The 122,764-nt window shown below is 42.5% G+C and overlaps 8 protein-coding genes across 11 annotated transcripts in view; 3 read left to right on the forward strand and 5 right to left on the reverse strand.

Annotated features, from left to right (window-relative positions):
• LOC135518027 (matrix metalloproteinase-17-like) overlaps positions 1-14,053 on the forward strand; it is a 113,241-nt gene extending 99,188 nt beyond the window's left edge. For all 3 annotated transcript variants that reach the window (XM_064942852.1, XM_064942851.1, XM_064942853.1), the window contains 4 exons: positions 1,715-1,797; positions 4,776-4,928; positions 9,054-9,311; positions 12,890-14,053. In XM_064942852.1, the coding sequence (XP_064798924.1) occupies positions 1,715-1,797; positions 4,776-4,928; positions 9,054-9,311; positions 12,890-13,218 (823 nt within the window). In that variant the 3' untranslated portion in view covers positions 13,219-14,053. The remainder of the gene's footprint in view (positions 1-1,714; positions 1,798-4,775; positions 4,929-9,053; positions 9,312-12,889) is intronic.
• A 26,455-nt stretch (positions 14,054-40,508) lies between these two features.
• ulk1b (unc-51 like autophagy activating kinase 1) lies at positions 40,509-79,642 on the forward strand. Its single transcript, XM_064942872.1, has 27 exons — positions 40,509-41,242; positions 42,033-42,125; positions 42,236-42,277; positions 48,774-48,806; positions 52,273-52,309; positions 53,110-53,283; positions 55,860-55,933; positions 56,262-56,363; positions 60,467-60,525; positions 60,852-60,934; positions 61,033-61,083; positions 61,273-61,364; positions 62,113-62,275; positions 63,681-63,741; positions 63,861-63,943; positions 65,177-65,315; positions 66,488-66,642; positions 66,745-66,822; positions 67,160-67,410; positions 67,578-67,890; positions 71,529-71,651; positions 72,073-72,257; positions 73,209-73,399; positions 73,622-73,740; positions 73,946-74,103; positions 74,501-74,636; positions 75,422-79,642. The coding sequence occupies exons 1-27, from the start codon at positions 41,153-41,155 to the stop codon at positions 75,475-75,477; spliced, it is 3,141 nt and encodes a 1,046-aa protein (XP_064798944.1). The 5' UTR covers positions 40,509-41,152; the 3' UTR covers positions 75,478-79,642.
• A 2,940-nt stretch (positions 79,643-82,582) lies between these two features.
• LOC135518038 (ubiquitin-conjugating enzyme E2 G1-like) lies at positions 82,583-86,238 on the forward strand. Its single transcript, XM_064942869.1, has 6 exons — positions 82,583-82,849; positions 83,385-83,487; positions 83,579-83,676; positions 84,917-85,095; positions 85,327-85,436; positions 85,639-86,238. Exons 1-5 carry the CDS (start codon positions 82,807-82,809, stop codon positions 85,411-85,413), a joined length of 510 nt encoding a protein of 169 aa, XP_064798941.1. The 5' UTR covers positions 82,583-82,806; the 3' UTR covers positions 85,414-85,436; positions 85,639-86,238.
• Positions 86,239-86,472: 234 nt separating this feature from the next.
• On the reverse strand, positions 86,473-89,134 carry LOC135518037 (actin-related protein 2/3 complex subunit 3-B). The gene is made up of 7 exons (XM_064942868.1): positions 89,025-89,134; positions 88,456-88,555; positions 88,080-88,156; positions 87,606-87,674; positions 87,327-87,453; positions 87,122-87,216; positions 86,473-86,971 (listed from the first exon to the last, which is right to left on the reverse strand). Exons 1-7 carry the CDS (start codon positions 89,028-89,030, stop codon positions 86,909-86,911), a joined length of 537 nt encoding a protein of 178 aa, XP_064798940.1. The 5' UTR covers positions 89,031-89,134; the 3' UTR covers positions 86,473-86,908.
• An 81-nt stretch (positions 89,135-89,215) lies between these two features.
• Positions 89,216-91,690, reverse strand: gpn3 (GPN-loop GTPase 3). The gene is made up of 8 exons (XM_064942864.1): positions 91,477-91,690; positions 90,932-91,040; positions 90,680-90,847; positions 90,405-90,529; positions 90,171-90,286; positions 89,912-90,008; positions 89,674-89,802; positions 89,216-89,515 (listed from the first exon to the last, which is right to left on the reverse strand). The coding sequence occupies exons 1-8, from the start codon at positions 91,522-91,524 to the stop codon at positions 89,450-89,452; spliced, it is 858 nt and encodes a 285-aa protein (XP_064798936.1). The 5' UTR covers positions 91,525-91,690; the 3' UTR covers positions 89,216-89,449.
• A 2,332-nt stretch (positions 91,691-94,022) lies between these two features.
• LOC135518036 (vacuolar protein sorting-associated protein 29) lies at positions 94,023-96,703 on the reverse strand. 2 transcript variants are annotated; one of them, XM_064942867.1, is made up of 4 exons: positions 96,628-96,703; positions 94,885-95,076; positions 94,525-94,760; positions 94,023-94,371 (listed from the first exon to the last, which is right to left on the reverse strand). In XM_064942867.1, exons 1-4 carry the CDS (start codon positions 96,628-96,630, stop codon positions 94,254-94,256), a joined length of 549 nt encoding a protein of 182 aa, XP_064798939.1. In that variant the 5' UTR covers positions 96,631-96,703; the 3' UTR covers positions 94,023-94,253. The 2 variants fall into 2 exon arrangements, with proteins under 2 accessions (XP_064798939.1, XP_064798938.1); XM_064942866.1 differs by having other exon boundaries at positions 96,613-96,677.
• Positions 96,704-97,023: 320 nt separating this feature from the next.
• On the reverse strand, positions 97,024-104,363 carry noc4l (nucleolar complex associated 4 homolog). The gene is made up of 15 exons (XM_064942857.1): positions 104,177-104,363; positions 103,895-104,015; positions 102,132-102,238; positions 101,098-101,205; positions 100,637-100,786; positions 100,309-100,411; positions 99,341-99,375; positions 99,185-99,235; positions 98,974-99,085; positions 98,675-98,735; positions 98,312-98,422; positions 98,022-98,185; positions 97,766-97,848; positions 97,550-97,663; positions 97,024-97,295 (listed from the first exon to the last, which is right to left on the reverse strand). The coding sequence occupies exons 1-15, from the start codon at positions 104,327-104,329 to the stop codon at positions 97,170-97,172; spliced, it is 1,599 nt and encodes a 532-aa protein (XP_064798929.1). The 5' UTR covers positions 104,330-104,363; the 3' UTR covers positions 97,024-97,169.
• Positions 104,364-104,639: 276 nt separating this feature from the next.
• LOC135518031 (pseudouridylate synthase 1 homolog) lies at positions 104,640-108,332 on the reverse strand. Its single transcript, XM_064942859.1, has 6 exons — positions 108,153-108,332; positions 107,266-107,498; positions 106,328-106,465; positions 106,033-106,135; positions 105,025-105,722; positions 104,640-104,821 (listed from the first exon to the last, which is right to left on the reverse strand). Exons 2-6 carry the CDS (start codon positions 107,464-107,466, stop codon positions 104,783-104,785), a joined length of 1,179 nt encoding a protein of 392 aa, XP_064798931.1. The 5' UTR covers positions 107,467-107,498; positions 108,153-108,332; the 3' UTR covers positions 104,640-104,782.
• Positions 108,333-122,764: the final 14,432 nt, after the last annotated feature.

A 122,764-nucleotide genomic window follows, 5' to 3' on the forward strand; every position in this document is an offset into this window, starting at 1 on the left:
GAGGCCAGTTTATTAGGTACTTCACCCCTTTCACGAAAATGGTTCACCCCTACAGACCCTGAGTCAGGTGGCTGTGGCTTGCTATATAAAGCAGGCAGACGAGCATCATTGAGGCATTCAGTTACTGTTTTATTGAACTATAGAATGGGCAAAACGAGTGACCTAAGTGACTTTGAGCGTGGTATGATCGTCAGTGCCAGGCGCGCCGGTTCCGGTATCTCGGAAACAGATGGCCTCCTAGGCTTTCACGCACGACAGTATCTAGGGTTTACAGAAAATGGTGTGACAAGCTAAAAACATCCAGTCAGCGTCAGTCCTGTTGGCAAAAACAGCTCGTTGATGAGAGGTCAAAGGAGAATGGCAAGAATTGTGCAAGCTAACAGACGGGCCACAAGCTGTAAAATAACTACGCAGATCGACAGTTGTGTGCAGAACAACATCTCGGAATGCACAACTCATCTATCCTTGTCACGGATGGGCTATTGCAGCAGACGACCACACCAGGTTCAGCTAAAAACAAAAATAAGTAGCTCCAGTGGATGATTGAGGAGTGGACGATTGAGCACTGGACGGTTGAGGAGTGGAAAAATATTGCCTGATCCGACAAATCACGGTTCCTGACGGAAGAGTTAGGATTTGGCGCAAGCAGCATGAGTCCATGCCCCCATCCTGCCTGATGTCAACTGTACAGGCTGGTGGTGTTGGTGCAGTGGGGAATGTCTTCCTGGCAGACATTAGGACTCTTAGGACTGTACCAATTGAGTAATGTTTCCACTCCCCGAATAATTTGGGCTGTTCTGGAGGCAAATGGGGCCTGACCCGGTACTAGATGGGTGTACCTAATAAACTGTCCACTGAGTGTATATCTACACACACCCATAATACACCCATTCTCTCTCCCTCTGTTTCCAGACTGTTCTGCAGTTCAGTGAGTTTGGACATTGTCACAATGCCGCAGAGAGAAATAACAGTCCTTGTTTCCAAGTGTGCTCAGTATTAAATTTGTATGTTTATACCACACCACGTCGCCAGTGTTCACACACCAGACTACACAGCACTCAACAGCAAGTGTCAGAACAGAATCCCTGAGAAAATAATAGATTTTCATACTTGACTGGTAGCAAGTGGATACTTTGTCCTCTTTTTTGTTATTTTTCCCCACTCCTCTCTGTAGCTTTCCCTTATAATTTCTCGTCCACTCCATCTTGCAGGATGATGTGTGGACAAGGTGGATTTAGCCTGACAAAGGTCACTAATATAGTCCTCTCTGCGCTCCTCTGTTAATACTCCCTGAATAGAGATCTTTGTTAATAAGGAGCTAGGCGAGTAGCGTCTCACAAAAGCAGCCCTGTTGTGGTAATTGCCTCGTCATTTGCAGCCCGGACACGTCAGGCGCTTAAAGTCAGTCATTAGCAGTGGGATAATGCATGTGAGGACCTCGGTCTCCTGCGTCAGGACGATAACATCTCCCCTGATGTTTGGCCTGTTTTTTTAAGTGACACACACACATACACTCAGTAGATAAACACACAAGCATAGTGTGCATGAGCGCTCTGCACACATAAACACAAACAGAGACACACACACAATGGTTTAAGATTGCAAGACACTGATTTAGACTGGTATAGTGACTGGGGATAGAGAAGTCGTTTGGTGTACATTCTGTTTTAGTTTCTTTAATTAATTCCCCCCCCTCTCTCTCTTCCCCTCTTAGGCCAGCACGAGATTCCCCTGACAGGTGCACCAGTCACTTTGATGCAGTGGCCCAGATTCGCGGGGAGGCCTTCTTTTTTAAAGGTACAGAGATGGGCCAGAGGGAGAGAGAACAGTTTGTGGCGTTGCCTGCGATCAATAAAAAAGGCAGCCAAGCATCTCTCTCAGAGTTCCACACACACCTTCACACTCAACAGACGGACAGATAGACAGACCCTGGAGGGGCCCATGGTCCCATGTTGACTGTAAAATTATATTGTTTGAATTGAGGAGATTCTTAATTAACATATGTTAACCTCAAGAGATCTCCATGGTAATATAAAAAGTTTTATTTGGTCTGTATGTTATGGACGATGTTAATAGCTTGTAGAGCTGCAGATGAAAAAGTATTATACAACGGGTGGGTCTAATCCTGAATGGTGATTGGTTAATACCAACAGCAGAAATTTGTTTAAACATTGCTGTCTGTCTCCGACATTTGCAACATTTTTTCAATATGCAAATTCAATCTCCAGCTATCCCATAGTAATGAACTTGTCGGGAGTCGGGATGAGACAGAAAGGCAGGCAACTTTTCTCAGCCATTCGAAATCATGAATCAGCATCATTTTTATGGATATATACAAAGAACTATCAATAGAAAACAGGCCAAATGAAACAAAGTGCAGCTTCAGTTTGTTGTCTTTCCAGCTTCAGTTTGAAGTGATTGTGTTAGCTTTATTGTTGACTAGCTCCTCTGAACAACTGTGTCCCGACGAGAGAGCACATTTTCTCCGCCAGGTGAAATCGTGCATCATTAGCTCATTGTTATGGATGTATCCAAATAAATGTCACTAGAAAACAGCTTAAACAAACGCAAATGTAGCTACTTTGCTGTTATTCTGGCTGCAATGTTTGACGTGACTGTAAGTTAGCTGTAGTTGGCTAGCTAGCAAGCAAGGGACAAGAACGTTGTCAGGCAGTATGGCAATGAAACATTTAGAACAACGACTGGGTCGCGTCCAGAGATACAGAACAAAAAGACTGAACGACTGGGTCACGTCTCTGGCAACGGAACCTATACAATGAATGACCAGCTGGCTTGGGTAGCAACCCTAGATTTGTGTCAGGACTATATCTTGTGGAAGGATGAAAGTATGAATACATTTATCAAAATAACATTTTTTATGAAAATATGTCAATCACTATTTGAATATGTTGGTCATACGTTCTATAAAAGTGATAATGACATTGAAACCAGTGTTTGGAGGATATATCGGCACAGTTTGCTGGCCCTCAACTTTTTCTTGGGCCTAACAACACCCGTGCCAATAGATCCTCCAAACACCGGCTCCTCTGGCATTATCACTTAAATAATACAGAGGCTGTGACCCAACTCAGACAAACTTAGACTAAATTTGTCCAACACAGATACTGGAAGCCAGGCTGAATCTGCCTCTCTGTGTTCGCTTGGTTGGTTCAGCCAGTTGAGTGCCTAACCGGGTAAAATCTCCTCTGCGGCATCCACACATGTTTGTCCTGTGGACCATTTGAATATGGACAACAGCGTAAACAAGCACACTCACAAATAAACATTGACACACGGGATGTATACAAACACACACTTTTCACTAGCGCACACACATACAGTACACTCCCACACATTCACACAAACACTTACACAAACGCTTAATCAGGCCGCGGGGCCAGATGGATTACCAGGACGTGTACTTAGAGCATGAGCAGACCAAGTGGCAAGTGTCTTCACTGACATTTTCAACCTCTCCCTGACTAGTCTGTAATACCTACGTTTCAAGCAGACCACCATAGTCCCTGTGCCCATAAAAGCAAAGGTAACCTGCCTAAATGACTGCCGCCCCGTAGCACTCATTTCGGTAGCCATGAAGTGCTTTGAAAGGCTGGTCATGGCTCACATCAACACTATCCTCCCAGAAACGCTAGACCCACTCCAATTCGCATACTGCCGCAACAGATCCACAGATGACGCAATCTCAATCACCCTCCACACTGCCCTTTCCCACCTGGACAAAAGGAACACCTATGTGAGAATGCTGTTCATTGACTACAGCTCAGTGTTCAGCACCATAATGCCCACAAAGCTCATCACTAAGCTAAGGACCCTGGATGTCATAAGGTGATGACCAATTTGTAAGTCGCTCTGGATAAGAGCGTCTGCCAAATGACTTAAATGTAAATGTAAATGGAACTAAACACCTCCCTCTGCATCTGGATCCTGGACTTCCTGACTGGCCTCCCCCAGGTGGTGAGGGTAGGCAACAACACATCTGCAACGCTGATCCTCAACACGGGGGCTGCTCAGGGTTGTGTACTTAGTCCCCTCCTGTACTCACTGTTCACCCATGACTATATGGCCAAGCATGACTCCAACACCACCATTAAGTTTGCTGACGACACAACGGTGGTTGGCCTGATCACCGACAACCGACGAGATAGCCTATAGGGAGGAGGTTAGAGACCTGGCAGAGTGGTGCCAGGACAACAAGCTCTCCCTCAATGTGATCAAGAAACAGTAGCTGATTGTGCACCCCCCCCCCCCATTCATATCGACGGGGCTGTAGTGTAGTGTGTTGAGAGTTTCAAGTTCCTTGGTGTCTACATCGCCAACAAATTATCATGGTCCAAACACACCAAGACAGTCGTGAAGAGGGCACGACATCGCCTTTTCCCCCCAGGAGACTGAAAATATATGGCATGGGTCCCCAGATCCTCAAAACGTTTTACAGCTACTCCATCGAGAGCATCCTGACTGGTTGCATCACGCTACTACCCCCTGTATAGCGTCGTTATTGTTATTTTATTATGTTACTTTTTTTATTTTAGTTTTTACTTTTAGTTTATTTAGTAAATATTTTCTTAACTCTATTTTCTTAAAACTGCATTGTTGGTTAAGGGCTTGTTAGTAAGCATTTCACGGGCATTTCACCTGTTGTATTCGGCGCATGTGACAAATAAGATTTGATTTGAATAACTTTGTACCCGTCCTTCTTTACCTATTTACCTACATTTATTTTCTTCCTACTTTCTCTCTCTTCCTCCTCATAGGGAAGTATTTCTGGCGTCTGACGCGGGAGAAGCACCTGGTGTCTCTGCGTCCAGCTCAGATCCACAGGTTCTGGAGAGGCCTGCCTACCAACCTGGACAGTGTGGACGCTGTCTACGAGAGACCTGGGGACCACAAGATAGTCTTCTTCAAAGGTACCCGACCCAGAAACCCAACCATGGTTGTGGTGGTGGCGAGGTCAACCATACACCAACTATGTTACATCAACTATGAAAAGGAGTGTTGTGATGTAATTTAAAGGTTTTTGATTCGTCGAGGAGACTGTTATGACTATTATTTTGAAGTGTCAAGGCTGTTCAAATAAATGTGAAGGTGTTCTGAGAAAGATATGAAAAGAGGTCCATCAAGTGATGTGTCATTATGGGCTTTGAACGTTGTTAACGGTTTTATGGATGATACAGGGCTTAAAAATGCAATCAACCTTACAAAAGAACAAAAACAAGGACATCTCTCTTACACCTCTTGGTAAAAATGTTTCTTTCTCGGTCTGTATTTCAAGGTCAATTTAATATTTTCATCATAAAACACATGTATTTGTTATTTATTTTTTGAGCCTACGGCACCTGGTATTTCCAAGCGGTCTCCCGACCCAGTACTGACCAGGTCCGACCCTAAACAGGTGTGTTCAGGGTGGTATGGCCACAAGCGTATTTTTCTTACCCCGTTTTCTCCCTGAATTTGGTCCCTTGGCTCATCTCTGTAACTCTTCAATGGGCTCGGGAGATGCCAAGGTGTTTTCTGAAACATGACTCCCCTGGCCACCTATTTCTTATCACATTGCTCTCCAACCCGGATGTCAGCCGCACCAATGTGTCGGAGGAAACACCTTTCGACTGACGACCGGAGTCAGTGTACAGACGCCCGGCCCAGTCACAACATAATCCAGCCTCTCCAACAGAATCCAGGTAGAATCAGGAATTCCCCAGGGCAGCTATCTAGGCCACTTACTTTTTTCAAACTTTGAGTACAGCCAGTGTGTCTATGTATGCAGATGACTCAGCACTTCAGGTTGAAATGACTGCAACACTTAACAAAGAGCTGCAGTTAGTTTCAGAATTTGTGTCAAGGCATAATTAGTCCTACATATTTCAATTGGAAATATATTTGGAACAAATCATTCACTAAACCATAAACCTCAATTAAATCTTGTAATAAATAATGTGGAAATTGAGCAAGTTGAGGTGACTAAACTGCTTGGAGTAACCTTGGATTATAAACTGTCATGGTCAAAACATATTGATACAACAGTAGCTAAAAGGGAGAGAAGTCTGTCCGTAATAAAGCCCTGCTCTACCTTCTTAACAGCACTATCAACAAGGTAGGTCCTACAGGCCCTAGTTTTGTCACACCTGGACTACTGTTTAGTCGTGTGGTCAGGTGCTACAAAGAGGGACTTAGGAAAATTGCAATTGGCTCAGTACAGGGCAGCACGGCTGGCCCTTAAATGTACACCGAGAGCTAACATTAATAATATGCATGTAAATCTCTCCTGGCTCAAAGTGGAGGAGAGATTGACTTCATTTATATTTACATTTAAGTCATTTGGCAGACGCTCTTATCCAGAGCGACTTACAAATTGGTGAATTCACCTTATGACTTCCAGTGGAACAGCCACTTTACAATAGTGCATCTAAATCATTTAAGGGGGGGGGTGAGAAGGATTACTTTATCCTATCCTAGGTATTCCTTGAAGATGTGGGGTTTCAGGTGTCTCCGGAAGGTGGTGATTGACTCCGCTGTCCTGGCGTCGTGAGGGAGTTTGTTCCACCATTGGGGGCCAATACTTGTATTTGTGAGAGGTGTTGACATGTTGAAAACACAGAGTTGTATGTTTAAATGACTAGCACACAGCTCAGACACGCAGGCGCAGACTATGGGAGGCACACAGTACTACATAGAGCCATGACTCCATGGAACTCTATTCTACATCAGGTAACTGATAAAAGCAGTAGAATCAGATTTTAAAAACAGATACAAATACACCTTATGGAACAGCGGGGACTGTGAAGGAACACTAACATAGGCACAGAGACATGCACACACACACATGATAACCGACGCATTATACACACGTACACATGGATTTTATGTGGTAGTGGATTAGGGGCCTGAGAGCACACACTTAGTGTGTTGTGAAATCTGTTATGAATCCACTGTAATGTTTTTAAAATTGTGTAACTACCTTAATTTTGTCAGACCCCAGGAAGAGTCAGCAGTTAATGGGGATCCATAATAAATACAAATAAATACAAGGAGTTGCTAGAGCACGATGAGCCAAAGAAAGCACCACCGTCAAACCCTCCCTTATCCCGGATGGCCGATTGTGCGCCGTTCTATGGGGCTCCCTATCACGTCCGATCTGCGCCACCCAGAACCCTCAAAACACATTTAATCACTTTCATTTGGTTGAGTTATCAAATTAGTTGTTTTTTTCTTCGGTGTGGTGCTATTTTCACAAGTATGTGGTGAATGGCCCCTATCTTATGTTCAGAACCTTTGATTGGGCATTCATTGGGGTTTCACACATCTTTCACCCCTGAGTCATTCATGCGAGTGTTTTCTGTTAAATACCATGAGAACATTTTGTTTCGTCACCAATACATAAGATAATGTTAAGCTCACCTTTTAGTAATTTTAACTACCATTAAATCCAATAGCTAAAAATAAAATATACACATTTCAAAACTGAATAGTAGATTTCCATATAGAATTTGGCTATAACTTGACATACACTATTTTTTTTAAATAATTTGTATCCAATGGCAGGCTGTGAACATGTGGAGAAATGTCAGGCCCTGTGATAGACTAGCGCCCTGTCCAGATGGTGTACTTGTACATCAAACTGCCTTGCCTAACAGAAACAGGAGACAGGCTTCTGCTCCAATGAGTGTCGGTTTCATTATTCTTATGCAATACATACATAGGAAAAACCATGACAAATAGGGGTAATGTAAAGCAGTTGGCTGTTTTAAAAACATAGCACAGTGTTGTAGGACATTTCTTCCCCATGCAACATTGTCAAGATCACCTTTTCTATGTGACTTGTCAACTGATACAGAATCGCCTGTCTCTCTGCTTGAAATTCATCAGCTTACAGTGCAACAATGAAATTCAGATGAGTGGAATACTGTATATGCAAATCAAATATGAATTGTATTAGTCACATGCGCCGAATACAACAGGTGTAGACCTTACAGTGAAATGCTTACTTACGAGCCCCTAACCAACAATGCAGTTAAAAAAAATAAGGATAATAATAAGAAATAAAAATAACAAGTCATTAAAGAGCAGCAGTAAAATAACAATAGCGAAACTATATACATGGGGGTACCGGTACAGAGTCAATGTGCGGGGGCACCGGTTAGTTGAGATAATATGTACATATAGGTACAGTTATTAAAGTGACTATGCATAGATGATAACAACAGAGAGTAGCAGCGGTGTAAAAGAGGGAATGAGGGGCAATGCAAATAGTCTGGGTAACCATTTGATTAGATGTTCAGGAGTCTTGGGGTAGAAGCTGTTTAGAAGCCTCTTGGACCTAGACTTGGCGCTCCGGTACAGCTTGCCATGTGGTAGCAGAGAGAACAGTCTATGACTAGTGAGACTGGAGTCATTGACAATTTTTAGGGCCTTCTACAACCCAGGTAAATCAGTGCATTGTATAATACACTATAATTCCAAATGGTAGCACATGGTGGCTATTTCCACTTTGTCCTACTGAAGCATTCTGGCTGATGAAGAAGAATGGTTTTACCTTCCAAAACAAATTCATGTCAAATTGATACATTTATGAGGTGAAAATATATAATTTTACAGTGTTCAGTAGAATCAAACTATATACGTTAACTAGGCAATACATCATTGTGGTTCAGTAGTTATCAGTTTTGAGCAGTTTAATTACTGTAAGTGATAGTTTATTGTATTGTTAACAAATTACAAGAAAATCATATCAAAAGGTAAATATAGCATTTTGAAAAGCAGATACATGTACTTAGAAAGATTGATTTGGTGCAGTGAACAAGTGGTGCAGTGAACAAGTGACTTTGCGAATGTATTTAATGTATTCAGTCTATTGAAAATGTGCTTCGAGTTTTGAAACATGAGCCATTTTGATGACCTGTTTAGATTTTTGTGATTAGAGTTGTGAAGATGTACCACGTACTTCTGAAAATTGTACCAAAGTGATTTAAATAAAATGTAAACAACTTATCCAGTTAACTCTCGTTGATTGACGTTTCTTTGTCCCGCCTCCTCAGGACTAAAGTATTGGATATTCAAGGACAACAACGTGGAGGAGGGTTATCCTCGGCCAATCAGTGACTTTGGCCTGCCCATGGAGGGCGTGGACGCAGCCTTCGTGTGGCTCCACAACGACAAGACCTACTTCTTCAAGGACAACCACTACTGGCGCTATGATGACCATCTACGGCGTATGGATCTGGGCTACCCCAAAGACAGCACACTGTGGAAGGGGGTCCCGCCCCAACTAGACGACGCCATGCGATGGTCGGATGGTGAGTGTTAGACAAATGCAGACACACACACAGTTCCTCTGCGTCCACATCACCGAGGACTTGACATGAACTAACAACACCACCACTCTTGTCAAGGGGGCGCAACAGCGTCTCTACTTCCTAAGGCGGATGAAGAAATTCGGTCCTGGGTCCTCTCCAAATACTACCGCTGCACCATCGAGAGCGTCCTGACTGGTTGCATTGCGGCCTGGCATGGGAAATGCTCCATCCACGACCGCAAGGCACACCAGCGGGTGGTGAAGACGGCCCAGTACATCACTGGGAACATGCTCCCGCCATCGGAACAGTGAGGAAAGGACTTTGCATCATCAAGGACCCACACACCCCAGTCATGAGCTGTTCACTCCCTTACCGTCGGGCAGACACTTGAACTGGACTGACCACCTGCACTGATTCTCCGCATCTTAGCACACATACACTCACTCATGCAGACAGAAATATACACTCACTGGCCAGTTTATTAGGTACACCCATCTAGGACTGGGTCGGACCCCCCTTTACCTTCAGAACAGCCTGAATTCTTTGAGGCATTCTACTGAAATTTTCCACAAGGATGTTGGTCCATGCTGAAGCGATGGTATCACTCAGTTTCTGCAGATTGGACGGCGGTGCATTCATGCTGTGAACAGCCTGTTCTCTCATCCCAAAAATGCTCTATTGGGTTGATGTCTGAGGACTGCACGGGCCACACAAGTAAGCTGAGCTCGCTGTCATGTTCTAGGCAATATTTTTCCACTCCTCAATTGTACATTGTTGGTGATTGCATGCCCACTGAAGCCGCTTCTTCTTGTTTTTAGCTGATGAGAGTGGAAACCAGTGTGATCGTCTTCTACAATAGCCCATCCATGACAAGGATCAACGAGTTGTGTGTTCAGAGATGCCGTTCTGCACACCACTGTTGTATTGCACTGTTTATTTGTCTGTTTGTGTCTCACCTTTTCACTTACACAATTCTTGCCATTCTCCTTTAACCTCTCTCATCAACGAGCTGTTTTCGGCAACAAGACTTCAACTGAATGGATGTTTTTTGTTTCTCACACCATTCTTGGTAAACTGTCGTGCGTAAAAATCCCAGAAGGGCAGACGCTTCTGAGATATTGGCTCCGGCGCGCCTGGCACTGACGATCATACCACGCTCAAAGACGTTTAGGTCATTCGTTTTGCCCATTCTAACGTTCAATCGAACAGTAACTGAATGCCTCTGCCTGTCTGCCTGCTTTATATAGCAAGCCGTGGCCACGTGAATCACTGTACGCAAGAGCGATCCATTTTTGTGAACAGGGTGCCTAATAAATTGTACCTAATAAATTGGTCACTGATTTTACATTCATGCTACACTCGTCACAGCTGCTTCTACCAGACTTATTATAGTGCTCAGTTTATACACTGCCTCCCATCCCCCTCTTCCCCAATACATGTGTAAATATTGGACTATACATTGTGCCTTCCTCTACTATACTTATGATAAAACAATTATTTTATTCTACTACTTTTCTATTCTTAACTTTTATTATTTATTATTGTCGACAAGGAACCTGCAAGTAAGCATTTCATTGGATGATGTCTACCGTACAAATCCCGTATGACTAATAAAACTGCTGAGGGGAGGACGGCTCATAATAATGGCCGGAACGGAGCAAATAGAATGGCATCAAACACATGGAAACCATGGAAACCATGCGTTTGATCTATTTGATACCATTCCATTAATTCCACTCCAATCTTTACCACGAGCCCGTCCTCCCCAACAAAGGTGCCACCAACCTCTTGTGACACACACACACACACATCAACAAGCTAAACATTCACATACTGTATACTCTCACATACACACTCCATATACACACGACACTCACTTCTAAACACTCACACAATACAAGCTAAATACTTACATACAGTACTGCACTAAAACAAAAATAACAAGCGTTTGTCAAAAAGAATGCAAAAAGAATGGAGTACCTCCCTGTATTTTATTCATGCTTGCCCTTAGGGTACTGACAGAAGGTTTAGTTCCATATCCACTATATTAGCCCACACTGGATACTTTTTCTCTACACACCCTCCTGCTTATAATATAATAATAATAAATGCTATTTAGCAGACGCTTTTATCCAGAGCGACTTACAGTCATGTGTGCATACATTTTATGTATGGGTGGATTTGAACCTATTATCCCGGCATTGCAAACACCATGCTCTACCAACTGAGATACAAAAGACCAGGGCCCGTAGGGCTCTGCTCTGGTCAGAAGTAATGCATAATAGGGTGTCATTTGGGACAACCATAGTGTTTGGGTGAATGGGGCTGGCTGGTCCAGGAAGGAGAGCGAAAGTAGCTGAGCTGAGTCTGTGTTTTCATTGTTGGGTCGTCATGGCAGCGGGCGCCTGCAGCTGGGATGTGTGTGTGTGTGTGTGTGTGTGTGTGTGTGTGTGTGTGTGTGTGTGTGTGTGTGTGTGTGTGTGTGTGTGTGTATGTGTGTGTGTGTGTGTGTGTGTGTGTGTGTGTGTGTGTGTGTGTGTGTGTGTGTGTGTGTGTGTGTGTGTGTGTGTGTGTGTGTGTGTGTGTGTGTGTGTGTGTGCGCGTGTGTGTGTGTGTGCAAGAGAGCAGGATGGTGCTAGGGCATCATGTCTCGGCTCATGCACAGCATTCTCAGCAGTGAGCTCCTTATTCATGCCTATCTCAGAGTCAGACCCTTAATCATGGAGGGCCAGTCTACCTGCAATTAAAGTACATTCACCGCCTTAAACATTGGGAAATATTTACATAAATCATATCACACCAAAGCACACATGCATTATACTCACCTCTCCATCTGTTTCATACAAACTCAAGCCCACACACACACAAACAAACAGTCAAGCCTTCACTGTAGCTTCGTAGTACACACTCATATCAAATAGCTTATCAAAATTCTTCAGTAAAGGCATTACACACACACAAACATGGCACGAGCCCAGTCTTCACATGACCGCTACCCTCATTCAGGGTCTGGGCTCTTTACCACTTCCAGCTCCAAGGTCCTGCTCAGAGCTGATTAATGTGTGTGTGTAAGCACAAGCCAAGTATAAAATCAAGAGTCCCCACACAGCCTGAGCTACCAGAGTGGAAGCACACACTCATACACACACACAGACCTGTGGACCTAGGAACTGGAAGCACGTCAGAGAGCTCTCTCTCCAGGCCTATTCCATCACCTCAGGAAGAGAGAGAGCTGTGGCGACAGGGATGGAGAGAGAAGGAGAGATAGTGCTAGGGAGGATGAGAGCAAGGGAGGGAGGGAGAGTGAGGGAGAGAAAGCGGCTGGGAAGGAGGAGACAGATAGATAGGAAGGGATGGCGAGAAGGGGAAAGACAGAGATAAGGGAGGGAAAAAATGACATGCGAGAGAGGGAGAGTTTATTTTGTGTAAAAAACGAACTGGTGGATAGAGAGAGCAGCCTGATAGGAAAACAGTGTGACAGAATCAAGCGACATTGATGTATTACCATAGCAATAGCAATCATCATCACAGTCCCCTTGTAATCCTCATGCAGCCTCTGTTTTCTTCCTCTCCTTCAGATTCCTCATACTTCTTCAAGGGGAAGGAGTACTGGCGCGTGGTTGGCAGTGATATGGAGGTGGAGGCTGGGTACCCACGGCCCATAGGAAAGGATTGGCTGGTGTGCACAGAGATGCAGTCGGACTCCCCAGCCACAGAGGCCAATAACACAGCTAACACGCGGCTACATGGGCAGCACCACGCCGACCATGCCGAAAATGGCTACGAGGTATGCTCCTGCACTTCTGACTCTGCTTTACCCCTGGGAGCCAGGCCCTCACCCTCCCCCCTCTGGCTGCTCACCCCTCTCTTGACTCTCTCAGTGGTACAATCCTACGTCCCTCTATGATGGCAGTAGAGGTGAGCAGCCTCACTCTGTGACATGAAGTACAGCAGCCAATCTGATGAGAGTGGGGAAGTGGCTTAAGGGGTACTGTCAGACCAGCTCCACCGTCCGACAAAACGATGACTGGAGGAATTAGCTGTTATTGTTATTATTATCTTAATTGGGATCCTCAGTGTTTATTTGTTTTTTTTTGTGTTTTTGTTATTTATTATATTCAATGGATCAACTTGCTTTTAAACTATTTATGTTAAAATTATGATATTGGATTGAATTAGAAATGTGATAACATGACAAATGGAAATAGTTTGTCAATTTGATTATAGTTATGATACGTTCACAGCAAATTAGTTCCTCTGTGACTAAGCAGTCTAGCAAGAGAGTGGTACTCTGGGATGCCGCACGCCCTGTCCCCTTGTTCCTGCAATCACTATAAGTGCTTTAAGAACCCTCGCACATACACAGACCACTCCATGTGCAGTTTCTATGGACTGAGCTAGCTGGGAAATAATGTTCTGTGTCTGCTCACTCGCTCAAATGGTCTGGTCTGGCCGGATGGACACTACGCTCTCATTGGACAGCTTGCTCTCTCACTGACTTTTTAATGTCAAGACTATCTGGATGGAATGGACACTACTTCCTGTAATGACACTGACTGTCCTTCCTTGACTGCACTCACGTGCCCTTTTGTGACCTTTGCACCTGTATCTTTCTTTTTTTTCCTCAGCTCAGTAACAGTAGCACCTCCTGCCGTTATCAGAGAGGGTAACCTGTTAGTATTGATTATTAGGACGTATTTTTGTAATAAACACAGAGGGATTGTGGTTGAGCCCTACTCTGGGATGTGCATGATGTGGTTTTCATAATGCCTTGGTCTTGTCTGGTCTGGTCAGTGGTCACCACAGCGATCAGCGGTCAATAATAACCAACAGTCACCCAGGGACACCGTTCTCCTTCTCCAGGGGACATCTCTCCTACCATGAACTTTCTCTAAGGATAGGGGGGGGTGCCTGGGTGCAGGGCAGTGACAGGACATGGATATCCACCAGAGACCTGCCTGCTTAGAGGAGTGCACCCACTCACTACACAACTGGATTTATTAATATTACTAAGATATATTTACTTACAGTCTATATATATATATATATATATATATATATATATATATATTGAATATAAATTTAACTTTTCAGCTCAAATATATCTGTATATATTTGTATATATTTGAAAATATATCTGTATATATATATATATATATATATATATATATATATATATATATATTGATATATTTGAGCTGAAAAGTTCAATGGCAGTTGCCCAAAAACAACATGTACATTTTAAGCCATCTTTTCTAAGATGAAATATTTTTGTAGGAAAATAAAGAGGGGGTAATAGAGAGAGTGTGTGCTGGGTTGTGTAATGATTTTGTGTCACAGGGAGCCCAGGTGGAACAGGGAGAGGAGGACACGCAACAGCTGCAGTCACAGGCTGGCAGCTACTTTCTGGTTTGAGTTGTTGGAAGCCATGTTTCCCATGTACAGGCAGGTTATTGTTTCCTCGCTCCAAAACCATGCTAATCAAGATGTGCTCTCCTGGTAATAAGACATCTTCTTCTACATGCATTCCTTGTTTCAGATCTGTTTATTCAGGATTATGTGTATACATAATATATTATGCGTATGTATGTTTTGTCATAGGAATCAGTGACTTCTGAGAGGAAGACTGAACAATGTTGACTTAGTAAATAGACATTCACAGCGATGGAGGCAGACGTTTTAATCAAGAGAGACATTTAGAAAATATGCAAATTTTCTCAAACACTAAATATATAACCTGCACAAAAATATAAACGCAACATGCAAGAATTTACAATTTCAAAGACTTTACTTAGTTACAGTTCTTACAAGAAAATCAGTCTATTAAAATAAATTCAATAGGCTCTAATCTATGGATTTCACATGACTGGGAATACAGATATGTATCTGTTGGTCACAGATACGTTAAAAAAAGTATCAGAAAACCCATCAGTATCTGGTGTGATCACAATTTGCCTCGTGTTGCATGGCACATCTTCTTCATATAGAGCTGATCAGGCTGTTGATTATGGTATGTGGAATGTTGTCCCACTCCTCTTAAATGGCTGTGCGAAGTTGTTGGATATTGGCGGGAACTGGAACACGCTGTCATCCACGTTGATCCAGAGCATCCCAAACATGCACAATGGGTGACATGTCTGGTGAGTAAGCAGGCCATGGAAGAACTGGAACATTTTTAGCTTCCAGGAATTGTGTATAGATCCTTGCGACATGAGGACGGCATTATCATGCTGAAACAAGGTGATGATGACAGATGAATGGATGACAATAGAGTCCCAGTGGAGGTGTCATAATACCCATAAAACCTAGTGGTCAAACAGGGAAATGGTTCCAATCGTTCTTCCACTATTTTAGAAACACTTAAATGAAGGGCTGTGTTTGATCTATGCTTGTATAATGTACAAATATGTATTTTACATTTATAAGGAAGGTAAAATCTTATAGTTAGTTGTTTTATAAATTGAATATACAATTTATAAATATAATATAATATAGAAGAAATATGTCATTTCAAGCCTGATTCATACAGGTTTGTTGAATAGGAAATACATCATATAAAATATTTCATATTCTTATGTTTGTATCATATTTGTACTGTGTACTTGAGCTTGTGTCCTCAAAACTGACTACACCTTAGCAATTTATAATTATTTCTACCAGAAAGGTGAGATTTTTTCATTTCTTGGATTATGTATGACTATTTATTGTTTATGGTCCTCTCATGATAAAGAATTACTTTTGGGGATTACGTAATTACATTTTATTGTTTATGGTCCTCTCATGATAAAGAATTACTTTTGGGGATTACGTAATTACATTTTATTGTTTATGGCCCTATCATGATAAATAATTACTTTTGGGGATTACGTAATTACATTTTATTGTTTATGGCTCTATCATGATAAAGAATTACTTTTGGGGATTACGTAATTACATTTTAATGTTTATGGCCCTATCATGATAAAGAATTACTTTTGGGGATTACGTAATTACATTTCATTGTTTATGGCCCTCTCATGATAAAGAATTACTTTTGGGGATTACGTAATTACATTTTATTGTTTATGGCCCTATCATGATAAAGAATTACTTTGGGGATTACGTAATTACATTTTATTGTAAATGGCCCTCTCATGATAAAGAATTACTTTTGGGGATTCCGTAATTACATTTTATTGTTTATGGCTCTATCATGATAAAGAATTACTTTTGGGGATTACGTAATTACATTTTATTGTTTATGGCCCTATCATATGATAAAGAATTACTTTTGGGGATTTACGTAATTACATTTTCGATGACATTAAATTACGTTTAAGAGGTTAAGAAATGAGCAGTCAGAGAAAAGCAGCAGTGGGTGTGGTGTGTGTTTATTGCACTCCAGGGTCTGGATTTATGCTGTTTTGTAGTTAAATTTCGTTTTTTTTAAAGCCACTTAATCCATTAGAGCAGATTTTTTTTCCCTCCATGCCAAACTGGTGCTAATGAGTGCCCACAGGCCCAGGTAGGGAGATGGGCACGCTGCATTGGGTCTGACTCATTTCATGGGGAACACGAGCAGCACAATACCACTTCAAAATAAAGGATCCACAGAGGAGGAAGGGATAGGGCTGTTGCGGTGACCATATTACCAGCAGTCATGAGTCATGACCGCGGTAAAATTCCATGTGACTATTGAGTCACTGTAATCTCCTTTTATGCACTCTGGACATACATGCTTTAGTACCCAACTTGCCAACTACCATCAGGTCCTAATGGCCTGGTACCTAATGGCCTGGTACTCAGGGCTCTATTGTCCCTCTAACCACTCTGACATCAATGTACATGGAATCAAAAATCACATCAAACACACATCAAAACAGTAGTCCCATAGTACTTTTAAAACTCATCTTTCTAAGGTGAGCCGGGGCGGCAGGGTAGAAAATAGTGGTTAGAGCGTTGGACTAGTAACCGAAAGGTTGCAAGTTCGAATCCCCGAGCTGACAAGGTACAAATCTGTCGTTCTGCCCCTGAACAGGCAGTTAACCCACTGTTCCTAGGCCGTCATTGAAAATAAGAATTTGTTCTTAACTGACTTGCCTAGTAAAATAAAGGTTAAAAAAAAAAATTTAAAATTGAAAAACACCCATACACATATTAGAGCTTATTCATGTGCATAGGCTTATGAGCCAAAGCCCTCCCAAAAAACTGAATTAAAATCATGATTGTGCAATTATACAATAGCCAACATAACATCTCATATTACACATAAGGATTTAGTGAGGTCGGGCACTGATGTTGGTCGATTAGACCTGGCTTGCAGTCAGCGTTCCAATTCATCCCAAAGGTGTTCGATGGGGTTGCAGTCAACGCTTTGTGCAGGGCAGTCAAGTTATTCCACACCAATCTCAACAAACCATTTCTGTACGGCCCTCGCGTTGTGAACGGGCGCATTGTCATGCTGAAACAGGAAAAGGCCTTCCCCAAACTTTTGCCACAAAGTTGGAAGCACAGAATTGTCTAGAATGTTATTGTATGTTGTAGTGTTAAGATTTTCCTTCACTAGAACTATGAAAATCAGCTCCAGACCATTATTCCTCCACCACACTTTACAATGGGGGCTATGCATTGGGGCAGGTAGCGTTCTCCTGGCCACCGCCAAAGCCAGATTCGTCTGTTGGACGACCAGATGGTGAAGTGTGATTCATCACTTCAAAGAACACATTTCCACTGCTCCAGAGTGCAATGGAAGCAAGCTTACACCACTCTAGCCAAGGCTTGGCATTGTGCATGGTGATCTTAGGCTTGTATGCGGCTGCTCGGCCATGGAAACCTTAGCTTATTCATTCAAATCAGTCGAGAGGGGATTAAACATTAGCTAATGTTACATGTCAGTTACAGTACTAGCTCAGCACTGCGAATAAACACTAGTTTCGTTTTTTTCTGTTAAGTTAAACAGAAGTTACCTTGCCAGCTACATCAGCCAACTAAAGAGTAGCCAGTCTCTGCTCTGCTTGCTTTTACGACTCGGTGAAAGAGCGCAACACATACACATTGAACTATGCTGAGAAATAAGATTCTCCGGTCTGATGAAAGTGAGACTGAACTCTTTGGCCTGAATGCCAAGTGTCACGTCTGGAGTAAACCAGGCACCATCCCTACGGTGAAGCATGGTGGTGGCAGCATAATGCTGTGGGGATGTTTTTCAGCAGCAGGGACTGGGAGACTAGTCAGGATCGAGGGAAAGATGAACGGAGCTGCTCCAGAGCATTTAGGACCTCACACTAGGTGCAAAGGTTCACCTTCCAACAGTACAACAGCCCCAAGCACACAGCCAAGACAACGCAGGAGTGGCTTCATGGCAAGTCTCTGAATCACCTAGAGGGGCCCAGCCAGAGACCAGGCTTGAACCCAACCAAACATTTCTGGAGAGAAGAATGGGAGAAACTCCCCAAAAACAGGAGTGCCAAGCTTGTAGTGTCATACCCAAGAGGACTTGACGCTGTATTCACTGCCAAAGGTGCTTCAACAAAGTACTGAGTAAAGGGTCTGAAAGATTATTTAATTTTATGTAAATGTAAATCTGCTTTTGCCTTGTCATTATGGGGTATTGTGTGTAGATTGATGAGAAAAAACAACAACAATTTAATCCATTTTAGAATAAGGCTGTAACGTAACAGAATTTGGAAAAAGTCAAGGGGTCTGAATACTTTCCGTGTGCACTGTATGTTTTGATTTCTAAGACATTCTAAGGTTTGTATCATTTATAACTAAAGTTGACACTTTTACACTCAACATAGCCACTTCAAATTGTGCATTCTCACCTGTAATGGGAAAAATATAATTTCTATTTTATTCAGCTAAGTTAAATTATATTCTTCTTAGTATAAAATCATATAAAATAATGGCCCAAGACTTATAGGCATATCTTATCTACTAAATGAACAATCCTACAGCCTATGGCATGGAGCACAGCCAGATAACATACAGTAGGCCAACTCATATTCTGTCCTTCTGAAAAAAAAATGTTTTCCTATCATAATGTTTCTTTAGACCTGACTAAAATAAATAATGGATTTATTTTGATGGTGTATATTAAACGTATTTGTTCAACTTTTTTAAATGTAGATGTTCCAAAGGCACGCGTCAGCCTGGAGATGCTAAATGTATTTATGTTCATTAAAGGTCGAACACCCTGAGACCGGCAGTCTTTTGCATGACAATAACTAGCTGACAAAATGTCATGACCACCACAGCCCTAGGAAGGAACTTCATTATTGCCAGTCAGCTGCATTTAAAGCACAAACTTGAAGTCTAGAAGGGTCTTCTTACAGGGACAAATCTTATCAGGTTAAAAGAGAGGAAAAATTCAGGGAAGATCATAGCAAGTTGTTTCAACCAGAAAATGACGATCACAACGGGCCTCATCTCAGTGGATGGAGTTAACCTCTGGACAACCCTGCTACACTACACACAATCCTTATCACCTCCATGCACAGCTGTGCTCTTACCTGCAGGAGACACTGGGATCTAAGCTCAGACACTAGCAGCAGTGCCAGGTGTGCACTGTAGAACAGGTGTGTACTGTAGGTCAGGTTTGCACTGTAGGACTGGTGAGCACTGTAGGACCGATATGACGTGTGAGTGTGTGTAGGGTATGAGGTTGTGTGTGCATGTATGTGTCTAACCTGAGTGTTTGAGCTAACCTCAGTCCCTACTCAGCCAGAAGACCGCAAGTCTTTGGACCAAGCCTCAGACGGACCAGGTTTAACCAATCCATCACCCCCAGGGGCTCACAATGCCGCCCACATCCAAGACCAGAGAAAACGCTTACAGAGTGCAGCATCTGCTGGTATTGATAGCAATGACAGGAGGTGGTGTTGTAATGCTTACGGCAGGTTACACCACCTGCACTGAGGGGAGATTCTGGCATGAAAATTCCCCTCGGATGTGAGAACCGAACAACCACTGAATCTTAGTATTGTCTACATTGTATGCAATGTTATATACATGAGCCATTTGCCACTGCCCGCACTCATGCTGCATTTGTCAGTCTGATTTTAGATGGATATTTTGGCCTTGTTCCTCTGCTGATGGTATATTTGACACACAAGCACATCTTCTTTAATAACCCTTTCTGATGTCCTTCAGGCACTGTACAACAACTACATGTCACACATTCCACACATGACACATTGTTCACCACACTGACTATTGGAACAGTTAAAACCTTACACTGGCTGAAGTGCTCTGGCTCTCTAATCTCAATTTCTCAAGCCACCTGCTCCTCTACACCCAACCTGCCCTTTTTAACCTTTATTTAACTAGGCAAGTCTGTTAAGAACAAATTCTTATTTTTAATGACGGCCTAGGAAAAGTGGGTTAACTGCTTTGTCCAGGGGCAGAACAACAGATTTTTACCTTGTCAGCTCAGGGATTTGATGTTGCAACCTTTCGGTTACAAGTCCAACACTGTCACCCCAAGGCAGAGCCTAAAGAGGCTGCAGTGCTGCTGTCTGGGAGTTTATCGGGACAAGAATGGCATTGGCATGTATAGCAGTCGTTTTACGGGCTCCTAACCAATTATGTGTAACAGTATAACTTTAAACCGTCCCCTCGCCCATACCCGGGCGCGAACCAGGGACCCTCTGCACACATCAACAACAGTCACCCTCGAAGCGTCGTTACCCATCGCTCCACAAAAACAGCGGCCCTTGCAGAGCAAGGGGAACTACTACTTCAAGGTCTCAGAGCAAGTGACGTCACCGATTGAAATGCTATTCAGCGCACAAACCCGAACTAAGCTAGCCGTTTCACGTCCGTTACATATGCAAAAAATAATTACGCTGATCTTAGCTTTTTTTTGTACATAGTCTTTCCGCCATAATTTCCTATGACCGAAAATAACTTCTGGACATCAGAATAGTGTTCACTAACCTCAATTTGGATGAAGAATTCTACTTCAATGATCCGGGACCAGGCACTAATCCCAGACACTAGGAAAAGAGGAAAAGACGACAAAATTGAGACCGACGTGGGGCAATCTGATGAAACTACAAAATAGAGACAGACGTGGGGCAATCTGATGAAACTACAAAATAGAGCCCAACGTGGGGCAATCTGATGAAACTACAAGATAGAGCCCAACGTGGGGCAATCTGATGAAACTACAAAATAGAGCCCAACGTGGGGCAATCTGATGAAACTACAAAATAGAGCCCGACGTGGGGCAATCTGATGAAACTACAAAATAGAGACCGACGTGGGGCAATCTGATGAAACTACAAAATAGAGACAGACGTGGGGCAATCTGATGAAACTACGAAATAGAGACCGACGTGGGGCAATCTGATGAAACTACGAAATAGAGACCGACATGGGGCAATCTGATGAAACTACAAAATAGAGACCGACGTGGGGCAATCTGATGAAACTACAAAATAGAGCCCAATGTGGGGCAATCTGATGAAACTACGAAATAGAGACCGACGTGGGGCAATCTGATGAAACTACAAAATAGAGACCGACGTGGGGCAATCTGATGAAACTACAAAATAGAGACCGACGTGGGGCAATCTGATGAAACTACGAAATAGAGACCGACGTGGGGCAATCTGATGAAACGACAGCGGCAAGTGAATAAACCGCCTCGATCCCCCCGACCCCCCGTCTCAGCCTCCAGTATCTATGTTACAGTAGTCTATGTGCCGGGGGGCTCCTGTCTCATCTGGTGAAATTCTCCTGTCTTATCTGGTGTCCTGTGTGAACTTAAGCATGCTCCCTCTAATTCTCTCTCTCTCTCCCTCCTTTCCCGGAGGACCTGAGCCCTAGGACCATGCCTCAGGACAACCTGGACTGATGGCTCCTGGCTGTCCCCAGTCCACCTGGTCATGCTGCTGCTCCAGTTTCAACTGCTCTGCCTGACCCCCCCCCCCCCTCTCTCTCACTTACTCTCTCTACAAAACCTGCTGTCTCGACCTCTGAACGCTCAGCAATGAAAGCCAACTGACATTTACTCCTGAGGTGCTGACCTGTTGCACGCTCTACAACCACTGTGATTATTATTTGACCCTGCTAGTCATCTATGAACGTTTGAACATCTTGAAGAACAATATGGCCTTAATGGACATGTATCCTTTAATCTCCACCCAGCACAGCCAGAAGAGGACTGGCCACCCCTCAGACCCTTTGTCCTCTCTAGGTTTCTTCCTAGGTTCCTGCCTTTCAATGGAGTTTTTAATTTTTTATTGGCGAATGTACAATCACTGGAGAACAAACTAGACAATCTCTGTCTGAGACAATCCTATCAACGGGACCTGAAGAACTGTAATATCGTATGCTTCACAGAGTCGTGGCTTCACAGAGTCGTGGCATAGATAAATCTAGCTAGTTTATCTATGCATCGGCAGGACATAATGGCAGCGTCTCGTGAACTCAAGGGCAGGGTGTGTGTCTCTTTATCAACAACAGTAGGTGTACGATCTCTAATATTAAAGAAGTCTCAAGGTTCTCCTCGCCTGAGATAGAATACCTCATGATAAGCTGTAGACATTACTATTTACCATACTATTATTTTGTATAGCTGTCTACTTACCACCACAAACTGATGCTGCCACTAAGGCCGCACTCAACAAGTTATTATAGGGCAATGAGCCAACAAGAAAACGCTCATCCAAAGGCAGCCGTCCTAGTGGCCAGTGATTTTAATGCAGGAAAACTGAAATCCATTTGACCTAATTTCTACCAGCATGTCACCTGTGCAACCAAAGGGAAAAAATCTCTAGATCACCTTCACTCCACAGAGACGCATATAAAGCTTTACCCCGCTCTCCATTTGGCAAATCTGACCATAACTCTATCCTCCTGATTCCTGCTTACAAGCAAAAACTCAAACAGGAAGTACCAGTAACACGCTCAATACGGAAGTGGTCCGATGAAGTGGATGCTACACTACAGGACTGTTTTGCTAGCAGAGACTAGAATATGTTCCGCGATTCATCTGGTGGCATTGAGGAGTTCAGTCACCGGCTTCATTAATAAGTGCATCGACGAAATCGTCCGAACAGTGACCGTACGTACATACTGTATCCCATCCAGAAGCCATGGATTATAGGTAAAATAAAAAATAAAAATAGCCAACATCTGGACAGAGCTAAAGGCTAGAGCTGCCGATTTCAAGGAGCGGGAAATCTTGCTAATCATCATACACTGAGTGTACAAAACATTAAGGACACCTGCTCTTTCCATGATATAGACTGACCAGGTGAATCCAGGTAAAAGCTGTGATCCCTTATTGATGTAACTTGTTTATTCCACTTTAAATCAGCATAGATGAAGGGGAGGTTAGAGAATGATTTTGAAGCTTTGAGACAATTGAGACATGGATTGTGTAAGTGTGACATTCAGAGGGTGAATGGAAAGACAAAATATTTAAGTGCCTTTGAACAGGATATGGTAGAAGGTGCCAGGGGTACCGTCTGTGTCAAGAACTGCAATGCTGCTGGGTTTTTCACGCTAAACAGTTTCCCATGTGTATCAACAATGGTCCACCACTCATAGGACATCCAGCCAACTTGACCCAACTGTGGGAAGCATTGGCATCAACATGGGCCAGCATCCCTGTGAAATGCTTTTGACACCTTGACACCCTGACAAATTGAGGCTGTTCTGAGGGCAAAAGGGGGTACAACTAAATATTGGAAAGCTGTTCCTAATGTTTGGTCTACTCGGTGTACATACATTGACTTATTTACTTGTGGAACAGTGCATACAGTGCAACATGAAATAGATGCATAATACATGCTATCAAGGTCGACTTCAAATACTGTACCAACATCAATGTGAAAGTAACCAGAGCATAAAACAGTTGACTGGAAATGCCATATCAGTTTAAAAACAATGTAAAAAATATATATTATAAAGCCCTTTTTTGCTTTCTTGATTAAGGCATCTCCAAAATGTAGGTGTTTCAGCCGAGCTCAGTGCTTTCTGTGGTGGTGGGGCAGCCAGCGGAAAATACAGAGCGTCGGGGTTGGTAATGTTCTCTAGTTGCGCCGTGATTGGCTCAGTGTTCTGTCACTGCAAAATCTATGGGGAGAGCTCGATAATTCAAGCCCCTTGGGTGCTGCCATAGAGTTATATTAGAAGTGCCCATCCAAGAAGGTCACAGATAAAATGACTTCAAATCACCTCATATGTACCGTAGCTTAAATTGGAAACTGATAATGTCAACATCCTACTTTCTAAATCTTAGCTAGCAAGTTAGCAGTCATCATCATGAATCAAGTTGACAATCTACTGGTAAATAATTTTATTTTCAGTGGAGTGGGTGTCCAAGTCTGGGTTTAAGGGTCTCTTTTCCAAGCTTAAGAGGATAAACATTCAACACTGGCCATTCTGTCAATCCAGCATGACTTCTCGGAGCTGGGAAATCTCAGACTTCAGTGAGTTCAAGACAACTGGGATCTCCGAATGGGAAAATACGTTTTGAACGGTAATCCAACTCAGAATTCCAAGTTGGGAACTCTGGCCTCTTTCTAGAGCTCGGAACTGAAGATCACTGATGTCATGATTCAGCCTTGTTTTTTTTTCTTCGAGTTCCCAGTTGTCTTGAAAGCACCATAAATCCAGAGAATGGCAGACTTTGATAACAAAATTAACGACAAAGGATCGCTGCGCCACCTTCCTGTTCAAGTGAGTCCAAAATTGTATTGTATGCTGCTGTATAAATTATGTAACATGACAGGGAGATATGTATACTATAGCTAAGAAAGCAATACCAAGTGTATATTGTGTAGTAAGCTGTTCATAGCCCATATGCCTCACCCTAATAATTTTCTCCCTTTTCACCTAATAACTTAGCATACTTTTCTGACTTGGTGGCACACATTTAGCCTATAGTCTGTATTAGAGAAATGCCATCATTGAATATTGTAAGAGCTTTCATTGTCTGCTTATATTCCCCCTTTATTTATCCCACGGTTCTGACTTGGTGTACAGGGAGAATACAGTCAGAACGGACCATGTTCTGAATTCTGTCGCGGTACATTTCAAAGTGCTGAACAACTAGTTATATTGAATACGTCCGTCCTAGCTCGCTCATTAACGTCTTAATCTAAAAGATGGATTCCTTCCTATCCGCTCATTATCCCCTTATGCCATAGTTTGTACATCCCAATTGTCAGTAGAAACCCCATTTGTTTAAGCAAGTCAGTCATATCAGCTACGTTTTTTTAAGGCTGTAAATGAGACTGAATGAACTGTTTTGCTGCCAGAATAGGCTGCGCTGATAGCCAGGTGTAGCAGGCGTTGGGACTGCTGTAGGACCTAACAGTTTGTGGGCACAGTTTGACACCGTTATAGTGCAATTCATGTATTGTTTAGTGTTGTGTAGTGGCTGTGCTGGCATGCCCCACCAAGAGATACATGCTAAAATCGCCACTGATTCTATAAACAAAGAAGTCGGCTCTTAGAAAAATGTTGTATCAACAAGGCAGCGAGAATATTAACATTGCAACATAGTTTCCAACAAGGAGGAGGACCGCACAAATGTTTCCCCAGGACAGCTTGTCTCTGTCTGATTATTGTGGTGCCTACATAGCATTTGCACTATCTGGGTGCTCATTACATTTACTTAGCAATATTTAATGATGTTTTGCCAGCAAGATTAATCAGTTAGAATATGCCATTTTAATTCAGGAAGATGAGCAAGCAAGACTGATCGAGTGAGAGGTGGAAATGCATTATACCAGAGGCAGATAGGCTTCAGGTAGGGATTAGGGATGTAGGCAGAGGATGATGATGAAGTAGGCCTACAGCAAGAAGTTAAAAAGTTAGCCCAACTAAATCTTTAATGATTTGCATTTTCTCAATTATCGTTCTGTCACTGCATTGCAATGCACATTTGTTATTGCCTACCATTGTTATTGTATTTGAAGCCAAAAACAAGACGTGTTTAGGGGAAATGCTCTAAATAGCAAGTTGTTCAGTTCATCAAATCAAATCAAATCAAATTTATTTATATAGCCCTTCGTACATCAGCTGATATCTCAAAGTGCTGTACAGAAACCCAGCCTAAAACCCCAAACAGCAAGCAATGCAGGTGTAGAAGTGTAGAAGTTCATACCAATCGGCCTACATAAAACCAAAATTGCACTAGCCTATTGGGCAAATAAATTAAAATAACAATTATGCTTACAGCTATCACAACTTATATTTTAATAGCAATAAAGCAGGTTTTAGTTTAGAATGGTCCCCACATCTCAATTCCCAGTTAAATTACCCCCTGGCTATCAATTTACATTATGTTCAAATGACAACATCAAATTCAAAGCAATAGGTGCACTGCCCTCAGCTTTCTAAAACAGTCAGCAAAGGCGCACAGACTGGCTGCTCTCCGAGCAGTGCTCCCATGGTCCTAAAGTCAATCACAATGCTAAAATACCATTGCATTTTAATCGGAATTGGAATGATTTTTACTTTTTGTTGTTGTTGCCAACTTTAAAGGAATACTTTTTTGGTCTTTAACTAGGGTATGGGGACCCAACTAACGCCCCTGGTGACAACTTTTTGATGTCGCTCATCTGCAGTAAATCATCTCTCGCTTCCGTGTCCTCACTTGGGAAGAACTGCACTGTCCCCTGGTGGTGAAAAGAAATCAAATACTATTGTGATAACGTGTGAAAACTATTTTTTATCTTCGTAATATAGGACTTGTTTTGCCCTTGCAAAAAAAATACGACATTCATAAGATAACGGTGGAAAGATGATAATCCTATCCTAAGGAATGAAGGTAGAATGTTGGTGGAGAAGACAGAAAATAGACTGTGTCTGAGTAGGAGGGCAAAGTCTGACTAGGAGGCTAAAGCATAGACAGCACCCTGTGGCCAAAGTCTGACTAGGAGGCTAAAGCATAGACAGCACTCTGTGGCCAAAGTCTGACTAGGAGGCTAAAGCATAGACAGCACTCTGTGGCCAAAGTCTGACTAGGAGGCTAAAGCATAGACAGCACTCTGTGGCCAAAGTCTGACTAGGAGGCTAAAGCATAGACAGCACCCTGTGGCCAAAGTCTGACTAGGAGGCTAAAGCATAGACAGCACCCTGTGGCCAAAGTCTGACTAGGAGGCTAAAGTATAGACAGCACTCTGTGGCCAAAGTCTGACTAGGAGGCTAAAGCATAGACAGCACTCTGTGGCCAAAGTCTGACTAGGAGGCTAAAGCATAGACAGCACTCTGTGGCCAAAGTCTGACTAGGAGGCTAAAGCATAGACAGCACTCTGTGGCCAAAGTCTGACTAGGAGGCTAAAGCATAGACAGCACCCTGTGGCCAAAGTCTGACTAGGAGGCTAAAGCATAGACAGCACTCTGTGGCCAAAGTCTGACTAGGAGGCTAAAGCATAGACAGCACTCTGTGGCCAAAGTCTGACTAGGAGGCTAAAGCATAGACAGCACTCTGTGGCCAAAGTCTGACTAGGAGGCTAAAGCATAGACAGCACCCTGTGGCCAAAGTCTGTAGCGAAACAGAAAGTAAGGTTCGTAATAGGCTACCAAAGTCCGAGTAGGAGGGCAAAGTCCGAGTAGGAGGGCAAAGTCTGAGTAGGAGGCCTAATGTGACCACCACAAGAGAGCTCGAACTTGCTTTACTGACCATATTGATACTTTTGATGATAGGCTAATTTGTGTTTTATAATTTGGCCAATGATATGAATTAATAACTACAAAATTGTCTAATTACTTCAAATCAAATTGCATTTCTCACATATACATATTTAGCAGATGGATGTTATTGCGGCAGTGGAGGCTGGTAGAAGGAGCTATAGTAGGAGGGCTGACTGTAATTCCTGGAATGGAATCAATGGGACGGTATAAAACATAAGGAAACGACATGTATGTATAAATATCTAGTACCAGCCAAAAGCAGTCAAAAGTTTTTTACAGTTTTCTACATTGTAGAATAATAGTGAAGACATCAAACTATGAAATAACACACTTGGAATCATGTAGTAACCAAAAAAGGGTTAAACAAATTCTTCAAAGTAGCCACCAGGTGAGGTAGTCACCTGGAATGCGTTTCAATTAACAGGTGTGCCTTGTTAAAAGTTAAGTTGTGGATTTTCTTTATTTTTTAATGTGTTTGAGCAAATAAGTTAATGTTGTGACAAGGTAGTGAGTGGGTGGTATAAATAAGATAGCCCTATTTGGTAAAACACCGTAAAAGTCCGTATGATGGCAAGAACTGCTCAAATAAGCAAAGAGAAACGACAGTCCCACATTACTTGAAGGTGACATGAAGGTCAGTCAAAGCGGAACATTTAAAGAACTTTGAAAGTTTCTTCAAGTGCGGTCGCAAACACCATCATGAAACAAGCGGTGTAAAGCACTTAAGTAAAAATACTATAAAGTACTACTAAAGTAGTTTTAAACCACTACTAAAGGACACCAATAATAAGAAGAGACTTGCTTGAGTCAAGAAACACAAGCCATGGACGTTAGACCGATGGAAATCTGTCCTTTGGTCTGATGAGTCTAAATGTGTGATTTTTGGTTCCAACCTCCGTGTCTTTGTGAGACACAGAGTAGGTGAACGGATGATCTCTGCATGTGTGGTTCACACCGTGAAGCATGGAGGTGTGATGGTGTGGGGGTGCTTTGCTGGTGACACTGTCTGTGATTTATTTAGTATTCTAGGCACACTTAACCAGCATGGCTACCATAGCATTCTGCAGCGATACGCCATCCCATCTGGTTTGCGCTTAGTGGGACTACCATTTGTTTTTCAACAGGACAATGACCAAAAATACACCTCCAGACTGTGTAAGGGCTATTTGACCAATGAAGGAGAACGATGTAGTGCTGCATCAGATACCTGGCCTCCACAATCACCTGACCTCAACCCAATTGAGATGGTTTGGGATTAGTTGGACAGCAGAGTGAAGGAAAAGCAGCCAACAAGTGCTAAGTATATGTGGGAACTCCTTCAAGACTGTTGGAAAAGCATTCCTCATGAAGCTGGTTGAGAGAATGCCAAGAGTGTGCAAAGCTGTTATCAAGGCAAATAGTGGCTACTTTGAAGAAATTCAAATATAAACTATATTTTGATTTGTTTAACACTTTTTTCGTTACAACATGATTCCATGTGTGTTATTTCATAGTTTTGATGTCAAATTTGGGAAAAATAAAGAAAAACCCTTGAATGAGTAGATGTGTCCAAACTTTACGATACTGTGTGTATATATATAGAGAGAGAGTTGAAGTCGGAAGTTTACTTACACCTTAGCCAAATACATTTCAACTCAGTTTTTCACAATTCCTGACATTTAATCCTGGTAAAAATTCCCTGTCTCAGGTCAGTTAGGATCACCACTTTATTTTAAGAAAAATGAAATGAAATGTCAGAATGATAGTAGAGAGAATGATTTATTTCAGCTTTTATTCCTTTCATCACATTCCCTGTGGGTCAGAAGTTTACATACACTCAATTAGTATTTGGTAGCATTGCCTTTAAATTGTTTAACTTGGGTCAAACGTTTTGGGTAGCCTTCCACAAGCTTCCCGCAATAAGTTGGGTGAATTTTGGCCCATTCCTCCTGACAGAGCTGGTGTAACTGAGTCAGGTTTGTAGGTCTCCTTGCTCACACACGCTTTTTCAGTTCTGCCCACAAATTCTCTATAGGATGGAGGTCAGGGCTTTGTGATGGCCACTCCAATACCTTGACTTTGTTGTCCTTAAGCAATTTTGCCACAACTTTGGAAGTTTTCTTGGGGTCATTGTCCATTTGGAAGACCCATTTGCGACCAAGCTTTAACTTCATGACTGATGTCTTGAGATGTTGCTTCAATGTATCCACATAATTGTCCTCCCTCATGATGCCATCTATTTTGTTGAAGTGCACCAGTCCCTCCTGCAGCAAAGCACTCCCACAACATTTTTTATTTTATTTTATTTATTTATTTCACCTTTATTTAACCAGGTAGGCAAGTTGAGAACAAGTTCTCATTTACAATTGCGACCTGGCCAAGATAAAGCAAAGCGTTCGACACATACAACAATACAGAGTTACACATGGAGTAAAACAAACACACAGTCAATAATACAGTAGAAAAATAAGTCTATATACAATGTGAGCAAATGTGGTGAGATAAAGGCAAAAAAGACCATGATGGCGAAATAAATAGAATATAGCAAGTAAAACACTGGAATGGTAGATTTGCAGTGGAAGAATGTGCAAGGTAGAGATAGAAATAATGGGGTGCATAGGAGCAAAATAAATAAATACAGTAGGGGGAGAGGTAGTTGTTTGGGCTAAATTATAGATGGGCTATGTACAGGTGCAGTAATCTGTGAGCTGCTCTGACAGCTGGTGCTTAAAGCTAGTGAGTGACATAAGTGTTTCCAGTTTCAGTGATTTTTGTAGTTCGTTCCAGTCATTGGCAGCAGAGAACTGGAAGGAGAGGCGCCCAAAGGAAGAATTGGTTTTGGGAGTGACCAGAGAGATATACCTGCTGTAGTGCGTGCTACAGGTGGGTGCTGCTATGATGACCAGCGAGCTGAGATAAGGGGGGACTTTACCTAGCAGGGTCTTGTAGATGACCTGGAGCCAGTGGATTTGGCGACGAGTATGAAGCGAGGGCCAGTATGAAGCGTACAGGTTGCAGTGGTGGGTAGTGTATGGGGCTTTGGTGACAAAACGGATGGCACTGTGATAGACTGCATCCAATTTATTGAGTAGGGTATTGGAGGCTATTTTGTAAATGACATCGCCGAAGTCGAGGATCGGTAGGATGGTCAGTTTTACAAGGGTATGTTTGGCAGCATGAGTGAAGGATGCTTTGTTGCGAAGTAGGAAGCCAATTCTAGATTTAACTGGAAGGAGAGTTTACAGTCTAACCAGACACCTAGGTATTTGTAGTTGTCCACATATTCTAAGTCAGAACCGTCCAGAGTAGTGATGTTGGACGGGCGGGCAGGTGCAGGCAGCGATCGGTTGAAGAGCATGCATTTAGTTTTACTTGTAGTTCAGAGCAATTGGAAGCCACGGAAGGAGAGTTGTATGGCATTGAAGCTCGTCTGGAGGGTTGTTAACACAGTGTCCAAAGAAAGGCCAGAAGTATACTGAATGGTCTTGTCTGCGTAAAGGTGGATCAGAGACTCACCAGCAGCAAGAGCGACATCATTGATGTGTACAGAGAAGAGAGTCGGTCCAAGAATTGAACCCTGTGGCACCCCCATAGAGACTGCCAGAGGCCCGGACAACAGGCCCTCCGATTTGACACACTGAACTCTATCAGAGAAGTAGTTGGTGAACCAGGCGAGGCAATCATTTGAGAAACCAAGGTTATCGAGTCTGCCGATGAGGATGTGGTGATTGACAGAGTCGAAAGCCTTTTGGCAGGTCAATGAATACGGCAGCACAGTACTGTTTCTGATCGATGGCGGTTAAGATATCGTTTAGGACCTTGAGCGTGGCTGAGGTGCACCCATGACCAACTCTGAAACCAGATTGCATAATGGAGAAGGTATGGTGGGATTCGAAATGGTCGGTAATCTGTTTGTTGACTTGGCTTTCACTCAAACGGGAAAGGCAGGGTAGGATAGATATGGGTCTGTAGCAGTTTGGGTCAAGAGTGTGTCCCCCTTTGAAGAGGGGGATGACCGTGGAAGCTATCCAATCTTTGGGAATCTCAGACGATACGAAAGAGAGGTTGAATAGGCTAGTAATAGGGGTTGCAACAATTTCGGCAGATAATTTTAGAAAGAAAGGGTCCAGATTGTCTATCCCGGCTGATTTTGCAGCTCTTTTAGAACATCAGCTGACTGGATTTGGGAGAAGGAGAAATGGGGAAGGCTTAGGCGAGTTGCTGTGCTTTCCAAGTGGAAAGCATGGCCAGCCGTAGAAAAATGCTTATTGAAATTCTCAATTATAGTGGATTTATCGGTGGTGACAGTGTTTCCTATCCTCAGTGCAGTGGGTAGCTGGGAGGAGGTGTTCTTATTCTCCATGGACTTTACAGTGTCCCAGAACCTTTTTGAGTTTGTGTTGCAGGAAGCAAATTTCTGCTTGAAAAAGCTTGCCTTGGCTTTTCTAACTGCCTGTGTATATTGGTTTCTAGCTTCCCTGAAAAGTTGCATATCACGGGGGCTGTCCGATGCTAATGCAGAACGCCATAGGATGTTTTTGTGTTGGTTAAGGGCAGTCAGGTCTGGAGAGAACCAAGGGCTATATCTGATCCTGGTTATACATTTCTTGAATGGGGTATGCTTATTTGAGGAAGTCATTTAAAAAAAAACAGGCATCCTCTACTGACGGGATGAGATCAATATCCTTCCAGGATACCGCTGCCAGGTCGATTAGAAAGGCCTGCTCACTGAAGTCTTTTAGGGAACGGATGCAGGCAATGAGACATTGATCGCTGAGATCTTGGTTGAAAACAGCAGAGGTGTATTTAGAGGGCAAGTTGGTTAGGGTGATATCTATGAGGGTGCCCTTGTTTACGGCTTTGGGGTGGTACCTGGTAGGTTCATTGATAATTTGTGTGAGATTGAGGGCATCAAGCTTAGATTGTAGGATGGCTGGGGTGTTCAGCATGTTCCAGTTTAGGTCGCCTAGCAGCACGAGCTCTGAAGATAGATGGGGGGCAATCAGTTCACATATGGTGTCCAGAGCACAGCTAGGGGCAGAGGGTGGTCTATAGCAGGTGTCAACGGTGAGAGACTTGTTTTTAGAGAGGTAGATTTTTAAAAGTAGAAGTTCAAATTGTTTGGGTACAGACCTGGATAGTAGGACAGAGTAGTAGGACTCTGCATGCTATCTTTGCAGTAGATTGCAACACCGCCCTCTTTGGCCGTTCTATCTTGTCTGAAAATGTTGTAGTTAGGGATGAAGATTTCAGAATTTTTGGTGGTCTTCCTAAACCAGCTTCCTAAGACGGTGCCACGTTGAAAGTCACTGAGCTCTTCAGTAAGGCCATTCTACTACCAATGTTGCATGGTTGTGTGCTCGATTTTATACACCTGTCAGCAATGGGTGTGACTGAAATACCCAAATCCACTAATTTCAAGGGGTGTCCATCTACTTTTGTATATATAGTATATGTAGTATTTTTGAAGAAAATGTAGGATAAAATAGTATGTGTATGGCAACAGTTGAATAGGATGGTCTTGACTAGAATACAGTACAGTGACATTGGCAAGTTTTCAGACCCCGTGACTTTTTCCACATTTTGTTACGTTACAGCCTTATTCTAAAATGTTTTTTTAAATTTATTCAGAGGCAATCGACAAACAATACCCCATAATGACGAAGCAAAAAACTGTTTTTTAGAAACAGAAATACCTTATTAAACAAGTATTCAGACCCTTTGCTACTGTCATTTATGAACATTTGAACATCTTGGCCATGTTCTGTTATAGTCTCCACCCGGCACAGCCAGAAGAGGACTGGCCACCCCTCATAGCCTGGTTCCTCTCTAGGTTTCTTCCTAAGTTTTGGCCTTTCTAGGGAGTTTTTCCTAACCTCCATGCCTCTACATCTGCATTGATTGCTGTTTGGGGATTTAGGCTGGGTTTCTGTACAGCACTTTGAGATATCAGCTGATGTAAGAATGGCTATATAAATACATTTGATTTGATTTGCTATGAGACTCAAAATTGAGCTCAGGTGCATCCAGTTTCCATTGATCATCCTTGAGATATTTCTACAACTTGATTGGAGTCCACCTGTGGTAAATTCAATTGATTGGACATGATTTGGAAAGGCACACACCTGTCTATATAAGGTTCCACAGTTGACAGTGCATGTCTGAGCAAAAACCAAGCCTTGAGATCGAAGGAATTGTCCATAGAGCTCCGAGACAGGATTGTGTCGAGGAACAGATTTCGGCAGCATTAAAAGTCCCCAAGAACACAGAGGCCTCCATCATTCTTAAATGGAAGAAGTTTGGAACCACCAAGACTCATCCTGGAGCTGGCCGTCCAGCCAAACTGAGCAATCAGGGGAGAAGGACTTTGGTCAGGGAGGTGACGAAAAAACCAACGGTCACTCTGACAGAGCTCCAGAGTTCCTCTGTGGAGATGGGAGAACCTTCCAGAAGGACAACCATCTCTGCAGCACTCCACCAATCAGGCGTTTATGGTAGTGGCCAGATGGAAGCCACTCCTCAGTAAAAAGCACAACAGCCCGCTTGGAGTTGGCAAAACGCACATAGACTCACAGACCACAAGAAACAAGATTCTCTGGCCTGATGAACCCAAGATTGAACTCTTTGGCCTAAATCCCAAGCGTCACTTCTGGAGGATTTTATTAACATTTTTATTTCACTAGGCAAGTCATTTAAGAACAAATTCTTATTTACAATGACGGCCTATCAAAAGGCAAAAGACAAAAAGACCTCCTGCGGGGATGGGGGCTTGGATTAAAAAATATATATAACATATAAATATAGGACAAAACACACATCACGACAAGAGAGACAACACAAAACTACATAAAGAGAGACCTAAGACCGCAAGGCAGCAACACATGACAACACAGCATGGTAGCAACCCAACATGACAACAACATGGTAGCAAAACAAAACATGGTACAAACATTATTGGGCACAGACAACAGTGCAAAGGGCAAGAAGGTAGTGACACCAATACATCACGCAAAGCAGCCACAAATGTCAGTAAGAGTGTCCATGATTGAGTCTTTGAATGGAGAGATTGAGATAAAACTGTCCCGTTTGAGTGTTTGTTGCAGCTCGTTCCAGTCGCTAGCTGCAGCGAACTGAAAAGACGAGCGACCCAGCGATTTGTGTGCTTTGGGGACCTTTAACAGAATGTGACTGGCAGAACGGGTGTTGTATGTGGAGGATGAGGGCTGCAGTATATATCTCAGATAGGGGGGAGAGAGGCCTAAGAGGGTTTTATAAATAAGCATCAACCAACCAGTGGAGCGATTACGATAGAGGGAACCAAATCTAGATTTCACTTTAGCCTGCAGCTTTGATATGTGCTGAGAGAAGAACAGTGTACTGTCTAGCCATACTCCCATGTACACGTATGAGGTGACTACCTCAAGCTCTAAACCCCCCAAGGTAGTAATCACACCTGTGGGGAGAGGGGCATTCTTCTTACCAAACCACGTGACCTTGGTTTTGAAGGTGTTCAGAACAAGGTTACGGGTACAGAAATCTTGTTTGGACACTAAGAAAGCTTTGTTGTAGAGAATTTAACAGAAAATCCGGGGAGGGTCCAGCTGAGTATAAGACTGTATCATCTGCATATAAATGGATGAGAGAGCTTCCTACTGCCTGAGCTATGTTGTTGATGTAAGTAGAGAAGAGAGTGGGGCCTAGGACTGAGCCTTGGGGTACTCCCTTGGTGACAGGCAGTGGCTGAGACAGCAGATTTTCTGACTTTATACACTGCACTCTTTGAGAGAGGTAGTTAGCAAACCAGGCCAAAGACCCCTCAGAGACACCAATACTCCTTAGCTGGCCCACAAGAATTGGAATTGTCTACCGTATCAAAAGCTTTCGCCAACTACAATAAAAATAGCAGCACAACATTGCTTAGAATCAACGGCAATGGTGACATCATTGAGGACCTTTAAGGTTGCAGTGACACATCCATAACCTGAGCGGAAACCAGATTGCATACCAGAGAGAATACTATAGACATAAAGAAAGGCAGTCAGTCAAGTTTTTCCAAAACTTTTGATTAACAGGGCAAAATAGAAATAGGCCTATAACATTTAGGATCAGCTTGATCTCCCCCTTTAAATAAAGGACGAACGGGTGGCTGCCTTCCAAGCAATGGGAACCTCCCCAGAAAGGAGAGACAGGTGAAAAAGGTTGGAGATAGGCTTGGTGATGATAGGGGCAGCAACCTTAAAGAAGAAAGGGTCTAAACCATCTGACCCAGATGTTTTTTGGGGGTCAAGTTTCAGGAGCTCCTCTAGCACCTCGGACTCAGTCACTGCAGGGGAAAAAGAGGGAGAAGCATCAGGGATAGTCGCATTAGAAAGGGTGGGAGATGAGGAAATGTTGGATGGGCAAGGAGGCATGTCTAAGTCAAATAGGAATCCTGACTTAATGAAGGAAATGGTGGTGACAGTATCATGCTGTGGGGTTGTTTGTCAGCGGAGGGGGCTAGGAGACTAGTCAGGATCCTTGATGAAAACCTGCTCCAAAGCGCTCAGGACCTCAGACTGGGGCAAAGGTTCACCTTCCAACAGGACAAATGCCTTAAGCACACAGCCAAGACAACGCAGGAGTGGCTTCGGGACAAGTCTCTGAATGTCCTTGAGTGGCCCAACTAGAGCCCGGACTAATACCCGATCGAGAGACTTGAAAATAGCTTTGGAGAGACCTGAAAATAGTTGTGCAACAATACTCTTCATCCAACCTGATGGAGCTTGAGAGGATCTGAAGAGAGAAATGGGAGAAACTCCCCAAATAAAGGTGTGCCAAGATTGTAGCGTCATACCCAAGAAGACTCGAGGCTGTAATCGCTGCCAAAGGTGCAGGGGACATCAGGGGTATGGGGGTCATCACTGGTCAGGTAGGGGGATTCTAGCCTACTTTTAAAATAAATATCCAAAATAAAGATTCTTAATCCATACATTATTTGGCTCTGGTATTTGTAAAAAAAAAAAAAAAGTTTTTTAAATTAAATAGAAGAGAACGGCAAACGAATATCATCATGAGCCAACTTTTGCTGTTTTTAACCAAGTGGGAGTAAATACCAGTTGGATGCACTCGTGTGATTTGAACTAGTTGAAAAATGCTGATTGGCTAATGGCCAACAAGCTTGCTCTGTAAACAATAAATTAAAGTATGGGATATCATGCTTGTAAACAAATGATAGTGTTCAAAAACTATATTATTAATAGATTGCTTTTCGGAAATAATGTTTTGTTGTTGCATTTAACTGCTGAAAATACTGTTATCGAGGTCAATACTGTTTTCGAGGTCATGACATCAGAGGTCAGCATATGGGAGCTCAGTATGATAGATAAGTTTCCCACTCATAATGACCTGTTCAAGGGCCATTCAAGTGGATTTTTCCCAGTCGTGTGTGGTCAATTCCCATTTCCCACTTGGTTACGAATGCAGCATTAACCTGCTGTGTTGGTCTACATTTGGCTGTTCCTGATGTTTTGTTCTGTATGTCCTGTCCTCTATGTTGTTTTATTATGGGTGTACTGTGTAGTCTTTTAAGTACTCCAATTCCTTCAAGGGAAAATAAATTGCATCGAATTCAATTGAAATACTGTTTGTTAATCAGTATGTCCCTAGAATGTTGGAAACACCGTCTACTACAGCGTAGACAACATTCTATTCTCACATTCTATTATATTGTGATGTCAAGCCATATTATTACATTTTGTTTTGTAGCCATGATAAAACACTCAGGACAACACATAAGGCCATTTTAATCCGTTCAATTATTAACGTTCTCGAGTGGCACAGCGGTCTAAGGCACTGCATCTCAGTGCTAGAAGCGTCACTACAGACACCCTGGTTTTAATCCAGGCTGCATTGTAACCGGCTGTGATTGGGAGTCCCATAGGGCAGAGCACAATTGGCCCAGCGTTGTCTGGGTTTGGCTGGTGTAGGCCATCATTGTAAATACATTAAGAATTTGTTCTTAACTGACTTGCCTTGTTAAATAAAGGTTCAATTAAAAAACAGCTGTACTGTAGTTCAGTGGGCAGCTAGCTAGTGTTCATCATAATGGCCCTTTAATATTCAATAATGTAGCCATTCATATTTAAAACTATAATAGGTAACTCATAAGTCTGTGTACATACACACACACACTTGCACAGACGGGTATTGGGGATGTGTATGACCCTCATTCAACACTGATTTATAACACATGGTGCCAAAATGTTATTATTACACTTGTGTTATAAGATTCCATAAAATGTGCTTTTACTATAATAATAATAAGACCCATAATAAGACTCGACATCAGTTCTGCTATCAAAGACAACAGCCTATTGTAGTCTAACTACTGGTCTTGGCTAGGACTAGGTGGACTATAGCCCCACAGTGGAGGTTTCATAATACCTATAAAACCTACCGGTCAAACAGGGAAATGGTTCCAATCGTTTTTCCACCATTCATTTTTCCCATATGGGATTTTAGAAACGTTTAAAATAAGGGCTGTGTTTTGTGTAGGGTTACCTTTTGATACCCATTTAAATCTCTCTGTGACAAGGTGACTTTTATCAATATATTCGGCTCTATTTACTCTCAGATTCTCAAATGCTAATTAGCATCAACGTAGAAATCGTTTGATTTGATTTTAAAAAGCATGGAAAACCACAAATACCTGCAAGCTCCTGCACGTCATCTCTAGTTGACACCTATGCTATCAGGTATTGTGTCAATTTAAAACTTGCACAAAAGTTGAAATGTAGCCAATTTATTAATTACTACATTTTGCTAACATTAGATAGTTAATCCATAGAATCTTACCTTTGTCTCGATTGGGCAGTCTCGTCCAGATCAACATGGCATTCGTAGTACTTTAATAACTAAATGACAATCGCCCCGTAGCACACACTTCTGTCATCATGAAGTGCTTTGATAGGCTAGTTAATTAAGGATCATATCACCTCTACCTTACCTGACACCTGAGAACCATTTAAATTTGCTTACTGCCCCAATAGATCCACAGACGATGCAATCACCATTGCACTGCACACTGCCCTATCCCACCTGGACAAGAGAAATACCTATGTAAAAATGCTGTTCATTCACTATAGCTCAGCCTTCAACACCATAGTACCCTCCAAGCTCATCATCAAGATCGGGGCCCTGGGTCTGAACCCTGCCCTGAGCAACTGGGTCCTGGACTTCTTGACGGGCCGCCCCCAAGTGTTGAAGGTAGGGAACAATACCTCTACTTCACAGATCCTCAACACAGGGGCTCCACAAGGGTGCGTACTCAGCCACCTCCGGGAACACCCTGTTTACCCACGACTGCTTGGCCACACATGCCTCCACCTCAATCATCAAGTTTGCAGACGACACAACCATAGTAGGCCTGATTACCAACAATGACGGGTTGAGGGCCCTGGCGGAGTGTTGCCAGGAAAATAACCTCTCCTTCAACGTCAACAAAATGAAGGAGTTGATGCTGGACTTCAGGAAAAAGCGGAGAAGGTGGAAAGCTTCAAGTTCCTCGGCATACACATCACTGCAATGGTCCACCCCCATAGACAGTGTGGCGCAAGAGTGCCTCTTCAACCTCAGGCTGAAGAAATTTGGCTTGGCCCTTAAGACCCTCACAAACTTTTACAAATGCACAATTGAGAGCATCCTGTCGGGCTGCATCACCACCTGGAACTGCAACTGCACCGCCCGCAACCGCAGGGCTCTCCAGAGGGTGGTGCAGTCTGCCCAACGCATCACCGGGGGCACACTTTCTGCCCTCCAGGACACCTATAGCAACCGGTCACAGGAAGGCCAAAAAGATCATAAAGGACACGGCCTGTTCACCCCGCTATTATCCAGAAGGCGAGGTCAGTACAGGTGCATCAAATATGGGAAATAAATACTGAAAAACAGGGTTACTCAACCCTGCACCTTAGAGGCTGCTGTCCTATATACATAGGCATGGAATCACTAGTCACTTCAATAATGGAACACTAGTCACTTTAATAATGTTTACATAGTGCTTTACTCATTTCATATGTATATACTGTATTCTATTCTACTGCATTTTAGTCAATGACACTTCGATATTGCTCATTCTAACATTTATAAATTCCACTATTTGACTTTAAAAAATATATATATATTTTACCTTTATTTAACTAGGCAAGCCAGTTTTTGTCAATTCTGATTTTGCGATATGTGTGTATGGTTGTGAATTGTTAGATATTACTGTACTGTTGGAGCTAGGAACACACGGATTTCGCTTCACCCGCAATAACATCTGCTAAATATTAGCAGCTAATTAGCGTTTCATTTTTCGGAGGTAAATATAGATAAAAGTCACCTTGTCCTAGAGAGATTTACATGTAACAAAACGTCACCCAGGAAAAGCCTACACAAAACACAGCCTTTTTTTCTATAATCCCTTATGAGAAAAATTAATGGTGGAAAAACGATTGGAACCATTTACCTGTTTGACCGCTAGGTGTAATGGGTGATATGACTCATACTGTTGTACTCTATAGTGTAGGAGGTGGTATAGTATTTACGTGGTTACATGCAGTAGAGGAGGCAACAACAGAACAACGATGTGACACCTCTCTTTAAAATAAAGCTTTAAGTTCGTGCGCCTGCGCAACATTTCGGGGCTTGGAGAGTAACTGAAGGCTTTTTGGAGACCACCATTGATACGAGGATTGCTCTGCAAAGAAAAAATAACTATTACTCAAGCCCATTGAAATTATTACAAGATGCCGCTTGCCTAATTATCGTGAACTTGCGTTGGAACAAATTACAACACATTATTGAACGGGTTGCAATGGAGCCAACGATTTCCTCCGTACACAAACAAAACCGAGGCTTCTGTTTTTAAGGTGGATATTTAAGCTAGCAGCTACCTAGCCAGTCTACATTGGAGTTAGTCTCTTTGTAAACACTGCGTCAGTTGTGCTAGCTAGCTAACTACCATAACAAAGAAACATGGGACTCGTATATTGTTGAAAGGAGGCAGACTCCTTTCCATACGTTAGCTAAACATGCGAGAAGAACATCGTTCTTTCTCAGGAAGGCAGCCCATGGCAATCGAAAGACGAGGTGAACTTTCCAGCTGTGCCGACTTCACGGAGGAGAAAGGGACATCCGAGAGAGATCTGCAACCCTGCAACGCTTTTTCATTTTACCTCAAAATAAAACGCTGAGGTTCTGGAGCGATGGAAACCGTGGGGAAATTCGAGTTTAGCAGGAAGGATTTGATAGGACACGGTGCATTTGCGGTGGTGTTCAAAGGCAGGAATAGAGAGGTGAGGCGACGATGTGGCATTTATTACAACGTGTTTTAATGTATTTTTTTCTAGATCTAACAAGATAGTATCAATTTAGCTATTATTCAAATTAAGTCTTCGCGTATGCATCATGTTTCTCCTACGTTTGTAGAATTTGCTCTATGTTGTTTTAGTACGACCTTAAATCGAGAGGCCTGGCAGCTGAAGGATGTGATAGTCTGGGTTGATGATGAAAAATATCAACAGCCATTTGCAGATGAAATGTGATCTTTTGAGTCTGATGATGATAATTTATTACAAGTGTATTATGAACATACATTAGTATTTTTCTTTAACAGTTTGGTCGGTGGGTTTGTGATGGTCTAACATCTAGGCTAGAATTATAATGTTATGTTGAAGTGGGTGGGTAGGGTGTTCAAATCGAGATGAAGATGTGAAATGATGAAGAGGGGAAAAAATTGCTATTCCAAAAGACCAAATGTAAGTATTGACCACAAAGACATGTCTGTCCAACATCAACACACTTCATGCCAAGGGAGGATTCTGGTCCATGGGAAAATGGAGCCAAGCCTGCTATACATTCCTCTATATGTTGTCACCATGCCTCTTATAGCTAGTAGGTAACTAAGGATTTAAGTCCTGTGTCCATGGTTAATTCCTTCGCTATATAGTAGGCTACCTTACCACTTTCACTATTTTATGTTCCATGCATTTCACCTATTAACATTCTTTAAACAGCCTTACAGGCATCCAGAAAACTCTAGTCAAACTGCATTATAATTCATCATTCTTGTTTGTCTGTCTTTAGAAACACGACTGGGAGGTGGCCGTGAAATGCATAAACAAGAAGAACTTGGCAAAGTCTCAGACCCTTTTGGGGAAAGAGATCAAAATTCTCAAGGTAAGGCAACCAGTTTTATTTTGATGTAGTATATTCAATCATTTCCATATGTTTACTCAAATTGAGTTTTTATTTGCAAAGAACTAACATTTCCTGTTTATTTTCCCCAGGAACTAAAACATGAAAACATTGTTGCATTACATGACTTTCAGGTATGTATTATTAAGCCAAATACATTTTTAAGAAATGTGTGGACAGGGCAAGATTTCTACTATGGAGTTTTAACTTCTGTTTACACTAAGTTTAAAGCGTGTCATGTTGTTCTTCCATGTCCCAGTTGTCATATTAGCCAAGTTGAGCATTTGTGCGTGTTGGATGAAATTCTAATTTTGACCCACTTCTGTTCATTTAATCTTTGTTACATCACTTGCTGACCACTTGCTGACTTTGTGACCAAAGTTTGATCATAGGCCTGTTTATATTGTATCGACCCTGGGCTTATAATCGCAGATATCGACTCTACCGCTTGAGCATGCTTTTGGGGCACAGTCGATAGCTCGCTGGACTTCGGGCTAGAAGGTCAAAGTGCCTGCTCCCTGCCTGTTTCATTACAATATTATTATAAAAAACTTTTTGCCAATGATCTACATTTTTATTATTCATGGTCTTCCTACACATGAAAACATTGACAATCATGAATACTGGAGCAGCTTCAAAATATCCACATCTTACAACACAAATTGGCCCGACCCAGTGTAGCTTGATCTGTGCTAATTTTAAGACACGTTAGTTCATTTGACGATCCTTTCCGCCTCAAGCAATAACAAGGTCACGGTCAGGTGGTAAATGGTTCCAGAAACTGGAATGTCACATCCCACTGAAGGGTGTTGGTAGCCATCTTTCTGTGGTCCCACTATGAAACCATATGGCTCTAAGTGGCGATGATTGAAGATGATCTCATACAGGCGTGTTCCAGTAGTCAGAGGTTTGTGTTGTCACAGTGCTAAGTCAATACAGCAGCCTGCCATGTTTACACCTGTCCTCTGAGCCGCAGCCTAGGCAGCCATGCAAACTGTGTTCTCAGGTATATGATGCGTTTTATTTGTTTTCCTATGGAGTCATGTAAAACAGGGGATGGTAAGGATTGTAATTGAACCACTTCTACCTAAATCACTTTGCTTTATAAAGTCATTTTTTACATCAGCAGATTTCAGAGTGCTTATACAGAAACCCAGCCTAAAACCCCAAACAGCAAGCAATGCAGATGTTGAAGCACAGTGGCTAGGAAGAAACCTAGTGATGAACCAGTGATGAACCAGGCTCTGAGGGGTTGACAGTCCCCTTTTGCTGTGCCGTGCAGATATTCTAAGAGTACATCTTCAAGATGTTCAAACGTTCATAGATGACCAGCAGGGTCAAATACTAATCAGTGGTTGTAGAGGGTGCAACAGGTCAGCACCTCAGGAGTTAATGTCAGTTGGCTTTTCTTAGCTGAGCGTTCAGTTGTCAATGCCAGAAGGGTTGCCATTATTGATCGCTAAAAATTATTTTTACACCTCTCCCACACTAAATTTACAAAATTTACATCAGAACAGCGATTACTCACCACAAACTGACAGATGCTTTTTTTTCCTTTAACAAGTCCGACGTGAAGGACATATTGCTTTCCCAGGAACAGGCCCAAATCCCTGTCATTTGCATGAAGAGAAGATGGAGAAAAAGAGGACAGAGGTCAGGCTGCCTTCTGAGAATTCATAGGCGATCGAGTAAACCCCCACTGCCTTCCGTTCTACTAGTTGCATGCATGCATCATTGGGGGGGAAAATCGCTGACTTACAAGGATATTTAACCTACCAACGGGACATTAAAAACACATTTCTTAGGCTTCATGGAGTCGTGGCTGAACGACAACAATATCGTCATACAGCTGGCTGGTTATACACTGTATTGGCAGGATAGAACCGCGGCGTCTGGTAAAGCAAGGGGGGGGAACTATGTATATATGTAAACAACAGCTGGTGCTAGATATCTAAGGAAGTGTTGAGGTTTTGCTCGCATGAGGTAGAGTATCTTATGATAAGCTGTAGACCTCACTATCTACCTAGAGTTTTCATCTGTATTTTTCGTAGCTGTCTACATACCACCACAGACTGATGCTGGCACTAAGACCGTATTCAATGAGCTGTGGTCTGCCATAAGCAAACAGGAAACCGCTCATCCAGAGGCGGCGCTTCTAGTGGTCAGGGACTTTGATGCAGGGAAACTAATGTGCAACCAGAGGGGGGAAAACTCTGGACCGTCTTTTCTCCACAAACAGAGACGCGTACAAAGCTCTCCCTCACCCTCCTTTTGGAAAATCTGACCATAATTCTATCCTCCTGATTCCTGCTTACAAGCAAATATTAAAGCAGGAATCACCAGTGACTTGGTCAATAAAAAAGTGGTCAGATGAAGCAGATGCTAAGCAACAGGACTGTTTTGCTAGCACAGACTGGAATATGTTCCACGATTCTTCCGATGGCATTGAGGAGTACACCACTTCAGGCATTGGCTTCATCAATTGCCAGGGCGTGTACTGCGAGCCTGCGCTGACCAGCTGGCAAGTGTCTTCACTGACCTTTTTAACCTCTCCCTGTCCTAGTCTGTAATACATGTTTTAAGCAGACCACCATAGTCCCTGTGCCCAAGAACACTAAGGTAACCTGCCTAAGTGAATATCGACCGTAGCGCTCAGATCTGTAGCCATGAAGTGCTTTGAAAGGCTGGTCATGGCTCACATTAACACCATATTCCCATATTCCCAGATACCCTAGACCCACTCCAATTTGCAGATCCAGAGATGATGCAATCTCTATTGCACTCCACACTGTCCTTTCTCACCTGGACAAAAGGAACAACTATGTGAGATTGCTGTTCATTGACTACAGCTCAGCATTCAGCACCACAGTGCCCTCAAACCTCATCAATAAGCTAAGGACACTGGGACTAAACACCTCCCTCTGCATCTGGATCCTGGAATTTCTGACGGGCCGCCCCCAGGTGGTAAGGGTAGGTAACAACACATCTGCCACACTGATCCTCAACACGGGGGGCCCCTCAGGGGTGTGTGCTTAGTCCCCTCCTGTACTCCCTGTTCACTCATGACTGTACGGGCAGGCACAACTCCAACACCATCATTAAGTTTTCCGATGACACAACAATGGTAGGCCTAATCACAGACAACGATGAAACAGCCTATAGGGAGGAGGTCGTGTGGTGCCAGGACAACAACCTCTCCCGCAACGTGATCAAGACAAAGGAGATGATTGTGGACTACAGGAAAAGCAGGACCAGGCATGCCCCCATTCTCATCGACGGGGCTGTAGTGGAGCAGGTTGAGAGCTTCAAATTCCTTGGTGTCCACATCACCAGCAAACTAACATGGTCCAAGCACACAAAGACAGTCGTGAAGAGGGCACAACAAAACCTATTCCCCCTCAGGAGACTGAAAAGATTAAGCATGGGTCCTCAGATCCTCAAAGTTCTACAGCTGCACCATCGAGAGCATCACTGCCTGGTATGGCAACTCCTCGGCCTCCGACCGGAAGGCACTACTGATGGTAGTGCACACGGCCCAGTACATCACTGGGGCCAAGCTTCCTGCCATCCAGGACCTCTATACCAGGCGGTGTCAGAGGAAGGGCCTAAACATTGTCAAATACTCCAGCCACCCTATTCATAGACTTCTCTCTACTACCGTATGACAATCTGTTCCGGAGTGCCAAGTCTAGGTCCAAGAGGCTTCTAAACAGCTTCTACCCCCCCAAGCCATAAGACTCCTGAACATCTAATCAAACCTACATGTACATATTACCTCAATTACCTCGACTATCCGGTACCCCCGCACATTGACTCTATACCGGTACCCCATGTATATAGTCTCGCTATTGTTATTTTACTGCTGCTCTTTAATTACTTGTTCCTTTTATTTCTTATTCATATTTTTGAAACTGCATTGTTGCTTGTAAGTAAGCATTTCACTGTAAGGTTGTTTTTGGCGCATGTGACTAACATTTGATTCGATTAAGTTTCCAAATTTTTTCAATAGCCTTTTAATTTGTTCCTATACTACAAACTTTTCCAAAACAACAAACCGAGCTCTCCTTAGTTCTGCGTTCAACAGGAAGTGACGAGAACACAAGTTGCAATTTCGAAATTTGGTTGTGTATCAGCAGTTTTACTCTTATGTCGGTCAACATTTTTGGGATTGCTAGCTATCTAAATTTGTTATCATTGCCAGCAATCTAAATGTGTTATCATTGTTGAGGCCCCTCATTGTCGGGACCCCCGTTGATTTTGTTAGTCTCACTCCAATATATTAAAAACCACAAATATTTCTCTCCAACCTATGATAGGATGCTGGTACGCAGACCCGCGAGCAACTGCGGCCCCTTGTGATGAGTTCAGATTATTTGCGGGCCCCCACCCCCATCAAAGTTGCACATCCCTGATCTAGATCATTAGGCTTGCCTTGTCTTTTCCTATTCCACCAGCTTCAAAGTCTTACTGTATTTCATGCTACAGTATTTCTATAAGATAGGTTTTGTATTTACCTTTGCTGCAGTTAACCTCGTAAAACCATCCAGAAGCTTACATTCTGTTTCGCTACAGTCTGGTAATTTTCGAGTCTAGGCTGATGTAGGCCTCTGGGCAAACATACATGTATGTTTGACCTGTGAGGTAAACACAGTTCTGTGCATCCCTGCATGATATGTGCTGCAGTTCACTGGGCTCCTTGCTACATGTGAATGACGTGGTGTGTGGAGAAGAAAAGCCATGCCCTGTGTTAAGCTCCTGTGTTGGCATGTAGGCCTACACTCCTCTTGGCACATAGCATTGGGGAGGAGCGCTGTATGCATCATTTTCTATTGTATGCTGGTTGTCATAAACAGGATATGTTAGTAGGTCGGTAAGCCAAAACCACATTGGGCAGACATACTGTATCTCTGTCCCTGCCTGCCTGGCAAAGTACAATGGAAACCAGATGGCTGGCTGCTATCTGGCCAAAAAAACAACTTCAGAAGCTTTGACTCAGCAGTAGTTAACTCTGAGATCAGCCAGTACTCTAGCTCTGATTGGCTGTCGAAAGAGACCTAGACATGGAGAAAGAGCAGGGTCATGTGTTTCTATGTGAAGGGCTTTTTGAAGTGTGCTGCACTGTCTTGTTTTCATAAGGCATGTGCCATGGCTGACAAGCTGTTGGTAAAATGTAGAGAAAAAAAATGGTTGCCAGGGCTCAGTAATGCCCATCTGTTTTCAGTGTCAAAGAGCAGCCAAGCTACTAGGGCCTGGACGATACCAGTATCGTGATACTCGTTAGTATCGTGGCAAGGAAACAAAACAGGCTGATTTAACTTCTTTAGGAAAACAGCCCTAATGTTGGAAACAAACATTATGTTGTCATCCAGGGTCACATTTTATGTATTTTCCAAGCTATGTAGCACACAATATTTGACATACAGCATGTTTTTAAAGGATCACAGAGTTTGGTCTGCTTCTTGTTTTAATATATTCTGATACTGGTATCGTCACAGCCCTACAAGCTACTGAGGTGAGCGTAATATGGCATAACTCTAATTGTTTGTTTGTGCTTTGGAAGACATTTGTTTTGGTTTCAGACAATAGACTTGTACCATCTCTTTAACAGTGAACCTCCCTGGTGGTCCAATAATGCCTTTGTCAACCAAGTCCAGCTGTCCCCCCACAAAAACCCAATTAGCTTTAATGCAGATGCCTCTCTGGAATGAACGCTCAGACACTGCATACAGTAATTTTTTATTACAGTGCTTTATAATCCATTATACTCTTGACATGCCAACTGTTGCTATGGGAGAAGACGAGCCTATCCGTTTCTAAATGGAACTTTCCTGTTTGTGTGTCATGCAGGCAGCCCCCATATTCAAATGGCTCTGTGGCACATTCATGGTGCTTCTGAATTTTAATTAGTCAGGTTAAGCCTTGCTCCCAATATGTTCTATGATGAGCTCAGTTCTATCGGTGTGCTACTTGTGCTGAAGGCAGCAGTGCTGGAGAACCCTGTAGAGGTTAGCTTGCTAGATGTTGATCCTCTCCACCTTTAGCTGAATGAGTGCGATGACTCAGATAATCGCTTCAGCATAGTTCACACTTTGTCTGTCACAACAGGGGGACCCTCTGAACTCTTCCTCACTCCTGGTCTGCATTAACCTCTGTGACCCCCAGGCAAACACGGACCATACTGTTAGCTCAGCATGGATGGCCCAGGGACTTAGTGTAGTGATGTGCCGTTGCCTCGATCTTTGGTTTGAGCTCAAACAACTTAAAAGCCAGTAGTCATTGTAGTGGATTATGTCAAAGAAGATGTAACATAAGTTCCAGTGAGATAGACTTTAATTTGACTAACATACATTTTTTGATTACATATTCTTCTCTACAAATGTCCCTGTTTAGAAGTCATCCTTCTTAATTTACCCGACCTACTCCAGTGAAGCAATTACTTTTTACTTAAGTCACAGAGCACAAGTAGGTATGTGCCTTCATCAACTCCTGCTCCATAACACATTGTCCAGATCCGATTGTTCCAAGTGGCCAAAGTGTTGACATGCGAAAACCTCCAACACCTGGATGTATTGCTCTTTCCTTTTTGTCCTCTGCACCCACCCTGACTTGTGTGTGTTTGTCCCTCTCTAGGAAACGGCCAGTTCTGTGTACCTGGTCATGGAGGTAAGCTTCTGGTGTTGTAATGTTTGTCTTTGGCCCTTGTTTTGGTCGGAGGTTCGACACAAGCACTCCTGCTCTAACTCGACCCTTACTGAGACTGCAGTGAGCTAGGTCCTTTGGCTCGCAGGAAACATGTGCATTGGGGAGAGAATTAACTTCTGTATAAAGAAGGGAAAAAAAGCTACAGATCCTCGGTTGTGCCTAATCAAATTACAATCGGACCTCAGGACAGCTATTGTGTTCAGTTAGGCTTAGGGTTGAACAATTCGGGGAACTTTTTATAATTCCCTGGTTTCCCAAAATCCCAGTTGGAGGAATCAGGAGGGTTGGTATATGCAGGAAAACAGGAATCCTCCAACATGGATTTCTGGGGGGAAAAAGGGAATTTATTGAAAGGTCCCAGAATTTTACAAACCTATTTACAGTGGCAAGAAAATGTATGTGAACCCTTTAGAATGACCTGGATTTCTGCATAAATTGGTCATAAAATTTGATCTGATCTTCATCTAAGTCACAGCAATAGACAGTCTGCTTAAACTAATACTACCGTAATTGCGGGACTATTAAGCGCACCTGAATATAAACCGCACCCACTGAATTATTAAAAAATATGTATTTTGTACATAAATAAGCCACACATGTCTATAAGCCGCAGGTGCCTACCGGTACATTGAAACAAATTAACTTGGTCACTATCTTCCTCCTCCTGTGCACTGAAACCACTGAAGTCATCGCCTTCGGTGTCGGAGTTGAATAGCCTCAGAATTGCTTCATCCGATGTTGGATCGTTTTCATTGTCGCTCTCGTCACTTTCATCCGGAGGCAAATACCCCGCTGAGCTCATGCTGCCCATTCAACACGCAGCAGTCCAGCCTTTCGAAACCCGTTGATGATAGTGGATTTTTTGACAATGCTCCACGCTGTCAGGACCCACTGGCAGACTTGACCATAAGTTGCTCTTCGCATGCAGCCCGTTTTAGTAAAGGATTTCTCCCCACTTGTCATCCAAGCCTCCCACTGAACAAGGAGCACCACCTTAAATGCACGATTTACACTGATGTTGAGTGGCTGCAAATACTTTGGGCCATCTGCTTTTCTTCCCTCTGAAAGCTTTTGTTGTCTTTTTGCACTGAGTCAGTTCCTCACGCTGCTGTTCCCAACGTCTTATCATCGACTCATTAAGGCCAAGCTCCCGTGCAGCAGCTCTATTTCCTTTTCCAACAGCCAGATCGATCGCCTTCAACTTGAAAGCTGCATCATATGCATTTCTCTGTGTCTTTGCCATGATGAGGGTGACAAAATTACTACCGTAATCAGAATGATGGGAAGTTTGAGCGCGCTCAATTTACGTCACATTATGTGACGGTGCTCAGTTTTTTGGCGGCATGAATCTTGTGAAAGCGGGAAAAATCCATAAATTAGCCGCGTCATTGTATAAACCGCGAGGTTCAAAGCGTGGGAAAAAAGTAGCGGCTTATAGTCCGGAAATTACAGTACACAAACAATTATATGTTTTCATGTCTTTATTGAACACACTGTGTAAACATTCACAGTGCAGGGTGAGAAAAGTATGTGAACCCTTGGATTTAATAACTGGTTGACCTTCCTTTTGGCAGCAATAACCTCAACCAAACGTTGTCTGTAGTTGTGGATCAGACCTGCACAACGGTCAGGAGGAATTTTGGACCATTCCTCTTTACAAAACTGTTTAAATTCAGCAATATTCATGGGTTATATGGTGTGAACTGCTCTCTTGAGGTCAAACCACAGCATCTCAAATCGGGATGAGGTGAAGGTGTATTTTCTTCTGTTGAAGCCATTCTGTGTTTTGGGTCGTTGTCCTGTTGCTTCACCCAACTTTTGTTGAGCTGCAATTGGAAGGCAGACAGCCTTACATTCCCCTGCAAAATGTATTGATAAACATGGGAAGTCATTTTTCTGTTGATGATAGCAGCTGTCCAGGATCTGAGGCAGCAAAGCAGACCCAACCCATGATGCTCCACCCACCACACTTTACAGTTGGGATGAGGTTGTTGTGCTGTGCCTTTTTTTTCTCCACACATAGTGTTGTGTGTTCCTTCCAAACAACTCAACTTTAGTGTAATCTGTCAAAGAATATTTTGCCAGTAGCACTGTAGAACATCCAGAGTTATTTTGCTAACTTCAGACATGCAGCGTTGTTTTGTTTTTTTGGACAGCAGTGGCTTCATCCGTAGTGTCCTCTCATGAACACCATTCTTGTTTTGTTTTACGTATCGTAGACTCATCAACAGAGATGTTAGCATGTTCCAGAGATTTCTGTAAGTCTTCAGCTGACACTAGGATTCTTCTTAACCTCATTTAGCATTCTGCATTGTGCTCTTGCAGTCATCTTTGCAGGACGGCCAGTCCTAGGGAGAGTAGCAACAGTGCTGAACTTTCTCCATTTATAGACAATTTGTCTTACTGTTGACTGATGAATATCAAGGCTTTTAGATACTTTTGTAACCCTTTCCAGCTTTATGCAAGTCAACAATTCTTAATATCTTTTGTTCGAGGCATGGTTCAAGTCATGCAATGCTTCTTGAGGATAGCAAACTCAAGTTTTGTGAGTGTTTTTTTATAGAGCAGGGCAGCTCTAACCAACATCTCCAATCTCGTCTCATTGATTGGACTCCAAATTAGCTGACTCCTGACTCCAATTAGCTTTTGGAGATGTCATTAGCATAGTGGTTCACATACTTTTTTACAACCTATACTGTGAATGTTTAAATTATGTATTCAATATAGAAAAGAAAAATACAATCATTTGTATGTTATTTGTATAAGCACACTGTGTTTGTCTATGGTTGTGACTTAGATGAAGATTTTGTTTTTATGACCAATTTATGCAGAAATCCAGGTAATTCCAAAAGGTTAACATACTCTTTTCTTGCCACTGTAGGCTAGTAGGTTTCATGGTTTCCATTGGGTCATGTCAACTTAACCGCCCTCCATCTATGAGGGTTCTGACTAAACACCTCAGTAGCTTAACAAAATAAAAGACCCAATTCCTGCTGAACTCAACTTGACTGTTTCTCTAGCTTTCTTGTTAAAAGGGAACTTGTATGTCTTACAGAGTGAAGTGACACAAGACAAAACCTGTTCAGGGTTATACAAAGGAGTCAAAAGACCTCCTGTTGTCCAAATGTACCCCACCCAATGACCAGGCTTCATTCATATTAATGCTGCACCATCAGTGTCATTCAGTTAGCCGCCACCCCTCTCTCTCACACACACCTCCTTAGTGAGGAGTATTATGTATCTATCCCCATTGGGGCTGTCCCTGACTAAAACTTTGTATATTTGCTAAAAAATGTAATTTGATTGAGGGTAATGTCAGGCATTTAAAGCCTTAATGTTTCTTCAGCAATTCAACCACTGTGTGTGTTGCTCTCTGCTGATTGTGTCTCCTAATGTCATTCCATTTCATCTCTCTATCTTTCTCTAGTACTGCAATGGTGGGGACCTGGCGGACTATCTACACTGTAAGTGGACTATTTCATCTGTCAAAAGCCCAGAGAAGCTCTCATTAGAATTGCTTGCTTTCCTTCAGTTGGGCCTCTGTAGCACATAGTGTGACAAATTCAGTGGGGGAAGGTTTCAGAGCACTCAATGAAATGGGGGAAGTTTTCAGAGCACACAGTGACTGGAGCCAGCTTGTGTGTGAAAAAAGCTTGGTATATTGAACGTCACCTAGAGCATCAAGGCAGAGTATTGGAGTATGTTGGCAAAGTGAAAATGAAAGCTGGGATGATGTAATGGTGGGTAATGAGGGTGTGGGCTGAAGCAACCAGGCCTCTGAATTTAGCACAGGAAGTTTAGGCCCTCCCTAGGCTGCTTGTTTATTTAGACTCCAGTCCCAGGCTACAGGGAAGCTGTGTTTTGATAGGCTGCTGGGGAACAGGTCTGGTGTTTCCGTTAGGATGCAAGGGGGGCACGCTGTCTGACTTCCACAGACGACTGAGGGGGAGGGAGGGATTATGACACCATCTCTGGGCCAGGGAAGTGATTGGAGAGAGAGGTCAGTGGGGTGAGAGCCAGAGGAAGGTGGAATGAGAGACGATGCCTCATCTGGGCCTGTTTTTGCCGTTACATTTGGAAGTGAAATGAACATGCTTGTTATGGTCTGTGAAGCAAGGCTAACCACACGACAGTCAAATGGCACCAAAAAGAAAGTTCAGTATTGAAAAATAACATAATTTACATACTTTTGATAGTCAAATAAGGTGGAGTATTTTATTTTCCCTTAATGTCAGTCTGTCCTGTCCCACCCCTCCACCCCTAGCCAAAGGCACCCTGAGTGAGGACACTATCCGAGTGTTCCTGCAGCAGATAGCCGGGGCCATGAGGGTGCTGCAGGCCAAGGGGATCATTCACAGAGACCTCAAACCACAGAACATTCTGCTCTCCTACCCCGCAGGACGCAAGTCCCACTCTACCAACACCTGCATCAAGATAGGTAGGGTGGTGTGTGTGCACATACTCAGTAATGCATCATATAAATGATAGAGACGTGTTCAAGCTTATAGCTGTGAATTATTTTTTATTTTTTTATTTTTATTTAACCAGGTAGGCTAGTTGAGAACAAGTTCTCATTTGCAACTGCAACCTGGCCAAGATAAAGCATAGCAGTGTGAACAGACAACACAGAGTTACACATGGAGTAAACAATTAACAAGTCAATAGCACAGTAGAAAAAAGAGAGTCTATATACATTGTGTGCAAAAGGCATGAGGAGGTAGGCGAATAATTACAATTTTGCAGATTAACACTGGGGTGATAAATGATCAGATGGTCATGTACAGGTAGAGATATTGGTGTGCAAAAAGAGCAGAAAAGTAAATCAATAAAAACAGTATGGGGATGAGGTAGAATGAATGAGTGCAGGGCTGAAGACTGAAGAGCAGAATTTTATACATCGTTAGTCCTTACTCATATTAATCCTTCTCAGGCCCATGTATCCTGCAGACAGAATTGATTGCCTTTGTGAAGACTGAAGCATGCTTCACAACACACAGCTATAATCCTGATACTTCTTTTGAAACTTGCTCATTTATTTTTGTGTGGATATTTCTCAGTGCCCATTGATCTTGAATGTTAGCCTTTTTAACCCCACAAATCTAATTAGCATTAAACAAAATCCCCATAAACATCAGTCAGGCATCTGCCTATGTTGCAGTTCTGCATCTGTGGTGAAAGGTGACAGAGCTAGAGCAGTGTTTGTCAGACCATGAGACATCCCGAAAATTGTTCTTCACACAAAATCGTCTGTAGCGTCGAACGGTTTGGCCTACACACTAATACCCCTCTATGGTAAGATGAGACTCTCACGAACACGTAGATGTTGCTTTAGGACGCCCACAGGTCTCACAAGACTTGTCCGAAGGTCCCCAGTACCAGTTGAAAAAATGAATTGCACTCTCTGTTGTTCCATGTAGTGAATCTGTTATTCAATGCGTTTGTATGGGCAAATAGCAGTAAGGCCTAAAAAATCAGATATATTTATTTTGATACTTCAAGGGGTCTCAACACTTAAAATCAAATAGCTAAATGATCCTTGGTATGACCTTAAAACAATTTCATATAGTTTAGTAGAGGTGTTTCGACTGATTTCTTGTCAATGCTAATATTACAAAAAATTGCTAGCTAATCAACAACTGTAACAGTGTATTTGAGAGACAAGTGCTCGTTGTACAAATGTATTTGTTGCAATAAACATTTGGAGAAGATGTATAGTTTATATGTTATCAGCAATCTAAGCCAGCCCTGTCTGTTTTACACCATAGTTGTGTTCGCATCGGTTTTGTTGCTAAACAACCAACCTGTTTATTGCTGAATCATCTTTTCCCCCTTCTATCCCTCTCTCTCCTCTCCCTCTCTCTCCTCTCCCTCTCTCTCCTCTCCCTCTCTCTCCTATCCCTCTCTCTCCTATCCCTCTCTCTCCTATCCCTCTCTCTCCTATCCCTCTCTCTCCTATCCCCCTCTCTCTCCTATCCCCCTCTCTCCTATCCCTCTCTCTCTCCTATTCCTCTCTCTCTCCTATTCCTCTCTCTCTCCTATTCCTCTCTCTCTCCTATTCCTCTCTCTCTCCTATCCCTCTCTCTCTCCCTCTCTCCTATTCCTCTCTCTCCTATTCTTCTCTCTCTCCTATCCCTCTCTCTCTCCTATCCCTCTCTCTCTCCTATTCCTCTCTCTCTCCTATTCCTCTCTCTCCTATTCCTCTCTCTCCTATCCCTCTCTCTCCTATCCCTCTCTCTCCTATCCCTCTCTCTCCTATCCCTCTCTCTCCCTATCCCTCTCTCTCCTATCCCTCTCTCTCCTATCCCTCTCTCTCTCCTATCCCTCTCTCTCCTATCCCTCTCTCTCTCCTATCCCTCTCTCTCTCCTATCCCTCTCTCTCCTCTCCTCTCCCCTATCCCTCTCTCCTATTCCCTCTCTCTCTCCTATCCCTCTCTCTCTCCCTATCCCTCTCTCTCCCTATCCCTCTCTCTCTCCTATCCCTCTCTCTCTCCTATCCCTCTCTCTCTCTCCTATCCCTCTCTCTCTCCTATTCCTCTCTCTCTCTCCTATTCCTCTCTCTCTCCTATTCCTCTCTCTCTCCTATTCCTCTCTCTCTCCTCTCCCTCTCTCTCCTCTCTCCTCTCCTCTCCTCTCTCCTCTCTCTCTCCTCTCCCTCTCTCTCCTCTCTCCTCTCTCTCTCCTATCCCTCTCTCTCCTATCCCTCTCTCTCCTCTCCCTCTCTCTCCTCTCCCTCTCTCTCCTATTCCTCTCTCTCCTATTCCTCTCTCTCTCCTCTCCCTCTCCCTCTCTCTCCCTCTCCCTCTCTCCTCTCCCTCTCTCTCCTCTCCCTCTCTCTCCTCTCCCTCTCTCTCCTCTCCCTCTCTCTCCTCTCCCTCTCTCTCCTCTCCCTCTCTCTCCTCTCCCCCTCTCTCTCCTCTCCCTCTCTCTCTCCTATCCCTCTCTCTCTCCTATTCCCCTCTCTCTCCTATTCCTCTCTCTCTCCTATTCCTCTCTCTCTCCTATTCCTCTCTCCAGCTGACTTTGGGTTTGCACGGTACCTTCAGAACAACATGATGGCTGCTACTCTGTGTGGGTCCCCTATGTACATGGTGAGCACTTCTAGTTCCTTACACACCCTCAAACAGCCTATGGTCATACTCCCTAGTGGCGCAGCGGTCTAAAGCACTGCAGGAGGCGTCACTACAGTCCCTGGTTCGAATCCAGGCTGCATCACAACCCTGCTGTGATTGGGAGTCCCACAGGGCGGCGCACAATTGGCCCAGCGTCGTCTGGGTTTGGCCGGGGTAGGCCGTCATTGTAAATAAGAATTTGTTTTTAATTGACCTAGTTAAATACAGCATATTTATTTTTATGTTTTATCTGCCATTAGGTACAATGTTTGTATGCAACTCTGAAATGTTTTCCTGTATCCACCAGGCACCTGAAGTCATCATGTCTCAGAACTATGATGCCAAGGCTGACCTGTGGAGCATAGGAACCATTTTGTTCCAGTGTCTGACAGGGAAAGCCCCGTTTCAGGTGAGCACCATAGTCCTAACGATATAAGACTCAATCATACGCAGATATACCCAACTCAAAGAGAGGGTGTTTAAATGTTTAAAATTAATCCACTCAATGCAGAAACGGGTCATTCAGAGAGGGAGAGAGAGAAACAGAGACACAAGGTAACAATTGTTTATGATTAAAGGGACCAGAGTCTGTCTGTTACCATCATCATTATCATGATTTACATCATTCAAAAGCACCAAATAATGTATTTAGAAGCCCACTAGGCTACTAACTTGTTGTCAATAAATGTCCTGGATAATAGAAAGGAAATACCTTTGGGTGTTCCTACAACAGCCTAGGCTATCCTACACAGTCACACAAAGTAGCCGACCTCGGTGTCTAATCCCATGCACAGAACCATATGAAAACATTAACTCATTGCCTTGATGCCTTCTCTGTTAAATCTTTAAGACCCTGGTGGTTTCTCTGTTAAATATTTAAGACCCTGGTGGTTTCTCTGTTAAATATTTAAGACCCTGGTGGTTTCTCTGTTAAATATTTAAGACCCTGGTGGTTTCTCTGTTAAATATTTAAGACCCTGGTGGTTTCTCTGTTAAATATTTAAGATCCTGGTGGTTTCTCTGTTAAATCTTTAAGACCCTGGTGGTTTATCTGTTAAATCTTTAACACCCTGGTGGTTTCTCTGTTAAATCTTTAAGACCCTGGTGGTTTCTCTGTTAAATCTTTAAGACCCTGGTGGTTTCTCTGTTAAATCTTTAAGACCCTGGTGGTTTCTCTGTTAAATCTTTAAGACTCTGGTGGTTTCTCTGTTAAATCTTTAAATATTTCAAATGTACCCTACTGTAAATCTGTAGACAATAGCAGATAATCAACATAAATGTAGGGGTATTGGGTTGGATCTTACGCAGATCACAACTTCCCTCGCGCAGCGAATGAGTCCTCAACATGTTCTGGACACCGTTTTCCACACTGGGTGTTTTTGCATCGTATGCTAGATCACAACAGCTGTTTGTCACTTGACTGTCAAGTATTCCTGGATCAGAAGGAAATGATCCAGGATGGTTGACAATATCACGAGGCCTAACTAAACAGGAACCTAAAGCGCATCCAACAGGTAAGTCGATTAACTTTGGCATAGCCTATTGAAGAACCATACAAACGTTAGGTGACTCTTTCAGGAAGAAGCATTTGAATTTGCAATCATTTTGGATTTGTGTGCCCATAACCCTAACCCTAAAATATCAATATGAACGTTTGATAAAGCGGTGCTGCCGTTAATAACGCACCTTCTTATAGACTCAGCTCGACTTGTCCCGCTGATGGGCCATAAGGGGTTGGAAGCAAATATCAAGGAATTATCATAGGCCTAGTTTTATTATATTGATAATTAGATTCCATGAAGCAATTTGAAAGTAAATTAATTATTACACGCTTGAAATAACTTTTCTTTATATGTGAACATTTGAAATATATTCATATATTAATAGGCTTATCGATTTCACGTTACTCCCCCAACCTTGATTTATTTTCTGTGTCTAAAAGGAAGACAACGATTGCAGTTCATAAAAAAATAATATTTTATACAATATTCTGCCCATATGAACAAATGTATTTTAAGACATACGTGAACAAATATATGAAAACCTTCAGACGGGTTTTAAATGAGTTTACCCACTAATGTATGCTTATGGATTAAATTTGTCAAGTTATTCGCCCAACCCTGTTTTATTTAGGTTATTTTGTTTAAAAGAAAGGCAACAAATGCAGCACATTTTTATTTATTCAAGCCCTATATTCTGCCCATATGAACAAACTGACCACTAGCCAGCTGTCGTTCCCCAGCCATTTGCACACACTCATTGTGCCTCAGCCATTTGCACACACTCATTGTGCCTCAGCCATTTGCACATACTCATTGTACCTCAGCCATTTGCACACACTCATTGTACCTCAGCCATTTGCACACACTCATTGTACCTCAGCCATTTGCACACACTCATTGTACCTCAGCCATTTGCACACACTCATTGTACCTCAGCCATTTGCACACACTCATTGTGCCTCAGCCATTTGCACACACTCATTGTGCCTCAGCCATTTGCACACACTCATTGTGCCTCAGCCATTTGCACACACTCATTGTGCCTCAGCCATTTGCACACACTCATTGTGCCTCAGCCATTTGCACACACTCATTGTGCCTCAGCCATTTGCACACACTCATTGTGCCTCAGCCATTTGCACACACTCATTGTGCCTCAGCCATTTGCACACACTCATTGTGCCTCAGCCATTTGCACACACTCATTGTGCCTCAGCCATTTGCACACACTCATTGTGCCTCAGCCATTTGCACACACTCATTGTACCTCAGCCATTTGCACACACTCATTGTGCCTCAGCCATTTGCACACACTCATTGTGCCTCAGCCATTTGCACACACTCATTGTGCCTCAGCCATTTGCACACACTCATTGTACCTCAGCCATTTGCACACACTCATTGTGCCTCAGCCATTTGCACACACTCATTGTGCCTCAGCCATTTGCACACACTCATTGTGCCTCAGCCATTTGCACACACTCATTGTGCCTCAGCCATTTGCACACACTCATTGTGCCTCAGCCATTTGCACACACTCATTGTGCCTCAGCCATTTGCACACACTCATTGTGCCTCAGCCATTTGCACACACTCATTGTGCCTCAGCCATTTGCACACACTCATTGTGCCTCAGCCATTTGCACACACTCATTGTGCCTCAGCCATTTGCACACACTCATTGTGCCTCAGCCATTTGCACACACTCATTGTGCCTCAGCCATTTGCACACACTCATTGTGCCTCAGCCATTTGCACACACTCATTGTGCCTCAGCCATTTGCACACACTCATTGTGCCTCAGCCATTTGCACACACTCATTGTGCCTCAGCCATTTGCACACACTCATTGTACCTCAGCCATTTGCACACACTCATTGTGCCTCAGCCATTTGCACACACTCATTGTGCCTCAGCCATTTGCACACACTCATTGTGCCTCAGCCATTTGCACACACTCATTGTGCCTCAGCCATTTGCACACACTCATTGTGCCTCAGCCATTTGCACACACTCATTGTGCCTCAGCCATTTGCACACACTCATTGTGCCTCAGCCATTTGCACACACTCATTGTGCCTCAGCCATTTGCACACACTCATTGTGCCTCAGCCATTTGCACACACTCATTGTGCCTCAGCCATTTGCACACACTCATTGTGCCTCAGCCATTTGCACACACTCATTGTACCTCAGCCATTTGCACACACTCATTGTGCCTCAGCCATTTGCACACACTCATTGTGCCTCAGCCATTTGCACACACTCATTGTGCCTCAGCCATTTGCACACACTCATTGTGCCTCAGGCAATTGCACACACTCATTGTGCCTCAGCCATTTGCACACACTCATTGTGCCTCAGGCAATTGCACACACTCATTGTGCCTCAGCCATTTGCACACACTCATTGTGCCTCAGGCAATTGCACACACTCATTGTACCTCAGCCATTTGCACACACTCATTGTACCTCAGCCATTTGCACACACTCATTGTACCTCAGCCATTTGCACACACGTGCTTTGCCTGCACTTCAATATTTCAGACTGGTATGGAAGCAATCTGTTTTGGTTTTCTCTCAGAGACTTGTCCAAACAGATTGACTTTTCTAAACAAACCGTCTTATCTCAACAAAACTATTTATCCAGCCTTTCCTAAGGCTCTCAGGTAGGTCAAAAGATGACAGTCTAATTTAGGGAAACCATAGAGGTGTCTTGTCTCTGAGAGTGAACTACATACAAGTAATCCAAACTGTGCAGACAGGATTTTTAAAGGTCAACTGACTGTTTCCACTTTAGATCTTTCCACTCTGAAAATAATGTGTGTGCATGCAAACATTCAAGTGATTTGTTCTGTCTGTATATAAAAAAAAATGGTATTGTATTTGCGAGACGTTCTATTGCACATTTGGAGCTAGTAACATAAGCATTTCACTGCACCTGCTATAACACCTGCAAATCTGTGTACACGACCATTCAACTTTGATTTGATGTGTGTGTGTACCCGTAGGCTAGCAGTCCCCAGGACCTCCGGCTATTTTATGAGAAAAACAAGAACCTCAGTCCCAAGTAAGTGTTCACCAACTGTCTGTTTTTAGAGACCGAGGGTTCAGATTTCTTAGATTTATTCTTTCACAGGAGATTGTTTGTTGAATGTTGCTTCCATTTTAATGTACTAATGTTGTGGGAGATCATATTTCATCATTGCCTGTGTTACAAATTACTTTTGATTATCATACTCTCACATACTGCTTTTAGCAGCTTTCACTACCATAATCGTAAAAATAACAATTTTTGGCAAATTGCAAAACATGCCCCTGATCAGTTGTTACAGCAGGAATGAAGTGTAAAGTACCATCACGCATTCATGGTGACGTGTGTGTTTCCCCTCCCAGTATCCCCAGAGAGACCTCCTGTCCCCTGAGGCTTCTGCTGCTGGGTCTTCTGCAGCGAAACCACAAGGACCGCATGGACTTTGGTCAGTGGGGCCACGCTCATTATTTAAGAGATGCTTCAAATTGATAGGGTATCCCCAGCATGTTCCTCACTTTCAATCTTTTTCTCTTCTCATTGTAGAGGAGTTCTTCCGTCACCCCTTCCTGGAGGCGAGCTCGTCCATGAAGAAAAGTGACTAATAGTCCTTATTCATCCATCTTCCATCCCTAACTGAAACCTCCAAACCATGCCAATATTGATTTTCACTTGTTTTCTTGGTGATTTTTGATGGGTTTGACTTAATTGGCCTATCTATAATATCAAGAGGTCAGTCTGATTTATTACTTTGAGAATTGATATTGATATTTTTCTTTCATACAGCAACTCCTGCTGTGACCATGACATGCTTTCCCAGCTCCGCTTCAGCCAGCTCCTGTAGCAGCTCTTCCACCTCACACCTGGCCTCCCCACCGGTGAGTGTGTGTGTGCATCAATATATACATGGTTGTGTGCATGCTATACAGTGTATATACCATGTGTTTGTTTAAAGCATCTTGTAAACAGCGTGATTCAGAGGTGACCGTAGTAACTCATCCGTGGGGCCTCAGTCTTATCACTGATGATGTGTTCAACTCTGTGTGATAAGGCCCAGCTGTCTGACTTAATGACCCATAGGCAGAATAGACTGTTATTGCCCAACAGTTGATAACATACTAGGTTAGAGCTACTGTTGATCAAATCAAATTGTATTTGGTCACATACACATAGTTAGCAGATGTTATTGCGAGTGTAGCGAAATGCTTGTGCTTCTAGTTCTGACAGTGCAGCAATATCTAACAAGTCATCTAACAATTCCCTACCAACTACCTAATACACACAAATCTAAGTAAAGGAATGGAATAAGAATATATAAATATATGGGTGAGCAATGACAGAGCAGCATAGGCAAGATGGTATAAAATACAGTATATACTGTCAAAGTGTGTGTTCAGTCTTGTGTTTGCTGGCTGGTATATGGCTTTTTGTCTAATCTGTAGTGTAATGTGCTGCTGCCTGTGAAATTTGATGACACCCTTGTGATTATAGTCTGTTATCACTGATACTGTATATGGTGGATGGTTGATTGTTTGAAACTTAAGGCGGTGTTGAGATCTAGTGGGTAGTTCAGGGTCAGTGCTGTGGTCATCGTTCCTGCCTACCTCTCTCTTTCTCTCTCTGCAGCAGTCCCTGGCTGAGGTCCAGCAGGTCCGTACTAAGACAGTCGCTTCTCCTACCCAGGATTCCCATGGCTTCCTCCTCAAGGACTCGTCTGGAGGGGGCTGCAGCAGTAAGAACTCCTCCTGTGACACAGACGACTTTGTCATGGTGCCCGCCCACTTTCCCAGTGAGTACACTCTTTACTCTACCAATGTACTCCCATGGAGCTCAGTCAGTGATGTATAGAATCCAGAAATTGTGAGTGAAGTTTAGAATCGATCACTTTCTCTCTGAGTAAGAAAATAAAGGTTTAAAGCCAGACTAAAAAAATGTTACTTTAAAAAAATATATGTGTCGAAATGTATAGATGAAAGAATAATTTGTCATTTGGATCCCTTCGAAGTGATACAAATGAAGGTTTTACAAATTATAAGTACAGCAGCATTGTTAAGAAATTGCAGGTACTAGAACATGCACTCGGCCGATCTGTCCCTCTGATCCATCCACGACTACAGCAACACAATCTAGCTATATCCCTCTGAATACAAACAAGACTCACAAATGAGAGTTGAGTGATACAGAATAAACATGTAATTTAGCTGACAAATGCATGTCATAAAGGTTATTAATATTGGCTCCTGTCTATGTGTCTGTCTGCGACAGCTGATGATTTGCAGATTTGAAACCACTGGTGGGTCTGTTGTTAAGAGTTGCTTTGATGTTGCTAGCTTGAGCTTCTTAATGAATTGTGGGCAATTTCAGCAGGGGATTGAGAATATTTTCCTAGTGCAGCACTTGCTAGTTTGACCATATTTCAGACTTCTCAGCACGATCTGTGCAAGCAGCATGCCGGAAACTATGGATAATATTTACGAAAGTCAGTTCTGTCTACTGGGAAGTGAAGCAAGCTAGCTAGGAAACAGATAGATCTGACCACACACGCATTACTTGCAAATGTGCATAGCTTACCGTTGGGTGATTCGTCTTCAGCTAAATAAACAATCATACTCTTGCAAATTTATCTGGAGTTGCTAGCTGGCTTATTGTTTTCCTCTTGGAAGTGGAGTTTATTCTATTTATTATGTTTATTCTAATGCAACCTTTTTGATGGCGAATTTATTAAACCCTATAGTTGCTGAGTGTCAACTTTTCCAGGCAAGTGTTTGCACTGCAAGAGATCAAGCTTATAACAGCGCTACCATCACATGGCAGTAGACGGCCTATATTGTTGAACATGTCTATGTCAATTAGAATTACATTTTAGTGCTGCAACGTTCATAGCTGACTCACTTGTAAATTGTCATTTTTATGCAGTAGAGTAACCTACATGCTTGTCTGGTACTGACTGATGGAAGGGTGGCTGGCCCAGGAACCACTTGAGAACACTCAGATAGAGCACATTATAACGTCTTGTCTGGGTTTGTTTACATTATGTCTTGCCTGTGTTTGTTTTGTCGCCTCAACAATTTTAATATTTCATAATCACAAATTAATTAAATGAGACGTACTAAGTCTGGATTTAAGGATGTAGTAGGTTTCTACTCCAAGGTTTCATCAGTTTGGTTTGATGTGTTGCCATGGTTTCTCAGCAGGTGAGCTCACCTGTGAGGGGCCTACTGGAAAGGTGTTCCACGACAGTCTGATGAACAGCGGGTGAGTTTAGTGGTCAAGGTCGTACCTAGATGCTGATGGGAAATACACCCAATACTACTTCATAGTAATATAATATACATTATAATCACAAAACCTTTGTGTTCTCAACTCCTCATTAGCTCTCTGCTAGCCTTTGGTGGCCTGGGCAGTCAGGGCAAGACCCCACCCCACTCCCCCTCCTACAGTGGCTGCCCCAATCCTATCAGGTAAGAGCAAAACACACTCTTACTGGACAGGAATTCATTCTCAGTGTTCAGACAGATTAAACCATCTAGACATGCTAGTCAGGTCACCCTGGTAGCTGGGTGGTGTATTGTGTATTGAAAGCAAAGGTCGATGATATACCCTTCTATAGTAAGAGGATTAGTGTGTAAGGCTCGATGACCGGCAAGTCAGTACAGAACAAATTCTTATTTACAATTAATGGCCTACACCAGCCAAACCCTGTGCGCCGTTCTATGGGACTCCAAATCACGGCCGGTTCTGATAGTGGATTCGAAATAGGGTGTCTGTTGTGACACCTTTAGCATTGAGATGCAGTGCCTTAGACCACTGAACCAGGGTGTCTGTTGTGACACCTCAGTTGAGATGCAGAACAAACCAGGGTGTCTGTTTGACACCTCTATTGAGATGCAGTGCCTTAGACCACTGAACCAGGGTGTCTGTTGTGACACCTCTAGCATTGAGATGCAGTGCCTTAGACCACTGAACCAGGGTGTCTGTGGGACTCCAAATGCAGTGCCTTAGACCACTGAAATAGGGTGTCTGTTGTGACACCTCTAGCATTGAGATGCAGTGCCTTAGACCACTGAACCAGGGTGTCTGTTGTGACACCTCTAGCATTGAGATGCAGTGCCTTAGACCACTGAAATAGGGTGTCTGTTGTGACACCTCTAGCATTGAGATGCAGTGCCTTAGACCACTGAACCAGGGTGTCTGTTGTGACACCTCTAGCATTGAGATGCAGTGCCTTAGACCACTGAAATAGCTGTTGTGACACCTCTAGCATTGAGATGCAGTGCCTTAGACCACTGAACCAGGGTGTCTGTCAGATGCAGTGCCTTAGACTACTGAACCAGGGTGAATGCAGCATTGAGATGCAGTGCCTTAGACCACTGAACCAGGGTGTCTGTTGTGACACCTCTAGCATTGAGATGCAGTGCCTTAGACCACTGCGCCAACAGGGGCTGTCTGTTTAGACACTGACACTCTTTCTCACACTTTTACATAGATTTTTTTGAACCTCAGTATTTTAGACCACTGAACCAGGGTGTTGTTGTGACACTCTCTTGAATGCATTTAACAGATGGGATGGTTAAACGTAACAACAACTCCCAGCTCTTCTCTCTCTCTCTTTCACTCTTTCTCTCACACTTTTACATAGATTTTTTTCCTCAGTATTTTAGCCGTTTCACTCTCTTAATGCATTTAACAGATGGGATGGTTAAACTCTGTCGGCAACGTAACTGTGGTAACTATGGTCAGTCGGTGCCCATTCCAGTTCCCACTCAGGTCCAAAACTACCAGCGTATGGAGCAGAAGCTCCATTCTCCCAGCCAGGACGGCTCCCCACGGTCAGTGTATGGGCCTTCAGAAAGTATTCACACCCCTTAACTTTTTCCATATTTTGTTGTTACATTTTGTTGTTACACAATACCCCATAATGTCAAAGTGGTATTACGTTTTTAGAATTGTTTTATTAGCAAGTTCACCTTTTTGTTATGACAAGCCTAAATAAGTTCATGAGTAAACATTTGCTTAACAAGTCACATAATATGTTGCAGGGACTCACTGTGTGCAATAATAGTGCAACATGATTTTTGAATGCCTACCTCATCTCTGTACCCCACGCATACAATAATCTGTAAAGTCCCTCAGTCTATCAGTGTATTTAAAACACTGATTCAACCACAAAGACCATGGAGGTTTTCCAATGCCTCGCAAAAAAGGACACCTATTGGTAGATGGGTAAAAAGCATTAATCCTGTTTGCAATAAGGCACTAAAGTAAACTGCATGTCCTGAATAACGAAGAAATTGTTATGTTTCGGGCAAATACAACACATCACTGAGTATCACGATTCATATTTTCAAGCATGGTGATGGCTGCATCATGTTATGGTATGCTTGTCATCGGCAAGGACTAGTTGTTTAGGATAAAAATAAATGGAATAGAGCTAAGAACAGTCAAAGTCCTAGAGGAAAACCTGGTTCAGTCTGCTTTCCGACAGACACTGGGAGACAAATTGAACCTTTCAGCAGGACATAACCTAAAACACAAGGCCAAATATACACTGGAGTTGCTTACCAAGAAGACATTGGCCTAGTTACAATTTTGACTTAAATCGTCTTGAAAATCTATGGCAAGACATAAAAATGTCTATCTAGCAGTGATCAACAGCCAACTTGGCAGAGCTTGAAGAATGTTAAAAAGAATGTTGTACAATCCAGGTGTGCAAAGTTCTTAGAGGCTTACCCAGAAAGACTCACATCTGTAATCACTGCCAAAGGTGATTCTAATGTGTATCTAATCAATTTGGAATTCATGCTGTAACACAACAAAATGTGGAATAACTCATGGGGTATGAATATTTTCTGAAAGCACTGCAGATATACATGCATTATCTACACACACGCTTATATTAACCTATAGTCTCCTATGTGGCACCGTAGTATAATTTCTGGCTTGGCGGTAAAAGGGAATATTGTCTTATTTTGTGACTTCTCTGTTTCTCTCCCCACCACAGGCTGTCCACCCCAGTGCGTCGCTGTAGCAGCAATAGTTCACTGGGATTTGGAAGGACTGGCCCATCTCTGCCTTACCCAGGAGGCCACGGGGCCTTGGCTGGCCTCCGCAGGCTGTCTGTAGGAGGGGCCAGACCCTTCCAGCTTTCACCTCAAGGTCTGCCAGAGTGCACTGATGTGTCATAAAATGTCTCTTTTTCTCTCCTCTTATTCTTCTTCTTCTCTCCCCCCCCTCTCTCATTTCCCTCTGTGTCTGAAGTGGGTACCATCCCTGAGCTGCCAGGGCCGGTGCGCCCGTTGGGCACAGACACCGGTAGTGGGGGGTCGCAGGACGGAGGTGAGAACCCAGAGTTCCCCTCCTTCTTTCCCTTTTCATCCCCCTAACTTCTATGTTGACTGTTTTAGTGTTTTGTTAGTGGTGGATGTCATGCTTAAACTGGTCAGGGGCACTGGAGACTTGCTTTGTAGCCCAAGGTTATCCACTTCCTGTTGACTTGATCAGTGGGGTTTAAAACTGACTTAAAGGAACCTTTTGATGTTTTACTTCCATGTGTCTTTCCTTCACCTTGTCGGTGTATATAGTTAGTCCCTCATCTAGTATAATATATATTGTCATTTCATTATTCACATTGTGCTGCACTATTATTCCTCCTCTAACCCCTGTCCCTCTCCAGCTCTCCAGTTCCTCGACATGCGGCCTCCCGCTCAGCAGCAAGGCCTGGTCACCCGGCTTCACAGCGCCCCATGTCTCCTCGAGGCTGCTAGCAGGGGCGGCAGGCAAAATATCAGGAAGCAGCACTCTGACCCAGTGGTGGCCAACCACCAGGCAGGCATGGTGACTATGCGGCCCCTGCACTCCTCCCCCAGGCTGAGTGAACTCATGCAGCGCAGCCCCCTCCCCACCATTCTAGGATCTCCCTCCAGAGTAAGTTCATGTTTTGGACAGTGCATCAAGTATAAGACCTATGCTTGTGTTTACAGGAAGCTGAGGTATCCAGCAAATGGCTTTAATCAGTCAATCTCACTGTCCATAGTCTTTATATTCTCTACTTTGGCTGAGTCTTGCCTCTGACACTGACATCCTGTCTCCAGGCCATCCCACCCTTTGAGTTTCCAAAACCTCCCAGCACCCCCAACCTGGTGACCTTCCTGGCCCAGCAGGGCCTGGTTCTGGCCCCGCCTGGCAGCAGGACTGCCTCAGACCACAGGGACCCAGGACAGCCGCCCGCTGGGCAGCTTGGTCAATACAGCCACAGGACCGCAGAGGACAACAAGAGCTTTGGCAGGTCTCAGAGTGCAAGTCGTCTGTCTGACATGTTGCTGATGGCTGCATTTGGAGGGCCGCTGGGGGAGCGGGGGAGCAGTGAGAACCTCTGCTCTAACAGAGGAGCCATAGACATCACAGGTGGGCTTAGTAGAGCTGTTTACCAAGTTTTACTCTTCAGTAGATGACTACCTGAATGACTAAAGAGAGAGCTGCTATGTTCATGAACTGAGCTTGACTAGATTATATATATACTGTATATATCAGTGACTGACTGGAGATCCTTGTTTAAAGTTAAGCAACTTCGTTGGTTCACTCTTTGTATGAATGTTCAGCAAGACTAAACAGATTTCTTCACTCAACTTTTCAACTGGGGTCATGGTATCGATTGGATGACATTCCACAGGGGTCAACTTCAACACTTAAACCTTTGAAAAAGGGACAAGGATCCCATTTTATTCTAGATGAGATAAGGTGGAATACTATGCTAGTCAGTTTGGTCAGGATAGAGGCTTTCAGTGTGGCTTTGGACTGTAACTGTAGCACATTTGGCGTGCAAAACCACACAAAGAGCCAATCATTTTTCAAGATTGCCTGTCTAAGTGGGTCAGTGAAAGTTGATTCTGTTAAGATGGAGGTTTCCTTACTGGAATATTATGTTTCAACATACTAAACCATTAACTGTTTTTAAACCCCTGCTGTTGGAGGACATCAGGTTTTATTTATACTGCTCTGCTAATAATATGGGCAAACTGGATGTTAAAAGCATGCATCTAACTACCACGGTAAATGACTACTTGCTCCACTGCACATAGCTAGGTCATTAGTTACTACGGTTCATATTCTCTGGCCTATGTGTTTCTAATTTAAAAAATTAACCTCTCCAGAAATAAGTCTCTCACTGTTGCTGCCTGCTATCGACCCCCCCTCCGCTCCCAGCTGTGCCCTGGACGCCATTTGTGAATTGATCGCCCCCCCATCTAGCATCGTTCTGTTAGGTGACCTAAACTGGGATATGCTTAACACCCCGGCAGTCCTACAATCTAAGCTAGATGCCCTCAATCTTACACAAATCATCAAGGAACCCACCAGGTACAACCCTAAATCCGTAAACATGGGCCAAATACACCTCTGCAGTTTTCAATCAGGATCTCAGCGATCACTGCCTCATTGCCTGTATCCGCTATGGGTCCGCGGTCAAACGACCACCCCTCATCACTGTCAAACGCTCCCTAAAACACTTCTGCGAGCAGGCCTTTCTAATCGACCTGGCCCGGGTATCCTGGTAGGATATTGACCTCATCCCGTCAGTCGAGGATGCCTGGTCATTATTTAAAAGTAATTTCCTCACCATCTTAGATAAGCATGCCCCATTCAAAAAATGCAGAACTAAGAACAGATATAGCCCTTGGTTCACTCCAGACCTGACTGCCCTTGACCAGCACAAAAACATCCTGTGGCGGACTGCCATAGCATCGAATAATCCCCACGATATGCAACTGTTCAGGGAAGTCAGGAACCAATACACGCAGTCAGTCAGGAAAGCTAAGGCTAGCTTTTTCAAGGAGAAATTTGCATCCTGTAGCTCTAACTCCAAAAGGTTTTGGGACACTGTAAAGTCCATGAAGAACAAGAGCACCTCCTCCCAGCTGCCCACTGCATTGAGGCGAGGTAACATGGTCACCACTGATAACTCCATGATAATTGAACATTTCAATAAGCATTTCTCAACGGCTGGCCACGCCTTACTCCTAGCTACTCCAACCCTGGCCAACAGCTCCATCCCCCCGCAGCTACTCGCCCAAGCCTCCCCAGCTTCTCCTTCACCCATATCCAGACAGCAGATGTTCTGAAAGAGCTGCAAAACCTGGACCAGTACAAATCAGCTGGGCTAGACAATCTGGACCCTCTCTTTCTAAAACTCTACGCCGCCATTGTTGCAACCGCTATTACCAGCCTGTTCAACCTCTATTTCGTATCGTCCGAGATCCCTAAAGATTGGAAAGCTGCCGCGTTCATCCCTCTCTTCAAAGGGGGTGACACCCTTGACACAAACTGTTAGGCAGGGCAGGATGGATATAGGTCTCTATCTAAAGTATTTGAAAGCCAAGTTAATAAACAGATCACTGACCATTTCGAATCCCACCGTACCTTCTCAGCTGTGCAATCCGGCTTCCGAGCCAGCCACGGGTGCACCTCAGCCACGCTCAAGGTACTAAATGATATCATAACCGCTATCGATAAGAGACAGTACTGTGCAGCTGTCTTCATCGATCTGGCCAAGGCTTTCAACTCTGTCAATCACCGTATTCTTATCGGCAGACTCAATAGCCTTGTTGTTTCTGATGACTGCCTCGCCTGGTTCACCAACTACTTTGCAGACAGAGTTCAGTGTGTCAAATCGGAGGGCATGTTGTCCGGACCTCTGGCAGTCTCCATGGGGGTGCTACAGGGTTCAATTCTCGGGCCGACTCTTTTCTCTGTCTAAATCAATGATGTCGCTCTTGCTGTGAGCGATTCCCTGATCCACCTCTACGCAGACGACATCATTCTGTATACTTCTGGCCCTTCCTTGGACACTGCGCTAACGATCCTCCAAACGAGCTTCAATGCCATACAACACTCCTTCCGTGGCCTCCAACTTCTCTTAAACTCTAGTAAAACCAAATGCATGCTTTACAACCGTTCGCTGCCCGCACCCGCCCACCCGACGAGCATCGCCACCCTGGACAGTTCCGACCTAGAATATGTGGACAACTATAAATACCTAGGTGTCTGGCTCGACTGTAAACTCTTCTTCCAGACTCATATTAAACATCTCCAATCCAAAATCTAATCTAGAATCGGCTTTCTATTTCGCATCAAAGCCTCCTTCACTCACGCCGCCAAACTTACCCTAGTAAAACTGACTATCCTACCGATCCTCGACTTTGTCGATGTCATCTACAAAATAGCTTCCAACACTCTACTCAGAAAACTGCATCCAGTTATCACAGTGCCATCCGTTTTGTTACCAAATCACCTTATACCACCCACCACTGCGACCTGTATTCTTTAGTCGGCTGGCCCTCGCTACATGTTCGTCGCCAGACCCACTGGCTCCAGGTCATCTATAAGTCTATGCTAGGTAAAGCTCCGCCTTATCTCTGGTCACGATAACAACACCCACCCGTAGCACATGCTCCAGCAGGTATATCTCACTGATCATCCCCAAAGCCAACACCTCATTTGGCCGCCTTTCCTTCCAGTTCTCTGCTGCCAGTGACTGGAACGAATTGCAAACATCGCTGAACTTTTATTTCACTCACAAACTTGAAACATCAACTATCTGAGCAGCTAAACAATAACTGCAACTGTACATAGTCCATCTGTAAATAGCCCACCCAATCTACCTACCTCATCCCCATACTGTTTTTATTTGATTTACTTTTCTGCTCTTTTGCACACCAGTATCTCTACTTGCACATCTGCTCATTTATGACTCCAGTGTTAATTGTTATTTGCTCCTATGGCCTATTTATTGCCTACCTCCTCATGCCTTTTGCACACTGTATATAGACTTTCTTTTCTCTACTGTGTCATTGACTTGTTTGTGTTATTGGCTTGTTTATTGTTTACTCCATGTGAAACTCTGTGTTGTCTGTGTCACACTGCTTTGCTTTATCTTGGCCAGGTCGCAGTTGCAAATGAGAACTTGTTCTCAACTAGCCTACCTGGTTAAATAAAGGGGAAATAAAATAAATGTAAAAAATGATTAGTGCTGTGTTTCTGTCCGTCAGCACCCTCTGGTGATGGTGCCATGGCTGCAGGCTCAGCCAGCCCAGCCCAGGTGGTGTTCACTGTGGGCTCCCCGCCCAACAGCAGCACCCTACCACGCACCTCCAGGACCAGGCAGTACTCAGGTAAATTCTCAGCAGCCTGGTGATGTCATCCTTTGTTAAAAAATTATATTGATACCAATGATGAAAAACAGCAGTAAAGTATACAATGGCACAGTTTGGTAAAGGTTACAAATGGTGCAATTTGGATATGGCAGTATGAAACAAAAACGATTGTGGTAGACCATAAGATTCCCTCCTCCCACCATCCCAGGTCCCCATAGACCTGACCCTCCCACCCCCAGCTCCCACCTGCCAGGAAGATAGTGAGACCCCTCCTAGCTGTCCCACCACAGAATTAGAATGCGACCGGCTATGGCGATCTCAGTGGCAACAATGTACACAATACATTTCCCTATGTTAGCCATGATCTAGTGCCTGTTACCCAGTGCACCCAGTGCCTGTTCTGAGCTTCTTGCCATGCTCTAACCTCTACTTTCTATAGCAGGCTCCTCCAGCTCTATCAGTCCAGTGGGGTCCTTTACCAGCCGATATCAGACAGGCACCTATCTGGAAGGCTTCGAGGATCCCTCCAGTCCACGCTACAGCTTCACGGACCCCATCACGGCCAACATGGGGGGACCGGTCACCTTCCTGGCCCCTGAGCTGCCAGAGGAGACACTGATGGCGGTGAGAGGATGAGAGTGGGCATGGGGTGGTCATTTCATCTCTGTGTCTGTATTAAGGAATGCCCATTAGAGGGTGACACGTGAACAGGACTCCTGTGGGTCTTGCAGGTCCAGTGGTATTCCAGCAGGAATGGGAGTGAAGTTCTAGAGTCAAGTTCAGGACAGAATCGACACTCCACAGTAACGGGCAGTAGTTCTAAACAGAGTTTGTTTGGGGGGTTAATATGTATTGTGTGGATAATTTCAGAAGGAGACTGTTTGTACGGCTAATTGTTAACTTAATAGAAATCTATTAAAAAAAATCCATGCTAATTTTGCCCCTCCCCCTCATGTCGGCTCAGTCTCGCTCCAGTTGTAGCCAGTCACTACTTTACCTCAAATGCATGCAGAGATTTACACAATTCCACATGTCCATATCCATGAGTTCATCCAACTCTGGGTAAGTACAAGGGCTGTCTTTAGAAAAGTTTGTGGTCATATGCACATCCTTGAAAACATAGCTGCAGGGCTAATAAAGAATACTAGTATAGAACATGAAGGCCCTCACACTGTTAAAGCTCCCAATTCACTACTTTATTGACAATGTTTTCATCCCAAACAGATTCTCATCAGGTCAAATAAAGTGCAAGGGCTGCCTTCATTGCCAAAATCTCATAATATGGTTATTATCATCTGTGTGCAGTCTAGGCAACTGTCTCGTGAGCGCAGAGCAGCAGCCAAACACAGCAGTTGCTATGACTACTCAAATGCAGAGCGGCTCTATCGCATTAGTGGAAACCAAGACTGTTCTCAGGGCATATCTGCCAGTTATGAATAGCAGAAGTGACTTTTTGTAGCAGGTTAGGAGAATTAATGTGACATGTTAAGATAATTAGGTTTGTAATAGCGAACTTTGTAGTGGTCAATGTGAGTGACCTTGTCTCTCTCTCTCCCTCTGACTGTCTGAGAGCAGCAGGAGCACACAGAGACCCTGAGGAGCCTTCACTTCACCCTGGACTTTGCCTGCTGTCTGATGGAGGTGGCGGGAATCAGGGGGACTGGGGCTGGGGCTGTGGCGGAGCAAGGGGACACCTCCCCACCCTCCCTCCTGCAGCAGCAGAGCCTGGTGGCAGACCAGATCAGCTCCCTCAGCCGGGAGTGGAGGTGAGAGCCATCAGCCAATAAAGCTCAACCAGTTCTACCACTATTACTGAAACGACTTTGTCCAGTATTTCCTTTTAATGGAAGAGGAGCTCTATACAAATGGATGATAAAAGCAAGTCAGACTTGTTTACTGCTCACTTTGACATTCAGAGACACTGCGATGACTGTAGCACTACCTAAAAAACTTGCCATAAGTCTGATCTGTGTGTGTTTGTGTCTCAGCTATGCGGAGCAGCTGGTGTTGTACATGAAGACTGCAGAGCTCCTGTCGTCTGCCTTACACACAGCCATGGAGTGCATCAAACAGGGCAAACTGTACCCCACTGCTACTGTCAAACAAGGTAAGACCCAACAACCTTACAACATGGCTGATTGGAGAAGCCAAAATTAAAAGCCAACATTTACAGGAGGATATAACATTAAACCTAAGTAGTAGATGATATATCAGTAAATATTCTTGAGCCCAACCCTACTTGGAATAGGTATGCTCTGTCTGTATATAACACTGTTCCTCTCTTAACCCTCTCTCTGTGACTGTGTGTTCAGTGGTGAAGAGACTGAACAAGCTTTTCAAGTCCAGCGTGTCGTCCTGCCTCTCCCTCAACGCCCGGCTGGAGCGCTTCTTCTCTAGGAAGCACCGTCTCATGGACCACATTAACACTATCACCGCCGAGAGGCTGCTGTTCAGCCACACCGTTCAGATGGTGAGGGAGATACTGTGTTCAGCTCAACACCGTTCAGATGGTGAGGGAGACACTGTGTTCAGCTCAACACCGTTTCTGTCATCTCAGCATCTGATCTCTTCTTCAGCATCTGATCTCTTCTTCACCCTCTACTAGGATTGTGGTTGACTCGTTTAACCATTTATACAGCTACATGTTTTCATCAACCACTTGCATGTAGTGTGTAGCTGTCATAAAGTGATATTTGAGTTGATAATAAGGGGTATGATTGGGGTCTTTGCTATTATTCACCCATACTTCCAAATGGAATCCCTTGTATTCAAACCCATTTACAAACCTTTATCGTGGCAGTATTCCTCTCTCCTCTCTGACTTTGTCCACTAACTCCCCCTCTGTCTCTCCCTCTGTCTCTCCCCAGGTGCAGGCTGCTGCTCTGGATGAGATGTTCCACCAGGGAGAGGCGTCGGTGCAGCGCTACCACAAGGCCCTGCTGCTGATGGAGGGCCTGTCCCTGCTCCTCACCGAGCACGAAGACATCCTCACCGTTACCAAATGCAAGTCACCTCTCATCTCTCACCACAACCCCTTACCTAGATCTGGGGTAGCAAAATACTCTTAGCAAAAATGTGTATCTTTTAATTTACAATCTGTAGAAACTATGACAATAGGAAGGTTCAGAACTTTTGTGAAACAGCACAGTGGAAAAAATATATGGCAGCTAGAAATCAAAACTGGATGTTCTTCAGAGATAGTTGGGAGGGGTTGAGAATAGCTGAAGGATGGGACTAAAACAAACAAAAGAGAACAAATGTAAATTATAAACTGGTTGGTTTATAATCAGACCGTATACCACGGGTATGACAAAACATGTATTTTTACTGCTCTAATTACGTTGGTAACCAGTTTATAATAGCAATAAGGCTCCTCTGGGGTTTGTGATATATGGCCAATATACCACGACTAAGGTATGTGTCCGGGCACTCCGTGCTTAAGAACAGCCCTTAGCCATGGTATATTGGCCATATACCACACCTCATGCCTTATTGCTTAAATATACTGTGTCTGTAAAATGTATGTATAGCTGGAAATAGAAGCCTAAGTATTGTTGTCCATTAGTTTTCTCCAATCGGGAGGGGTGATGGGGTTAGGGGAAAATAATAAAGGAACATACATCTTCATAGAACACCATTTTATTTCCATGACTACAGGAATGCAATTTCACACTAAATAGTTTTGAAAGTATACTGTTGTTTACTTAGCTCAGTGACTTGTCCCTTTGACCATATCCATTGATTAACTACTGCTTCTAAACCCCCATCCCCCCGTCCTTTCTCTGCAGGTAAGGAGTGCATCGAGCGTCGCCTCACAGCACTACAGTCAGGGCTCTGCATCTGAGGACTCTGCTCAGCACCCGTGGATGCTGCTAAACTATGATGTCAGTCATTCTGGACAGACACCACCATGCCCATTCAATCTGACCCCCTCCCTACCAGCTCAGTATCCTCCCTCCACCCTCTAGTTTCCATGGAGATACCAGCCAGTGGGGGGGGGTTGTTACGGAGGGCCTGGACTGGGTATGCTTGGGACTGGTGACGCTGGTCTCTCATACTCACAGTGGAGCCTGTGACCGCCTGGTTGATGTTGGAGGGCTTGTGAGAAGGCCACTACACACTCCTCCATGTGTCAGACAGGACCCCACTACACGGACTGAGTGTGTTAGCTATTCATTTCTGTGCAGTGTTCCATACACACAGCCTCTTACCGTCAGTAACGCTGCCCTGAGCAATCACAGCAAAGCGGTCTGCCGGAGGATTCTACTGCAGTCACAGACACGCTCCATTTGATTCTGTCAATAATTCAGCGCTAAGCAATCACAAATAGACCCTCACTCCTCTTAAGACATGAGGTATCACTCTAAGAAGCCACTCTGTGTAAAAAAATATGAATCTCAACCCCTACGCGGGGCATTGTGCTATTTTTAGTTTGGCTTGTAATGGTGATTTGTGGACAATAGTATAGTGTGATATTACAGCGAGTAGGCTTCACTTGTCTGTTTGCCTCTTTTTGGTTTCTTTGATGGTTTACATTGATTTAGATTTTATTTGTCGTTTTCAAGGAAACCAGAAGAGTTTAAGAGCGTTAACACAATTGTATGGCCTGTTACAGCCCACAGGCCTGTGTGTGGAGAAATAAAATGTGTGTTGTTATTGACCCAGCTTAATGTACATTCCTGTGATAGAACCATATAAAGGTGCTGTTACAGAAGTATTGTACTTTATTCATCCCTGTCTGTGATAATTTGTTGATGCTAAGTTAGCTGTATTAAGAATGACAATGTTGCCCTTTTGGACCCAGCAGATAGATTTTTTTGACCATAAACAGGAGAATGTAGAGAGGATTGCTGTATGTGCCACTTCTGGGCCTTGACAGGAAATGGACCTCACTGCGCATTTCCTTTTGACCAAAGTGTTTGATATGGCTGCCATGGTGGAAGAACAGCTGGAACTGCATAAACCCCATTGAGCTTTTTAGTCTGAGTGCTTGAGATGGATCATCTTATTAATATTTCCTGAAGTTTGTAGCAAATATTGTTATTTTATCCAGTATAGGCCAGGAATAGCACTTTGTAGACCAATCAGACAAATGAATATTGCCCAAATTGAAAAATAAACCAATTTGCACTGATCTCTGACCAGACACGTGAGATTTAGTTGAGATTTATTTATTGCGTATTTTCCCATTCAAACGTCTTATCGGAGTACAGCAATCACAATCAGTTTGTAAGACACGTTGGCAGTAGAGTAGCAGCCCCTGTGACTGGACTACACCAGTGATTGATTACTGGTGTTATAGCACTGTGTTGAGGTTTATCAGTACTGTACAGAAAGAAGAGTGAAGGTGACTTATAAGATGTACATGAAACATTATATGTTCAGTTTTTCATGTACATAATTAGGAGAGATTTCAGTTTATATAGAATCATTTCTATGGGTTTTATTGTAGTTTTAGGCGGTTTTGTTTTAGGTTTATTCATAGTCAATGTATGATGGGTGTCTGAATCTTGACAGGGAAGTGTCATAAGCTATTACATTTTGAAAGGTGCCTTTGAGAAGAAGACCCCCCCCCTAAAAAAACCTCTACATTTGTACACTGAAAAAATATTTGTTGTATTGAGTGTGTTTGTTTCCTTTCACAGTAGCCAAAATGAGGACTGATACTTGGAGTTTATCGAATTGTAGTGTATCGGTTGTTAAATGGATATTTGCTGGAAAGAGTTTTGTTTGAGGTGGGTGGCTGTTTCCCTAACCACAGCTCTAGGGCCACATCATTGTAACCCCGGCAATAACAATTTGTGTTTAGATAAAACATCTGACAATATCTCTGACGGTGCAATGGACCAGTGGTTAGAAGCGACTTCTACCCACTCCAAGAAGCTTGCATGTTCCATGTATGCATTTGTGTGAAACAGTGTTTGTGAAAGAGTGAAGAGCTTTTATATTTCCTCACTACAGGGAACTAACAGAAACGAGAGCAGTCCTGCAGCTCTGTTGCATATCGAGCAATGGATCCTACCTGACCGCCTTGTTCGTCATGGGTAGAGCAGTATGAGGAAGGGAGCATTTTCCCCTGTGAAGATTGTCTGAATATGTTGGTTTCCCCATAGATGCTTTCTTGCCTTTTCCTTTCACCAGTCAGTAAAAAGTATATTTTTTTCTTACTCTGAAATGTTTCATTTGCATAAAGCGTATGTCAATGCATTAATGTCTAGTTTATATGATACACATTCCAGATGATTGTCATGTCTCGGGACCCATATGCTTCTTGTCACCCAGTGTGATTCCTACGGATCAGCTAGAGTAAAGTGGGAAATGTTCAACGAGTGGCTGGTAGCAAGGCAATGGCAGACCTTTAAGCTTTTTATGCATGTGTCACTTTTTTGTTTTGTTTCTTACAATTAGTAGCCTAAAGCCACATAAATGTCAAATAAATCACTCTGTAGAAGAATTACAACTTAGAAGGTGGTTAATTGAAAAGCCCATGACGTAAAAGCTTGATCTGCATGCCAATGCTTAGGTGACACTAAAAATACATGCCCACTTCCATAAGGGATATCACTGAAAATACAAAGTTTTGCCATACAACTTGAGAGGTTTGCAGTTGTGCTTCTATGCTTTATAAATGCAGTATGCCTGCAAGTTTGTTCCACACTGCTAATTTACCTTACTATCTCAGACTCTGTATCACTTATAAATAATGATTATAAAGTACGTTATTGCTCTGAATGCGTTTATATTACAAAGCATGGATAGAATCCCCCCCCCCCCCCACACACACACACCTTTCAAAACATCTTTCAAAACAATAGTATTAGAACAATCCCTACAGTAAATTCTAGATTTTAGTCAGTTACAGTGAGCTCCAAAATGATTGGGGTTGTGACACTTTTTTGACTGTGCTCCAGCACTTTGGATTTGAAATTATACAATGACTACAAGGTTAAAGTGCAGACTGTCAGCTTTAATTTGAGGGTATTTTCATCTATATCGTGTGAATGAACTGTTTAGAAATTACAGCACTTTTTGTACATAGTTCCCCCATTTTAGAGTACCAAAAGTATTGTCACAGGAGGCTGCTGAGGGGAGAACGACTCATAATAATATCCGAAACAGAGCAAATGGAATGGCATCAAACACATGGAAACCATGGAAACCATGTGTTTAATGTATTTGATACCAGTCCACTAATTCCGCTCCAGTCCATTCTCCCCAATGAAGGTGCCACATATACATATATTAAAGTAGTCAAATGTTTTGATATTTGCTCCCATATTCCTAGTACACCGGGATTACGTCAAGTGTGTGAGTCTACAAACTTGTTGGATGCATTTGCTGTTTGTTTTGGTTGCGTTTCAGATTATTTTGTGCCTGATAGAAATGGTATTGTCATTTTGGAGTCACTTTTATTGTAAATAAGAATAGAATATGTTCTGAACACTTCTACATTCATATGGATGCTACTATGATTATGAATACTCCTGAATAATGATGAGTGGGAAAGTTACAGAAGCACAAATATCAAATAAAAGTCACTCAAATTACACAATACATAATTTACCATTAATTTCTATTGGGCACAAAATAATCAAACAACAAATGCACACGTTTGTAGAGTCACAAGCTTGATGTAGTCACTGCGTTCTAGGAATATGGGACCAAATACTACACTTTTGACTACTTTAATACACATAAGTCAATTTGTCCCAATACTTTTGGTCCCCTAAAATGGGGAGACAATGTACAAAAAGTGCTGTAATTTCTAATACCCTCAAATGGAAGCTGACAGTCTGCACTTTAACCTCCAGTCATTGTATCATTTCAAATCCAAAGTTCTGGAGAACAGAGCCAAAACAACAACAGTGTCACTGTACTTTTGGAGCTCACTGTATATCTCTGACTGTTGTACACTTACGGCTGTAAAAGATTTTTTTTAAACTATACACATTTAAATGTCTGTGTGATGTATAATTTTTTGGTTTAAAATAATAAATTTGTGCAAGAAATTAAGTTGTTATTATTTGTTTTATTAGTGCATGTGGTTAATTTGGTGGTTTTATAGTCTAGGAAGTTGAAGTTCCAATGTTATACTTCTGGAGGTGTGCAACAAACTCTCTGAAATGTAATTGAAATGATGTTAGTCTAGCTACTTCTATACTTCTAACATTATTGTACACTGTATAAAAATAGAAACAACAATTTCAACGATTTTACTGACTTACAGTTCATATAAAGAAATCAGTCAATTGAAATACATTCATTAGACACTAATCTATGGATTTCACATGACTGGGAATACAGATATGGAACAGTTGATCACAAGCACCTTAAAAAAAGGAGTCTGCGGGGATCACAAAACCAGTCAGTATTTGGTATGACTAGCATTTGCCTCATGCAGCACAACACATGTCCTTTGCATATAATTGATCAGGCTGTTGATTGTGGCCAGTAGAATGTTGTCTCGCTCTTCAGTGACTGTGTGAAGTTCCTGGATATTGAACAATGCTGTCGATCCAGAGCATCCCAAATATGCTCAATGGGTGACATGTCTGGTGAGTATGCAGTCCATGGAAGAACTGGGACATTTTCAGCTTCCAGGAATTGTGTACAGATCCTTGTGACATGGCCCATGCATTATCATGCTGAAACATGAGGGGATGGCAGCAGATGAATGGCATGACAATGGACCTCAGGATCTCATTACGGTATCTCTGTGCATTCAAATTGTCATCGATAAAATGCAATTGTGTTTGTTGTCCTTAGCTTATGGCTGCCCATACCATAACCCAACTGCCACCATGGGGATCTCTGTTCACAACATTTACATCAGCAAACTGTTCGTCCACACAATGCCATACATGCTACGCTGTTTGCCATCTGCTCGATACAGTTGAAACCAGGATTCATCCGTAAAGGGCACACTTCTCCAGCTCCAGTAGCCATCGAAGGTGAGCATTTGCCCACTAAAGTCGGTTACGACAACAAACTGCAGTCAAGTCAAGACCCTGGTGAGGACGATGAGCACATAGATGAGCTTCCCTGAGATGGTTTCTGACAGTTTGTGCAGAAATTCTTTGCTTGTGCAAACCCACAATTTCATCAGCTGTCCAGGTGGCTGGTCGCAGACCATCCTGCAGGTGAAGAAGCCGGAAATGGAGGTCCTGGGCTGGCGTAGTTACATATGGTTGGCGGTTGTGAGGCCAGTTGGACGTACTTCCAAATTCTCTCAAATTAAGTTGGAGGTGGCCTACGGTAGAGAAATTAACATCAAATTCTCTGGCAACAGCTCTGGTGGACATTCCTGCAGTCAGCATGCCAATGGCATGCTCCTTCAAAACTTGAGACATCTGTGGCATTGTGTTGTGTGAGGAAACCACATTTTAGAGTGGCCTTTTATTGTCCCTAGCACAAGATGCACCTGTGTAATGATCATGCTGTTTAGTCAGTTTCTTGATATGCCACAACTGTCAGGTGGATGGATTATCTTGGCAAATGAGAAATGCTCAGTGACAGGGATGTAAACACATTTGTGCACAAAATTTGAGAGAAATAAGCTTTTGGTGTGTATGGACAATTTATGGGATCTTTTATTTCAGCTCATGAAACATGGGGCCAACACTTTACGTTGCAATTATATTTTTGGTTCAGTGTAATTGTATCCATTGGCATGTTATAATTTCAAGATATAAAGAAGGTAATGTTCCATGAAGAAATATTGTATAGCTTTCCTTCAGCTGTTTAAAAGTATTTTTGCAGTATGGAAATGGAAAAAATTGTAAATGATTTATCTTGCTACATCCATTTTAGGACTTCTAGATTAATTATAAGTCACCATTCATTGATCCTGGAAGAATATAATGTATGTCTCATGAGCTTAGATCAATGTTGTACTCCATCAGAACCCAACATATAAGCTTGTTTTACTCCAATGTTTGGAAGCAAAGTAAATGTAAACAAACACTATATGGCCTCAAAACCTGGTTAAAACTATAATTGTGATATCATGGGTTGTCAGTTTTGCAACCACAGCTTTGTATTTGAGTGGTTTACACATCCCTCAGTATTTCTACCTAAACAGGGACGGGGACAAAACTTATTGCACATGTCTTGCTCTTTCTTCTTGGCGTTTCAGAGTAGGGCACCGATTTAAGGTGTTATCGTTTGGGGATAGCATTGCAGGAGTGGTAGATGCACGTCGCTTAAATCGAATGATAGACGGGAAAATGGAACAAAGCCTATCGGTTTTACTGTCGTTTGATGAAGTGGTTCTCCCGATTTATGTAAAAGTTGGGTATGTGAAATATGCTGAGACCCTATGTACAGAAATTGCTGCAGAGGTACAAATGTAAAACATTGGACACGTGGAAAGTTTAAATAAATAAATGTGTAGTAGTTGAAGAGTCAGATTAAGCATGTTTCTGTGTGCCCTGTAAGGATGAAGGTCGCAGTTGCTAGGATCAGGACTATCAAGCAGGTTTTCTATGTAGACAGTGAAAATTGCTGAAGTGGTGAGTAGAGTAGAGATGGTAGTGGATGTCCCACATCTGCAGTGAATGCCATGCAGGGGAAGGATCCCGACACACGAACAGTGAAGAAGGTGGACTTTGTTGCGTTCACTTGCACTAGTCTAACGAATCAAAAATCTAATTAGAAGCGGCAAATAGGTTTCTGGGTCTTTACAGCCGAAATGTTTCACGGACTACTGAATGAAGAGGTTGCTGTGCTGTGTATGGATCTGAATAGGCATTTAAATCCAACTGAAGGAGTACAGTGTTTTGTTTGAAATGTAGCGTGCATTTGCTTAGTGTTTTTGTTGTTGTTGGTAATTAGTATGAATTTGTTCATCCAAAACATATTTTGTTTTTTGGGTATTTTTACTACCTCGTAGAATAGGTGGCGGCAATACATCTAATGAGTATAGTCTGCCAATAAACATCGAAGAAGAATACGAGCAAGGCGCATGCGGTGTTTGTGTGGGGCTTTTGCAAGCTTAGCCGTGTAACAAGCTGTGCATCCCTGCGCGAAACGATCAACCAAATAGGCCTTCTTCTAACATCGGAAGCAGGCTACTGTAGTTGGGTATCTCTCTAATTCTTTGTTGTGTTATATTTTATGTTAGAGTGAGGTCAGATCGTTGTCTATATTAGTTAGCTCAACTAATCCACATAAAATGACTGATCAATCATCACTGCTGCTTCGAAAACAACTGGCAGGTAAAATAGCTCGCTACACAACCGTTAGCTAACTTAACGTTAAACTACCACGCTTTTTACCGTTGACTTTCTACCTAACGTTAGTGGCTAATCAGTTGTACTTGAATTATGCTGGTTTTGCTTGTATTGAATATGTCAACCTTGTTAGCTATTTACAGCTATTAGCTACGCAATGCAAATTCACAGCTGATAAATGTTTAGCTAGCTAACGCGTGACATACCACTTCTTTGCTTGTAGTTAGCTAGCAAGCTGGCTAGTTAACTAGCGAAACACAACTTGATAGTAACATTAACACGTTAGTAGCTATTTTGCTAAGGCTTGTGGAGTAGTGTACCGGGTACGTCACTTCAAAGCCAGCTGTCTCAAACTGCATACATTTCCATTGTAACTGGTTAGCTAACTAACGAAGTTAGTTGAATTCCAGTAGGATGTTTGAGAAAAGCTTGACCACACCGACGGCTAACGTTACAAGTAAAGCACATTTTCCAGGCTGGGGTATTGGGTAACGTCAGTGTGTTTGTTTAATCTTTTTAGAGCTCAACAAGAACCCCGTGGAGGGATTTTCTGCCGGTCTCATAGACGATGATGACATCCATCAGTGGGAGGTGGTCGTTATTGGCCCTCAAGATACATTATTGTGAGTATATTTTACTAACTTCGTGTGTTTGGAAAAGTAATTTGCTATACCGTCCATCTGATTTGCAAATGGTCTCATCTTCTCTTTACAGTGAGGGTGGATTCTTTAAAGCCTACCTGACCTTCCCCCATGACTACCCTCATAGGCCTCCGAAGATGAAGTTCATCACAGAAATATGGCATCCCAATGGTAATTGGTTTCATGTGCTATTCTTACTTACTTAGGCCTTTTGTATTCCTTGTGGAACATAAGCCATCGTGGAATGCTTCCATCCCTTTCTGTGCTCGCTCCACTTTCACACCTGCTGCCAAACTAACCCAGATTTTAGATGCTAGATTGTGGAGACAATTTATAGATCGACAGGTAAGGGTGCTCTCGAGCGGCTAGGTGTTCTTTACTCTTCGGCCATCAGATTTCCCACCAATGGACACCACTGCACTCTGTACTCCTCTGTAAACTGTCCCTCTCTGTATACCGGTGCAAGACCCACTGGTTGATGCTTATTTATAAAAACCATCTTGGGCCTCACTCCTCCTGTCAGAGATACCTACAGCAACCCTCATCTTCCAGCACCCATTCTGACAGTCACATTCTGTTAAAGGCCCACATCCCTGGATTGCTCCTCTTTTCTGTTCCCTACAGCTAGCCACAGCAACGAGCTGCAAAAAAACACTCAAACTGGACAGTTTTATCTCCATCTCTACACTCTTACTGACACTTGTGGCTGCGTCATGTGTTTTTGTCTCTACAATTTTGTGCTGTTGTCTGTGCCTAACAATGTTTGTGTTGCCATGTTTTGTTGTCTTAGGTTGTGTTGTGGTGTCTCTTGTTGTAATGTGTGTTTTGTCCTACATTTAAATTGTTTATCCCAGCCCGTCCCCATAGGCCTCTTGCTAGGCTGTCATTGTAAATAAGAATTTGTTCTTTGACTTGCCTGGTTAAATGAAGATTAAAAATAAAATGTGCTATCCTCTCTAGGCCTAGCGATGTCAGACCATCTGCTCTGTGCTTGGTCTCTAGGTGGTTTTAGGTCTTCCTCTTTAGCGTTTGCCTTGTGTGTTCTATGTTAGGGCCTGTTTTGTGATTGATTTATTGTTTCTTCTTAGTGTGTGTCCTATCCAGCACCGCTTCCTCCTCTTAAGTTGTGCTTCTATTGGGACCTGTTTTTTAATTTCCCACAGCCTGATGTTGCTGATGCAGTCTGGCCAGTGGACTCCCAGAAGTCGAATAAGACAGTGTTTAATGAATGACTTTAGTTCAGCATGTTCGTAGTAGTTATCCATGTTTCAGATCCGTACAGAAGAATGTATTTGACATTTTGAGTTCGTCTTCAGTTTTGTTTCATGTGCTATACATCTAGCCAAAGATGTGTTTGTCAGCTGGTCAGCACAGGTTGATTCCTGTCCTCCCACTCTCCTCCCTCTCTCAGTGGCAAAGAATGGTGACGTGTGTATCTCCATTCTGCATGAGCCCGGAGAGGACAAGTTTGGCTATGAGAAGCCTGAGGAGCGCTGGCTGCCCATCCACACTGTAGAGACCATCATGATCAGTGTCATCTCCATGCTGGCCGACCCGAACGGCGACTCACCCGCCAACGTGGACGCAGCCGTTAAGTCCCAGAAATTCAAACATACATCCTCACAGGGGAAACATGCATTCCATTCAGTTAGAAAAAGCTGAAATTATGGTGCTAGTTTGTTTTTATGGTCTCGATGTGAAATTTCACTGTTCATGATTTGTCTTGATATTTGGTAGTGGTGAGGGATACTCCACCATTTAGTTGATTGTAGTGATTGTTAAACCCAGGGTTTTGATGTACATTTGTATTGTGCCCTGCAGAAGGAATGGAGAGAGGATCCTTGCGGAGAGTTCAAGAGGAAGGTGGCTCGCTGTGTACGAAAGAGTCAGGAGATGGCGTTTGACTAGGCCCCCTCCTCGACACAAACCCAGTGAGTCCCTTTCTGGATCCACACAGCTATAATTTCACACTCATGTTGCAGAAAGTGAGACACATTCATGTTGCAGAAAGTGAGACACATTCAGTGCCTTGGTTGGTCACTAAATAATCTTCCATTATGTGTTTCCTAGTCAGTCTTGATGCTCCTTTGTCTGTTATATTTTGTCTGCAAGCTAACTTTTTTTCTCTTTTAGCTGAAAATTTTACCTTGGCGGATACATCATGTCACTCTTCAATAAAGACTTTTGCACCAGTGTTCTGATCATAGGAAGATGTGGAATAAAAAGCCAACCCTTTTCTTTAGTTTTGTAAATAGGGTCAGGGTCAAGTAAATGTGTGTAGATAAACATCCCCCTTGTGGTTATTGTCCAGTTCTCACCTTATACTTATTTATTTAGATGATCATGACAATTCAAGATGTGTTTTTTGTTTTGATGAGCTTATTCTTTATTTTCAACCTGCCACTGAGCCATCTATTTAGACTTGTCTCTTATGCAATTTTGGAGTTCAGAGTATTTGAAGAGATTGTTACCAACAAAGGCTTTCGTTGCCCGTTCTATACCCCTGGAAGCCCATCCCCTCAAGTGTTCTGCAAAGTCCTTTCAAAGAGGTCAATACACTCTGCTGCCTTAAGTTGTTTTCCTGTAAGCAAAGGAAACTGTCTCCAGTGATGTCAACATCTGTCTGGATACATTTCTTCTGTGTTTGATCAATATATTTTTGGGGATAAACCAAAAACATTAGCATGATGAACAGAGAATATTTTTTTGTAATAAAGATCATCTACAATTTTATTGTGTATGTAAATATGTACTGTATCAAATTAGTTGTACTTAAGGGTGAATGTTTGTATTGATTCTCCTTGTTGTTATAGCTTAGATTTTTAGGGACATGTCAGTTTGTCCATTCTTGTGAATCATTTTAGCTTTGGTCACATGTACACACAAGTAATCTTATTTTAGATTTGGCTCGGCCTTTTTGTTTTGTGTGTAGTCTTTCAAGGGTGTGATTGAATGAAGTGATGCCACTTTTGGTTAAATGTTTACTCAAGTATAGACATTATCCTGTGCAAGTGGATTAGACTGGCCCTCCGCAACACAATTTCGTGTTACGCAAAATATCTAAATGGAAGTGGCGATGGATTGTTAGAACAAGAAATACAACTTGTAGCTCAATAGTTCTACCCATTCACCTGTGTGACGTGAAATTGTAGGCATTTACACCCACAGTTAATGTCTATAACTTGAGCCCAATAAAGTTTTGAATTATCTTCATGTTGTTTTACACAATTAACAAGAATAATACAATGCTGTTCTTACATTTTGTCAAAGATCGACAGGGACACATTAAGCACCAGCTTAACATGATCAATGAAACAATAGCACGTCCATGTACTCTTCTTATTCAGTATAAAATCATCCGCCTCGCATTAGTTTAGAATAACCTCCAGCACTCCGGAGTTGTCTACTGTCCAGGAGCTGAAAGGCTTTTGTTCATGAATTGTTTCTTGACAAAGCACATCCACCACTGAAAAAAAAGAGGTCACAGTCCAGGTTAGTCCATTAAAAGCAGTCCAATCAATTAAGTAATCTGCAATTTCACTTTTGTCAATGTTAGTATTTGAGTACAATTGAGATTTAGTGTGACAAATCGGGAAGTCAAATATTACAGTCTCACCTTGCTGGGTTTGTCTGTCTGGGGGTCAAACACACGGTCACACAGCCTCAGCCCCGTCTCCTGGCGGATCTGCTGCAGGTACGCCCTCATTGTCTCTGATCAGGGACAACCAGAAACCAAATCAGATCAATTAAAAATAAGTGATTAACGTACTACTGGCATTCCCACATCTCATCCTGCAAGGACTTGTGCTAATGCTCCTTACCCTCTTCCTGCTTGTTGCTGGGCTTTGCATACATGGCGTTGAGAGGGAAGCCAGGTTCTCCAGGGATGGGGAAGTTAGTGATGCCCAGAGTGTACATTTCCTTCTCTCCCTGACCCCTGGAGCTGCACTGTAAACACAAATAATTTGGGAGGGGAGTTCACAATACAAATGTCTTTCTTTGCATTATTCTGAGGACCTACCATTCTATAACTTAGGGAGGGGTTATTTTTGATTTATTAGCCATTTAGTTCATTAGAAAAACAAATCAGATTCAGTTACCTTCTGTAGCTTCTTCAGACATTCAGAAATGTAAAGGGTGACGTAGATCAGAGTCCTGTCTGCCTCGTTCTGGGAAGGGGGACAGGTTGTTAACTCCAAGAATACACCAAGCCTTTTGTATTCTCATTACTACTGACTTTAGTCTATCTGTTATCTGATAACATGAATAGGTGAATGCGAGCAGAGCCTAGTTTCAGTCACCATCCAACTTATGGGCAGCATTGGTTAGAATGCTAACAGAGCTATGAGAAGATTGTATTGCCTATATTGTAGTGTCAATATTCAGAGGCAGGCTGGGGCATGTTGGAAAACTAGGGCCAAAGCACTGTAGCAAGAGGCCTAAAGGATAGGTACTGTAAAAAAAAAAAAAAGTAACTTCATTAAAACATAGACAGTATTCCTTACATGACAGGTGACTACTTTTACAGTCACCATTTTACTCATAGACAATAAAATAATTCAGTTTTCCTTTACCTTGATTTCATAATTCTTAAAAAAGACGTTGGCTTTGAAATAGTAGATGGCCTCTTCAATGATGTCAGAATCTTTGGCTGAAATAACACGAGTATTGAGTATAGAGGAAGTTAGGGAATGATGGACAAGTTCTTCAAAGTAAAGAGAATGAACACGCGACTGACTCATGACACCAAATAAGGAAGAAATATGCACCAGCAGGCAACCAAAGTCAGAAGCGAATGAAAAAAACTGATGTGCAGGTTGAAAGAGTATGGATAGCTCAATTATAAATTACAGAAAACTTTTTCGTATCACACATGAACTTTGTCCATTATTGTAGCCTATTTTCTAAACACCATTTGTGGATGGTACGAGTTTGCAAGCTGAAACGTACTCTCTTTTGCTGCAGGGCCCTTGAACTGGGTTTTTAGTGGCAGCATAGCCATGTTCCCCACCATCTTGGTGTCCCCATCCATCAAGCCAGAGTGGTACGCCTGCGAAGCAAATTGAAAAAAGTTGATGTTTGTATAGTATAATGGCCCTTTCGTGAGATTAAGAATGTGTTCTTAACTGTCTTGCCTAGTTAAATAAAACATAAACAAGATGAGAAGCCAGTGTACCTGATAGCTGTCAATAATACTAGTAGTTACAAAAGAGCAGATTAGCTAGCTAATTTAGAAACTAACCATATTAGCTGCAAGCGCTAACATGTTAATTTGCTAGTTTTCATTTAAATTGGCAACTAGTCTGTCTCACTATCATGCAATATTGTACATCAAATTACGTAGCCAACTTCTTCTGGTAAGGTAAAGGCATCACCAATAGCTAGCAATTCTACCATCTGTACGTCATTAGGGTGCATACACGCACAATTATCATACAAATAATCCCATTTCAGTATTGCTACACACTTGATAAAGGTTTTTCATTTAAGAGGTGGTCATAATATTGTAATTTTCTTACCGGCATTTTGAGAAATAAAATGTCAATCTTTTAACCCAGCAAAATAAAAATGTTTCGTTTGCCAGAACACTGCTTCCGCCTGTCCCACCCAACAGAATTACAGGAAGTAGACAGATGCGGTGTGTAGAATGTTTGAATGGCCACAGGGTGGTGCCAATTTAAAATTTTCATAGCAATAATTGTGTGAAAACTGTTTTACAATAGTTTTTATTCAATAAAATATAATCCAAATATTCAACGGGGGGGGGGGGGGGGTGCAATATCAGGGTCACGATACACTATACACAATCTTAAAATAACTAAAACATTTTTAAAGAGACATAATAAGTCTATAAATAAATAAGTATGTGGCATGATACTGCAATTAACATTTCCCTCTGACCATCAAATGTTATATTTTCTTTCTGGGCCTCTTATGTCACCTCTCAGTCCTCTACTTTGTCCTGAAATAAATCATCATAATTTGTGTTGTCGGGCTCCTCTTCAGGCTCCTAAGGACAGAAAAACAAGTAAAGTGAGTGAAAGGTTTTAAGTAGTTGGGAGCACACTTAGTATACTTAGAAATGTAGTACATTACTTCCAAAAGCAGGATTATAGTTAAGCACTAGGCATACGTTTCAGTCCACATAGTGGATTTTTATGTACTTACCTTTGGCTCCTTGAACTCCAAGTCTTCTCCGTATTGTATGGAAAAGTCAATGTGCTGAAGCACTATGTTGATGCCTTCCTCATCTGTGCGGTCAAATGGCAGGAATCTCACCATGCTGTAGTCATCAATCTGGAAAATAAACATATATTTTAAATGAATTCCAAATTCAGAAATCATTCAAAATCATTAACACCATTGCTGCCTTTTCAGTGTGGCTGTGTGCACAGCAGGAACTTACCAAGCCACAGATGGCTTTGGTCAGCTTCTTGAACTTCTTGCTCCTAATGGTGACAGAGTTGTCCTCCATCATTGAGTACATGTCTGGGTCCAGGTATCTGCATGGAGAGTGTGAGATCTGTCAGTGTCAGCCAATGCAGGTCCGCTAAGCATATGCATAGGATGCATTCAGAGCCAGACACACACAAAATCAGATACACAAAGACCACAGTGACAGATAAACACATAAAAAGGAGGAATTCTTTCATTCTGGCACCTACTTTTCAATTTCCTTTTTGGCCTTGGGACTCAGCAGATCCATTTTAGTCATTATGTTGACTGTTGGAATCTCCAAAGACACCATGGCACTCAAAGCAGCCATGATACCAGAAATGAACTGGGATGGGAGAAAATTGTTTAGCAATTAACTTCAAATACTACTGTCAGAGCATATTATTGACAGAGTAAAAGGCAGCATGATCAGGAATAAGGTGGGTTAATAGTGGCCAGATTACCTTGAAGGTCTCCACCATGAACTGCGAGTCTACCAGGAAGACGCCACAAACACGGAATTCCCATTGCTGGAGCTGCTCTACGAGCTGCCTCATCACAGGGAGGTGTGTGTAGAGCTCTATTTGACCTGCAGACATCAACAACCCCATCATAATTATAGTTAATACCACTCTCACTACAACATCAGCACAAACTTCTCAACAACTATGATCATGATGTTCAAAATCAGATCCATCAAAGTCATGTTCCTTGCCCCTCTCTATGAATAACACTTTACCAGGACAGTCAAACAGTATGTAGTCATCCTCCACGTGGCCCAGGCTCTCCTCCAGCCAGTCAAAGTTGTTGGCAAAGTACTCCATGCAGAACACCAGCCCTCCATTTGGGCCGAACCTCAGTGACTCGTCCTCCATCACATCATCCACCATAATCAGCTCCCGGATATCTGAGGGTAGAAAAACAACCAGTCAGTGCCACTCACTGTAATATAAACAGAACTATCACAGAACTCCTCAGAGATGTGTTTTACCTGCCATGACCGGGTAATCAAAGTGTTCAGCGGCTGGGTCTAGGTTGACCACCTGTACAGAGCGGTTTATGGCTTCTGCATGCTGGATCAGTGTAGAGCAGTAGGTACTCTACAGATAGGGGAGATTAATAAACCACAGCGGACTGAAATATCTGTGGCAAAAACATACGTGATGATATGATAACTTTTAATAGGCTAAATCAAGCAACATCTACAGTACAAGCGCATTAGAAAAGTGCTGGAACTGCATTTCTGACACTGACAAGTCATGGTCAATGGCAGTGCATGTAGCTCAGACCTTGGATGTTGCAACTAAATTAGCAAGCGCTAACTATAACTATTTTAATATGTGAATTGCCTTTAATTGTAAAGCATAGCCTAGCCCTGCTCGTTTAGCTACATTTTGGATTGACATGGAACAAACAGCAAACACTTAACCTTAGCTAGCTACTTGCTACCCACTGAAGCTAACAGTAACGTTTCAGTGTTGTGGATAGCTAACGACTTTAGCTAAAAACATCAGCTAGCTAGCTTAGTTAACTTACCTTTCCACTTCCCGCGGGTCCCATCACGAGTTGAGCATAACGAGGCATTTATACTATAATATCCCAAGGACTGAAACCACACAAAACAATTTTAGTCGCTTAATTATTAAAGAGTAATGTTGCTAAACCATGTCGGCGGCTACATTCACAGCTAACATGCTTGCAGGCAGAAGACATTCGCTAACTACGGGTATTGTGTGAAGACCAAAAGTCTTTGAGTGAGCAGAGTTGAGCAGTAGATTTTCACGCATGCGTACAAATAATCTTACCTACACGCCAATGTCAAGAATCGACAGCAATTTAGATTTTGTCAGTCAATATTATTGCTACTTCTGGTTTTGAATGAAAAAACAGGTGATATTTGCTGAAAATGCCAAGACTATTTCAGAGTGCATCGGATGAAACACGACGATGGTATCTTGCCAAAAATGTATGGCTGTCTCAGTGCAATAATGGTCTTGATGTAATTTTCCAATATTATCTGCTTTGAACACTATATAGGACAAATTACATTGCAAGTTTCTAATCATGTGTCTATGTCCCTTATTGAAATAGTACAATTAATTATTTTAAATGTTATATTTAAATGTTATAGATTACATTCGTTTATAGCGTTCAATTAAATTTAACATTGACAAAGTAATAGATTAGGTCAATTCACTTCGTCAATAAATACATTCAATAGGTCAATTCAAGAACTTTAACCAGACAATGAAAATACCTATTTTCTATTGTAGAATTTCATAATTCAAAGAGAGGTAACTTTAGGAAAAACAACATGTTTTAAATATCATGATATGTGTAGATTGCAATTTGAGACGAGTTTTTCTAACGGAGACTGTGGCAGCGCGTTAATTTGCGGGAAAACTGAGATTACAAAATAACCAATAAGCACTCGAATTATGTGGAAACAGCAAGTATATTAGTGAGGTACATCTTTATCAAAATATTTAAAATATCAAAATGAAGAATGTTGCATATTGGCAGGCAGCAGTGTGTTCAATGGTTTCCCTTGGAGTAACAGCCACTCTTCTTGCTAGGGCCACTCCTCTTGGTCAACATCAAGCTCCAAGGCAACCAGACCCTTAGTCTCAGTAGGAAAGCAAAACCATATTGACATTAATGCATCATGTTGTAGTGTTTTCCTAAAGCCTTAGGAAGGCTCAAATCAATGGGGACTCATGCTGTCCATGTGGGGTCAGACGACATTAGGAACGCTCGCTTGGAACGACTGAAAATTGATTTTAAAGAATTGATTCCCACTCCAAAAAGCAGCAAATTAATTCAGGCCCGATGCAATCACTGGGCCACGTCTGAAAGATTCAGCAGGCTACTGGCATGTCACACTTGGCTAAAAGACTACAGCATTTGGAGCTGACACCAGGACAGAAGCATATCCACAATTGCTGATGCTTACAGAGCATGCACATAAACTCTTCCAGAAACATGACCTAAAATGTGCTTGACAGATGCATCAGGACAGAGAAAACTAGCGGTTACTCTATAACCATGGTGGACACATCCTACAAGGAGGTTGGGGGACAGTGAAGTACTACAATGATGATGTTTAAGATTGGTGGTCATACCTGTTTGAGGCATAAGAAAAGTGCTCATAGGATTCACATTTTTTTTTGTAGGTTCCATAAGGGAGAAGGACTGAGTCCGAGATGTGTTCATCCAACCTCTGGATGCACCCATGTTAAGTCATGAGACAAATTAACATCATTCCAAAATTCACAGCACGACCACGCCTCGACCACATTGTGGACCAAAGGACATATGGGTAAACCATTCTATCAAATATCCCCAATCAACAAATGAGGTGTATGGCATTTACTTTTTTAGAATCTGATGTCAAAAACAGCCCTTTTTTTTGCCTGTGGTTAACCCTACAGGACATCACCAGGTTATTCTGTGTCGAAAGACAGGAAAACCAAAAAGCAGGACTAAGGTCCTCAGGGCAGTTTGTTACTACATGCTTACATCTGTGCCTTTATCAGTGTTCAGAAAAAGACAACCTGGAGTTAAATGCATGAGCTCACTGTCTATGGGGGAGCAAGACGACTTATTCTCAATCATATGACTGCATCGCTCATTTGTTTTCAGTGTTTTTACATGTGGTGTCATTTACTTTAAGTGTTAAAGGGATACTTCGGAATGTTGGCAATGAGGCCTGTTATCTACTTCCCCAGAGTCAGATGATCTTGTGGATATCATTTTATGTCTCTGTGTCAAGTTTTGCGAGCCAATGCTAACTAGTATTAGCACAATGACTGGAAGTCTATGGGTATCTGCTAGCATACTTCATTGCCAAAATCCTGAAGTATCCCTAAAAGTGTTTTCTTTGTCTTACAATTTAATATGAACAGGTGGCTGAGAATGAAATGGGATTCTTATTGTGGGTGAAATTAGTAAGAGAAGGCTCACTACAGGAAAATAAAAGCCCATGGAACTACATGTACTTACAGGACATTTTACATGACAATACATAAAATTCAAAAAGTGGCACCAAATATTTATTTGAAATGACATTATGCAAACGCGTGTGACAATTGCATTTTTTAAATTTATTTTTACAGACACCACATGGTGGGTGGAACACATGCCAATGCGGATGACATAAAATATTATACATTTCTTGATAGAGTTAAGTTAGCAAACAGTTATGGTAGAGCATTTTTTGTGGTTATGTAGTTGGAGCTGCAGGTAGAAAGGAATGAAACGATACACTGAACGACAGCACCCCTTGCCTCACCCCTCCCTATTCAGCCCTGGGTTTAGGATTTCTTGTACTCAATCCTCTCCACTTTGACGTCATCTCCTATGAGCTGGTATACGTACGTCACCACTGTGGATGCTTGGATGTCCATCAATACAAAGGATGGGATGATGTTGCTGAGGAGAAGCCAAAACAGGGGAGAGGAATGCTCATGTTTACACATCAGTGTAATGCTAGCAGTTAGCAACTTACCAAGTCACTTTAAAAACATCTGCTAAATGACCCAATAAATATGTCAACGGCTTAATTTGTAGAAATTCCACCATTACCTTTCCAGCGCATTGTAGGCTCCAGTTGCTGAGCCGGGGTTGATGTAGAACTTGTTCTCGTTTTCGAAGGCCTCAAACTTGTGCGTGTGTCCAGAGATGAGGATGTCAACGTCGAGCTGCCTCTGCAGCAGGGCCAGGCTTGCCATGTCCCCCCAGGGGATCACCTGGTGCCCATGGATCAGGCCGATCTTAAACTGACCTACTGTCACCACCTTCTGCTCCGGGTAGTTCAGGTTCTATAGGGAAGAGAAGGCAGAAAACACCACAGCTCATCCACTTTCCTTACCTATTAAAAGATTATACATACATTTTGATATAATGGAACATGTAATAAAGCATAAGGGAAGAGGATATAAAAACCTCATCAAAGTCTCCCCTGACAATGTGTACGTCCCCAGCCAGTGTCTTCAGGTAGTCATAGCTCTCCTTGGTGCAGAGGTTTCCTGTACAGAGGATGTGCTGGATCTTGCCTGGCACCAACAGCTTCTTAAACTTGGCTGGTAGGGTGTTGCACCGGTGGGGGATGTGCAGGTCACCTAACACCAGGACCAACTGGCATCAAAACAGTGGAAGGAGAGATGAGATATGTTGGCAGTTACAGGTGGGAGCTCTGTCATACTTACAACATGTAGGCTGTCCATTAGGAGGATGACATTAAGTTTGGAGTCGATACCATTTCAACTCAGTCAACTGAGGAAATGAAATTCAAAATGTGACTTGCAAATGTTCAACTAGTCTGTCGTATTGAATTTCAATTCATCTTAAAAATGCCACAACTTTGGTCCTCGAGTTGGAAGAGAACTAAGTTCTCGAGTAGGGTATATCAATACTCCATGGTAATTAGAAGATTGTTGCCAATTTGATCAAGGACTAAAGCTTCGTCCCATTCCGCAGAATACTCTATCCCCACAGATATATCAGTTTGTCTGAACAGCGACGAACAAATAATTAAGGCGTATTTATTTTTCCACATCACACATTAGAAAGGTCATACTACATCACCAACCATCCAGCAAAGGGTGTGTACCCAAAATAACAGTTTGTTTTTAGAGTTGCCTCTAAATGTATCAAACATATTGCTCAATAACCTCACCTGAATGCATGACAACATTCTTGGTGTGTATGTGTGTTAGTATGGAAAGTGTCTTTATTACCAGGACATCATTATAAGGCTAACCCTTAGAGTTTAGCGAGGTATGGGGTGTTACGATGACAGGCATCCCTCCATTAGTCTGCAAAACAAGCCTCCAGAAGAGGTAGAACAGGCACAGTACAGGGTCCAACACAGAGAGCGTGCACTTACCCGGTGACCAGCCTGAATACAGAACAGAAGAAGATTGGAGAAGGGGTAGGGTGGGTAACAGGGGTGGGAAGCAGGATGTGTGCGGAGAGATTGACATGAAGCAAGATCAAAGACAGGAAAGGAAAAAATAAAACCAGGTGGGAAAATAGTGAAAACTTAAATTAAAAATTAAGGAAAAACATTCCAAACAAATAAGTGTTAGTAAGGTGACAATAGATGATAGCCTTAGTGGGTTGCAAGTAAGATCATAACTAAAGCGTGAGTGATTATAGTAGTGCCCCTACCAAACACTAACGTTGGGTTTGTGCAGACACAAAATGTCAAAAGGTCCATAAAGTTGAAATCAAATTAAAATGACTGAATTTTAAATACGTAACTTGCTGTGATGAGTAGGCATGAGAAATGACATGGTGGTAGCTAAACAACCAGAGAAAATGAAGAAATCACCTGCTAGCTGAGACATGGAGAAGGAAATTAGCTAACGTTAGCTAGCTACTCGAGCAAACTCAATCTCATCACACAGATTCACAGACAATGGCACATTTAAAGTAGAACCCAATGCAGATTGAAAGGGTGATTGATTTGAGCAGTACTGCGTTGTTATTCAGACCACTTTTTTGTCATGTGATCATCGTTCATCCATCTCGGGCTAGCTAGCAGACCAACATGCTTTATATGCTAGGATCTAGAGATAAGAGTTTACGGTCACAAAGCAATTAGTCCATAAATCCACATACAAGCAATGTTCACGAAAAATAAATAAGGTAAAAAAATCAAATATTTACTTTATTTTCACTTACCATCGTCTATTTTGCTGTTGGGCTTCGGGAAGCAGCTACGCAAGAAAACGTAATGACGTTAACAGTAAGTCATGCAATCAGCCAATGAATGCCGAGCAATCTTACGGAGGCCAATGTAGAACATACTCGAATGTGAGCAAGGTGGATTCCTGCCATTTTTTTTTTTAAATTCATTGCTTTCTATCTCAATGCCCCCATTCGAATGCATTATAGACATAATGCATAGAGTTGTGAATGTATCTTTCAAGTGCTACTCCCTCCCTGTCAAACCTTATTTAAATTCTGTATAAAATTATATCAGTCTCACAGAGATTGCAGACATTCATACCAATGAGTCAACAGCTACAAAACATTGTAAATCTTATCTGACAATAAGCATAAATTATAAAACACAGCTCACAGTTTTCTAGAAAGGTTTATTGGGGTACAACTAATTCCAAACAGAAATATGTAATCGTGGATGTGGAATGAAAAGGGGATACGGGGGAGAGACAGCGAGGTCCAGAGAACTAGGAGTGCGAGTGTCCTGGGGTTGTTTGTCTCTACTCTAGAGAGAAGTTCAGGCCCAGCACCCCCACCCCCCCAGAGCCCTGCAGCAGCTGGGTGGCAGGGTCAAACTCCAGCGGCACAGTCTTGCTCTGCTTATGCTTTAGGTCCCGCTCCATCAGCTGTGTGCAGACACAGAGCCACATTCCATCAACAACATGATCAAAGCCATGCATGTACACATGTATGCACACAATTTACAGTGACAGACACCAATACACTGACAAAGTAACATGCTAACAAATGATAAGACATTACACGTTACAATTGAGATTAATATCCTCACCAACAAAGTAAAACCACTTGGGAATGTGAATCACCATGAGGACCAAAAAGTGGACGAAAGGACATTCAGAGTTTGGTCATGTCACCTCACCTCATAGGTGGATAGCTCCAGCAGCTCACTGATGGCATCCTCCTGCTGTGACAGTGGCTTGTTGATCGCCATGGCAGCCGTGGCCACATCAGGGTGGTAATGCTTCTGCAGGGTCTACACTCAGGAGAGCAGGAGGGGAAAGTGAAGAGCACAGTGAGTTTGGCTGTGTTCATCTCTATGTATCATGTTCTTGTTTCTCTGGATACCCCTACACACCTGAAGCTCCCACAGGCTGCTCTCCAGGGCGTGGCACTGGGAGGGGTCCTCCTCTTCCATCAGGTAGGGGTCATCACAGGCTTCTGTCCAAACACACAGGAAATGACAAGCCATGTCAAACAACCTATCTATTGGAAAGCCCTTTTAAGACCTAGCCTATATGTCAAACCACCACATCAACATTATCATCATAATCAAATGAATTCATTCCCATCTCCAGACAGGTGAATGTATGGGGTGAAATGGGGACACTTACCGTCAGCTGCACTAGGCCGGTGGATGAGGACTCGGCAGGCAGGGTGGCGGCGGATCAGGTTGCAGATGAAGGGCAGTACCATGAGCAGAACAGCAGGTGGCGCCGTGAGGGCCAGGCGGGACAGACGCTTGGCAAACGCTGCCACCAAGTAGACTGGCAAGTGACTGGAGAGAGAAAGAAAAGACATCATGGACAAATAGTTGATAACTGTTAACTGATTTACAGAAAGTGTGATGATAAAATGCCAGTCATCGATAGTTAATGGAGTGATCATGACAGAGAGGTCTTACGTGGAGGAGAGGAAGAGGTTAGTTAAGTGGAAGAAGCGTGCTCTGTACTTCACATGGAAAACAGAGGGCTCCAGCAGGCTGTACAACTTCTTGTAGAAATCGGGATAATCTCTGCAAACACACAGGCACACACTTACACGGTTATTACTCGAATAGTCACTTGACTCTAGTGTTGAGGGAAAGTAACTCCAACTTAAACATATTCAATAGCTAGGACCAGTTTTTTTTTGTTCCTATGATAGTGGGTAATGTCTACCTCTGTTTAAATAGTTTGCATCCAATGCAAAAACCTAAACCTTCAGAAGCTGAGGAAGACAATGTTTGCTGGTTCAGTACCTTCTGCACTAAGTGTGGAATACTCACAGGTTGTGCTGATGGATGAGCACAAACAGGCCATTGAGAGCCAGCAGACTGATTGCCCCTCCTGTACAGACACAGAAAAAACAATATACAAGGAATTACACTTTCCCAGTCGTACAAAATAAAGCTACACAGAATGCCACTGTGGGTGATGAGTATGGCTGTATTACAGAAGTTCTAACATACTTGTGGTTACAGTAAACCACAAATAATATATTTCTCATAGTACTCTTCTCTTTCAGTACAGTGTGGCATCGAGTCAGATTGTTCTATAGGTGACAAACTATGGAAACTCAACTCACCAACATCATAGGCTGCAGTCAGGAAGTCGATCATCAGTGTGGGATTGCTTATGTGGGGCAGGATGGAGTCATGGAGGATCACCAGCACCTTCTTGTACATGTTGCTGGGCAACTACAGGGTATGAAAGACATGAGACTGAAAATCTGGGACTCTAGATTGGAACAAAAGACAAGTTCAAAGGTGGTCTATATGTTAAAGTGGATCTTATACCTTATACTTCAGAAACCCGAGCCACAACCGCTCAAAGGTACGCTTGTGTTCCTGATGGGAAGGAGAGATAATCATTACATTCACAGTTATTGCAATACTTCTAATCATGAGACACAAAAAGCATGTTTTCTCCAGATGATAGGGGGCTTTGCTTACTTTTAGTTTGGCTGCTTTCCAGTCTTCATGTTTAGCTGTAAAATGAACCAAGGGGCAAACAATCACACAATAAGTTAAGGTTGAGGCTGCGCAACAGAAGGCAGTCTGGAAGCTTCTTCCCCAGAGCTAAAGAACCGAATCACGTTCTGTGTATGTGTTATTTTACGCACACCTTTTTCTCCGTAGCTGCTGCTAACCCTCCCTTCACATTTCTCACTTAACAACCCCCCCCCCCCCAAAAAAACACTACAACTTTGACTGCCTGTCTGCCTCGCCAATGTTTGCAATGACGATGAAAAAATAACATTAAATCGCTATTTAGACTGCCTGTCTGTTGTGCTTACATTTTATAATAGCCTACTGTTACAACAGACAAAGTTTGTTCAATCATCTTTTCTACAACATGTCGAAGGTTGCCGGCTACACCAGACAAAGACGTCCGATCATCGCTCCTGAGCAGCTAAAACACATCTGTGCGTAGAGAATCCCACGCATACACAGAAGCATCAGGTGTTTAGCTGAAGAGGCATCCAGAGAATTTGGCAACTCAGCCACTCGGATAATTTAATGGCACCTTTGCACAACAATGGTGACGGTGCATAAAGATGGAGGAATTCAGAAATGACATCATTGTTTTTAACACTACCCACAGAGTTCTTAAACTACGGCGCACGACATGGTTCAATGTACCAGTAAACCAGTACAATTTACTTTTTTGTTTTTTCAAATTGCTACTGTCTTGGAGCTAGAATTCGGACCATGTATACTGTGCTAATGCTGTAAAAAAACCTGAGCAATGTACAATACGGCGAACTAAGCATTTGTGCTAAGTACATGGGGGCCTCCATCTTTATGCACCTTCCTCATTGAATAATATGGACAATTTTAAGAACATGTGGCATACAAGTTACTAAAAAGGCATTGTTTTCATTTTAATATATAGAATAAGAGCAAAACAGCAGGCTGACCTTCCTGTTTGACCAGGTAGTTGGTGAGTTCTGACTCCTGGCTAGGCATGTTGATATTGGACAGCAGTGTGAACACGTTGTTCTGGTAAATGGGCATCACTGCCTGAAGAGACAAGACAAGACCATTCTAAACAAACAACATCAGTCAGATATGACAGCCCAACACTTGAGCTAAGGTGTGGAGCACAATTCAACTGAGGTGATAAAAGACAAAAATAGTGAAGAATGTTAAAAATACATAACTGCTATAGAACAAAAACCTAAACAAGTTACAACACACCATCTAATTTAGAACCCCCAAACAAACACCAGTCCTGGCGGGGCTTACCCCTTTGGTTTTGTTCATCACCCTGCCCACGTTCTCACGGACAGAGCTCATGACGTAGTAACGCACATCCTCCATATCCAGGTACTCCTGAAATCTGGAGATAAGAAGCGCCAGATCCTCCTCCCGAGAGAGGAGCCGCTCCACCACTGCCTGTTCACAGAGCAACGGATCGTTACAGACAGAATCTCAATGTAACAGGTGTGGGTCAGTTGGTGGAGCATGGCGCTTGTAACGCCAAGGATTGTGGGATCGATTCCCGCTGGTGCCACACATACTAACAATGACTGCACACATGACTAAGTTGCTTTGAATAAAAGCGGCTCATAAATGGCATAAATACAGGCGGTTCAGTTTCAAACTTGCATCTTTGGTGCGCAAATACACCCTTATGACAGTTTAAATCGTGCAACATTTGCGCCAGGCAACGAACATGTAGTACAGTATTTAATTGAAACCCCTACCTGGATGAGTTCTCTTGGGAAGCTGTAGTGTTCACTCCAGTCCAAGTCTTGAAGGGGGAACTTTCCTTCCATGGAGGCAAACTGCATCAGTGCACACAGGGCACTCTCCTGCATCGGAATAAATAGCATCGTCAGCCCAAACACACAACATTTGACTAAATCCTTCATTTAAAATAAGTACATTTCACACACACACAGCACACGTCACTAATGATTAGGACCAATGGTTTTTCTTTACCGTGTGACCAGACCCCAGAAAAACACCAGGCCCTAATAAATCAGAACTTATGAAGCAGCTGACCTTTTATTCTAGGACCTAAATCAGACTGAGATACCAATTACTGGTATACAGTCTGAAACAAAGCACTGCAAAACGTTTAATTACAAGCCAGAATGTTAAATAAAATAACATTTTAACTTACTTAAACAGTTGTCTGTGCAGTTGGTCCTTTAGTGGGTCAACATTTTTGACAAAATATCCACAGGAAAGTATTACTTACCAGACTTTTTAGAGTGCCAGTACTGCTGTTGAAATGTATACCCCAAGCACATGTGCAAAACCATGTAAACACCTGCAAGACTTCAGTTAGTATGAATGCATGAAGTGCATGTACGTCCGTCTTGTGCACGTGCTTTAGGTCAAGAGCAAACAACTCTTGATTGCCACAGACTGAGACTTGCGTTATGAAGTCGTTTTAATAATAGTTTCCTGTGGATATTTTGTGTCAGAAATTCGACCCACCGAAGGACAAACCTGATGGCCAATCGGCCGAGTACGTTCAAATATAATTTTATACAACATTCGTGATCGACAAGGGACATTTAGTTGTTTTTTTCCCCTATGTGCCACAATTGGGACTAACTAGGGCCCAGAGTTTTCTTAGCCTGGTTGCCAGTGTTTCTGTTCTCTCGCAAACTCCTTATGAAATTGAGTGATAAGGAGTAGGCAAGAGTTCAAATGGATCTGGAACCAGGCCAGTCTTCCCTCCTGGCCCTAACAATGAACTTTTGGTGTTGACAAAAAAGTAACTCGCCTTAATCTGGTATGATTCATGGCTGATGTGCTCCAGCAGCAGCTCCAAACAACCATTGTACCGGTGGCGCATGAACATGCAGTACTTCTCATCCGCACTGCGATCACCTGCCAGGACACAAAAAGTCAGTCACCGGCATAGCCTGAGGCCCAAGCAACATAGAGATAAAAGACACCTAAAGGTATATATATGTTTTTTTTGCAAAGTCTAACTCTATAGATGTAACTGAACAAAAGACTTTCCCAAACAGACTACATACGTTGTCCTTGTACTTGGTGAGGAAATGCCACAAAAATACTGAAGAAAAATATTAAACGCAACATGTAAAGTGCTGGTCCCATGTTTCATGAGCTTTCACTAGCTTTAAGTACCAGCTGCAGAGCAGCTCACAACATCTGTACATTGTCCATCTATAAATTGTACAAATAACAACCTCTTCCCCTACTGTATTTATTTATTTTGCTCCTTTGCACCCCAGTATTTCTACTGTGCACACTCATCTGTCAAATCTACCAGTGTATTAATTGCTATATTGTATTTACTTTAAAAAAAAATACCTTTATTTAACCAGGCAAGTCAGTTAAGAACAAATTCTTATTTTCAATGACGGCCTAGGAACAGTGGGTTAACTGCCTGTTCAGGGGCAGAACGACAGATTTTGTACCTTGTCAGCTCGGGGATTTGAACTTACTAGTCCAATGCTCTAACCACTAGGCTACACTTTGCCACCATGGCCTATTTATTGCCTTCGCCTCCCTTATCTCACCTCATTTGCTCACATTGTATATAGACTTATTTTTCTACTGTATTATTGACTGTATGTTTGTTTTACTCCATGTGTAATTCTGTGTTGCTATATGTGTCGAAATGCTTTGCTTTATCTTGGCCAGATCACAGTTGTAAATGAGAACTTGTTCTCAACTGGCCTACCTGGTTAAATAAAGGTGAAATATTTTTTTTTTTAAATGCGCTGAAATAAAAGATCCCAGATATGATCCATACACACACACACACAAAAATATATTCTCCCAAATTGTGTGAACAAATTTGTTTACATCCCTGTTAGTGAGCATTTCTCCTGTATCAAGATAATCCATCCACCTGACAGGAGTGACATATCAAGAAGCTGATTAAACAGCATGATCGTTATCCAGATGCACCTTGTGCTGGGGACAATAAAAGGACACTCTGAAATGTGCAGTTTTGTCACAATGCCACAGCTGTCTCAAGTTGAGGGAGCATGCAATTGGCATGTTGACTGCAGGAATGTCCACCAGAGCTGTAGCCAGAGAACTGAAGGTTCATTTCTCTACCATAAGCTGCCTCAAACGTTGTTTTAGAGAATTTGGCAGTACGTCCAACCGGCTTCACAACCACGTGTAACAACGCCAGCCCAGGACCTCCACATCCGGCTTCTTCACCTGCGGGATAGTCTGAGACCAGCTACCCAGACAGCTGATGAAACCGAGGAGTATTTTTGTCTGCAATAAAGCCTTTTATAAGGAAAAAGCCATTCGGATTGGCTGGGCCTGGCTCCCCAGTGGATGATCCTGGCTCCCACCCATGGCTGCGCCCCTGCCCAGTCATGTGAAATCCATAGATTAGACCATAAATAATTTATTTCAATTGACTAATTTCCTTATGTGAACTGTAACTCAGTAAAATTGTTGAAATTGTTTCTCGTTGCGTTTATATATTTTTAGTATACATTTTTTCTGGTTGCCAGATCTGGAGTTGCAGAGCAAAAAAAAACTGATACTCACCACCAATCAACAACTCTTCTTTGGGCAGTTGCCCAACATACAGCTCTCCCCTCTCCAACAACGTGCTGAACAGTTTAGTACATCCATCAATCGCACAAACAACGTTCTTCTCTTTCTCTGACTGAGGATGAAAGTGGGGAGAATGTACGTTGGTATGTAATATATATCAATCACCATGAGAACCATGGGGCCAAATATGGGGGGGCTAGCTAGCTTTCCAAAACCAAGAGGCAAAGCTAACATTGAACACGCACATTAGACCGTTTCTGTTAAGTTACATACCTGAAGATACTCAAGAACGTCGAACACATCGTTGGCATGTTTCTTGCTCTGAATAATCAGATCTACTTTACCGTTGATGTCTATTTTAGGTGTTTTCACATCATTTACGGTTAAGGTTTCCGAACTCACGTTGCACCTCTTCAAAGCCGCCATTTTTCCCCCAGATGAGGGTAGTGTTGACGTCCTTTACATTCTAATTCCGCCCCCTTGCGGTCGGCGTGTATACTGTGCTGGGCCTGGCCAAATATCTAAAATAAATATTCTAGCTGTACTGTAACAAATATACTTCCATAATTTACATGTGACATTCCAAAACAAATTGAAAGCTTTATAAAACACCATCATTCCTATCATTGCATCCGGTCTTAGACCTACATGTCTTATCAATTTGTGTTTGTTTCATGAAACACATCCAACTAACAAATCCTTACAAAGATTTTATTAGAAAGGATTCACACAATGGTTTAAAAATAACAAAAATGTTTATTAAAATGTCTTCATTATTGAGTAAATCAGTGGCATTACTGACAATGCATTTCCATAGCAAAACAAAAGCTCATTCTTGAGATACAGCAAAGCAAAAGGTGTCTTTCCACTTGCCAGACTTCAAAGTGCAGAATCTGATCTATTACCCTCCTCATCATCCTGAAAATGGAAAATGGTTTTATGAGTTTCAAAAAAGGGAGGGTGATGGCACCTCCCAAAAACACAGCAGGTTTTATGAGGTCTGGGTGTTAAGTGCTTATAGTAGTTATAGATGATTCATCTAATAATGTTAAACATTTTGTAGGACAAAGAACCACTGATAATTGAACTGGCAAATATATAATTGTGTTGTATTCACCCACCTGCTCCCTATCCTTATCCTGCGCTCCTGTTGCAGTTGCCTCAAAGTCATGTATGGGCAGTGTGGCCATCCAGCTAGCCATGGACCCTTCCTTGCACTCTGTCTCCACAATGCTGGGGTAGATGTGCTCCTCCTTGAAAGCCAAGATGGCCTGCTCCTCTTCAGTCCACTCCAGGCACTCATGGAGGCCGTCCCCACCAAACCGCTTGTTGTACCTGTCAAAGTGCACCTTCTCCAGCACCAGGCCCAGGCCAGGGGCTTTGGGCACGTCCACTTTCTCCTCACCCCAGCTTCGCTTTAACACTTCGTCCCCCGAATAGCCCTTCACCACAGCTATCACCAGGCCGATCATCTTCCGGATCTGATGCATCATGAAGCTCTGGCCACGCACAGTAATCTCTGCGAACTCGGCGCCGCCACGCACAAAGGGCTCGCCACAGGACATCTCTGTGATGTAGCGGCGGGCGCTGGGGTCCCGCGCGGCCTTCTGGGAGGTGAAGTTGTGAAAGTTATGGGTGCCCTTGTAGCTGCCAAACAGCTGGTTTACTCTCTGCAGTGTCTCTGGCTCAAGGCGGAATGCAGCAGAATTGTTGGTGTAATAGTCCTTTGGGGAGAAGGCCACAGTGGGGAGCATGTAGGAGTATGTGCGGGCATCACAGCTGTTTTTAGAATTGAAGCCCCCAGTTACTCGTTTCAGACCTATAGGGACAAAAGATCACAAACGATGCAGAACAACATTGGTAACTAAACCGTTCTTGTCTTTAAAGTTCTCTTTTTGATATCAATTGTTTTTATTATATGTTCAAGCCAATAGGCAGAATAAACAGCATTGGACAAACAACATTGCATTGTCAGTGCATGTCCAACACATTTTCACATAACACCTTGAATCAATTACTTCCCAAAAGGGACCACCAAGACCTCCTAGTCTTTATACAAGAACCATAGGCTGCTTTGTGACGGTTCTAGGCGTCTCCAACACATTTGACAGGAAGCAGTGCGATCTCACCCAGCACTCTGATCTGTGGTGGAAGATTGGAGTTGATCTTTTCCATTACGTCTTCAATCATCCACAGTTTTAGAGAGACCACTTGACCTGCTGCAGAAACACCCTGACAGAAAACAAATTAAGCTGATCACAAAGCAAGGTAATAACAATGAATTTGTGTTTGAGACCACACAAAGTGTATGTCTTTTCCTGTGCATTTCATTTCTTCAGGTATAAAACAAATGTAAGGATACTTGCTCAAGGGATGCATTTGGGCAGACAGCTACTAAGCCTTTTCCATGCTTGCCTCCCATACCTTGTCTGTTCGCGCACATCTTTGGAACGACATTTTTTTCATGTCATCTCCATGGTTGTCTGGGATGCAGCCAGACTTAATCAGTGCTGTGACCAGCTCATCCTCAATGGTTTTGAACTGGGAGGATCCAGCATTTCTCTGAAACACAAAACACAGCAGATTAAGTAAATCTAAACGCAACATGCAACAATTTCAACGATTTTATTCATATAAGGAAATCAGTCAATTGAAATGAGGGCCTAATCTATAGATTTCACCTGATTCGGCAGGGGCGCAGCCAAGGGTGGGCATAGAACCCCCCACTGGTGAGCCAGGCCCAGCCAATCAGAATGTTTTTCCCCACAGAAGGGCTTTATTACAGACAGAAATTTCATCAGCTGTCTGGGTGGCTGGTCTCAGACAATCTCACAAGTGAAGATGCCATATGTGGAGGTCCTGGGCTAGAGTGGTTACACATGGTCTGCTGTTGTGAGGCCGGTTGGACACATTGCCAATGGTAGCAAAATGAACATGAAAATTCTCTGGCAACAGCTCTGGTGGACATTCCTGCAGTCAACAGGCTAATTGCACGACCCCTTAAAACCTGATACATCTGTGGCATTGTATTGTGTGACAAAAATGCACAGTTTAGAGTGGCCTTTTATTGTCGCTAGTACAAGGTGCACCTGTGTAATGATCAAACGTTTCATAAGCATCTTGATATGTCACCTGTCAGGTGGATGGATTATCTTGGCAAAAGAGAAATGCTCACTAATATGGTTGTAAACAAATGTCCATATGGAACATTTCTGGGATCTTTTATTTCAGCTCATGAAACATGGGACCAACATGTTGAGTTTATATTTTTGTTCAGTATATTTAGAAAGCTGCACCTAAATGGAGGACTAGCTATTTTTATTAAATCATCCCTTTATGAAAATATTAAGATTAATACCAACCTGCATACCGTAGTAACCTTTGCCTGAATATGCCAAAAGCAGGACCACTTTTCTTTTGGGGTGTTTCCTCTCATTGCCAGTTGGTTCTACAGACTTCAGCTTCTTTCTGATGTGTCCATTCTCACCCGACTCTCCATTTCCTTCCTCCACTCGTTTCAGTGGCTTGATCAGCATATTTCCTGACCCTTCTTCACTCATCATCCCCCGGATCCCTGCACACTTGTAAAGCCAACCTAGTGAAAACACAGTTAGCTAGTTAAAGGGATAGTATTATGAGTGAGCTAAGAGCTAGAGTTTCCACCCTGTTCCTTTCACCTAAAAAATCACTTAATATCTAAAAACTCATATCTGAGAAGGGGAGTGAAGGAGACCAGAAGGGAGGGAACAACCTTCTAAAATGAATTCCAGCCGTGGGCTTAAGGCTGAAATCGATACCTAGACCCTTATCCCTAGGTACTCTAGAAACACTAGACAACATATCCAATCATTTCAGATCTACATGACTTCCTGCCTGGAGGAGGAGCTAATGGTCATCATTACATGAAAGTCTACGAACATTAGAACACCACAACAATATGGATTCTCTTAATTTGACTTTCTTCCAAAGTAGTCAGATCATTTCGTTCAATTAGGTTTACTGTTGCTTCTGATACGCAACACTGGTGGACAAATATTCATCATTTCTCAAGTGTTAATTTAATGACATATGATAATGTTTTAAGTTCTGAAGATTTAAATAGGAACCAGCTAGCTATCGTTACCGATTCAGCTAGGCAAACTAGCTTCCTCACACAACAAATACAAATTGCCTATGGTTTGCTACCTAGCCAGCTAACTAGCTACCATGACCAGCAATAAATAGGAAAAATCCTTTGCAGGAGACTCACGTGTGATCCACGAAAAATCGTTAAATACACGTCTTGCTTATAGCACAACTTTGGCAGTTAATCCATTTACGACAGCTGTACAATCTGAAACAAAAATGCAAGAAACCCTTTACAAGCTCGATAGCTATCACTGCAGGTAGCAACAGCGACACACATGGGCAAAATCAACTTTGACCTTCTCCTTCTTCTTCTATGATATAATGGCGGTTCCGCAAACAAACGTTAAAGGTGCATGCCGCCACTTACTGTGCTGGAGTGTGTGGTCAATCACGGTTTACACAACATAAGCTCCACATTTCTAAATCCTTCTACCTGACTCAGTACTTCTGAGAAAAAAAGAGCCCTACTAACTTCTAAAATCCCTTTCCAAACTCAATAACCATAGCCTTTCACCTCTCTTCAACATACAACAACATAACATGTTCCACCATTTCATCTACTATACACTCCAGACACAAACCATTCACATGCTTGCCAACCAGATGTGATGATGATTTCAAGCCACATTACAACCTGTGTTGTGATAATTGCGTTGTTTGCTCTATAACCTGTTAATTCCTATGCTTTGCAACTATGATATATAGGACTAAAGGCCAAGATAATAAGAAGACACAGTGGCAGAATAAATTCAATCACGCCTATGTTTTATCACAAAACCAGATAGTAACCTCTGTCCAGTGAAGTACACAAAGAATATTGCATGTACAGTAACAGACTGTTACATCACCTACAGCATGGCCAAGCAAGTTAATGTATCTGAAATGTGCAGACCACTAAACAACTATTAATTTAGAACAACAGACAGTTACCGCAAGTCGCAAAGAAAACAGAAGCTGCCTCCACTATTCTAGGACCATTTCAACTTGAACATTTCAACATCCACAAATCACCTCTGCTTAGTCTAATACAGTCACACCTAAAAGATACCAAAAACTTTTTAGTCCAATCAACATAAGCTAAATATGATGTGGCTGTCCATGGTTCTGATTTCTGTTTGAGTGCGCATGTGTGTGTGCGTGCACATGCGTTTGTGCAAGTAGAAAAACATGTTGACTCACCCTACTTGTAGAGAAACACCAATGCCATCCTCCTCTCTTTAAAGTTGACAAAACGGTCTATCACTCTGTCATACAGTAAAGTATTTCTTTTTTATTGTCCTAGGCTACCTGACTAAAATTCTTGCTCTCTAGCCTAACTTCCATTCCTGGGCAACATTAGCTAGTTAACATTAGCCTTCTACATCTAGCTACAAAGGGAACTTCCATCCTCTCAGGCCAGGGGCACAACAATGTATGACATAATGGTTGGATCAGAATTGGCATTATAATCGTTGGCTAGTACAGAGGATAAAGTAAAAGCACAAGTCCAAATCCCTTTCTCCAGCCATGGCTAATTTAGGAAAGGGACCATTTTAGCTAGCTGGCAAGCTAACCACCGGAAGACAACAACACAACGAGATAGAACAACAAGTTTTTCTGTCAATGACGAATGATCTCAATGGGATTTGATAGGACTGACACCAAATCCAAGTTGGCTTCCCTTGACACTTTTTTTTGGTGCACCAGGAGCATTCACATTTGAGATCGCTTAGTTTAGCTCAACGCTGATTGGCTATTTATTTATTTATTTATTTTTTTTGTCAAGGGAGGCCAGATGCTCGCTGGCTTCCCTTCCCTTCAATGCTGTGGGCTACAATGTCCCCAGACAACATCAGATAGATGGCCTACACACATAGAGAGAGAGAGGGGTGCTGTTTCGCTCACTCGGATGCTTTCTCCTGTGAGATACAGTATTCATGGATGCCAAGGATACATTTCCTTGGCATCCATGAATACACGCCACTGCCACCAACCTTTCTTTGGAGGGTATATACAGGTCATTCGGAAAGTATACAGACCCCTTGACTTTTTCCACATATTGTTATACCCTTATTCTAAAATGTATTAAATTGTTATTTTTTCCCCACATACATTTACACACAATACCCATAATGACAAAGCAAAAACAGGTTTTTAGAAATGTTTGCAAATATATTTAAAAAATACTGAAATATCACATTTACATAAGTACTGAGACCCTTTACTCAGTACTTTGTTGAAGCACCTTTGGCAGTGATTACACCCTAGAGTCTTCTTGGGTATGATGCTACAAGCTTGGCACAGATGTATTTGGGAAGTTTCTTCTCTGCAGATCCCCTCAAACTCTGTCCCTATTTTCATGCACTATCTGTGCCCACTAGAGTGCAGTAGATCATCACAGATATACTGTATGCCCATGAAAAGCAAGGGTCAGAGTTGAGGGCTCAATTCCATCAAATTTGCAGCCGCACATGTACATGTCTACCCTCGGTCAAATACAATCACAAAGGTTTTTGATTAATGTTATAATGCGAAGTATTACTCACCTCACAGCTCTCACCAAATCTCACAATAAGACACATCCGTAATTTGTAAGCAAAGACACTGAATAATAGCAAATAACATTTTTGATTAAATCCTGTCATGACAATGTGTTATAATAACAAATTTTATTATTTTACCATTTCCCCCAATTCCCCCCCAACCATCTCCTATGTCTAATGGTGGTATACTGGTCACAAGTCTACTACATGTAGAGATGCCATGAATGACACATCAATTATCATTATCATCCTTAATCAATAGAGTGAATTTTCCCTATTTCTATGTCAAACCAGATTCTTTCTCCCAATTTTTCACAGCACCTTATAAGGTGATCATCTGACAAACTGCCCAGAGGAAGTTGTCAAACAGACTTAATATGGGAAAAGAACACAAGCAGCCACATTCCATTTCCACACAAGTAAAACCATTTGGTAAAATAAGTAGGAAACGGTGTGTGTGTGTTGGTGGTGGCAGCCTGGGGGGGATAATATATTTCTATTGTTCGTTTCAAATCTGAGATAATGGACATGACATGATAATTTACCGTGATGTTAAGTCTGTAACAGTCAGCCTGTCTGTATCTCTATCTCTCTCAACGGTAATACTGGGGACCCACTGTTCATGATGGATTTCAGTCCATCTGAACATCAATAAGACACCATTTACCTTAAGCTTTTACATGAACCTTTACATTGTATGGGAGTAATGTGCATTAAACATCTACTGCCCATTTTAAAAGCTCTGGGACTAGTTGATGGGCAGATCTCCATAACAACCCCACATCAGCTGAACAATGTCAGCCCTCCTACATCTTATCTGGCGTGGCAGAAAAGTTGCAGACCCTTGTTTTATTGTTTCCATCAGAGGTCTACATGAAACTCTATCTATTTTCCTCATTGGGGGTTGATGTATGAAAAGACACACTAATCACAGTATCTATAAATAACTATAATCTCAGGCAGACAACAGGCCAGCTGTAAGAGACAGAAACCATCTCCTACTATAATCCACCTCCCCGAATAACTCACAACCCAGGGGTGATATTGACATTCACAAGATTTTGTACAGACTCGACTTCTTGGGGCAGTTTCCTGGACATAGATTACACCTTATCCTGGACCAAAAAGCATGTTCAATTCTGCATTGAGTGTGCATTTTATTCCAGGACAATTTTTCTTATTTAACTAGGCAAGTCGGTTAAGAACAAATTCTTATTTACATTGACAGCCTACAGGGGAACAGTGGGTTAACTGCCTTGTTCAGGGGCAGAATGACCGATCTTTACCTTGTCAGCTCTGGGAATTGATCCAAGAACCTTTCAGTTACAGGCTCAGAGCTCTAACCACTAGGCCACCTGCCGCCCTTAGGCTTAACCTGTGTCCAGGAACCTGCACCCTTGGTTGGTATGATATCAGGAAATGTGAATCATACACTCACATAGGCCTAAAAAATAATAAAGTAGGACTTTATAGAACTCTGCAACAACATTTAATGTATTATTTTTAGCTACCACAGCACATGCTAATAGACCCTGATATGGCCATAGATAGCCTAATGGGTAATGGGGTGACCTGTGTTGAATCCACATCCATATCTATCAGAGCATGGGGCTCATCTCTCACAGACCTAATAATACCAGTATCTGGGGGGGATCCTCTGCATACAGATAGTGATGACAGTGAGGCTTCTAGACACCTAAAGCCGTATCGGCTATATCCAGGAATGCCAAAGTTCCAAAAGCTGGGCCTAAAATACTGTTTACAAAATATTTTGCTGTTACTCTTATGTGGATGATGTTAACAATATTTGTTGGTCTGATGTGATTAATAATTATTGATAAACATACACCTGTTAAGAAACTGACTGTTAGAACTGTTAAGGCTCCATGGATTGATGAGGAATTAAAAAATTGTATGGTTGAAAGAGATGGGGCAAAAGGAGTGGCTAATAAGTCTGCAAATTGAGAAATGATGTGAATAAACTCAACAAAAAGAAGAAGAAACTGTATTATGAAGCCAAGATCAATGATATAAAGAATGATGGAAAAAACTTTGAAGTACTTTAAATTAAATTATGGGCAGAAAGACACATTCAACTCCATCTTTCATCAAATCAGATGGCTTATTCATCACAAAACCATTTGATGTTGCCAATTATTTTAATGATTACTTTATTGGCAAAGTGGGCAAACTTAGGCAGAAAATGCCAACAACGAACAGTGAGCCACCACATTCATACATAAAAAAACAAATAATGAAAGAAAAGTATTGCAAGTTTGAATTTTGTAAAGTTAGTGTGGGAGAGGTGGAAAAATTATTGTTATTGATCAATAATGACAAACCTCCTGGCATTGACAACTTAGATGGAAAGCTACTGAGGATGGTTGCTGGCTCTATATCCACTCCTATCGGTCATATCTTTAATCTGAGCCTAGAGGAAAGTTTTTGCCCTCAGGCCTGGACAGAAGCCAAAGAAATTCCACTACCCAAGTGTGGCCTTTACTGGTTCTAACAGCAGACCTATACCCTTGCTGCCAGCTCTTGGCATACTGTTGGAAAAAAATTGTGCTTGACCAAATGTTAAACAAATTAACAACAGACTTTCAGCATTCTTACAGAGAAGGCCACTCAACATGTACTGCACTGCACAAATGACTGATAATTGGTTGAAAGAAATTGATAATAAGAAGATTGTGGGAGGTGTACTGTTAGATTTCAGTGCAGCCTTTGATATTATTGACCATAACCTGCTGTTGAAAAAACATGTGTTGTGGCTTTTCAACCTCTGCCATATTGTGGTTTCAGAGCTATCTAACAGAACTCAAAGGGTTTTCTTTAATGGAAGCTTTTCTAATGTCAAACATGTAAAGTGTGGTATACCACAGGGCAGCTCTCTAGGCCCTCTACTCTTTTCTATTTTTACCAATGACCTGCCACTGGCATTAAACACAAAGCATGTGGGACCATGTATGCTGATGATTCAACCATTTCTGCATCAGGAACCACAGCTAATGAAGTCACTGAAACCCTTAACAAGGAGTTGCAGTTTAATTTGGAATGGGTGGCCAGTAATAAACAGGTCCTGAACATCTCTAAAAATAAGAGCTGTTATGTACTTGAGTGAAGACCCAAAAGCGGTTTTAACAGAAACAGAGTTCTTTTAATGAAAAAACAGGAATGGCATAGATCCTCTTCCGACGTTGTCAATGGCACAATAGAATACCCGCAGAGAGGGTGACAAATGAAACATAAAGTCCCTCTGATGAATAGCTGGGTAGCGGCGACAGGCTGCAGGTCGCTCTGGGTCGGTGCGGGTCACAGAGGAACGGTGGTAGCTGATCACACGTAGCATATGATGAACTGGACACGGTGCAAACAAAAGATAGTTAGTAGAGTGCAGGATGCACCTGCCAGGCAGACTCCGACAGGATAGGACTAGGTGGAAGCAAACGAGACGATAGCTTGCTTCTGGCATGAGAAACACAAACGAGAATCTGACACCGAAAGAAGCAGGAACAGAGAGAGAAATAGAGACCTAATCAGAGGGAAAAAAGGGAACAGGTGGGGAAAGGGTGAATGAGCTAGTTAGGGGGGATGAGGAACAGCTGGAGAAGGAGAGAAAGAGAAGGTAACCTAATAAGACCAGCAGAGAGAGACAGAGTGAAGAGAAAGGACAGGAACAGACATAATAAGACATGACAAAGAGCATTGTATTTGGTACAAATCATTCCCTAAGTTCTAGACCTCATCTGAATCTGGTAATGAATGGTGTGGCTGTTGAACAAGTTGAGGAGACTAAATTACATGGCGTTAGCTTAGATTTTAAACTATCATGGTCAAAACATATAGATTCAATGGTTGTAAACATTGGGAGAGGTCTGTCCATAATAAAGAGATTATCTGCTTTTTTGACACCACACTCCACAAAGCAAGTTCTGCTGGCTCTAGTTTTGTCTTATCTTGATTATTGTCCAGTCATGTGGTCGAGTGTTGCAAGGAAAGACCAGATTGAGCTGCAGCTGGCCCAGAACAGAGCAGCACATATTGCTCTTCATTGTAATTAGAGCGCTAATATCAATACTATGCATGCCAGTCTCTCTTGGCTAAGAGTTGAGGGGAGACTGACTGCATCACTTCTTTTTTATAAGAAACATTCATGTGTTGAATATCCCCAATTGTTTTCATAGTCAACTTACACACAGTTCTGACACACACACTTACCCTCCAGACATGCCACCAGGGGTCTTTTCACAGTTCCCAAATCCAGAACAAATTCAAGAAAGCATACAGTATTATATAGAGCCATTATTACATTGAACTCTGTTCCATCTCACATTGCTGAAATAAATAATACATCTGGTTTCAACAAACAGATAAAGCAACACCTCACGGCACAACGTCTCTCCCCTATTTGACCTAGATAGTTTGGGTGTATGTGTCACGTTCTGACCTTTATTTCCTTTGTTTTGTATTTATTTAGTATGGTCAGGGCGTGAGTTGGGTGGGCAGTCTATGTTTGTTTTTCTATGATTTGGGGATTTGTATGTTTCGGCCTAGTATGGTTCTCAATCAGAGGCAGGTGTCATTAGTTGTCTCTGATTGAGAATCATACTTAGGTAGCCTGGGTTGCACTGTTTGTTTGTCAGAGGCAGGTGTCATTAGTTGTCTCTGATTGAGAATCATACTTAGGTAGCCTGGGTTGCACTGTTTGTTTGTCTATGTTGATTGCTTGTGTCATCAAAGTTCTCATTTAGCTTCACGGTCTTTATTTGTTTATTGTTTTTGTATTCCGTGTTCAGTACTTTCTTTAATTAAACATCAAGATGAACACAAACCACGTTGCGTTTTGTTCAACAGGACTAAACCGTGACAGTATGTATTGATATGTAGGCTACATGTGCCTTTAAAACATTTTTTTATGTAGTTCTGTCCTTTAGCTGTTCTTGTCTATTAATGTTTTGTATTATGTCACGTTTCATGTTTTGTGTGGACCCCAGGAAGAGTAGCTGCTGCTTTTGCAACAGCTAATGGGGGATCCTAATAAAATACCAAAATAACCACATACAGGCACACACACTGCCAATACACATGCACTATACTAACCAAAATATTATCCATCTCTTACTTTGTGTTGAATGTGAGTTACTTTGTGCAAGATAGCTGTTACAGCATGTTCTCCACTCACTGACTATCATCTTCCAGTGGAGTAGGGGTTTCATGCAAGCCATTTATTTGTGGTGGCCTGATTGAACATGTTGGAGCCAGGCAGCAAATAGTGTCTCACACTGGGGATGCTGAGGAGCTATAGAAACATCTGATGTGGCCTTGAGTGGAGGAGGCAGCCTCTCATATCCTCTTCCTGCATTGACAGAACAACTACTGTGAGTGAGGGAGAAGTGACATGTCAATGACTCACATGAGCAGAGTCAAAGGTTTTTTAGTGGGATTCTCACAAATGAGACTAAATTATCTGGACCAAGATTGTATGAAAACACTGAATACACAATTGACCTCCAGAAACCCATCAGTTCATCTATGACATGTTGGTGATCACAGTCCACCAATGCAAACCAATAGATAATGGACCTCTCTGAATCATACCTCACAACCCAGGTCTACTCTCTACTGCAATCAATGGGGGAAAAAACATAGACAACATGGATATTAACTGGGCTTTTATCAAACCGGATGAGTGAATGTAATTCTAGTATTATTTATTTTTGCTGACCTTAGCAGATTTGTGTTAATATTAGCTGTCAGTTGTATGTTAAGGCCAGGAATCACAGGCTGAAATTACATGTTTGCATCTGCCTATCCATTTTGAGATTTGTTGGTATTTTGGTCCATTAATATTAGTACTTTCAAAACGTAAACCTAAAGATGTCAAAATCTTGATGAAAATGTATATTTTCTTTAGTTTATCATACTACCGCCAGCAACATTTTATGATTTTTAACCACTTTAAAATGGACATACAGCCATCATTTCAAAGCTCACTACATTAAATTACACATAATTTAAAAGACAATTTCACAGAGAATGTAACAAACGGTACTATATGTGGTAACTTACATTGAAAAGATGGAGATTGGGTCTAAATAGGTATTTGGCGTTTACTAGTCTAAATTCAGTGTAGGCTACTTGTCTTTAACTGCCAGCCATTTCCCGAAAATAAGACTCTTTCCACATGACAACTAATTTTACTCAGCTCCAGAAGCATATACATTCATCAAATTTTGTGTGGTTATCCTTAGATATATTCTCGAGACTTGTTGATATGTAATCCATGTTTTATTCTATGTGGTTCATTTTCTTTAGAAAAAGGTGGCAAAAAGTAATTTTATGTACATGTCTTTGGTATTTTACAAATAGAAAGATGAAAAAATAATCTCTCCACAATCTGCTCTTAAGTGTGTCTTAAAGAGCAACTCCGCCACTTTTCAACCTCATAATTATATTTCCAGTACTAAACCAGTGTCTCCATGTGAAAACTGCAAATTTTTCCACATTTTGTAAAAAGTTATATAACGTTACAAAGTTATACCTGCTGACATCACCAAAGGTTAAAACATTTTAAAAACAGTGATTTTGTAACACTATGTAACACTACTGTACACTCTCGTTGGTTGGCCCTCGCTTCATACTAGTCGCCAAACCCACTGGCTACAGGTTATCTACAAGTCTCTGCTAGGTAAAGCCCCGCCTTATCTCAGCTCACTGATCACCATAGCAGCACCCACTCATAGCATGCGCTCCAGCAGGTATATCTCACTGGTCACCCCCAAAGCCAATTCCTCCTTTGGAGGTCTTTCATTCCAGTTCTCTGCTGCCCATGACTGGAACGAATTGCAAATATCTCTGAAGCTGGAGACTCACATCTCCCTCACTAGCTTTAAGCACCAACTGTCAGAGTAGCTTACAGATCACTGCATCTGTACATAGCCCATCTGTAAACAGCCCATCTATCTACCTACCTCATCCCCATACTGGTATCTATTTATTTATTTATTTTGCACCTTTGCACCCCACTCCAGTGTTTAATTGCTATATTGTAATTACTTCGCCACCATGGCCTATTTATTTCCTTAATTTATCTCATTTGCACTCACTGAATATAGACTTTTTGTTTTCTTTTGTTCTACTGTATTATTGACTGTATGTTTTGTTTATTCCATGTGTAACTCTGTGTTGTTGTATGTGTCGAATTGCTATGCTTTATCTTGGCCAGGTCGCAGTTGCAAATGAGAACTTGTTCTCAACTAGCCTACCTGGTTAAATAAAGGTGAAATAAAAAAATAAAATAAAAAATGAGATTTGCGGTATTGTGGGGCGCAAGAAAATACTCTCCCTCTGTTCAGAGGGAAGTTGCAGGTTTTGAAAATCACCTTTTTTTAAACGTTTAATCCTACCCTGGGATGTTACAGTCAACCTTTTTTTTATGACCTTTCTTTTTAACCACAGATCATATAAACCCACCATTTTCAGATATTTAAACACTGGTCTGGTGCTGGAGATAATGAACATAAGGTTAAAAAGTGGCATAATTGGCCTTTAACAAAATTAAAACAAAGTATTAGGCTGATTTGTGATTAAGGCATAAGTGTCCCAAAAAATGTTTTAACAGGAAATGCAAATATTATTAACTAATTTGCTAATTTTAATACAATATTTCGGGGGGAAAAATATATTTGTATCTACATTCAACTGGTAAAAGTTGATTGTGATATGATTAAGGGGGACTTTTTGATAACCGTGTAAATCTCTCTCTAAATGACGTGCAGGACCATGCAGGGATTTGCAATCTTGCTTAATGTCAACTTGGATACTAATTAGCGTTATCTAACCTGAGAGTAAATAGAGCCGAATATATTGACAGAAGTCGCCATGTCCTAGAGAGATTTACATGGTTATCAAAACGTCACGCCCGGGTAAGCCTACACAAAACACAGTGCTTATTTTAAGTGTTTCAGAAATCCCCAATGAAAAAATGAATGGCGAAAATACTATTAGAACCATTTCCCTTTTTGACTGCTAGGTTTTGGGAGGGTATTCTGATGCCTCCACTGTGGGGCTATATCTGCAACATGCCAATTTTATGGAAACACATCTCTGGCGGTTAAAGGCGTTATTGTTTTTATGAGAATTTTTAATATTTTAATGAAAATATGTGGCCAATTGATGGAATCCTAGCTAATGTTTGTATGTTTTGACCCTCAAGTGATATGCCAAGATTATTTTACAGTTAATCGATCAGTTTTTTTTTACACTAGCTGGTTTTATATAAATATTATAATAAAAATGCTCTAAATATTACCAGATAAATTATATGAATGGGCTGTAATATTAAAGAAAATATATGTAACGCTGCATTAATGTGCTAGTCGGAACTAGGAGACTCGAAAATGTCCGACTAAATAACCAACCAGTTAGCACAAATCTCACATTTCCAAGTTTCCTAGTTCCGACTAGCACGTGAACGCGGCATAGTTCTTTGAGGAAAGTGAGCTGGGAACAGTAGAGACGTAACGTGGGTTGATCCGAGCTCCGGTATCAATCATTGATAAACAAAGAGTCAAACTTTACTCGGCACGGCTGTGCTGTGACTGGGTCAGAGATGGTAGGAGATAGTGATGGAGAAGAAAGTGAAGCAAGTATGGAGCATAGTGGTACAAATAAAGGGGGAGTAAGAAAGATAAAAATACAAAGAAAACTGGAGAGAAGGGAGATGTTTGAAGGGGGAGCGAGAGGTCAATGGAGGCAGATATGAAGAAGAAAAGGAAGTTTGAGGAGAGCAACATAGTTGCTAACACCAACGGCAGTTCGGAGGTAGAGTGCCGAGGAAGGGCAAGATAAGTCGCGAGGGGAGTATAAAGTGATTCTGAAGTTTAGGGAGGAAGGGAAAGTTGGGGGGTTAGGTTGACGGCTGTTATAAAATAGTTGATTGGGGAAGTTGTCAAGGCTAAAGTGTTAAGAGATGGGAGCTTGTTGGTGTTCTGTAAGGACATGGCGCAGAGGGAAAAAGCTCTGAGTGAAGCACATAGGTTGGTGTCGAGCAGCAGAGATGATCAAGCAGGGAAGCAGTGGATTAAAGGGGTGATAACAGGAGTGCCTGTGAGTGTTAGCAAGTGACAACTTGAGACGAGGCGTTCTAGTAAATGTTCAAAGATGGCAAGCAACAAGGGATGGAGTTAGGGTAGATAGGCTCTCTATTCTGTTACACTTCAAGGACCGGGTACTGCCAAATAAAGTAACCATAGGATATATGAGTTATTATATACTGGGTGGTTTGAGCCCTGATTGTTGATTGGCTGACAGCCGTTGTATATCAGACTGTATACCACGGGTACAACAACACCTTTCTTTTAACTGCTCTAATTGCATTGGGTAACGAGTTTCTAATCGCAATAAGGCACCTCTGGGAGGTTCGAGATCTTAGTTATAGTGGTAGTACTACAATGGAATGCTCAAACCCTGTTGGCTAATGAGGAGGAGTTCAAGCAGTTCATTGTGGATATGCCAGATAAGCCTGATGTGATTTGGCTCAAACCGACTGTGAAGTTTATCATACAGGGACATGTATTGGTTCGTTGGGACAGAGATGTAGGGGGGGTGCCACCTTCATAAAGCAAGGACGTACTTATAGGATGCTAGGCAAAGGTATTGAACAGGATGAATGTGTGGTTGAGAGGAGGGGTGCTGGTGGTAGTGAACTACTATAATCCTTGTCAGATATTGGACCTGGAGATGGTGGAGTGCTAGGATAGAGGTTAAGTGGTGTGGCCATTTTAATGCCCAGAACATGCTCGGAGGGTGCAAGTGATGGGAAATCTTACAGAAGATCTGGTGTCCCTGAATGATGGCTGAGGGACCAGGATTGATGTAGCCACAGGGAAAGAGACTGCCTTGGACCTCACTCTGGTATCTAGGTTTGGAAGGGCAAAGTGGGATCAGTTTCAGGAGCTGAGTGAGCAGGTGATGGCTCGGGTGGATATAAAGGGAATGTGGATAGTATGAATAGCTTTAGTGGGGGCAGCTACTGAGGCTATACCTTAGAGTTCAGGGAGGAGGAGAAACGCAGTCACATGGATGAGTGAGGGGCAATGGTGAGGAATAGGAACAGGGCATTTAGAATACTTAAAACTTCCAACATCTGATTTAGTATCAGCAGGCCCTGGTGAGGAGAACTATCCGTCAGGCATTGAGGTCATGTTGGCGTCGGTTCTGTGACACCATTGGAAGTGCGACACCTGTTTGAAAAGCGGGAGGGATGATTAAGAGGATGAGTGGCTTCTGAAGGGAGTGGGATTATCCTGTGTTGATGAGAAGGAAAGGATGTGGAAGTAACAGATGAAGGCAGAGATGATGGACAAAGCGTTTGTCCAAGTGCATAACTCTGCAAATTTGTCAGGAGGGGAAGAGAGAGAACGAGAGAGGAGCATCCTGGAGTGTTGGATAGGACGGGGGTTGTAAATGATGCATTGAATGCACCATTTACCCTTGCAGAAATGAAAAGGGCAACAGGTAAGGCTGGGTTAACTTCACCTGGGAAAGATGAGGTGTGCTATGTTATGTTGGCCCATCTTAGTGATAAGGTATTAGTGTTGTACAACAGAGTGTGGGAGGAGGGGAAACTACCAGGCAGCTGGGAGGAGGCAGTAGTGGTACCAGTCCGGAAGCCAGGGAAGGACCCAACGAGGCCAACAAGCTATCGGCCAATAGCTTTAACATCACATGTATGTAAGATTATGGAACGTATGATTACAGAGAGGCTAACTTACTTCCTGGAGAGCAGGGAGCTAGTATTGCCACATCAGAGTGGGTTCAGGAAGGGGAGGGGAACTATGGACCCAGTGCTCTGCTTAGAAGCAGAGGTCAGGAAGGCTCAGTGAACAAGGAGACTGTTGTAGCTGTCGTTTTTGATGTGGAGATGAGGGGTTGTTAATAAAGCTTGATATTATGGAGGCAAGAGAAAGAACGTACAAATGGATAAATTATTTCCTGTTTGGAAGGTCTATCCAGGTAAGGGTGGGGACGTCTCTATCAGACAGCTACCTGGTGGATAATGGTACACCGCAGGGTAGCGTGATTAGTCCTCTGTTCTCAATCATGATCATGATGATGTTTACTCTCAGGTACGGCTGGATATTGGGAGGTCGTTATTTGTAGATGATGGGGCCTTATGGGAGAGGGGAAGTAATGTGCCATTACAGGAAGCAATTGAAGAGGTAGAACAGTGAGCATTAATGTGGGGATTCAGATTCTCTGTAGAGATAAGAAACTTGGAGAGGGTGAGGGCCTTCAGGTTCCTTGGGGTATACTTTGGCACTAGGCTGACCTGGGCAGAACACATTGAGAGAGTGGCAGGTAAGTGTAAGAAGGTGCTAAATGTGACGCGCTGTCTGACGGGGAAGGAGTGGTGGGGGGGTGAGCGTTCCTTTTTGAGGACCATGTATGTTGCATCGATCCGATCCGTAATAGACTATGGTAGCATAGAGTATGGTTCGGCAGCCCGAACCTTATTGGAAAGGCTGGATGTCATTCAGGGGAAAGGACTCAGAATATGTAGTGGGGTGTTTCGGACCTCCCCAGTGGCTGCACTACAGGTGGAGATGGGAGATTTGCCATTGCAGATTAGGAGACAGCAGCTGGCAATTAATTATTGGGTCAACCTAGAGGGACATGGGGTGTTTCATTCTGCAAAAGGGATTTTACAGGCATGATGGAAACAGTTTAGTCCAACGGTACCTATATCCTGTAAATCCACCATGGCTACTCGCAACTTCAGTAGTTGATCTAGAAGTGTTGGAGAGACTACAGAAAGATAGGATGGGTGTTGATCCATCTTATTTGTTTAATAGATAGATGCATACTGTGTATCAGGATTTTATGGCCATTTACACAGATCATTCAAAAGATCCAAGGACAGGACGTACTGGGTCAGCATTTGAAGTGCAGGAATGTGGGGTGACAGTCAGGAAATGTATTTCAGATCATCTGGTTGTATATATGGCAGAGCTGATGGCCATACTGTTGGCCTTGCAATGTGTGGAGTAAGTCAAGCCAGACAGAGTATTTATTTGCTCTGATTGATGTGCAGTGTTGATGAGTCTGCAGTCCTTTAGCTCACGTAGCAGACAAGACCTGCTTTATGATGTACTACAAACCCATGGCAGGATTAAACAGATGGGTATACAGATAAGATTTACTTGGT

Source organism: Oncorhynchus masou, chromosome 28 (assembly GCF_036934945.1).
Source record: "Oncorhynchus masou masou isolate Uvic2021 chromosome 28, UVic_Omas_1.1, whole genome shotgun sequence".
NCBI classification, from domain to species: Eukaryota; Metazoa; Chordata; class Actinopteri; order Salmoniformes; family Salmonidae; genus Oncorhynchus; species Oncorhynchus masou.

Excerpts from the sequence above, each read along its gene's own strand:
- ulk1b (XM_064942872.1), top strand. The coding sequence starts at position 41,153 with ATGGAAACCGTGGGGAAATTCGAGTTTAGCAGGAAGGATTTGATAGGA. Across the intron at positions 63,742-63,860 it reads GACAGTCTGATGAACAGCGG|CTCTCTGCTAGCCTTTGGTG; the intron begins GTGAGTTTAGTG and ends ACTCCTCATTAG. Across the intron at positions 66,823-67,159 it reads TGGGGGGTCGCAGGACGGAG|CTCTCCAGTTCCTCGACATG; the intron begins GTGAGAACCCAG and ends GTCCCTCTCCAG.
- LOC135518038 (XM_064942869.1), top strand. The coding sequence starts at position 82,807 with ATGACTGATCAATCATCACTGCTGCTTCGAAAACAACTGGCAG. Across the intron at positions 83,488-83,578 it reads GGCCCTCAAGATACATTATT|TGAGGGTGGATTCTTTAAAG; the intron begins GTGAGTATATTT and ends TTCTCTTTACAG. Across the intron at positions 83,677-84,916 it reads AGAAATATGGCATCCCAATG|TGGCAAAGAATGGTGACGTG; the intron begins GTAATTGGTTTC and ends TCCCTCTCTCAG.
- LOC135518037 (XM_064942868.1), bottom strand. Across the intron at positions 87,675-88,079 it reads TTAAGAATTATGAAATCAAG|AACGAGGCAGACAGGACTCT; the intron begins GTAAAGGAAAAC and ends CCCCCTTCCCAG. Across the intron at positions 87,217-87,326 it reads CAGCAACAAGCAGGAAGAGG|AGACAATGAGGGCGTACCTG; the intron begins GTAAGGAGCATT and ends GTCCCTGATCAG.
- gpn3 (XM_064942864.1), bottom strand. The coding sequence starts at position 91,524 with ATGCCTCGTTATGCTCAACTCGTGATGGGACCCGCGGGAAGTGGAAAG. Across the intron at positions 90,287-90,404 it reads TCATGGTGGAGACCTTCAAG|TTCATTTCTGGTATCATGGC; the intron begins GTAATCTGGCCA and ends CTCCCATCCCAG. Across the intron at positions 89,516-89,673 it reads TGGAGTTCAAGGAGCCAAAG|GAGCCTGAAGAGGAGCCCGA; the intron begins GTAAGTACATAA and ends TTCTGTCCTTAG.
- LOC135518036 (XM_064942866.1), bottom strand. Across the intron at positions 94,761-94,884 it reads TCAGGGGAGACTTTGATGAG|AACCTGAACTACCCGGAGCA; the intron begins GTTTTTATATCC and ends TCTTCCCTATAG. Across the intron at positions 94,372-94,524 it reads GCCTACAATGCGCTGGAAAG|CAACATCATCCCATCCTTTG; the intron begins GTAATGGTGGAA and ends GCTTCTCCTCAG.
- noc4l (XM_064942857.1), bottom strand. The coding sequence starts at position 104,329 with ATGGCGGCTTTGAAGAGGTGCAACGTGAGTTCGGAAACCTTAACCGTA. Across the intron at positions 99,376-100,308 it reads CTACCTGGTCAAACAGGAAG|CTAAACATGAAGACTGGAAA; the intron begins GTCAGCCTGCTG and ends TTCATTTTACAG. Across the intron at positions 97,664-97,765 it reads GCAGCCTGTGGGAGCTTCAG|ACCCTGCAGAAGCATTACCA; the intron begins GTGTGTAGGGGT and ends TCCTGAGTGTAG.
- LOC135518031 (XM_064942859.1), bottom strand. The coding sequence starts at position 107,466 with ATGATGAGTGAAGAAGGGTCAGGAAATATGCTGATCAAGCCACTGAAA. Across the intron at positions 106,136-106,327 it reads GATGTGCGCGAACAGACAAG|GGTGTTTCTGCAGCAGGTCA; the intron begins GTATGGGAGGCA and ends GTTTTCTGTCAG. Across the intron at positions 105,723-106,032 it reads ACCACAGATCAGAGTGCTGG|GTCTGAAACGAGTAACTGGG; the intron begins GTGAGATCGCAC and ends TTGTCCCTATAG.